This window comes from Phaseolus vulgaris, chromosome 4, assembly GCF_000499845.2.
Source record: "Phaseolus vulgaris cultivar G19833 chromosome 4, P. vulgaris v2.0, whole genome shotgun sequence".
Classification (NCBI taxonomy): domain Eukaryota; kingdom Viridiplantae; phylum Streptophyta; class Magnoliopsida; order Fabales; family Fabaceae; genus Phaseolus; species Phaseolus vulgaris.
The window spans coordinates 2170775-2308758 of NC_023756.2; the positions used below are offsets into that span (position 1 = coordinate 2170775).

Below are 137984 nucleotides of genomic sequence, written 5' to 3' on the forward strand. Positions count from 1 at the left end.
AATTAATTTAGATATTTATAAATTTTTAGTTTCTAAAATAATATTTAATTTATTTAATATGGTCTCTAATTTCTATTTAATAATTTTTTAATAATAAAATTTGTGTACAATCAATACAAATTTTAGAAAATGTGAGAATAATTTATTATCTAAGTATTTCAGACTATTTTGGCTACAAAACTGGGAAATGGAGCCTAAAATTCTGCATGTGCACACTAAATTCATTCAAAATGATGATGATACACCAAAAGACTTCACTTTCATGATTGGTAATAGTTACATGAAGCGTAACTTGGACGATACTTGACTAAGAAAAGAAGGGGAGTTTCTATTTTGACCATAAAGACAACAAAATGAAAGTCAGATTCCAAGAACTTGCAAAAGAAAATTCCTAAACTCACAGCACAAATAATCAAAAGCATCAACATGTTCTTAGTATTGAGTAGGAAATCTAAACCAAAGAAGCACATAGCAAGGTGAGATGTATTCATTGCAAGAAAAAGAGAATATACATGTTGGAGATCTCACATCAACCAGAAATTAACACATTTCATAGTATATAAGTAGGTGCAAATCTCACCTTATAAGTCGAGACATTTCATAGTATATAAGTGGATGCAAACCTCAACGTATAAGCCGAGATATTTCATAATATATAAGTGGACGTAAACCTCATCTTATAAGTCAGTTTTATGAGGTTGAGTTAGACTTAAAGTCCACTTCTTAATAAATGTAAAAGAAAACAAAACCAAAAGAAAAGGGAAGTTATCTCTTGCTTTGGTATCTGTGATTAGTTTGATGGAACTCTTTGTCACACAATATTCAGTAGTATTGGATCCATAACTTCGCCTTTATTTTGTGTTAACTTACACTTATCGTTTAGGAATAATATTATAGCTTAGCAGCAACGCAAGTAGTTTTGCATGAAATGAAATAAATTAAGGAGTTTGTAATGGTTTGTACATTGATTTAAGACAAATAATAATGCTTCATAAGTGATGTGCTGGTTTGAAATCACATTCAGGGAACATTCACAAACATTGAAGTTTGAACATGATATATCAAATCTCGTGAAAGCTTATCCTAAGTAATCTTGAATCTTGAGCTATTGTTTCAGTGAGTAATATGGTAAATATAGTAAAATCAGCAACAAAAAAATGTCTCATACAATCATCTTATTCATATGACAGTTTCATATTTTATAAATCTCTATGACACGTGGATGATTCACATGTGATTATTTAACCTTAATAATGGTTTTAGTTTGAATCTTGAATATGCATATATGTGAACCAAATCCTAGCATTGAATGTAAAAAAAATGGTATGTGGTGAGTTATTTGAAGTTTCCCTTGGGAGAGGAGCCAAAGTGAAATGGGAAACTTATACTATAAATGCAAGCTTTGTGGAACCACCTTGTCGAGTATTGTTACAAAGACACGACAATCTAAAACACAGATCCATATGATTCCATCTCACTATCAGTTCTAAAGTCTGTCTCCTCTGTCTCTCTGCCATGTCTCTGTCACCACTACAAGTCTTGTTTGTTTCTCTATGTTCCTAATCCTTACTTTTTTCTTTCTGAAAAGGGTGGGGACTCGTTTCATTTCATGTGAAGAAACTGTGGTTTGTTTCTCTTATCAAAATGCATAGCCTTGTATATTAGACATTCATTGTGTGTCATGTGTGAGCATTTCTCATTAACTGAAGCAAGGGAACAATGAGTAGGAGTTGTTCTGTGCTGCTTTTTGCCTTTGTACTTGTGCTTTGTCTCTTCTCTCCAACTTCAGCCACACCACCTCCTGCTAGTGAGTGCAACAAGCTCTTGAGTCTAAACCAATTCCTTCAGTTGAATTTTCTTCCCATTAGAGTTTTCTTGCTCATGAGTTCAATTTCATGTGACATGCAGAAGTTGTTACTGGGGTTGTTTCCAATGTGGTTTCTGCTCTTGTTAAATGGCTATGGTCACTAAGTGTAAAATCCACAACCAAACCTGGTAGAGGTAAAGATCTTTCATTAAGTTCACTCTTAAAATATGCATGTTTGGACTTTTAACTTATGCATAAGTTAAGACAAGTTAATTTCATTTCTTTAAAGAACTTATGGAGAAATTTTTCCAAACAAATGCTATGCACTATCAGTATAAAAAGTTTGAGTACGTGTTTGGCTATTAGAAATCATCATCTTTAGTATTATTTTGAGAAAAATTGTCATAAAAGTCCATGAGTTTATCATACATATATAATTGATACATACACTATTTACTTGTATTTTCAAAGTACTAACATATTGGTCTTTCTTGATGGGAATCATTTCTCAGTACAACATAGTCGTTCCATGGTTAAATTTGAAAGTGACTACAATGTGGAAACAATATTTGATGGAAGTAAGCTTGGAATTGAGCCACACTCAGTGAAAATATCTCCAAATGGTGAATTTCTTGTACTGGATTCTGAGAACAGTAACATCTACAAGATCTCTGGTTCAATGTCCAGACGTAAGCTTTCTTTGCTGAAATTGTCTAAGCTTGATTATACCCTTTTTTCAAATACATTCCTCTTTGGTTTTTCTTGGTTGGCTTATAGAAGATAAAAGTACTTTGGCATTGTTGCTTTACTTTGCTTCATTATTCCAAAATATTAGATTCGAAATTCAGGCAATGTTTTTTAAGAATGTGTGTTGTTTGAGTTTTTTCTTGTTCATGGACTTTGCTTCATTCCCGGGACATCTTTTGATTCTACTAGGCTGTTGTACAGATTCTTGATGAACTTTTGTTAAGCAGAAGCTTCCGTTTTTTAAGGTACCACGTAGCTTTAGCCACCCAAAACAAAGTATAATATGCCTGCACATTCTTTTACTTTCAAATGAATAAAAAAGATCTACAGAATAAAAAAGTACAAATCTTAAAACACAGAACTTCCTTTTGGCTTCCTTACCCCACTCTAGTCCTTTACCTTTTTGTTGGTTCTTCTTTCTTCATAATATTTAAATGTCACATCCACAATAATTCAATTTTGTTATTTTGAGTTTCTTGAAAAAGGCTACACCATCTGTTACATCAAAATAAACAAAAATATATGATTTGGCTTCTGAATTAGACTTGTTTCAGCTTGTTGACATATGATTAGGTACACTTTTGCAGTTGAGTACTTATCTTTGGAGTCTGTGACATAAGACCATATAAAACATTGTAAACTATGAACTCATTGATATTTAACAAATAACTTGAGCTTCTATCAAAATAAGCCAATCTAGTTGATTGAAAATCAGAAAGAAATTCTACTCTTTATTGGTGATATATTGTAGCTAATTTGTTTGCATTTCATTATGTTTGATTTTGCCGTGATGAATGAATGAACCACAGATAGCAGACCCAAATTGCTTGCTGGATCTTCTGAAGGGTATATTGGACACATAGATGGGAGGCCTAGAGAAGCTAGAATGAACCACCCTAAAGGGCTTACAGTGGATGACAGAGGGAATATTTACATAGCAGACACATTGAATATGGCCATCAGAAAAATCAGTGATGAAGGTATATGCACAAAATTCCTTGAACTCTCAAATTGCTTAAGAATGAAACGAGTGAACCAATATGGTGAAATTCTCAAAATGGAAGACCTTCTATGTTACATAATTATACTCTTCTTAACCTCCTTATGGATTCCATCTTTCTATGTTGTTTTGGACGCCAGAAATTATTGCATTCTTTATATGAGTGTTGTTACAAATCTGAGACCGAATATCCCCTGTCAATTCGTTCTTTCGTCCACTCTTCCTTTTTTAGCAGTCAACAATGTGTGAGGGTTGAGATACTTCAAAGACACTTCAACGCTCAAGTCAACTAGGAACTGAGATGTTTATAAGTCCAGAACTAGAAAAGTCATTATCCTTTTTCATGAGAATCATGTTCTATTTATAACTTTCTATTAGACTTTTTTTTTTAATGACGCTGGCCCAGGTCCAATAACTCCTTAGTTTAGATTAGTTGCTTATTACTCCCAAGCTAATCTAATTGACCAACCAAGTCGTTCTAATAGCCAAAAGGCCGTGTGAGCGTTTACCTTGTCGACTATTCAGTAGCCAGATAGGACAATGACTTTTTCTGAAATTGAAAAATATAGTTGTGTCACGAGAAGATTGTCCAATACCACACTTTCAAAGCATCTAATAATTTCTCAAGCAAGAAATTATTATATGGTCCAGGACTACATGATTCTGAGCCACTTAATGATTTCTCAAGCGTCAAGTTATTGAAAGGTCCAAGACTGTGATTCTGACCATTTTTTGAATGACATGTGACTTGATTTTCTTAATATGCTCAACTCTATGACATGCCTTTTGTGCAGGGGTTACCACCATTGCAGGTGGAAAATGGGGCCATGCAGGAGGGCATGTTGATGGTCCAAGTGAGGATGCTAAATTTTCAAATGACTTTGATGTAGTTTATGTTGGTAGCAGCTGCTCTCTTTTGGTGGTGGATAGAGGAAACCATGCAATTCGAGAGATCCAACTCCATCAAGAAGACTGTACTACTTATGAGGAACAGGACTATAGTTTCAACTTAGGTATATATGATTCCTTGTAAAATGATCTCATGTATTTATCTTTATCCCTTTAAAATCTTAGAGCATGTTGATCTTCAAAAGCTATGCATTAACATTATAGGCATAGCTGTGCTTGCTGCTGTTGGATTCTTTGGCTATATGTTAGCATTGCTGCAATGGAGGGTGAGAGCTATGTTTTCTTCTCCGGATGTAAGTAACTCATGCTAATTATTTGCTTCTGTGGCATGTTTCCTGAACCATTGTACCAAGTTTAAGAGCCTATAAATTTCTAAACAACATTTGGTTTTGAGGTATAAATCTCTTCCTTGGTCGTAGTACACTCCTTGTTATGTTCTAAATAACCACTTGTACACTAAAGTGGAATATGTTTTCTGTATTCTTGATCACAGAACAGAACATTGTTTATTAAACATCTTATAGTATAAGAGTAATAGGCTAGATATAGTCATGTTCATCATCTTACTTTCTCATTTCAGTTCTATTGAGTAGTAAACTTTAAGCTTACTGTGTGATAAATGCCATAGAATGAATATTTTCTGTGTGAGCCAAATTGACATCACTAATACAAAAAGTAGATAGAAAGACCAATTTGATCCAATAAAAACACTAAAAAAAAGTGGTCAAGTGAAACTTTTTAATAGGGGAAGAAACTAAAAGAAAAAAAAAATGAGAGTAAAAGTGTTCTTTAGTCAAATAAATAGTACATGTATCTATGTACAAGAGTTTTACATGGTTATTATTCACTCACCATCATGTATGCAAACTTGTTGACTTCTATAGTTTAAGAATCATACTAAGAAATTTGATTGGCTGATAATGAAATTTAAACTTATATTATAAACTGTGAAAATCATAACCTTGTTTCATTTTCAGGATCCAAGAGCCCCTCCAAGGAGCAAAGGAGCACCATTTGTTGCACAGCCAATGCAAAGGCCTCCTCCTCCTGCTGCAACTAAGTCATTCAGGCCTCCTTTGATTCCAAATGAGGATGAATTTGAGAAACAAGATGAGGGCTTCTTTGTTTCTCTTGGAAGGCTATTCCTGAACTCTGGTTCATGCATGAGTGAAATTTTGGGTGGCTTGTTCACAGGATCCAAAAGGAAACCACTGCAATACAATCAGTATCAGCAGCAGTATCAGTATGGTAACAGACATCCCAATACATGGCCCATGCAAGAGAGTTTTGTCATTCCTGATGAAGATGAACCTCCTTCCATAGAAACCAGAACACCAACACCTAGGGAAACCTACCCTCTCATGACCAAAGAGCTGGAAAAGCCACAGCAGTTCAAGCCAAGCAGGGGCTACTTGAACAACAGGTGGGAGGGTGGTGACTATGAAGAACACCATCATCAACAACTTCAACAGCATCATCAGCAACAACTTCAACAGCATCATCAACAGCAGCATCCCAAGTTGCAACACCAGCAGCAGCAACAGGTCAAACTTCAACACCAGCACCAAGTTCACACACGTTATTCTTCCACCCCTCAAGGTTATTATGAGCAAAACTGTGAGACAAATGAGATTGTGTTTGGTGCAGTTCAAGAGCATGATGGAAGGCGAGAAGCCATGGTGATAAAGGCTGTGGATTATGGGGATCCAAAGTTCAGTCACCACAACATTCGTCCCAGATTAAACTATGTTGGTTATTCCCATGGTTATTGAATATTAGTGATGATTTCGTAGCATCAAAGTGATAGAACTCATTGACTTTGCTAAGAATATGAAGAGAGAGTAGTGCTCTAGATAAGTCACATTAGTCTTGAAATCACAAATCAAAATTACAAGAAAGAGAAAGAGAGAGAGAGGACATACTAATCCTCAAAAGTTTCTTTATAGAATGAATGTTGCAAGCGAGTTTCATTCAATGTTTTAATGTAAAATTGAAAAGACTCATGATAGTTCCAAACTCCCTTTTTTCTATAACATTACAAATTCATAAATTATTATTTCATTATAACATTCTATTTACAAGAAAAATATTAATTTAAAATTTATTTCAGAAACGGTACCAGTGAGGACTATACGACTGAAGTTACATCTCGATCCCCATCACTAGATTGACCGAGGTAAATGTCCACATTCATAGGGTCAACTGATAGCACAAGTTCAATTACGTTCAATCAAGGTCTGCGAAACTAATCCGCGATTAAGAGTTAGGTAATGCAGCCAAGGTTTTTGCTACCAAATTTAGAATCTAAATAATTAGTAGTTAAAATCTTGATATCTAAAATTGGTTTTTATCTAATGATTTTCTTGTAGTGTATATCGTTTCATATCTTGATTGTATAAATATGGTTTCAAAACTACCAAACCATTTTTTATCTCAATATTCCCATAATAATAATTTGTTCTTTCTTATTGTATTTGGTTATGACTTCTCAATTATGATAGATGTGTTCATCCTCAAATCTATATTGCTAAAGGAATTTAATTAAAATTCTTAATCATAAATTACATCGTGTTAAATAAGCTAAAATTACATATTAATAAAAGAGCTTAATCCAACAGAGTTTATGGTTACTAAGGTTCATTATAAAAGAGTATAGATAGACATAGATGACAGGTCAAAGTTAAGTTTAATGACATTTATGACTCATTAAGACTTCATTTATTTCAGCGTGAAGTGACAAAAGTATATCCCACCGAAAAGATAAAGTCGAGAAGGAGAATTTGAGAGGACAAAACCGATAAGAAGATACGAGAAGATAAAATTGAAAAACAAAACTCTTAAAAATGAGCGTCAAATAACCATATTTAGACAAAAAAAAAACAAAACAAACATGTAGTTAAAGAATATTCAAAATTTAGTTTTCATTTATAATAACATATACTACTAATGATTTATAGGATAATTAAATATGAAACTAAAAAAATTGTAATAACATATAATACTATTGATTTATAGGATGATTAAATATGAAACTAGAGTATATAATTGCATCCAATGTCAATAATGATTACTTTTGAATAGTACGTAAAAAAAAATATGTAAATGAAAGTAATAATAGCTAAACACATGAAAATGATAATAAAATACTCCAGTAGTCCTATAATGAAATCCTAATTATCATATCATTTATACATAATTGAACACTAGCTACATAATCATTACTTTTGGATTTGGATTTGGATTTGGCATGCGAGTTCGTATTATTGGCTGCTTTTCTTGTAATCACAGCTGTGCATCCCATGCTAAAATATATACCTAATCATTGCTCAATAATTTTAATTTATGTTCATGAGTAATCGTGATATATATTTTTATTTGGTTTGATGATTAATCTGTGATAAATATAATTAAATTATTAGAACATGCTGCACAATCAAACTCCTAATTAACCTACACAAGAATCTTACTAAATGATCAATACACTATGAATCTTTGAAAACCATATTAATATTTAAAAACATGGTATGTAGGTGAACATATTAATAGATGGGTTTTGTTAACAAGTGTTTGTTGTAAGTTACAAATTGAGTTCGATAAAAACAACTCATAACAGGGAGTTGTGACATTTTTGAACGAACGAATCCAATAAAAAACAACTTAAAATAGGAAGTTATGACATTCTCGGACAATCGAGTTTGACAAAAAACAATTCAAAATAAGAAATTGTGGCATTCTTAGACGATCAAGTCCAACCAAAAACAACTTAGAACAAGGAGTTGTGACATTCTCGAACGATCAAGTTCGATAAAATCAACTCAGAACAGAGAGTTGTAACATATCCTAATGACCAAATCCAACAAAAAAATATTACACAATACGAAATTGTGTTTTTGTTCAGACCGCCAGGTCCAACCAAAAGTAACTCTGAACAGAGAGTTGCAACGACACTAAATTTAATTTAGCATTTTTTCTCGAAACATATTTCGTGGTATCCAACGATCAAACCACTTGAACAATATTTCGTGGTATTATAATATTATAAATTATTATAATTATATAATTACAATATTGCACATCAAATATTTAATGTTAAAATAATGAGTAATAACAATAATTTCTTAATATATACCCATACAAATACTAGTACAATTTTATTTGGAAAACATTGTTTAAATCGGAGTTAAAGACTGAGATTGAATTGAAACATAAGTTAACAAATATTTAAATATCTATCCTTATGATTATAATAATGAATTAAATGTTTTTTCATAAAATATATCATGAATCTATAGAAAAAAGGTTCGTTGATTCCAACCAACATCAATTGTATCTATATTTTTTTTTTATCTATATATGTGTATGAGAAAATTAAGCAATGTTTGTGTGAAAAGTAAGCAATTATAAACATACATATAGTATATGAACTAAAAACAAAAAAAAGAATATCTTAACATTGAAGTTTATTATGTACATTATAATAATTAGTAACATTTTTGCATTTTTGCATTTTTCCACCAACCTTCTTCTTTAGTCGCATTATATGTAATAGTTTTTAAGGTACTTGAAAATTGAAACATTTGTTTTATAAGGTAATTAATTAAGATTATACTTGTTCTTTATTTTGTTCATGAGTGGAAGAGTATTCTTTTGTTTGATACGTAGAAGTATAGATATACGGTCCTACGAAGACAACAATGGTAATTTTCTTTCTATAAAATAAGATCAGAAAAAAAAATCCACGTATATTGGGTCAATTTAATTAGCTGTATAATTACAATTTTTTTAATCATATAATTAATATAAAAAAAGTATGAAATGAAATAAATGTGTGTGAGTATGATCAAGATTAATAATAGTATTATTTTAATTTTTGTATTATTTCCGTATTTATTCTTTATTTTATTGTTTAAGGAAAGTCTCTTCTCTTTGGGAAGAGAAATTTAATTCCTCATTAAGAAATCAATTGTATAAAGATCAAAACATCTCCAAATAATTTGAATCAATGTACATATATAAATTTATCTTATATAAAAATGTGTAAGAGTAGAAAGAAAATAAATATAATATCATATTATTATTTTTAACTTAGTTTTCTTGACTAGATAAAAAAATACACCTACCTTAATGACATTATAAGTTTTACAAAAAGATAAAAGAATTTTATCAATAGAGTAAATAATCGATTACAGAATAATCTTATTATATCCTTGTTATGGAACTAACTCTAAAAAAAATTGCATTATATAATAAGGGATGAGATATAATTTATACTATTTATTATCATATTCATTATAAATTCATCTTATATGTTTTTAAAATATTTATAAATGATTAGTAGAGTTAATATTCATTTTAAAAATAAGCACTCTTATTCTTATTTATAAACTTCAATTTAAAAATACAGCGGGGGTCTTTTATGGAATTTTAATTGCATTAATTAATTTTAGATGAGAATATTATTAATTAACATGAATGGGAGAATGCATTAATAAATATTTATAAGAGATAAAAAAGTATTAATGACAAATAATTTCAAAAGTATTATTACTATCTATTAAATTAAATTCTTTTTTTAATCATGATAAATTAAATAATCGAGACTTATAATAAATGTACCTATATAGGAAAATGATGACCTAAATAGTACCCGAAGTTGATTATACAACTGCTAACGTTCGGTCATCTCTTTGCTTCTCACTTTAAGTCTTATTTTTTAATTACTTGAGCTCGTCGGATTGACTTGAAAAAGATATTTCAACAATCAAGTACTTTGTGTAAAGAGTGTATAGTGAAAACTGATTAAAGCGTGTCTTACCTTATACCCCTATAGAAGATTTATTTATAATGTTTAGTCATGTACTTTTGTTGTAATGGACCGAATCTATATAATATTATAGCGTGATCGTGATTTATGGAGATATATATTGGTATATTCGAAAATATCTTTAATAAATTAATATTTTTTACTGAATTAGTGTTAGTTGATTTTTGGAAATGTCATCCAGATTCAGCGAGACATATCATGATTCGTACGAAGTTTTTATAATTAATGTTGTTCAGTTATTGAGTGTCTTTATTCTATACAAGAAGAGTTGGTCATCAAAACCGAATAATTGACTCCTCCGATATTGACCATACTATAAAAAAAATATATGATTATTCTTAATACACCTTTTTAATGTAAAAAAATCTTACTAATTATTAATATAATGTATATTTTAAGTGCATTTTTAACGTGAATTAATATTGGTTAGAAAGTCGCAAAGTTACATGAATTTTATTTTAATAAGCTTTGACCAGTAAACACAATATATTACTGACATTTTTTTAAAAGTAATTATACCAAAATATAATAATCTGATTATATATAATAATAGTTTATAATTGAAATTACTGAAGGATGATAGAACAAAAGTCTTTAGACACATGTATAATATAAAAACCAGAGGAATTATTATTTATTTATTAAAAAAAACTGTTTCAGTGAGTATAAGATGAGAACCGGCATTTCCCGGTGTGAGTTACTAAGCACCCGTTACTAATAAAAGCGCAAATTCCGCGATTCTGTTACACTCTTAAAACCTTCACACTATTTATTCATTCATTCACTCATTTCACTGAGAAACCCACAAAATCCAAACCCAAACCCTTTTTCTCCGGCTACGATGACAGTATTATCGCCGGCGACCGCCACCGAATCCGGCGAAGGAGCGGTGCGGATCGCGGTCGCCAAGCGACGCTGCATGTTCCTCTGCCTGCCGTGCTTCCCCTCCGAAAAGTCATCGTCGACGTGGTGGCAGGATCTGCTGACTCCGGCGAACAAGGAGCGGTGGTGGTACCGGCGGTGGAAGACGGTGAGGGAATGGAAAATCTTCGTTCGCCGCTTCAACAACTACAGCAGCAACCACTCCAAGAGGCACGGCTCCTTCCGCTACGATCCGCTTAGCTACGCGCTCAACTTCGACGACGGAACCGCTGCCGAAGACGACGGTCACTGCTACAAAGGCTTCTCCGAGCGCTTCGCCTCCGTTCCGCCGCCGGAGAAATCTTTCGCGTACTCGAGCGAGGAGCACGCGCCACCGGTTTCGAAATTCGAGAAATGAGGCCGCTCTGACGTACTGAGGCTGGAAAGCGCCGTGTTGTTCATAGTTAGGTTTTTCTCTTTTCATTTTTTGTTTTATTTTGTTGTATATTAAGAAAACTAGGAACGAAACAAAACGATCATAATAATACCTTTTTCTGTTTTAAAATTAATTTTAACTATATTTAATTTTATATTGTTTTTCTATTATAATACTTGTTTTGTATTTGTCTTGTTAATTTTCTTAGGAATATGAAAACCTTTTTACTACGAAATATCACTGAAAATTTTCCGGCTATTGAGATTGAAAGCATGGAGTATTTTTTTATATATAAACCTTTTATTTTGATTTTGATTATCTTAAATTATTCTCAATTATACAAATATATAAATTTTGGAAATGTTGACCATTGAGTTTGATACGATGCCGAAAACAGCAAATTGTGGGAATGTGAACGCCCCAAATTTGCTTTGACTTTATTCCTTTAGATTATGTCTTGGGAACATTCATGCATACAGCAGCATGGAGCACTGTGCACTTGAATGTGTGTGTGTGAAAACAAGTGAATATTCTGTTCATTCAAAACCAGTCAATGTTAGTGTGAGTGTGGTATGAGAGAAATCACGAGAGCTAATTATTCATTCCTCTTTCTTTATACCCAAAACTTGTTGAGCACAGTTTCACTTTCTTTCTATATCCTATTTTCTATCTCCATCGTTCCTTTTTATCTTTCCGCTCGATATTCCATCACTTTTCTCTTTTTCAAACCCTATCATTACTTTTTCTCTTTCTCTTTCATTAGGGTCAACTCAACTGAATCTCCCACTAGGAAGCCAATAGTATAATGTTTTTTTTCTGACATTTCACAACTAAATAAATAGAACGATCGTTCAAGATGAATCGAATTGGATTTGTTTTTACTGAGCCTTTTTCATTGAATAGTCTTTAACTAAAAATCAAAACTAAGTCACACTCCAAATATCTTTGTTAGATGGTGCGTTATTGTATGTCAGAAAATTTCAACCAAAGTATAATTTAACCTTCCTTTTCCTTTTTGGTTTCGGTATTGGAAAGTGGAAATACATTGTTCAATATAAAACAAGCACACTAATTGATAGTACTTAAACATTTATTAGTTATCAAAATTTCAAGAATCAAAATAACATTTTTTTTGTTATTTAGCAATTGCATTTTCTTTAATATATTCAAAGAAAGTGAATATGTTATTGTTTAATCCAAATCAGATGTCTGAGTATTGTTTCTCAACATTCATTTTGTGTGTGTGCCCTGTTTTGTTCTATCGTTTCTAACAAGTTAGTATCCAGGGCTTTTATAGGAGAGGGACCAATGAAAGTGAGAGCACCATAGTAAGTTAAAACATTATTGCGAGTGTGCTTCCATGGTTGGTGTAGGTAACATACCTCGAAACATTTCCATATTTGATGGGAAAGGTTATGATGATTGATATGTGAAGATGAATATCATTCTTGGGTTTTAAGAAGTTGACGAGGTTGTGAAAATTGGGTTTCAAGAATTTCTCAAAAGAACAGAATCATGCATATAAAGAGAGTAAGATGTTGGATAGCATGGCTCGATTTTTGATGCATCAATGTGTTTTCACAATTGTTTTCTAGAAAATTTCAAGAGCCACAACTTCAAATCAAGTGTGAGATACTCTAAAACAAGTATATGGAAATAATGGAAAAACAAAGGTGAAGTTACCATCTCTTCGAAGGCACTATGAACTTTTTCCATCCAAATTTTAATTTTCAACAAAATCCAAATTTTGGCTAATTCCATGTGAACCTGTGATGATGGTGGCTAACAGCAAGATTGTCGAAAAGGTAATCAGAACTTTAATTTCTGGATTTGATTATGTTGTTGTTGCTATAGAAAAGTAAAAAAAATCTTGAGACTATGACTTTTGAAGAACTGCAAAACTCTTAAAAAGGCACATGAGCAGAGTAATCGAGAGAAAAATCAATGAAAGGTTGGAGAATAAGCCTTGCAAGTTAGAAAAATAGATATTGTGGTGGTTGAAATAAAAGAGGTAGAGGAAGATCAAAAGGAAGTAGAAGTGGAGACAAGAATGGAGATTCAAATGGCTCCACCTCTCAAGATCATTCTTACGGTGGCAGTGACAATGTGCAAAGAGAAAATTCAAATTCTAGAAGAGGCAATTAGTATAGAGGAAGAGGTGGTAGAAAGAATCTTGATAAAACATGGGTGCAACGTTAGAACTGAAAATTTTGGGGACTACTCCTATGAATGTTGGCATGGTAGTAATTCTAATAGAAAAGGCAAGGAAGATTATGAGGGTCACTATGTTACAGACACATTCCATATGAGAGAAGATAGAAGTTGGATGATAAGAGTGAAGCTCTTATGCTAGTTAGATGACTCAACTGTGCTTATAAGTTGTACAATCCAGTAAAGCAACAAATTGCTATCTATAGAGATGTTATTATGGAAAATTGTATCATGGAATGGAAAGTGAATATGAAACTCATATTCCATGTATCCTTGAAGAAATTATAAAGACCAGGCAAAACAAAACCTCAAATTCAGTTATGCCTACTACAATAAGATCTCAAAGGATGAGATTTCCTTTAACCAGTCTTGCAAATCATGAATTGTAAAATGACAATGCAGTTTCTGATGATACATTTTGCATTTATGGTGGGCATTGAACCATTATTAAATTGGAAGCAAGCTCTTGACATTATAGAATAGAAGGATGTCATGATTGAGGAATTAGAAGCTATTAAGAAAAGCAAAACCTATGAGTTGACGTATCTACCACAAAACAAACATCTTATTAATGTTAAGTGGGTGTTTAAAGTCAAATTCACATCATACAAAACTATTGCCAAGCACAAGGCTAGATTAGTAGCAAAAAACTTTCTTCAAAAATAGGGAATTAATTATACAATGTGTATGCTCCATTTAAGGATGAAAATAATTCAATTAGTGATTGCTATGGTCAGTTCTAGAAGTTGGACTATATGTTAGTTGGATGTTAAGTTAACCTTTTTTAATGACCCTTTAAAGAAAAATGTGTATATTCTACAACCATCGAGATTTGAAGTCAAAGGTAAAGAACATCAAGTGTATACCAGTGAAAACAAATTTGAAATTAACTGAAGAATTGGATGAAAAAAAATAAAAATTGTAGGATCACTCAAGTTTCTAAGTAATATTAGTTATGGAGTTGGATTGGTCAGTAGATTTATGAATAATCTTAGAATACCATATATGGTTGTAGTTAAACATATATTGAGATATCTAAAAGGTACACATGACCATGACTTGTTATTCTTGAAAGAAGATTATCATAATGAAACAATCATATAAGCATTTTTTAACTCAAATTTATGTGGAGACAAAGTGAAAAGAAAGAGCACATTTGACTATTTGTTCAAGTATTTGAATGTGTCAATTTCTTGGTGCTAAAAAAGACAACATGTTGTAGCACTTTTTTTCATGTGAAGCTAAGTATATAACATCTACGTAAATTGCATGCCAGAGCTTGTGACAAACAAAGTTTCATTTTTTCAGGTATCAAGTAGTAGATTGTTGCATTAAGATCAAATGACAAATATTTTCACTAAACCACTAGTGAGATTTAAAAAATTGAGAGATTTATTGGGAATAAAGTCAACTAAAAATTTAGATTAAAGGGAAGTGGTATACTATAATTAAAAATTAGTGTTAGAGATTTTGTTAAGATGTAAACATAATAATACATTAGATTATTATTCATAAATACATTTACTTGTGTATTCTTTAAAGTGTGAATGAAGAAACCTCTTCTTTCTCAACATTCATTTTGTATGTGAATGAGAAAACCTCTTATTTCTCAACATTCATTTTGTATGTGAATGAGAAAACCTCTTATTTCTCAACATTCACTCGGTGTGTTTGTCTTATTTTGTTCTACTATTACTAACAAAAACAAATTCATAGTTTTAAAATTTGAAAATGAATTCATCAATAATTTTTATCATGTTTAAAAAAAAGTATAAAGACTAAACATTTTTTTCATAAATAAAATTAAAGGTAATTTTTTTCTTAAATACATAGTAGAAGTTTGATTCTTTAACTAAACGTATAAGAAAAATACAAGGTGTTGAAAACCATACTTAGGATTTATTTAAAATAACTAAGGAAATACATTAATACACTTTTAATAAATAAATAAAATACTAATTTCTTATCTCGTATCCTTGGCTAAAGCACTAATTAGTATAGTCTTTATAAATATCACTTCACTTCATTTCATAAATTTTAATTTTTTTTAAATCATCTCTATTACTAATGAAATTTTCTTAAATTTAATTACAACATATTTGTTTTTATTATTTTGTTTATATAAATTGTAATACCTCAATCATTTGTCAGTTTTCACAATAATACTTTTATATTTAGATTTAATTTAAATTTCTAAATATTCTACTATTTAATTTTATCATTTCCTCATTAATGGAATGATGTAATTACTTCTAATTTTCTATTTTCAATTGGTTGATTAAAGAGAAAATAAGTATAGGTTTAATATATATATATATATATATTTTATATTTATTTATTTATTTATTTTTATTTTTTACTTTTTTTCTTTTGTTAACAGTATAAAATACGCGTTAGCAGAGCGCGTGAAGTTAGAATTGTGATATTCGGTGGTTGACAACATGGAACGGCAGCATGCACAGTTGTCCTCTGACCGCAGAATCTTGGAGCCAACCAACTAATGCTATCCCATCACCACACCTATATTCATTTCTTCAATCACAATTTTTTATCTTCAACAATTTTTTTTAATTTTCTCATTCTTTACAAAATTACAAAAATACAACACAATAAAGGGAAAAAAAAAAGCAATCTAGTAAATATGTTGATAAAGAAAAATAAAATTTAAAATACAAATTAGCCTTAGGTTAGGGTGAGTTGGAAATTCATGTGTTATTTATGGTATTTTTAGCTTCATATGAATCTCAATCTCATATGGTATTATATTGTATAGTTTTTCTTTTACTTAGGTTTAAAAAGTTCTTTCCTTCTTGTGTGAGTGCATCATGATTTGGAAATGAGAATGATGGAGTTTCTATTGTTTGATGTTGATAGATTGATGAGGGGTGAAATTGCAATGGCTAAGGACCATCTTTTGCCACAATAGTTCAAAGAGGATGGAAGGGGAAAACATGGAGAAAAAGAAGCTAGGTTATGTATATATATATGTGGAGGAACATGATTCTCACAAATGGCCTTCAATGACCATATATAACAAAGTTCCAAACTTCTAGGATAGAAGTGAAAAGGGTATTGAAGATAATGTGAAGGATTGAAAATTGTGGTGCATGATGAGTAGCTAGAATGACTCTCACCATGAATTTCAACTATAAATCATTGTAGAAAGTATAAAGTAGCATACATGATTTGTGAAGATGCATTGTATAATAGAATATACTATTCTTGGTGAGTGTGTGGAGACCTAATATTTGTTTTCTTTGTTTGGAGGGTTAATTAATGCTTTGAGATTGAAGACATTTCATTTCACATTAGAGAACACTCTTTTGGAAGTTGACATTGTGTCAATTATTTTGAACCTCATCATAAAATTATTTTTTTAAGGAAACAAGTTGAGGGTTTAAGCTATAATAACAAGAAATTATTAAAATGGCATTAATTAATAAAAGGGTACTAATTAATTGTGAATGAAATTCGTGAGTTTCTTCTGAATTGGGCCTATTTGGCTATGTGCCACTTCGATGTGCATTCTATGTTCATTTCACCTTTTTCTTTTTAACCTAATTTTTTCTCTTTATGCTAGCACCTTTTTCTTTTCAAAGTTTGATAGTGTAGTGTTCTTCAACATTTTTCCATTTTATTATTGTTTCCCACTACATAAAGTGGCACATTTTATTATTGTTTGTATATAACACTAGTGTTTTCTACGTCATCATTCTATATTTATCCATAGCTCTTTGGATTCAGTTTTGATGTGTAGTTACTTTATATGTATTTGTTAGTTTCTTCTAATTTAAGAGATTCATCTTTCATAAATTAAAATGTAGTTTTAAAAGTAATGATATAAAACCATTATTTTGTTGTTTCAAGAGCTCTTTTTGTTTTTGTTATTTCTTGGTATTTGCCTGAACAAAAAAAACACTTACAAGAGAAAGTGTACAATAGTTGATGGGATTTTTATCATTATGGTGTAATTTCATTTAATTATTATTAAAATGAATTTTTTTTTATTAAAATAGATATATAACACGACTTTAATTTATTTTAACTGAGATCATGTCAAGAACACAACTTCAATGTAATGAGATATCAATTGAAGTGTTAACACCTTAACAAAAACTTATCCATTTTGATAATTATTTAAAATTTTACCCATCTTAATAATTATATTGAGAAATTTAATCAAGGACATTAAAAATAATAACATAAAGTAAGAGAGCAATGTCAACATTATTTTATAAAATTCATATAATCATCTAATTAAGAAGAAAGAAAAATAAATATCTTTCTTTTAGCTTTAAATTCAACCAAAGTTATTGTGTTATATTTATTTTATTTCAAAAAATTAAACTTTTATTCATTTTCTTACTACTTCCTTTCTACTTAAAAAAACTTCTCTAGTTTCATTTCTTTATTTCTATGTTCTTCCAAAGCAAACAATTTAAACAATTAGTATGGTGTCATTAGTTCAAACAAAACCTTAAATTCCAACCAAATCTTTAAATAAAAAAAACTTGATTAAAAAGAAAGATCCCAATAAAAATTAGTCATCTCATCACAAAAACTAGTAAATACTTGAACACCAATAAAAAAATGTAGACAAGTGGAACTCATTGATAGCATCAATGTGCACACACTAGCAAATCCACCCATTATCATTTTCTTAGTGAACTAATTTGGGACTAATTGATTGTGATTATGATTGATACAATACAAAACCTAACTTTAATTACAAGATGGACACATGGGGAGGGGCAAAATGGTCCCACATGGTTCAACCACACCAATTTTTTTTGAATCAAAACTCATCACAAGGAAAAAAGATTCTATTGTATGGATCCCACTACCAGTACTCAACTGCCAAAAAGATCTTTAGCAGAACAAAAAATAGAAAAGAAAAAGAAGAAAAAGTTTGCATTCACATTCTCATTCACATTTCACCCTCTCACAGAAAGTAACTGCAAGGCCAATAATAAAGAAAAATAGCTTAGACAAAGCCAAAAGCCTTGGAAAGCAAAGAAAGCAAGTGCACTTGCCACAAGTCATGATCAAGTAGACACATTGATGGCAAGTGAACAATGACACAGAAAGAGACAAGTCTGGTTTTGAAACAGGCCATAATCCACAAACAAATTCAATAATCAACCACTGTAGATCTGTCCCTTGTTAATTATTATCACAAAATCATACAAAATTCTTGGTATCTCTACTTTTTTGCACTTGGCATAACCAAATAATCTGATCAGCTCAACGTTTACCATAACAAATTATGATCACAGGGCTACATAAATCTTGTGGCTGCTGTGACTATAATTAGTAGTTGTGAACTGTGTTAAAAACCTTAGATGATTCTAATTCATCAATCCAAAGAGTCATGAGATCTGTTTGATAGAAGAAAGAGATGTAGTATTTCTTATATATACCATCAAATCGTAATACATCAATAGTATGGCAGAATCAGTCATCATCACAGTCAAAATTAGCACACCAAAAAATATTTTGGAGTTGTGAGGCAAGGCCAGGGGAGCTAGCTTTAATCAATGGATTGAAACGAATTGAAGAGAACTAAGAAGAAAAAAAGAAAAACATGTGGATACCTTTCATGGCCCTTCTGTTTCCCTCCTCCTTTGAAAATCTGTGTTCATAAATGATGGCATTGGCATGCCCATTTGAGCATCCAAAGAAGTAGGTAATCTCCCCTTCTTTGGCCACAACCAGATTTTGGACACAGAAAAGCTGTCTCCTTTACTCACACTACTGATCTTCTTTGCTTCCACATCTCCCTCCACTGAAACCTTCCCATCTTCATGTTCCATTCCTTTGGTGAGCCTTGTGACTTGACCTTTGTCAATTTCATGGTTTAAGGCCACTCTGAGGTCAGAATTGCCAACCACATATTGGTAAGACCCCATTGAGTAGCACCTTCTTGCATCCAAATTGCTGCTACTTGTCTCTCCCACTTCTCTCTCCCCACCTTCCACATTCAGCTTCTTGAACTTCCCAAGCCTCACAGGAAAAACCCCTTTCTCCACACTTTCTTCAACCACTACTGTTTTCTGCCCAGTACTGAATCCACTCTCCCCATTACAAGGACACCCTTCATCCTCCCTCAGACCATCAAAATCAAACATAGGGTTCTCAATAGAAAATCCCTGAGTGAGAAGCGTTCCTCTACAAAGAGGGCATGTGGAGTTTGACAAAAGCCATGTGTCTATGCAACTGATGTGAAAAGCATGGCTGCACACAGGCAACAGCCTGAGCTTGTCCTTCTCAGAAAACTCACACAAACACACAGCACAGTCAAAAGGCTCTTTCAACCCAACAATCTCCTTGTACTGAAAGACAGGAAGAGCATCAATGAAAGCTTGATCCAAGCCAGAGTCGTGGAGATGGAAGAGCTGCTGCAGCTGCCTCTGGAGAGCATCAGATGTGGAGATTTCTGGGTGTCTGTTGGATTGAGCAGATGCAGAAGAAGATGGGTGCTTTATGAGAAATCTAACAAGCAGGTGGAGGAGGCCAGAGATGAAAAACAGAACAGCAAGAACCACTATGATGAAGAGAACAGCAGGACTAATTCTAGTGCCAGATGTTGTTGTTGTTGTTGAAGGTGACTCTTTGTGGAAAGCAGCACCAGGAGGGTAAGGAGGTGAAGAAGATGAAGACAAAAGGGGTGGTGAGTAGCTCAAGTAACCATCTTTCTGCTGGATTTGATGCTTAACCCATGCCATCTTCAAATGGGTATGGTCCAAAACCAACAACCTAGGATACATGCTTTCTGACATCTCATCTCATCTCAGATCACAAAGATCTTCCTCACCCAACACAACCATAGTCACATCTTTACACCTTAAACACTTCAAATGTTTTAGTTCACACTCAACCTTGGACACAAACATACAAAGAAGTGAAGAACATGCATCTAGAAGTGCACTCTCACATACAAAACAGTGATGAACCAACAATCTTCTTCCCTCTATTGTGTTTTTCACACGATGTGTTGAACTCAACTCGCATAAGGGGTGGTGGTTCACTTCACTTTTTCACCTTTGGTTGGTTCTTGTGATGTTTTGAAGGTAGAAGAAGAGAGAAAAAAGTGAAAAATGAAGGTGTTTGTTAATGGCTGTTTCTGTGTTGTGTTGTGATCCAAATTGGACAAATTGGTGTGTGGTGAGAGAAAGTAAGAATCCAAAGAGTGAAAGTGGCAGCAGTTCCCGAAGTGCGAGGTAAAGGATCATAGATTGAAACACGCAAATTCTAATCCCACTGCCCAAATTAGCGCGTGCAATTCACTCACCACCGTACCAATTAAAAATCAGTATCATAATTATTAAATCCGTATTTGGGTTCGCATTTCAACTATTGAATAATTTAAGCAAACTAAAAAAAATATTGTATTTCAAAATTAGATAAAAAATAGATAATTTTTTTAAAAAAAATTATTAAAACTTAATTTCAAAAATTTTGGAGGGACAAAATACTTGCTTTGCTAAGATTGGATTTACGAGTTTAAGGATTGTGCACTAAAATCTTTTATAATATCAATCAACAAGAAAAATTATTACTTTAATTTTAAGATAGCTATTATAATTTTTTCCCAATTTAACTTACCAAATATGATATTAGATGATAAAATAACAATGTAAAATTATTTTACACTCTCTGTATCTAAAATAAAATAAATTAAATTTTCAGTGAAAGTTATAGTAAATACAATTTTTTAAATTACTTTTGTAAAAATTAATAATCCTACCTTTATATACATAGTTATGATTAGATCATAATACCACAAACATTTGTCTTATTCGTGCATCAACGAAATCAATAAACAAGAAATGAGTTTACCATAAAGGAAACAGGGTTGAGTTTTTTTTGTTACTTTTAGAATGTAGATTTGGGATTAATCTAATTTGATTGTTTAATTTATTTACTGTTTAATTTATTTACTAGTTTATTTAAATTTTATGTTTTACGCAAACAATAATTATGTTAAATTAAAATAAAAACTATAATTACTTAGGTTAATTAACAAAAAAATGAGATATAATGAAAATCTTAAAGAGGTATAATGGATATATACTTATGATTCCTAATATAAATTATTTTGATCGAAAATGGAGCTGAAATGTTTCGATGGAGAATACATTATTTTTTCATAAACTTAGTTTTACTTACTCATTTTATCATAAAGAAAAAAAGTAAGGTCTATCTAATTATTTTTTTTTGTTTTTTTTAATAATCTTTTCAAAGGTTCAAAGATCTTGTATATTCACTAGTTTCACATTGTTTAGAAGTTGAGGTAAGGACAATCTAAATATATCTTTCTCTCTTAATCATTCGATACTTCTTTTAAGGACAAAACCATGACGAAACTCTGAACTCTAAAGCAGACAACACCTTGGATGTGGTGATTATCTCAACGGACTTGAAGTCAGAACATAGACGTCATCTGTAGGAATCGAAAAGAGATTTCAAAGACAAATCCTTATTACGTAGGAAAAAAAGTGATTCCAAAAAAGAACATGTGTTCCCTTAATCCTCGAATTAGAGGAATACGTTCTCCTTTAACCTTAAAATGAGAGCTTATTCTGATGTGTTCAATCAATTGAGACACTCCTTAAATACAACAATTAACCATAATGATATTATCTAAACATACTTGAGGTTGAAATTTACATGATTTAATTAATTTATCAAATTTTCATTTAAAATATAAAACAAATTCATTTCAACAATGGTGAATTCCTCTTATGCAATATATACAACACAAAATTTAAGAAATCAAATCTACCAAATGACTAAATGTAAGGACGGAGCATATATATAGAACCTCAATCTAATTTTTTTAGAAAAAAGTTTAAACATCTTTATACAACTCTATAACTTGTGTAATTTTATAAATTTTTGTTTTGTAATTCTTTTGATATTATTCATTACTTTTCTTATATTTTCTTTTTTATCAAAGGAGACTTGATGAGTCCACCGTAAATGTAAAAGTGATCAAAACATTGTAATTTTTTTAAAAAAATCTGAATATTTACTATTAATTTTCTTGCCAAAAAAAAAACATTGATTTAGATTTCAATCTCTTCTAAATCTAATCCAATCCAACTCTTACCTATCTCTATCTAAATAAAAAGGTTCAGAAGATATATAAATAACAAAATAAAACCACATAAATGTGTGAGAACAAAAATCCATACAAAAACATTTATTTATATATATATAAACAAGGATGAATGTAGGGAAACTTTGTCATTACTATAATTTTATAATCTTTTAGGAGAGGCTTGTTAATTACTATAAGGGTTTCTTAGTGGAGAAGGAATAAAATAACTTTTCTTGATTATATATATAACCTTTAATACTTTCATGTTCTTCTTTTGGTTTAATAGTTACTTCCTTTAGTTTCTGACGTTGAAGTTATAGGTAAAAAATCTCACTCTAAGTTGAATTATATTTCTAATTATTGACTTTAACAAAATCTCAAAAGTGACAAGGTGGTTAACTTCATACAAACAAAATCTGTGTTCTGAATTTGATTCATATTAATGGTCCTTTTCATTATTAGGTTACATGTTATTATCATGCAAATTGAAATTGAGATGCTGCACTTATTTGCCTAGGCAAGAGAGCAAAAGATAATGAATTTCAATTACATATTTTGATTAAGTCCACAACTTCATACTAGAATATTTTTCATTTTCATGTACATGGAAATTATTTGACTTAGTTTTCAGTATAATAATCGTAATAAGAAAAAATAGTACACATTATAGAGAAATTCTCTTCTTAATCTTAGTTTCAAGAAAAATATTAGACTAATGTAAGGAGTTTATTCATAACTTAATCTTATAAAATTCACTTTGTAAGATAAGATTTACATTCCACTTATATATTATGATTTGACTATATACTATGAATAATATTTTGCTCTAAAATAAAAATTCAATCTAAGTATAGGTAAATCTTCTATGAAATATTTGGATGCTTTGTAATATGTGGAATTCTCGTCTTAACTAATTTGAGAAATCAGATTTAGGGTTTTTCACATTTTTCGTGAAGGGAATGCATGTGTTGATAAGCTTGCTAACTTAGACTTTATTCATAGAGAGTATTTTCATTGGTATAATATGCTTACATCTAATCTTTTCTTAGAGTTTTTTTAATAGGTATAGATTACCTATGTACCGTTTTTGTTAATATATGAGTTTTGGTTCAGTCCCCCATGTTTTCTTGTATTTCTTTTTTTTTTAATAATATTTTTTTCATGTGATGACATATGATTGCTGTTTTTTGAGGTATCAACGTATCTGAGATGTCAAATTTCATACTGATACCTAACATGAGAGCTTTTATAAAAATATATCTTCTATGAAATATAAAATATAATGAATTATAATAAAAATCTTCTATGAAATATAATAGGGATAAAGAATCTTTTGTTAAATATAGAAGTAACTAAGAACATGTTTGATTATTGTTTTTTTCCTCTCTAACTTCTACTTAAAATCAACATTTTTTTGGAAAGTTTCTACTCATGATGTTGGTTACAAGAAACGGGTTATTTGGACATGCATATAGATTGAAAAAAAAAAGTGCTTCTTAGAAATCTTAAAAAGTTGGGTTAAGACTTTTGAGGCAATCACAGATGTTGATATTGAACCACTATCATTAAATAGGAGGAGAATTCTTAGTGTGTGGAATAAGGATTTTAAGCAACATGGTCCACCAATGCCTTAAGTTTCCCTCCACTAAGTCCTCCCATCTTACCTAAATTCCACAAGCAAGTAAATAATCATGGTTGGGGTCACTATCTATGTTTCTTGCACAATCAAACTAAGAATAAAGCAATGCTAAAAAAGTGGTTTCTTCTATTTATTAATTATAAGATGATTTTTTTAATATATATATATATATATATTAAGTTATATAAATTTAAATTCATGTAAATTATATAAATTTAAATAAATTTAAATTATATCTATTTTTTAATAAAACTATCCCTAATATATTATCTAAACAGCAAATTTTTTTTATTAATTAAACCCTGATTTGCAAGAATATCCACACATTTTCTTTGAAAATAAATTAATGATTTGGAATATGTCCTCAATGAAAATGTATGTGCATAGTTTAGAAACATACACTTGATGGGTCACTTATGCCTGGATCGGGCCACAAGCTAATAGAAAGCCCATTTTCTTCCCTGCACAGGGGCAATTGCTTTCTGCACCCAATATTTTTGAACTACACTCAATGGTGCAATTTTGAAAGTCTTACGTAGTTTTCAAATAAGAAAAAGGTGTGGATCAAAACATTTTGAATTTAGTATTTTGGAATACTTCTGGATTTGTATTTCTATTAACACTTTTCTCAATTCTTCAAATAGATTTGTGTTCTTATACTTTGGAAAGCATTAAAATAAACACTCCAAAATGTGACAGACAAATTTTGAACGTGAAATTTATTAAAACGTATGTCCATTATTCACGTTATCATAAAATTTCATTAAAAATATTTTTAATTTTAATTTTTTTTACATAAATAATTTTTTTTATAAAAAATATATTATAGATTACATAGTTTGTCAATTTAGCTCATTTATATAGTAAGTCAGTTTAAATTATTTTATATTTATTTCATTTAGTTACGACGTTAAATAAAACCTTTTTTTTATTAAAAATTGTTTAATATGATAAATGTATGATAAAATAATAACTGATTATGTTAATATATATATATATATATATATATGTAAACTATGTAGTTATAATATTTTTAGAAAAAAATAATGTATTAGTGAGAATAATAGTAACAAATTCAAATTTCAACATTAAACTTTTTTATTATCTAATCTTTCTTTCATAAAAGAAAAAAAAATCTTATATTTAGAAATATAAACGATATATATATATAGTGATTCTATATATTTTAAAAAAATAATATAAATTATAGTTGTTGCATAAAACAATTAGTATATATATATATATATATAGTTACAAAATACAGTTAAAAAATTAGAATTAGAATATTAAACGTGTATTATTTATACATTATTTATTTTTAATTAAGAATAAAATAAGAATAATTTCTATCTTCTATATATCTTTCATCTTCCATCTTGTATCTTCCCAATCATAATCTATTTTGATAGGAATCAAGAACATTCCAGAATCCAAAAGCTTTATATATACATTCCAGAATCCAAATCATAATCTATTTTCATCGCAATCAAGAACAGTGAGAAAACAAACACAGAAACTTCTGAAAACATAGCAGAAAAATAATCAATGGCTAACTCCACCACTCTTGTGATTCTCTCGATCTTCTTGTCTCTGTTCATCAGCCACTACGGCTGCTGCATGCCACGCTACAGATTCACGCCATGGAGCACCTTCCGTCACGCCATCTTCCCCTCACGCGACACGCCCGCGCACGTCGTCCACGTGCCCTTCGATGCGCCTTCCGTGGGCAACACGTTCGCCGCCATGGTGCGCGCGGACTGGAGGGAGACGGGTGCGGCGCTCGTCATGGTGCTCGACATTCCCGGCGTGAAGCGCTCCGATGTGAGGGTGGAGATGGAGGAGAACCGCGTGATGAGGATCAGCGGGGAGAGGAGGGAGGAGGAGGAAGAGGAGGGCGAGAAGTGGCACATGGCGGAGAGGACCAACGGGATCTTCTCCAGACGGTTCAGGATGCCGGCGAATGCTGACCTGGAGAAGGTCACGGCGACGGTGGAAGACGGAGTTCTCAGGGTCACGGTGGCGAAGAAGGTGGCGGAGAAGAGGACATAGCCTACGGTTATTGATATTTAGGAATGAGATTCTTCTAGAAAGAAAGTTAATATTAATTAATTTTTTGTAATTTGTAATTGTTTCGTTTATTTATATTTAATTTTTAATTTGTTTTTCTTATTCTAGTTTTTATTAACTTTTATTTTATATTATATTACTTAGAATGAAAATGAGTGTATATAGTCAGACTTCTTACTTTAATCTAAATAAGGAAAATAAAATGAAAAAAATATTCTTTCTCATTTTATCTTTCTTTTTCTCTTTGATTCATCTGATAATATTATTATTGAATTGTGATTTGAATACGTCTTCTGAATCTTAGAAGTACATGAAAACCTTAACCAGATTATTAGTTTAGATTGAAACTTTTTTTTTTTACTATTATTGTAAGGTTTATTTTGCGAATTATGCATTAATACATCATGCATATTTTTCACTAACATTCTATTTGAGACTCAGAAATTAAAATAATAAAAAGATTGAAATCTGTATTTTGATTTTAATAAAAATTGAAATAGAACAACAATGTGAATCTAGACAATTATTTTTTGGAGATTATTGATTCCTATAAAAACCATCTAAACTTAGAAGTATTTTTTTCAGTCAAATCTAAGGATCAAAATTATGATAAAATAAACATTAAAAATAAAATGATAATATCAATCATCAATCAAGAAAAAATATTATATTTAAATATCACCTAAAATACATAAGAGTTTGAACAAATTACCCATAATTCCAAAAGGTAGAATTAGTCATTCATGTTGGTCATTACAATCATGGAAAGTAAGAAAATAGGTGCAGTCAGAAGGAACGGTTGAATTGTGTTTTGAAAACTTTTGGAAGTTTTTCGCAAGTATTGTCTGCATAAGTGAAATCAGACGAAGATTTCCCCAAATTGAGTTCTAGAACTTCGTGTTCTTAAGTTAGAACATTAATTATAACATGCAATGCAACAAGATAAAGAAAGGAAGAAATTACTAAAGATGTTTTTATAATTGTTCATCTGATAGCACAAATTACGTTCAGTTCTCAAACAACTATTTGAGTTCCACCAATATACTAACATTGTAAGATACAAGAGTGTTCTTCCAGCTTGTATTCACTCCTGGCTCCGTATGAGTGCTTTTTTATAATAATTAAGTCACTCATGACTAATACAAGTATTGTTGTTAATAAGTCACTCCTAGCTAACACGAGTATTGTTTTACAACAAACCACACTAACTAACACGAGTATTGTATGACAACAAACCACACTAACTAACATGACTATTGTTTAACAACAAGTACCTTTTGGCTAAGATAATGAAATTATTTGAGTTGTCATCGAAAGATCACAAGGGTTGCTCACTAGAGAGGTTGTGTCTTTCAATGTTTACAAGGTTAAACACTCTCTTCTAGTTTTCTAAAGAAAATACAACAATGTTCTTACAAAATTATTTTAGGATATAAAAAGTTTTTGGCTTATCACTTTTGCAAATCGAACTCTTCTACTCTCCTTTTTAAAGTAAGGGGAGTAGAAAAAGTACAAGATAGATTATATTGAGAAGGAGAGGAAAGAAATGGTCAAAATTGTCATTTCAAAAGAGAATATGTTGAAGTTGTGGTTTGTACTTGGTTATGCAAACAAAATTTTGTGGAGAGCATATTCCTTCTTTTTAGCAAATACAAAAACCAATAAATTAAAGGAATGCTAAGAAAGAAAATGTGAGGTTTATATACTTTGCATTAGATATAAATAATATAATGTAATAACTATTATATTCATGCCAATAAGTTAAAAGAAGTACAAACCCCAGTTGGAACTAAGGAACTATAAAAGTTCTGTTATTCATCATAATTAAATAACTTAAAAATCAGTGTTTGAGAGAATTGTTGGTAAAAAAAAATATTTATATTTTTAGGTTTATTTGGATTGTGAACAGAGTGTTTTGTAATCACATATTTATATTAACTTATAATCAATAGTATGAGTAAATAATTGAAATATCTCTCATCCACCTATTTTACAGATAATAATATAGATCACTTTTGTCAATTTAACCCATTTAATAATAAGTCAGTTTAAATTAGTTTATATTTATTTAATTTAGTTAATGACAGGAGATGAAAGTTTACTCCAAATGTATGTTAACTTTTTTATTTGCCCTATTAATAAAAGATAAAATTGTGCGAGTTTGAATAGGTTAATTTTCCACTTTCATGAATAAAAAAAAATATCAACAAAAGATAATTAAAACCTCATTGTTATTAAGTTTAATGTTGGAGATTCCACGTCGACTAGATATTAGAGCCTTTCATGGTATATAAGTGGGTGCAAACCTCAATCTCATGAGACGGTTTTATGGGGTTGAGTTAGGTTTAAAGTCCACTTCTAATATGGTATCAGAGCCATTTTTATCATGCCGTGATATTTAATATGATAAATGTATAATAAAATAATAACCGACTTATTCTTCTAGTTATGTTAAAGATGAATATTTTTTTTGAAACAACAGACTTAGATATATATAGGTAAACCATGATTTTAGAATATTATATTTAAAATAATTAATAGTAACAAATTCAAATTTCAACATTAAACTTTTTTGACTATTCATTAATAAAAGAAACAAATCTTGTACTTCGAAATAGAAACGATATTATATTTTAAAGAATAATAATTGTTGCATGAAACAAAATTAGTGTGTGAATCCACCGTAATCACTTTTACTATTTTTTTTCATATTCTAAAATACAATTAGAATATTAAATGTGTATATAAAAGATAATAATTTCTATCTTCTATCTTTTATCTACTTCTTCCATGTTTCATATGAATGAAGAACATTCCACAATCCAAAGGCACCTTTATAGATATAGCTACACAGTCACAGTCACAATGACGAAAGAAACATAGCAGAAACTTCAGCAATGGTGAACTCAACCGTTGTTCTTGTTCTCTCAATCTTCTTGTCTCTCTTTATCTCCCATTACGCCTTCATGCCATGGTACACCATCCGCAATACCATCCCCGTGCGCAAGACGTTCACCGCCATGGCACGTGCGGCGTGGAGGGAGACCGGTGCGAAGCTGCTGATGGCGCTCGACATACTCAGGGTGGTGGAGATGGAAGAGGAGAAGGAGGAATTTAGTTTTCCAAATTTATTCTTGTTAAACTAAATACTTGTTTCAATTTTACATTACAATATTAGATTTTTTTATTTATTTTATCAATAGATTTCTATATAGTTTTTTTTTCTTTATTAATATATATAAATAAAATATATATTATTTTTTATTAAAATATGAGTTTTGGTTTAATCTTCTCCAATTTCTTCTATTTAGTTTTTTTTAATAATACGGTAGATAATTATTATTAATTGAGGTGTCAGTCTAACTCAATTGAGGTGTCAGTCTAACTCAAGATTCATAATACTTAAGAAGATAAGATAATTTTTATATAATTTTATTATATTTTAGAGGAATAAAGTGATGAATATTTGGTATGACATATTTTCTAAATTTCTTTATAAGTTATTTTTTAAATTTAAATTATAAAAAGTTGTATTCTTAACTATACAATTTATCCAAATATATCTGAGTGTTTATTGAATGGATGTTTTTAGTGATTCATTTGAAGGAATTACTTTGAATTACTGAATATTTTATCTTTCTTGTCTCCTTTTAATTCATGGATACCCTGCTAATATTTTTGTCTTCTACCTACCTAGTCTCTATATAATAGATAGTTCAAATTTTAATTTATTAAAAAATTAATATTTTTCATATAAAAATAAAAACGATAAATAGAATGAAAAAAGTTAAGTCTTTGTTACAAGAAAAATAGAATAAAAATAAAGGTGTTTGGTTAAAGAAAATAGAGAAAAAAATACAAGATAAATAGAATAATAGAAATATGTAAAAATAAAAATAAAAATAATTAATAAGTTTCATGACTTTAAATTGTTCACTTCTGTTGTTTTTTTCAACTAACCTATTACTCTTTTCACTTAACATTTTTTTTTAATTTTTACTATTTTTATTAGTACAAGAAAACTACTAAATAATAATTAAATTTAAAGATAAAAAATAATTAATCACTATATGGATTAAATTATAAACTAATTTTAGAGACTAAAAAATTATTGATATTTAAATTATTTTTTATTATTAATAAAATATTATAAAATAGTTTCTGAATTGATATCTAAATTAGCTATAGTTAAATACCAATTTAAAAATTACTTTATAAATTTTTATTAATAATAGAAATTATTTTAAATACTAATAATTGTTTAGTTTATAAAATAATTTCTGATGTAGTCAATATAATGACTAATTATTTTAGTCTCAAACTATTTTTTATTTAAAGATTTTCTTGTAGTGTATTTACTAAATAAATATATTTTTTTAGTTTCACTGTAAAGACTAAAATTGTTAAAAATTATATATATATATATATATATAAATTAAAAGTAATTTTTTAAAGTAAATATAAGATATAAATTGCGAATTCTTCACAAACTATAAAGATTGTGTAAATAGTAAAGTAAATTAAAATAAGGGATTTTATGATTAAAATAAGGAAGGAAAGAAGTGAATGATAAAATTTGTTTTAAATTAAGAGAATATTAAGAAATTTATAAAAATAATAAATAATTAAAACATTAATTTTAAGATTAAGATTTTTTTTTTGAAATTTTTTTGTTCTTGATGTTCGGTCGGAGTTGACCTGAAAAAAGTATTTAATTGTCGATGTTCGGTTGAAATTGACCTGAAAAATGTACTTTGCCAATCAAGTAAGTATCTGTGTTAAGAGCGTGTAGTGAAAGCTGATTCAAACGACCTTATGTAGAGAGTTTACTTATAGTAGTTAGTCATGAACTTTTGTTGTGATGAACCAAGTCTATCAAATATTAATGTTAACTAATTTCTAGCATAATCCCTGATTTATAGGGAGGTTTATTGATATATTTGTATATTGGTATGTTTAAAAAATATCTTTAATTAATCAATATCTTTCACTAAATCAATATCTTTCACTAAATCAGTATTAGCTTATTTTTTGGAAATATCATCTGAATTCGATGAGACACGATTATGATTCCTAAAAAATTTTCATAATTGTCATTATTATCATTTATTGAATGTTTTTAATGTATATTAGTCGATCGATAATCGAAATAATATAGTTTATCCGTTACATACCCGTAGAGTTCCTAAACGACATAAAAGAAAGAGAGGAGTACTTTCCGAAGCAACTATGTCCAAATTGTCGATTTTTCTTTTTCTTGTTGCATTATTCAGCCATGCCTCATAAAGAATCTTTCATGACTTTCCTATAACATCGTGCTTCAGCTGAAGCTGATTTTTCTATTTCTGTGGTAGTACAAATATTTTCTGAAATAAGAATTATGATGTTGTATAACATAAAAAAAATTAATTAATTTTTTTAATATATTTTAGTGTGTCACAACATTAAGAGATTAATTTTTATATTTTTCGGTTGAGAGAGAAGAAAAGTTTGTATAATTAAAAATAATATAATGCACTGATGATAACCTTATCTTTAAATAGTATAAATTTTACAAATGCTAATCCATGTCACAAGCACACTCATTAAAGAATTCAAAATTTTTTAATTGAAATAAAACAATGTTTTTATGATTTTTTAATACTCAATGACTATAACTTGAAGACACAATTCAGAACAACTCCATCAAACCAACTGCAACAAGGTTAGAGTTTTGTGAATACTAAGATGGCAAGAGAATGGTCCTTTTACAGGAATTTTCTGCCAATTTTGGTGCTTCTAGGCATTGAATGCAATGACATGGCTTTACTCACACTCTTCAAAGTAGCCTCACTGCAAGGAATGAACAGCCATGTCTTTGTGGCATATGCTTATGCTGTTGCTACCACTGTGCTTCTTCCTGTCACTTTTTTCCACAGAAGGTATGCAGTTGTTTATAGCAAATCATCATCAATGATACAAGTATTTTTATCTTGAACTTGTTGTGTTTGAAGGATTTTATCAGTTACCATGTTTTGTTTCTAATGTCTCTTTGCAGATCAAGAGGGGTTCCTCCAATCAGTTTCTCCATACTATCCAAAATAGTTCTTCTTGGGGTGATAGGGTAAAGAGACTTACCTCACTTGAATTTCAACACCACCCTTTACTTTTCAAGGCCTTTTAATATGAGTTTTGTCACTGTTGTTGTTGTTAGTTTGTTGTGGTCCAAGGACTCTCTCATCAAATCATATAATGATTTTGCTGTTCTTGTTTTGTAATTCGATGGCCATGTGTTGCAGAAGTTCATCTCAGATACTGGGTTATGCAGGAATCAGCTATAGTTCTCCTGCTCTTGCTTCATCAATTGGCATTCTGGTGCCTGCTTTCACTTTCATCCTTGCTGTACTCTGCAGGTTCACTCTCCTCCTTGCTTAATTGTATTTGGATTTTTTTTTAATTTTGTTTGTACTTGAGGGTGTTTTATTATATCTTATGGAACGTAAACATCAAGAAATAATTTCAAAGTCTGTCATTTTTGCATTAAAGAAAGGAGTCTCTGTCATATGCTTTCTTTTCTAGCACGCTATGCAATATCTTAAATAAAGGCAAGCATACTTTTTAGTGTGAGAAAAGTGTTATGGTCAACTTAGAACCCCACCAATTTTCCAGGGACCAAGGCTTGAATTTCCTTGGAGGTACAAAGACTGATTAAAGAAACTTAACTGACTATGGACCAAGATTCCAATTACTACTCATCACAGTTGTTAGAGCTCATGCATATTATATATGAATCTTTTGGAAAATTTTGTCTTCTAAGGGAACAACCGCATATTTTATGTACCAAAGCTCATCATAGGTAATCTAATTTCATCAAATCTATTAAGAAGTGAATTTTAAGTCTAACTCAACATCGTAAAACCAGCTTATAAGGTGAGATTTGCACTCATTTATATACTACAAAATGTCCTAATATGTTGGATCTCCAACAAAATCGATGGTAGGAATTAAGCTCAATGTCATCTTTAAAGAAAATGGTTCTTAACTATTAGTAAGTTCATGATGTTAACCACTAGGAATGAATATCTCAGTCTTTTGTACACTTATTTTGTTCCTCTTGTCTGCAATTAAGGATGGAAAAGTTAGCTGCTAAAAGTAGGAGTAGTCAAGCTAAGGTAATGGGAAGCATAATATCAATATCAGGTGCATTTGTACTGACTTTCTACAAAGGGCCATCAATCCTCAATGCTCACAAACATCTTTCATTGTCACTTCAACAACCAATGAACTTTCTTAAATCAGAGGATGCTAGCTGGGCCACTGGTGGCATTCTGCTGATAGGTGACTACATTCTGACTTCAGTATGGTACATTTTAGAGGTAGGCTCAAGGTTTTCTAAACTAAGAGATATAATTTAGAATTAAAGTGGATAAATTATGATGATTTATAAGATCATAAACTGTTGAATTTAGTTCATTTGCACTTTACTCTCAAGATATGCTCCTTACTTTAGAGGATCCACATTATTTTTGTGAACAAATTTCTTGGTACTTTATATGGAAAGCCTTAGAATCTTAGTTAGTTCTAACATATTTTAATTCCTTTGCAGGAGGATATCTTGAGAGTGTTCCCGGATGAACTTACTCTAGTCTTCTTTTACAGTGTTACTGCCACCATATTCACTACAACTGTGGGCTTATTTGGAGTGCCAGATGCTAGTGCTTGGAAAATAGGTCTAAATGTTTCACTGATCTCCATTGTTTGCTCAGTAAGATATCTTGCAAACTGTTGTTTCTCTTTGAACAGAAAGATACACCTTCCTTTGCTTGTGTAGTTCATTGATGATTCATTTTTTGTGTTTTTAGGGAATATTTGGAAAGTTAATGAGCAATGTAGTTTATGCCTGGGCACTGAATTTAAAGGGGTCTGTCTTTGTAACATCCTTCAGGCCATTTCAAATTGTCATTGCAGTGGGAATGGGTGTTATGTTCCTTGATGATACTCTGTATATCGGAAGGTATGGTACTACTTCAATTTTGTATTTGATTCTTGCTTAAAACAAGGGGAAACACTTATGCAAGTTATTATGATGAGTATAGAAAATTCAGTCTAACAAAAATTGTCCATATGGGCATGTGCTTTATGAAAATGTGAAGAAATGAAACTCAACACTGAGGTAAATATTCTAGGATGAAATATGATAATAAGAATGAGTTAGCTAATAGGAAGAACCATGTTGTTGTCAAAGAACACAATTGAGATTTAAGAATGAATCTGGAATAAAATGATTATCTGGGAGTAGATTGGTTACACATGGCATGGAATTGTTGATGAATCTTCCCTCAAATATCTTACTTTGTTACTTGTCTTATCACTCATTCAAACTAGCCTCTTTTTTTTGTCATTTTTCTTGATGATTTATGATTTTGTACTTACAAAAGGCCATTTCAATGAGTTACTACCAATAAAATCCATTTTAAGCTCAAACATACAACATTGACATTTGCATAGTATAATTTAATGACAGTTTGCTGATATGTACATTTTTTCTCTCTGCATTTTGCAGCGTAGTTGGAGCTATAATAGTATCAATTGGCCTTTATGTTGTATTGTGGGGCAAGGCAACAGAAGAGATAGAGGAAGTTGTTGGTAGCTTGGAATCACCAACTACAGAGAATGTTCCTCTCTTGCAAAGCCAGAGGACTGAAACATCAGAAAAGATTGTTTAAAAGACAAATACAATCTCTTCCTACTTTGAACATCATAGAAAAACCATAACAAAGCCATTTTCTTGTCATAGAACAGCAAGAGTACATGCAGCTGAGGGTCAAAGCTTTACTTCCATTGTCTCCCAAGATGATTCTGTGCTGCTTATACCTATTGTTTCCCTCTAAAGTAAAGTGAACGAAAGATTTTCAGTGTATTCACAACTTGCTATTACTTATGATATACATAGTTTGTCATAGAATGGAACCTACACTGTTATTTCCACAGAGGAGGTGTAACTTTTCTTCAAGTGGTTTAATGGAAAAATTGACATCTCTCCATCCAGTAGCATGTCAGAGAACTACATGTATGTATACATGTAACATATTTAAACTTGTTGATATAAGAAAGTAAACCTCAACCTTTATAATTTGACAGGTAACTACACCCCCTAAACACATGGTCAAGTATTAGATCAAGTTTGTGTATATGGAAAAAACCTATTAGTAAATATCAATACTCAAATGGATCTTAGACTTCAAAAAATTAGTCTGAGTCTCAAAGAAAAAGAAAAGGAAAATAAGGGCCATGTTGCATTTTAAAGCACCTGCTTTTATGTTTGGAATATCTATCTTTCTTTGAAGTACATATTTTGTTGTAGATTCCAGATAATGACTTTTCATAGTATATAACTGGATACAAACCTCATCTTATAAGTTAACTTTATAAGGTTGAATTGTACTTAGAATCTACTTCTTAATATATTTCTCTTCATAAAATGAGAATGACTCTCCAAATGATCATATCTGGAACCGGAGCAACTCTGGAACCTTTCCAATATCACAGATTTTTTGTGTGGTGTATGAGAGTGCTGGTGGGAGAACCTAAGAAAAGATTGATGAATATTGACAGCGATAACCTGCTCAAGTAGTGGTAAAATTGGCTAATGATTTGAGACTCTTTACATGGTGTCCAAATATGCTTTGAGCATAATTGTCCCGTGCCGTGTTTGCCTGATGCAGAATCAAAGAACAGATAAAGAGCAAGACAACAACTGAGCACAAGAACAACTTAGCACAAGAAGTAGTTGAGTATTCAAATGGTTTACTCAATATAGTTGTGCCACGGTGGTCCATACTTGAAAGTGTTCCTTTCTAATATTATTCCTTATTTACCTATAAAATAGAGTCACATACCAATTCCTTTATCGGTTCTAAAGATTTGAAAAGATGGATTGAGACTTCCTATTATAAGTCAATTCAATTGTTTTAGAAATAAGTAGAAAACGAACGCTTCTAAATCCTTGAAACATGCCACTAAAGCACTGCTTTTGTGAAACACAAGACTATCATTAAGCCTAAAGAAATAATAAGCTACGATTAATATAATTACTGGTGGGAAAAAAATCTAACTCTTCAGGTCGAATTCATAATTAGCCAAATTCTTACTTTAAGTTTAATTTAATGTCTTTATCTTAAATCTAAATTCATATATTTGGATTTTAAGTTTAGTCTATTTAATTGGATTTGGATGGGATAACTTTTTGAATTTTGAAAATTCAAAATCAATAGTGAGTTTGCGTTAGTTTAAGGGATGAAAGGGTCAAACCCAAGTAAGGCAAGACCGAGTCGAGTTTAGCCCAACTCATGCAAGACCGGGTCGGGTTGAATCCAAAACAAGTTGAACTAGGTCATACCATAGTCAAGCTAATCTAGGTCAAACCTAAGTTAGGCTAGTCCAGCCAAGTCCAATCTCCAATCTCGATTCAGGTTGAATCTAAGTCAAGTTGGGCTAGGTGAAACCTAGATCAATCATTTCTAGATTAGGGCCAAGTCAAATTGGTTGGTTCAATCCAAGGTCAAGTTGAGTCAGGTCAGACCCACATCAGGTTGAGTTGAATCAAGACTGAGTTGGGTCGAGTTAAATAAGGCCCAGGTCTGGTCAATTAAGAGGGGTGAAATTTGAGTCAAGACAGGTCTATCCTAAATTGAGCTGATTTGAGTCAGGTCAAGGTCACACTGAGTTATCCTAGGTCCATATGGGGTCAAGTTGGCTTGAGCTTATAAGGTCAAGTCACTTTGAGTCAAATCATTCGGTCAAGTTTTTTTGTCAATTCAAGACGGAACCAAGTTTAGTTAGGTTGAAGTTGAGTCGAGCTAGCTCGAGTCCATGTTGAGTCAAGTTGGCCCAAACCATGGTTGAGCCAAATCATCTTGGGTTCACTTTAGCCTAAATCATCCTAGGCCCAATTCTGCCTCATTCAGCCCGAGTCTATGTCGAGTCAAGTTGGCCTAGGTTTAAATCAAGTCAGGTCGGCTCGAGTCCACATTCGGCTGAGTCCATTTGAGCCCACTTTGGAACGAGTCATCCTGGATGTACGTCAAGTCGAGTCGATCTAAGTCCATGTTATACGGAGACAACCTAGGCTCAAGGGACCTAGATTGACCTCAGTCCACATCAAGTTGAGTCAGGATGGGTCCACAACAAGTCATGTCGAGTTTAGCCCATGTTAGTTTGGGTCAGACTAGGCCGAGTCTATGTTATGCTGAGTCGGGCCAGGCCTACTCCATGTTATGTTGAGTTAGCTAAGCTAAGTCTATGTTATGATGGGTCGGGTCAGGACAAGTTTATTTGATGTTGGGTTGAGCTATGCTTATTTATTATTATATCAGATGAGGCCTTGTGTTAGGTTAGGATGGGTCAAATTAGACATGTTTAGGTTGAGTCAAACTCATATCAAGTCGAGTTTGAGAAGGACAAGTGTTCTTTAAGCTAAGTTTGATTGGATCAAACTCAAGTCAAACCAATTTAAATCTAATTTTGAAAATTAGATATAATCTAATTTATATTAAATTGAAAAAATATAATTCAAATTAATTTAATTTAGTTTAAATGTATTTGATTTTAGACCAATCTATTCAATAATAAAGGATTACATGCATATTAGATTTTGATTTTGAAAAAATGCAATGATGACCTTAAACATAGTAACACAGTGGTCAAGTAGTTAATTTTTTTTTTATATATCATTACGCATATCACAATCCTTTGTGAAAATTTAAAATATTTTGAGTGGCTTCATAAAACTTCAAAAGCTACACATTTTGATACATGAATTGAGGATACTAAACAAAAGTACTTTTGATTTTTTCCAATTTCAATCTAAACATACTTAAAGCCAAAATCGTAGGCCAAACCTATAAGGATGAGCATGACATGAGGGATAAACATCAACCACAATTTAATAATTGCATTACTTTTTTTAAAAAAGAAAAATATCTTTTTCTATCACTTTCCCCTTTTCTTTATTAGAAAGAAAACAATTTCAAAAAAAAAAATGGGGAAGGAAGGAATTTTGGTGGATATATAGGTCCTCTATGTCTTGTTCTTTCCTACTAACATATGTGTGATGCAGAAAATGGCAAACAATCATACAATAAAATTGCAAAATAATATCTGTTTCTACTTTTATCTTTTGTCTTTATCATCATATCAATATTCTATCTCTTTCTTGACTAAATAATTTTGAGACTGTGAAATGGGATAACACCTTTACTTTTTAATGGTGTGAAATAATGACAAGAAGAGAGAGAGAAAAAAAATAATATAATAGAAAAGAAGAAAATAAATGATTTTTTTTTGTAAAAATAGATTGAAGATAAATAAGATAAATAAATGAAAAGTAAAGATTATTAGTTTGAGGAGGAAAAATATGAAAAAAGAAGGTAAAGAAGTGAGATAACTAAATTGGAGAGATAAATTGTTTTTTGAAAAACTATAATAGAATTTAGAAAAAGAAATAAATAAATATTTAATTCTTACATGGATAGAGTTACTTTGTTCATATAATAATGAAAATTAATGTAGTATAGCATATAACTTTCTATAACATGAGAAAAAAAACTTAGTACCATGCTGCTCCTAATTCTTATAATTATAATTTTAATTTTATAATGGAGATATTTTCTATATTAGATTATATGAGATGAAAAAGTTTTCCACGTCAGAAATTCCTAAATTATTGATATATTTTATTTTATTTTATTTTTTTAATATTTTTTTAAAAATCCATTTTGTATCAAGAAAGGAAAACATTACACTAAGACTTTTTCTTCTGCAAATGGATATTTATAAGCTTAAATTTATTGAAACTGAGAAAGTTATTAAAATAAAGTGGCATCTTAAATTTCAAAGGTGAATAGATATTGAGACATTCATTCATCTATATATTTCAATTTTTAATAGTAATTTAAAAAAATTATTATCCTTTATTTCAAATTTTTCCAATCATATTTTCTACTATTCAAATATAATTTTCAAAAAGAAAAATCTCATCTAGCACTAATTTAAAATGGATATGTGGACAAAATGTCCAAACATATTGCTTTATCATTTGTTAAAATTGAGTTGATATTTCCCACTCATATTCCAAAAATAAGTGTCCCCATAAACCTACTTTAGCATCTCACACTCACTCTGCATCCAATTTAGCAACACTTCAAATTGAAGCAAAACTTCATCTTCTCTTTGTCCATTTGTGCCACATAACCACCCTCTACAAAGGGTCACTTTCTGCTTTCTAATAGCTTTATTTACAAAGTAAAAAAATTATGAATTAATGTACTAAACTAAAAAAAGAAATTAACCTAATGATACCTCAATTAACTACTCATACTGAATTGCGATGAAGTATTTAAGATCCTAGAACAATGAAGGAAACAAATAAATAATTGTCATATAATATATAAATCTATATTTTTATATCAAAATATGTTATTTTTACTTGAGAAAGTTTGATTAATATATTGTATTTGTAAGGGGTTAAAACAATATTTGTTAGTGATGGGACAATTAATTCTTCTTCTTCGATCATGTTTTTCTGTTTTTTTTTTCGCTTTCGAACTTCGACTCTCAGTCAAAATAATTGTCATATAATATATAGGTCTATATTCTTATATCAAAATATGTTATTTTTACTCGAGAGTTGGATTGATATATTGTATTTGTAAGAGGTTAAAACAATATATCTTAATTATTGGACAATTGACTCTTCTTATTTGATCACATTTTTTTTCTACGAACTTCGATTCTCAGTCAAAAATACACTTACAAAATATTTTTCTATTCAATATTTAAATGTTATTAATATTGTAATAATAATCCACCTTTACTTTGTCTAAAGTAATTAATTATTTATACCATGATAATAAGCACTATTATTAATATTCCATAAAAAGAAAATTACTTTATTTATGGCTTATTTCTTTATACCTTGATGTATTCATAGTTTACTGTATTTATTTGTAATTTTAGAAAAATAAGAGGATCTAAATGTCCACTCTCAACTTTCTATGAAATTTGTCAGTGGTTGTGAAAGTAAATCTAAATCTAATTTTCATATAATACATGTTTCAAAATGGATAAACAACTTTACTTAATATCAAACTAAATATTAGTCTAGTGGGCAATTAAAATATCAAAATACATAGGAATACCATAGGGTTTTATGGAGGATTCAAGGATCCTAATTTCAATAACTACAAGCTGGGAAGATATATTATGATTTCATTTTTTAAGTGTTTTAGGACTAGTTTAAAAAAAAATATAAAATATATTTAATATCTAAACTAAATAAATCAAAATTTTTAAAATTTTCATGAATTAGTTAATCAAGTGCTACAAAAAGTTCTGAAGAAACTGTAATATATAAAGTGCAAATTGTCCATATTAATAGCTAGAGTGTGTGTGTGTCTGAGTCTGAAATGATGGATAGAAGATACTTTTACAAGGATTTGCTTCCTCTGGTGGTGCTTGTTGCCAATGAATGCAATAACACAGCTTTGTTCACTCTCTTCAAAGCAGCCACTCTGCAAGGGATGAGTAGCTATGTCTTTGTCTCTTATGCCTATTCTTTGGCATTTCTTGTACTTCTTCCTGTTACTCTTCTCTACAGAAGGTTTCATGCTAATCTTATACACACATGTTTCTCAGCCCCTAACTATGAACTCACACACTTCAATGATTCCTTCTCATGTCTCTTTGCAGATCAAGAGTGGTTCCCCCTCTCAGTTTTTCCATCCTTTCCAAAATTGCTGTTCTTGGAGTCATAGGGTATGTAAAGGGCACCACAATTGTTAAGGCTTTTTAGATTTCTATCTTTCACTTTGTTGTACTAACTTTTGGATTCTGATGCAGGTGTTCATCTCAGATTCTGGGGTATGTTGGCATCAGTTATAGTTCTCCCACACTTTCCTCTGCAATCAGCAACCTCGCTCCTGCTTTCACCTTCATACTTGCTGTCATTTGCAGGTTCAATTTCATATCTTGAATACCATTTCACAGTGTTTTTTTTTTACTTTCATTCAATTGGATTATCTGGGTTGATAAATTTGTTGACTTTTTGAAGTAATTAGTTTAAAAATTATACCTTTTGAATAGTCCAGAGTTGTGTAAACGAAAGATGAAAATAAAACATTTCATGTTATATGGCAGAAGTACAACTCCTGGCAGATCTGTTCCATTATTGTGAATGAGAATCCCACGGCTTTCCAACATTGACTTTACCCTTTTGGTAATTCCTATGATAATTTATGTAGTTTCATTAGAGGGTGGAGCCAGTTTTGTTTTGGTGAAATGAAACCAACCCTAAATTAAAAAAATTCCATTTTCACAACCATTCGGGTTACCATTTTTCTACCCATGTGCAAGTTTTATAAGCTTATAATCAAGAAAGGAAATTTTTTGGTTGCAACCAATTTTGATTTTACTTACAGACACATTCTTTTGTCTTTTCTTGTCAATTTACCACCACAATTTAAGGATGGAAAAGATAGCCATAAGAAGTAGAACTACCCAGGCTAAGATTTGGGGCAGCATTATATCGATATCAGGTGCATTTATTGTGACTTTCTGCAAAGGTCAATCGATCATCATTGCTGATAATTCCCCTTCAATTCAACTTTCACAATCAAATGGCATTCTTACTTCAGTAGATAGAAATTGGGCCTTTGGTGGCCTTCTGCTGACAGGCTGCAATATACTACTTACTATATGGTTCGTTTTGCAGGTATGCATTTTTGTTGTTGCATATTATGGAAATGAGTAAATCACCCATTTGATCCTTGAAGTGTTACTTTCTCACCTAAATGGTTCTTAAAGTAAAACACAGGACAAAACTTAGATGCAGTGTTGTAGGTGTTACTGATGTTGTTTTCCACTCAGAAGTGTTAGAAATCATTCTAAGTAGTTTCATAAATACTAAAAACATTCAAACTGTCCCTGAATTGTTCTAGAACACATTAACATAGGAGCTAAACTAATGGCTATTCAATACTTCAGAGTTCAGACATTGTTAAATAGTTTTATTACTTCAAGAAAGAACTATTTACAAGAGAGGATAATAGTTCAAGGACGAAATTGGTGGTTTATTTGCATAGAAATAGTCATTATGGTAGTGCTCATAATTTTAAATTCTGATATTCCATTTTACAGGTTGAAATCTTGAAGGAGTTCCCGGATGAACTAACTATGGTGTTCTTTTACAACTTGTGTGCAGCCATTGTAGCTTCAATTGTAGGTTTAATTGGGGAGAAAAATTCTAGTGCGTGGAAAATAAGACCAGATATAACCCTGATCTCTATTGTTTGCACTGTAAGACACCCCTGAAAAATTATTCTGCACTTTCACCTTAAATTACACTGTAGTTAGCATAATTTGTTGATGATGATGCATTTTGTGATTAGGGAATATTTAACAAGTTCTTGAGTAGTGCAATATATGCCTGGGGAATACACTTGAAGGGGCCTGTATATGTTGCAATGTTCAAGCCTCTCTCAATTGTTATTGCAGTTGCCATGGGTGTTATGTTCCTTGGTGATACTCTATATGTTGGAAGGTTTGTATTGCAACTTTCACATTGGATTCTTCTTTAGGAAAATGCATGTGAATTAGGAAAGTGCATAAGAATAAAGCAATTGCTGTTCTCCATAACTATCAGTTAAACCAAACAAAAATGGATTGGAAAAACACTAGAGCTAATGGTAGAGCTAATGGTGTTGGTGGTGGTAAATTGGTTAATCTTATAAGCAAATTTTAGTTTATGGAAAAACTTATTTTACTTATAAGTAAAGTTGCATTCCATCACTCTATAGTTTTTGAAGTTCTACTGCTTCTGATGCATTTTTGACAGAAAAGAAACTAAGCAGTTTTATATTGGCCTCATCATTTGCATATCATTGTTCTTGCATTTTGCAGTTTAATTGGAGCCACAACAATATCCATTGGGTTTTATAGTGTGATGTGGGGCAAAGCAACTGAACAGAAGGAAGATGAGGAAAGGGAGGAAGATGTTAGTAGCCAGGAATCAGCAATCACTGAGAATGTTCCTCTCTTGCAAAGCCATGAAACTGTGAATTCTACAAAGAAAATAGATGGAAGGGTATAGAAGAAAGAATCACCAACTACTGAGAAATGAAATGAGAGTATTCCTCTTCTGCAAAGCTATAAAACTGTACATTCTAAGTAGAAGATCGGTGGAAATTATAGAATACAGATATAAAGTGTTTGCACCTCTCTCAACCAAACACTATTCTTTCTACAGGGGATTCTAATGATTATCAACTCATAAAATCAAGGCAGTTTCTTCCTGCACCACTACATTTTTCTTCCTGCACCCCACAATGTTATGCAAAGACCAAATTATCCCTATTATTTTTTTAAAACCCTAAAATGCACTTAAACTGTATTTATTTTTTTGCATTATGGATTATGGAATCCGGAAAAATTTCGGATTGACACTTCCGGTAAAATTTTGGATCCACCAATCTATAATTTAAAATATGCATTTCACATTCAAAAATCCATCATTCAAAAAAAACATTCCGGATCCACCAATCCGTAACAGAAATATGCATTCTGGATTTAGAAATCCGTAATTCAAAAAAAAGCATTCCAGATCCATGAATCCGTAACAGAATTAGGCTTCCGGATTCAGCAATTCAAAATTCAATAATTTATGCAAAAATTGCTTCCAGAACACCCCCTCATCCAGAAAAAAAAATACTCAGTTCCGGATTGATGAATCCGTAACACACGGTGTCCTTTTTCAAATTAAAGATTAAGGCTATTTTCAGAATTTAGAAAATTGTGGGGTGCAAGAAGAAAAATGTAGGGGTGCAGGAAGAAGAAGCCTAAAATCAAATACAATTTATAATATATGTTATTAAAAACACACAAAATAAATTTTCTTTTTATCCTTTTATACCACTTAAATAAGGAGTAGGGAAAGGTAAACAGACATGCAAAATGCAAAATATAACTGAAGGAAAATGAAGTTAGGTTAGATTATATTGATTAATTTTTAAAATAACATGTTAATCTGATTTATTTTTTATATATAAATAATTTATTTAATTAATTTATAACTGATGAAAAAGAAGAAGTAAAGATATACATTATAATAGAGATTTACTACTTTTAACAATGATCGAAATTACGTTGATTAAGATATATAATAATAAGATGAAAGGTATTTATCGTTTCGTTATATTACATGTAAAAATCTTAAAGAGTAAATATATTGATTTTTCAAAAATATTTGTACATATATTTTTACGAATATGTTAACTATATAAATTCATATATTCTTGGTATTTTTGTGAATGTATTTTTAATGAATAAAGTAAAGAATTGTGTATAATTATGTGTTTCCAATTCATATTTCTTTAGAAGCCGTATAGACATAGATTTTTTAGATTATTTTATATCCTTTAAAAAAATAATTTTAGTAGAAACAATTTTCTTGGAAAGATCGATGGTTAAGTTATTTACAGAAATTCTCATGAGAATATTTTCTAAATTAAAATGGAATTTTCACCAAGAAAAGTATCTTGTTATTTTTATTAAATCATTTATGATAATGAACCTAAAAATCAGTAAAAATATAAAATATTATTTTTATTTAAATATTTATAACAATATTTTCACTCAATTACATCACCACAATTTTTTTAAAAAAATCTCCTTATATAAAACATCATTTTTATCCAGTTTAGTTCGATTCAGCAAACATAAATTTAAAATTATACCTTAACAAAATCTAAAAACAAATAAAAACGAAAGGACTTTTACGTTTTTATAGAAAAAGTAAATTTGAAAATAAATTATGGATATGAATCAAGAAAAAAATGTTGGAGATTACTATTTTTAATTTATTTTTTAAAAGTACCGAAGTTGTTATTTAAATCAGGATTTTAATTAAATTTTTAACTGAAATCGTTATATTTGATTTGAATAGTTAATTCAATATTTAAATATTTTAAGAAGTAAAAATTAGAAGTCATAATCTATTGATTCTTAAAAAAGAAACTAAAGTGGTGTTTATTACTTTTAGAATATGTACATATATTTTTATTACATTAAAATATTATAATTTAAAAGAAAATGTAATCTTATAGCTTTAATATTTATGTAATTATATAAATTTATTGCTTTTAGTGATTAATTGAAAAATATGAAAATAATATTATTTTTAGTGATTAATTTTGGGGCTGGTCATAGTCATGGCATGCACATCAATTCATATAAAAGTTTTGCTAAACATAAATTTCTATAAGAAGGTGAAGCATCCAATCACAGTTTGCATTCTCAACCATGGCTGATATCATCAGCAATCTTCCAGATTCAATCCTTTGGTACATTCTCTCTTTTTTCTCCCAACCAAAGATGTTGTTGCAACCAGTGTTCTTTCCAAGCACTGGAATCTTCTAAGTCGTTCAGTTACGTCTATGGATTTCGATTACCACGGCGGAGACCACGGCGCAGACCGCTGGGAAGACCGCTGGGGAGACGAAAAGGCATGCTCTCGCTTTGTTTCCTCGGCGTACTTTTTTCTCCTCCGACGTCGTCATAAGGACCCATCCTTCCATAGATTTCGCCTTAGATTCAAGTCTTGCTATAATCATGGTGAAATCAATACATTGATTAAACATGCAATGCAAATAAGTCGTAGGAGACTTCAACACCTCGACCTCAATCTTCATTTGTTCATTGAGGTGCCGTTTTTTGTGTTTAGATGCAAAACTCTCGTAGTTCTTAAGTTGTCCCACTTAGTGTTGAAAAATATTTTTTTTGTTAATTTGCCCTTGCTTAAAACCTTGCATTTGAATTCTGTTATCTCAATAAAATGTCAAGATCTTCTTCAACAGTTTCTTTCTCGAAGTCCTAATCTTGAGGATTTGGTAGTCCAGAATTTTATAGTCAAGAATTCGGTTGCTAATACTAATACTGCAGAAAAGTTGTACAGATTGTTCAAATTGGTCACGGCTAACGTGGATTTACATCTAGTTCCATTGGAAATTGTAAAGAATGTTAAAGTTTTGATGACAGACACGGTAAAGCTGTTAAAATTTGTTCTTATTTACTTTCCATTTTTAATTGGATTTCTGATGTTTTGATGATATTATTTTGTATCTCTTGCAGGTGTGTCAGCAAGACCTGGTTTTTGATCTTCAGAATTTAGTTCAATTTGTGTGGACTCAATTGTTGCCTATCCATCAATGGCTTTTGGTCTTGGAAGTGCTCAGGCATTGTCCAAAGCTTCAAACTCTAGTCATTAGAATGGGTGAGAATTAATGATTTAAGTTTTTTAAGTATAAATCTTTTTGTTTTCTTTTCTTCAAACATTAGTATTAAAATAGTTTTATGATTGTTTTTAACAGGCCAACTTTATTCAGTTTCTGAAGCCGATGAAGAAAAATCAATTTTGTCATGCTTACTTCCTGTTCCCTACCTGTCTTTCATCACACCTCAAATCCTGTTGTCTTCACAATTACAGGGGTTCGGTATTTGAGTTTAAATTTGCGGAATATATTATGCAGAATGCAAAGTATTTACGAACCATGAAATTCTGCTTTGACATATCTACTCATCCTTATGATAATTCTTTAAGAAGAGAGTAAATCATAAGAGATTTATCTTCATGCATGAAGAGTTCAGATACATGTACACTTTTATTTGAAGAGTTCATCCCGAAGAGTTCAGATAATTGTACACTTTTTTTTTGAAGACTTATATTTGAATAGTTCATAGATACTTCTACACTTTTATTTGAAGACTTTAGATAAAAGTGATGGTTTTCTTAGGATATTTGGTTTGTTATGTGTTTCTTATGAGTGAGAATATTTTTGAATAGTACCATGATGGCTTTTTTGGTTTGTATTTGCAGTAGTAACTGCAAGACTATGAATTTGATATACTTTTCTTCATCTAATGAAAGTTTGCAAGTATATTCAATTAATTTGTACTTTTTCAGTGTAATTCCTTGTGATTATGCATAAGATTGCTATCTGTTTTTTACTTCTGCTGCATAAGGTGGCTCTTATATGCTATGTGCTAGCTAGCCCTGTACCCGCGTTACTGGACATGACACGACTATTTTATAAAGAAAAAAAATTTATAATAAATCCTGTGTAAATGCATATGAATGAATAGTATGTAAATGATGATTTTTTTTTACCGGATACATTTTTTCAAAAAAAATATATATCAAATATTATTATAAAAAAAAGTAAGCATCGAATAAATAAATAAACTATATTTATTCTAAAAATTGAATAATCCGAATTTTATTATTTGGAAGATTAACCTATGCTCTAAAAATAATTTTATAATCTTCTTTGAAGTTATTTAACATAAAATTATTTCATCCTACTTTAAGTCCATTTTCTTTCTCTTTTCTTTATAAAATATAATTTATATAATTATATATATATATATAAATAAGAAAAAAAATTATAATGCAAATATTAATATATAAGAAATAAAATGAGCTTAATAATTTTAGAAATTTTATTTTTTTAAAATTATTATTTAAGTAGGAAATAAAATAATTTAGGATTTTATAAACGTAGAAATTTATTAATTTTAGATTTTTATGTAAGAATGAAATTAAATAATCTAGGATATGAATTTATTTAAAATTTTGATTAGTTTAAATTTTTCTATTGATTTTATATTTTTATCTAAGAAGGATATTACAAATCTTTGGATTTTTATTTATTTACCATTTTAAAAAACTTAAATTTTTTATTTATTTTATATTTTTATGTAAATAGGAAATAAAATAATTTATGATTTTGTATTTATTTTGTATTAATATTTTAAATAATTTATTAATTTTATTTATTTTAGATATTTTATTTAAGTAGAACATTAAATAATTTAGAATTTGTATTTGTTTAAAAATTTAAATAATTTAATAAATTTATTTATTGTAAATTTTTATTTAAGTATGACATCAATAATTTAGGATTTTATTTAAGTACTACATTTATTAATTTAAGATTTGTATTTATTTATAATTTTAAATAATTTAGGATTTTTTTATTGCAATTTTTTTATTTAAGTATGACATTAAATAATTTAGGATTTTAAAAATTTTAGAAATATTATTTATTTTATATTATTATTTAAGTAGGAAATAAAATCATTTAGGATTTAGAACTTTGAAAAACATAGAAATTTAATTAATTTAGATTTTTATTTAAGAATGACATTAAATATTTTTGGATTTTAGATTTTTATTTAAGTGGGAAATCAAATAATTTAAGATTTTGTGATTATTTAGGATTTTGAAAAACTTAGAAAAAATTTATTCATTTGAGATTTTTATTTAAGAATAACATTAAATTATCCTACGGATTTTGAAAAACTTAGAAAAAATTTATTTATTTGAGATTTTTATTTAAGAATAACATTAAATTATTTAGGATATGTATTTATTTAGAATTTTGAATAATTTAGTAATTTTATTGATTTTTTATTTTTTATTTAATAATGATATTAAAATTGAGTGGATTTATATTTATTTAGTATTTTGAAAAAATTAAAAATTTTATTTATTTTTTATTTTTATTTAAGAAGGAAATAAATTAATTTAAGATTTTGAAAATGATAGAAATTTTTGAGGAAATGATTCATTATAAAAGTTTAATAACGTAATTTTGTAGGTTAACTTCTCTTTAAAAAAAAAAATTATGTCTTTTTTTAAATCATTTAACATTCATAAATTCATTCATCCCGTTTGTTTGTCACATTTTCTTTTATATATATATATACTTTTTTTTTATAAAAGTATAATTTGTATAATATTATATATATATATATATATATATTACTATAAATTAGTAAATGTAAATGTAAGTAAAAAATAAATAAATAAATTACAAAACAAATATTAATATATAAGAAATAAATATCAGAACGCAAAACTAAACATACTAAAATTAATATAAACAATACATAAACATAAATAATTAAATTGTTTAAATATCAACAATTTGACACAAATCCTGAGAAAAGTAAGTAATAATAAAATATTATGTAAAAAAATTATTCATTCCGAATCATTCAGATTGAATCTCATTATTTAGTATGTTAACTTGCTTCAAAATTAATCTTGTCACCTTCTTTGAAATCATTTAACATACATAAATTCTTCAATTCTGTTTTATGTTTTGTTGATTTATTTGACACATTTTCTTTCACTATTTTGTATATAAATAATTTTATTTTCTTTTACTATAAATAATTTTATAATTATATATATATATAAATGTACATGTAAATAAGAAAATAAATAAAAAATATTACAAATAACTTGAACACGTTAAAATCTAGCATAATTTCTATCATCAAACTGAAGAGTATTATGAATATATGCTAACACTGAAATAAAACAAACTATAAGGAAACTTGAAAAAATTATTTAGGACATAAACAACACATGCAAATTTATTAAAATAAAATATAAGCATCAGCGCTCATCAATTATTAATGTATCACTTAATTTCATTGTAAAAATCATAAATTTAAAATCTATATCTTAAAAAACTTGAAATATATTAAAATAATATAAAATTTAAGACTCTAGATATTAAATAGAATCCTGAATCATAAGAAATATTTTTCAATTATCAACCACCAAATACGAAATTAATTATAGTATGAATATTTTAAAAATAAATTAAGACATTGTAAAATCACTAATACTATTTAACTCACACCCAAAGAATAATAAGAATAATTTTTTTTATTAAAATCAAATCAGAAAAAAATTATCAAGTTACATAAACAACCAGGAGTTTACTTTGAATTAAAATATTATTTAATTAATCTTTTATTTCTGGATAAATCGTTTCAATTAAATATTTTTTATTTTTAATTATTGCATATTTTTTATTAATCTAATGTTATTACAATATTTCTGTTCAAGTTGAACATAAAATAAAATAAAATGACACATTTTTAAAAATAATATATATATATATTAAAAAATAAAAATAGAGTTAAAATATACATGTAAATGAAACAAATATAATATCTATCAGTATTTTTCTAAAATAGTAAAATTAATAAATATTGTAAAAAATATAATGGTTAAATAAATTATATAATATAAAAGTATAAAAAATAACAATACTTCGATATAATAAATTATGTAGTAAACCTATTCTCAGATATCTTATTTATTAAAAGAAGAAAAACTTTACTTCAATAAAATAATTAAAATAGTAAAATTATATTACTTAAAAAAATTATTAAATAGAAACTAGTTTTAAAGAAAAAATAACTAGTTACTATATTAACTAAATTAGATATTTTAATGATTAAAAATATTTTTGATTTCTAAATTAATTTTTATTATTATTAAATAGTTTCTAAAATGTTCTTTATTTTATCAATCTAACAATTAATTATTTTTTATTGCTAATCTTGTGGGACGAGTCTGAGGCTCAAATCTCAGCCAAAACTCAATAGACACAATGACGAATGTCTGGTAAAAGTTTCAGACCAAAATACCAAAGGAGTAAGGCGCAGTAAGTCTTAGACCGAGAGTGAACAAAATCGGTTTTCCGAAAACAAAACTTCCTGGCTTTTCTTTCCCGTATCTTCTTTATGTGATTTGTTTATGGACGTGCCTCCTTACCTAGGTGCAAACGACATATGAAAGTACTTGTGTGAATTTTTTCAGCGCAATACGGACCCGGAAAAAAATTGCAGAAAGTAGAGTGAAATTTCACAAGTTTTGCTAGAGGATAGTCTTGGTTTGCACAAAATTTTTGAAAAATTCTCCCGAAATGGTTTTTTCCTGAAATTCCGCGTAAGAATCTCCATTGAATTGGGACAAAACGCGAAAGATTTCAGGTCAAACGGATGAGTATTCCCCCAAGAAAAAAATCAAACAGTTTCACACACGAGCGAACCTTCCTTTCATCCCGGGCAGTGATGAATAAAAAATTTATTGCGAATCTTGTAGGACGAACCTGGGGCTCAAATCTCAGCCAAAACTCAATAGACACAATGACGAATGTTTGGTAAAAGTTTCAGACCAAAATACCCAAGGAGTAAGGCGTAGTAAGTCCCACACCGAGAGTGAACAAAACTGGTTTTCCGAAAAAAAACGTCCTGGCTTTTCTTCCCCGTATCTTTTTTCTGTGATTTGTTTATAGACGTGCCTCCTTACCTGGGTGCAAACAACATACGAAAGTACTTGTGTGAATTTTTTCAGCGCAATACAGAACCAAAAAAATTGTAGAAAGTAGGATGAAATTTCACATGTTTTGTTAGAAGATAGCCTTGGTTTGCACAAAATTTCTGAAAAATTCTCTCGAAATGGTTTTTTTCTTGAAATTTCGCGTAAGAATCTCCATTGAATTTGGGACAAAACGCGACAGATTTCAGGTCAAACGGATGAGTATTCACCCAGGAAAAAAAATCAAATAGTTTCACACATGAACGGACCTTCCTTTCAGCCAGGGCAGTGATGAATAAAAAATTTATTGCGAATCTTGTAGGACGAACCTGGGGCTCAAATCTCAGCCAAAACTCAATAGACACAATGACGAATGTCTGGTAAAAGTTTCAGACCAAAATACCCAAGGAGTAAGACAAAGTAAGTCCCAGACCGAGAGTGAACAAAACCGGTTTTCCGAAAACAAAACGTCCTGGCTTTTCTTCCCCGTGTCTTCTTTCCGTGATTTGTTTATGGACGTGCCTCCTTACCTGGGTGCAAACAACATACGAAAATACTTGTGTGAATTTTTTCAGCGCAATACGGACTCGGAAAAAAATTGCAGAAAGTAGGGCAAAATTTCACAAGTTTTGCTAGAGGATAGCCTTGGTTTGCACAAAATTTCTGAAAAATTCTCCCGAAATGGTTTTTTTCCTGAAATTCTGCGTAAGAATCTCCACTGAATTTGGGACAATACGCAACTGATTTCAGGTCAGACGGATGAGTATTCACCCAGGAAAAAAATCAAATAGTTTCACACACGAACGAACCTTCCTTTCATACCTGACAATGATGAATAAAATATTTATTGCGAATCTTGTGGGACTAGTCTGAGGTTCAAATCTCAGTACAAACTCAACAGACACAATGACAAATGTCTGGTAAAAGTTTCAGACCAAAATACCCAAGGAGTAAGGCGCAGTAAGTCCCACACCGAGAGTGAACAAAAGCAGTTTTCTGAAAACAAAACGTCCTGGCTTTTCTTCGCCTTATCTTATTTTTGTGATTTGTTTATGGACGTGCCTACTTACCTGGGTGCAAACAACATACGAAAGTACTAACGTTAATTTTTTCAACCCAATACGGACCCGAAAAAAAATTGCAGAAAGTAGGGCGAAATTTCACAAATTTTGCTAGAGGATAGCGTTGGTGAACACAAAATTTCTGAAAAATTCTCCCGAAATGGTTTTTTCCAGAAATTCTGCGTAAGAATCTCCACTGAATTTGGGACAAAACGCGACAGGCTTCAGGTCAAACGGATGAGTATTCACCCAGGAGAAAAATCAAACAGTTTCACACACGAACGAACCTTCCTTTCAGCCCGGGCAGTGATGAATAAAAAATTTATTGCGAATCTTGTGGGACGAGTCTGAAGCTCAAATCTCATCCAAAACTCAATAGACACAATGACGAATGTCTGGTAAATCTTTCAGACCGAAATACCCAAGGAGTAAGGCGCAGTAAGTCCCACACCGAGAGTGAACAAAACCAGTTTTCCGAAAACAAAACGTCCTGGCTTTTCTTCCCCGTATCTTCGTTTTGTGATTTGTTTATGGACGTGCCTACTTACTTGGGTGCAAACAACATACGAAAGTACTTGTTTGAATTTGTTCAACGCAATACGGACTCACAAAAAAATTGAAGAAAGTATGGCGAAATTTCACAAGTTTTGCTAGAGGATAGCCTTGGTTTGCACAAAATTTCTGAAAAATTATCCCGAAATGGTTTTTTCCTGAAATTCCGCGTAAGAATCTCCACTGAATTTGGGACAAAACGCGACAGGCTTCAGGTCAAACGGATGAGTATTCACCCAGGAGAAAAATCAAACAGTTTCACACACGAACGAACCCTTCCTTTCAGCCCGGGCAGTGATGAATAAAAAATTTATTGCGAATCTTGTGGGACGAGTCTGAAGCTCAAATCTCATCCAAAACTCAATAGACACAATGACGAATGTCTGGTAAATCTTTCAGACCGAAATACCCAAGGAGTAAGGCGCAGTAAGTCCCACACCGAGAGTGAACAAAACCAGTTTTCCGAAAACAAAACGTCCTGGCTTTTCTTCCCCGTATCTTCGTTTTGTGATTTGTTTATGGACGTGCCTACTTACTTGGGTGCAAACAACATACGAAAGTACTTGTTTGAATTTGTTCAACGCAATACGGACTCACAAAAAAATTGAAGAAAGTATGGCGAAATTTCACAAGTTTTGCTAGAGGATAGCCTTGGTTTGCACAAAATTTCTGAAAAATTATCCCGAAATGGTTTTTTCCTGAAATTCCGCGTAAGAATCTCCACTGAATTTGGGACAAAACGCGACAGGCTTCAGGTCAAACGGATGAGTATTCACCCAGGAGAAAAATCAAACAGTTTCACACATAACGAACCCTCCTTTCAGCCCGGGCAGTGATGAATAAAAAATTTATTGCGAATCTTGTAGGACGAACCTGGGGCTCAAATCTCAGCCAAAACTCAATAGACACAATAACGAATGTCTGGTAAAAGTTTCAGACCAAAATACCCAAGGAGTAAGACAAAGTAAGTCCCAGACCAAGAGTGAACAAAACCGGTTTTCCGGAAACAAAACGTCCTGGCTTTTCTTCCCCGTATCTTCTTTTTGTGATTTTTTTATCGACGTGCCTACTTACCTGAGTGCAAACAACATACGAAAGTACTTGTGTGAATTTTTTCAGCGCAATACGGACCCAGAAAAAAATTGCAGAAAATATGGGGAAATTTCACAAGTTTTGCTAGAGGATAGCTTTGATTTGCACAAAATTTCTGAAAAATTCTCCCGAAATGGTTTTTTCCTGAAAATCCGCGTAGAAATCTCCACTGAATTTGGGAAAAAAAGCGACAGATTTCAGGTCAAACGGATGAGTATTCATCCACGAAAAAGATCAAACAGTTTCACACACGAACGAAACTTCCTTTCAGCCCGAGCAGTGATGAATACAAAATTTAATGCGAATCTTGTGGGACGAGTCTGGAGCTCAAATCTTAGCCAAAACTCAATAGACACAATGAAGAATGTCCGATAAGTGTTTCAGACGAAAATACCCAAGGAGTAAGGCGCAGTAAGTCCCACACCGAGAGTGAACAAAACCAGTTTTCCGAAAACTAAACATCCTGGCTTTTCTTCTCCGTATGTTCTTTTTGTGATTTGTTTATGGACATGCCTACTTACCTGGGTGCAAACAACATACGACAGTAATTGTGTGAATTTTTTCAGCGCAATACGGACCCCGAAAAAAATTGCAGAAAGCATGGGGAAATTTCACAAGTTTTGCTAGAGGATAGCCTTGATTTGCACAAAATTTCTGAAAAATTCTCCCGAAATGGTTTTTTCCTGAAATTCCGCCGTAAGAATCTCAACTGAATTTGGGACAAAACGCGATAGATTTCAGGTCAAACGGATGAGTATTCACCAAGGAGAAAAATCAAACAGTTTCACACACGAACGAACCTTCCTTTCAGCCCGGGCAGTGATGAATAAAAAATTTATTCCGAATCTTGTGGGAGGAGTCTGGAGCTCAAATCTCAGCCAAAACTCAATAGGCACAATGACGAATGTCTGGTAAATGTTTCAGACCGAAATACCCAGGGAGTAAGGTGCAGTAAGTCCAACACCGAGAGTGAACAAAACCAGTTTTCCGAAAACAAAACGTCCTGGCTTTTCTTCCCCGTATTTTCGTTTTGTGATTTGTTTATGGACGTGCCTACTTACCTGGGTGCAAACAACATACGAAAGTAATTGTGTGAATTTTTTCAACGCAATACGGACCCAAAACAAATTGAAGAAAGTATGGCTAAATTTCACAAGTTTTGCTAGAGGATAGCCTTGGTTTGCACAAAATTTCTGAAAAATTCTCCCGAAATGGTTTATTCCTGAAATTCCGCGTAAGAATCTCTACCGAATTTGGGACAAAACGCGACACATTTCAGGTCAAACGGATGAGTATTCACCCTGGAAAAAAATCAAACAGTTTCACACACGAACGAACCTTCCTTTAAGCCCGGGCAGTGATGAATAAAAAATTTATTGCGAATCTTGTGGGACGAGTCTGGAGCTCAAATCTCAGCCAAAACTCAATAGGCACAATGACGAATGTCTGGTAAATGTTTCAGACCGAAATACCCAAGGAGTAAGGTGCAGTAAGTCCCACACCGAGAGTGAACAAAACCAGTTTTCCGAAAACAAAACGTCCTGGCTTTTCTTCCCCGTATCTTCGTTTTGTGATTTGTTTATGGACGTGCCTACTTACCTGGGTGCAAAACACATACCAAAGTACTTGTGTGAATTTTTTAACGCAATACGGACCCAAAAAAAATTGAAGAAAGTATGGCTAAATTTCCCAAGTTTTGCTAAAGGATAGCCTTGGTTTGCACAAAATTTCTGAAAAATTCTCCCGACATGGTTTTTTCCTGAAATTCGGCGTAAGAATCTCCACTGAATTTGGGACAAAACGCGACAGATTTCAAGTCAAACGGATGAGTATTCACTCAGGAGAAAAATGAAACAGTTTCACACACGAACGAACCTTCCTTTCAGCCCGGGCAGTGATGAATAAAAAATTTATTGCGAATCTTGTGGGACGAGTCTGGAGCTCAAATCTAAGCTAAAACTCAATAGACACAATGACGAATGTCCGGTAAATGTTTCAGACCGAAATACCCAACGAGTAAGGTGAAGTAAGTCCCACACCGAGAGTGAACAAAACCAATTTTCCGAAAACAAAACGTCCTGGCTTTTCTTCCCCGTATCTTCTTTTTGTGATTTGTTTATGGACGTGCCTACTTGCCTGGGTGCAAACAACATACGAAAGTACTTGTATGAATTTTTTAAACGCAATACGGACCCAGAAAAAAATTAAAGAAAGTATGGCGAAATTTCCCAAGTATTGCTAGAGGATAGCCTTGGTTTGCTCAAAATTTCTGAAAAAATCTCCCTAAATGGATTTTTCCTGAAATTCCGCGTAAGAATCTCCACTGAATTTAGTACAAAACGCGACAGATTTCAGGTCAAACGGAGGAGTATTCACCCAGGAAAAAAATCAAACAGTTTCACACGCGAAGGAACCTTCCTTTCAGCCCGGGCAGTGATGAATAAAAAATTTATTGCGAATCCTGTGGGACGAGTGTGGAGCTCAAATCTCAGCCAAAACTCAATAGACACAACGACGAATGTCTGGTAAATGTTTCACACTGAAATACCAAAGGAGTAAGGCGCAGTAAGTCGCACACCGAGAGTGAACAAAACAAGTTTTCCGAAAACAAAACGTCCTGACTTTTCTTCCCCGTATCTTCTTTTTGTAATTTGTTTATGGACGTGCCTACTTACCTGGTTGCAAACAACATACAAAAGTACTTTTGTGAATTTTTTCAGCGCAATTCGGACCCGGAAAAAAATTGTTGAAAGTAAGGCGAAATTTTACAAGTTTTGCTAGAGGATAGCCTTGGTTTGCACAAAATTTCTGAAAAATTATACCGAAATGGTTTTTTCCTGAAATTCCGCGTAAGAATCTCCACTGAATTTGGGACAAAACGCGACAGATTTCAGGTCAAACGGATGAGTATTCACATAGGAGAAAAATCAAACAGTTTCACACACGAACGAACCTTCCTTTCAGCCCTGGCAGTGATGAATAAAAAATTTATTGCGAATCTTGTGGGACGAGTTTGGAGCTCAAATCTCAGCCAAAAATCAATATACACAATGACGAATGTCTGGTAAATGTTTCAGACCAAAATACCCAAGGAGTAAGGCGCAGTAAGTCGCACACCGAGAGTGAACAAAACCAGTTTTCCGAAAACAAAACGTCCTGGATTTTATTCCCCGTATCTTCTTTTTGTGATTTGTTTATGGACGTGCCTACTTACCTGGGTGCAAACAACATACGGAAGTACTTGTGTGAATTTTTTCAGCGCAATACGGACCCAGAAAAAAATTGCAGAAAGTAGGGCGAAATTTCACAAGTTTTTCTAGAGGATATCCTTGGTTTGCACAAAATTTCTGAAAAATTCTCCAGAAATGGTTTTTTACTGAAATTCCGCGTAAGAATCTCCACTGAATTTGGGACAAAACGCGACAAATTTCAGGTCAAACGGATGAGTATTCACTCAGGAGAAAACTCAAACAGTTTCACACACGAACGAACCTTCATTTCAGCCCGGGCAGTGATGAATAAAAAATTTATTGCGAATCTTGTGGGACGAGTTTGGAGCTCAAATCTCAGCCAAAACTCTATAGACACAATGACGAATGTCTGGTAAATGTTTCAGACCGAAATACCCAAGGAGTAAGGCGCAGTAAGTCCCACACCGAGAGTGAACAAAAGTAGTTTTCCGATAACAAAACGTCCTAGCTTTTCTTCCCTGTATCTTCTTTTTGTGATTTGTTTATGGACGTGCCTACTGACCTGAGTGCAAACAACATACGAAAGTACTTCTGTGAATTTTTTCAGCGCAATACGAACACGGAAAAAAATTGCAGGAAGTAGGGCGAACTTTCACAAGTTTTGCTAGAGGATATCCTTGATCTGCACAAAATTTCTGAAAAATTCTCCCGAAATGGGTTTTTCCTGAAATTCCGCGTAAGAATCTCCACTGAATTTGGGACATAACGCGACAGATTTCAGGTCAAACGGATGAGTATTCACTTAGGAAAAAACTCAAACAGTTTTACACACGAACGAACCTTCCTTTCAGCCCGGCAGTGATGAATAAAAAATTTATTGCGAATCTTGTGGGACGATTCTGGAGCTCAAATCTCAGCCAAAAATCAATAGACACAATGACGAATGTCTGGTAAATGTTTCAGACCAAAATACCGAAGGAGTAAGGCGCAGTAAGTCCCACACCGAGAGTAAACAAAAGCAGTTTTCCGAAAACAAAACGTCCTGGATTTTATTCCCCGTATCTTCTTTTTGTGATTTGTTTATGGACGTGCCTACTTACCTCGGTGCAAACAACATACGAAAGTACTTGTGTGAATTTTTTCAGCGCAATACGGACCCGGAAAAAAATTGCAGGAAGTAGGGCGAACTTTCACAAGTTTTGCTAGAGGATAACCTTGGTCTGCACAAAATTTCTGAAAAATTCTCTTGAAATGGTTTTTTCTTGAAATTCCGCGTAAGAATCTCCACTGAATTTGGGACAAAACGCGACAGATTTCAGGTCAAACGGATGAGTATTCACCCAGGAAAAAAATCAAACAGTTTCACACACGAACGGACCTTCCTCTCAGCCCGGGCAGTGATGAATAAAAAATTTATTGCGAATCTTGTGGGACGAGACTGGAGCTCAAATCTCAGCCAAAACTCAATAGACACAATGACGAATGTTTGGTAAATGTTGCAGACCGAAATACCCAAGGAGTAAGGCGCAGTAAGTCCCACACCGAGAGTGAACAAAACCAGTTTTCCGAAAACAAAACGTCCTGACTTTTTTTCCCCATATCTTCTTTTTGTGATTTGTTGATGGACATGCCTATTTACCTGGGTGCAAACAACATACAAAAGTACTTGTGTGAATTTTTTCAGCGCAATTCGGACCCGGAAAAAAATTGTAGAAAGTAGAGCGAAATTTCACAAGTTTTGCTAGAGGATAGCCTTGGTTTGCACAAAATTTCTGAAAAATTCTCCAAAAATGGTTTTTTCCTGAAATTCCGCATAACAATATCTGTTGAATTTGGGACAAAACGCGACAGGTTTCAGGTCAAACGGATGAGTATTCACCCAGGAAAAGAATCAAACAGTTTCACCCACGTTCGAACCATCCTTTCAGCCCGGGCAGTGATGAATAAAAAATTTATTGTGAAACTTGTGGGACGAGTCTGGAGCTCAAATCTCAGCCAAAACTCAATAGACACAATGAGGAATATCTGGTAAATGTTTCAGACCGAAATACCCAAGGAGTAAGGCGCAGTAAGTCCCACACCAAGAGTGAACAAAACCAGTTTTCCGAAAACAAAACGTCCTTGCTTTTCTTAACCGTATCTTCTTTTTGTGATTTGTTTATGGAAGTGCCTACTTACCTGGGTGCAAAAAACATAAGAAAGTACTTGTGTGAATTTTTTCAACGCAATTCCGACCCGGAAAAAAATTGTAGAAAGTAGGGCGAAATTTCACAAGTTTTGCTAGAGGATAGCCTGGGTTTGCACAAAATTTCTGAAAAATTCTCCCGAAATGGTTCTTTCCTTAAATTCTGCGTAAGAATCTCCACTGAATTTGGGACAAAACGCGACAAATTTAAGGTCAAACGGATTAGTATTCACCCAGGAAAAAAATCGAAAAGTTTCACACACGAACGAACCTTCCTTTCAGCCCGGGCAGTGATGAATAAAAAAGTTATTGCGAATCTTGTGGGACGATTCTGGAGCTCAAATCTCAGCCAAAACTCAATAGACACAATGACGAATGTCTGGTAAATGTTTCAGACCAAAATACCCAAGGAGTAAGGCGCAATAAGTCCCACACCGAGAGTGAACAAAACCAGTTTTCCGAAAACAAAACGTCCTGGCTTTTTTTCCCCGTATCTTCTTTTTGTGATTTGTTTATGGACGTGCCTACTTACCTGGGTGCAAACAACATACGAAAGTACTTGTGTTAATTTTTTCAGCGCAATACGGACCCGGAAAAAAAATGCAGAAAGTAGGTCGAAATTTCACAAGTTTTGCTAGAGATAGCCTTGGTCTGCACAAAATTTCTGAAAAATTCTCCCGAAATGGTTTTTTCCTGAAATTCCGCGTAAGAATCTCCACTGAATTTGGGACAAAACGCGACAGATTTCAGGTCAAATGGATGAGTATTCACCCAGGAAAAAAATCAAACAGTTTCACACACGAACGAACCTTCCTTTCAGCCCGGGCAGTGATGAATAAAAAATTTATTGCGAATCTTGTAGGACGAGTCTGGAGCTCAAATATCAGCCAAAACTCAATAGACACAATGACGAATGTCTGGTAAATGGTTCAGACCGAAATACCCAAGGAGTAAGGCGCAGTAAGTCCCACACCGAGAGTGAACAAAAGCAGTTTTCTGAAAACAAAACGTCCTGGCTTTTCTTCGCCTTATCTTATTTTTGTGATTTGTTTATGGACGTGCCTACTTACCTGGGTGCAAACAACATACGAAAGTACTTACGTTAATTTTTTCAACCCAATACGGACCCGGAAAAAAATTGCAGAAAGTAGGGCGAAATTTCACATGTTTTGCTAGAGGTTGCCTTGGTTTGCACAAAATTTCTGCAAAATTCTCCCGAAATGGTTTTTTCCTGAAATTTCGCATAAGAATCTCCACTGAATTTGGGACAAAACGCAACAGATTTCAGGTCAAACAGATGAGTATTCACCCAGGAAAAAAATCAAACAGTTTCACACACGAACGAACCTTCCTTTCAGCTCGGGCAGTGATGAATAAAAATATTATTGCGAATCTTGTGGGATGAGTCTGGAGCTCAAATCTTAGCCAAAACTCAATAGACACAATGAAGAATGTATGGTAAATGTTTCAGACCAAAATACCCAAGGAGTAAGGCACAGTAAGTCCCACACCGAGAGTGAACAAAACCGGTTTTCCAAAAACAAAATGTCCTGGCTTTTCTTCCCCGTATCTTCTTTCTGTGATTTGTTTATGGACGTGCCTACTGACCTGAGTGCAAACAACATACGAAAGTACTTCTGTGAATTTTTTCAGCGCAATACGAACACGGAAAAAAATTGCAGGAAGTAGGGCGAACTTTCACAAGTTTTGCTAGAGGATATCCTTGATCTGCACAAAATTTCTGAAAAATTCTCCCGAAATGGGTTTTTCCTGAAATTCCGCGTAAGAATCTCCACTGAATTTGGGACATAACGCGACAGATTTCAGGTCAAACGGATGAGTATTCACTTAGGAAAAAACTCAAACAGTTTTACACACGAACGAACCTTCCTTTCAGCCCGGCAGTGATGAATAAAAAATTTATTGCGAATCTTGTGGGAGGAGTCTGGAGCTCAAATCTCAGCCAAAAATCAATAGACACAATGACGAATGTCTGGTAAATGTTTCAGACCAAAATACCGAAGGAGTAAGGCGCAGTAAGTCCCACACCGAGAGTAAACAAAAGCAGTTTTCCGAAAACAAAACGTCCTGGATTTTATTCCCCGTATCTTCTTTTTGTGATTTGTTTATGGACGTGCCTACTTACCTCGGTGCAAACAACATACGAAAGTACTTGTGTGAATTTTTTCAGCGCAATACGGACCCGGAAAAAAATTGCAGGAAGTAGGGCGAACTTTCACAAGTTTTGCTAGAGGATAACCTTGGTCTGCACAAAATTTCTGAAAAATTCTCTTGAAATGGTTTTTTCTTGAAATTCCGCGTAAGAATCTCCACTGAATTTGGGACAAAACGCGACAGATTTCAGGTCAAACGGATGAGTATTCACCCAGGAAAAAAATCAAACAGTTTCACACACGAACGGACCTTCCTCTCAGCCCGGGCAGTGATGAATAAAAAATTTATTGCGAATCTTGTGGGACGAGACTGGAGCTCAAATCTCAGCCAAAACTCAATAGACACAATGACGAATGTTTGGTAAATGTTGCAGACCGAAATACCCAAGGAGTAAGGCGCAGTAAGTCCCACACCGAGAGTGAACAAAACCAGTTTTCCGAAAACAAAACGTCCTGACTTTTTTTCCCCATATCTTCTTTTTGTGATTTGTTGATGGACATGCCTATTTACCTGGGTGCAAACAACATACGAAAGTACTTGTGTGAATTTTTTCAGCGCAATTCGGACCCGGAAAAAAATTGTAGAAAGTAGAGCGAAATTTCACAAGTTTTGCTAGAGGATAGCCTTGGTTTGCACAAAATTTCTGAAAAATTCTCCAAAAATGGTTTTTTCCTGAAATTCCGCATAACAATATCTGTTGAATTTGGGACAAAACGCGACAGGTTTCAGGTCAAACGGATGAGTATTCACCCAGGAAAAGAATCAAACAGTTTCACCCACGTTCGAACCATCCTTTCAGCCCGGGCAGTGATGAATAAAAAATTTATTGTGAAACTTGTGGGACTAGTCTGGAGCTCAAATCTCAGCCAAAACTCAATAGACACAATGAGGAATATCTGGTAAATGTTTCAGACCGAAATACCCAAGGAGTAAGGCGCAGTAAGTCCCACACCAAGAGTGAACAAAACCAGTTTTCCGAAAACAAAACGTCCTTGCTTTTCTTAACCGTATCTTCTTTTTGTGATTTGTTTATGGAAGTGCCTACTTACCTGGGTGCAAAAAACATAAGAAAGTACTTGTGTGAATTTTTTCAACGCAATTCCGACCCGGAAAAAAATTGTAGAAAGTAGGGCGAAATTTCACAAGTTTTGCTAGAGGATAGCCTGGGTTTGCACAAAATTTCTGAAAAATTCTCCCGAAATGGTTCTTTCCTTAAATTCTGCGTAAGAATCTCCACTGAATTTGGGACAAAACGCGACAAATTTAAGGTCAAACGGATTAGTATTCACCCAGGAAAAAAATCGAAAAGTTTCACACACGAACGAACCTTCCTTTCAGCCCGGGCAGTGATGAATAAAAAAGTTATTGCGAATCTTGTGGGACGATTCTGGAGCTCAAATCTCAGCCAAAACTCAATAGACACAATGACGAATGTCTGGTAAATGTTTCAGACCAAAATACCCAAGGAGTAAGGCGCAATAAGTCCCACACCGAGAGTGAACAAAACCAGTTTTCCGAAAACAAAACGTCCTGGCTTTTTTTCCCCGTATCTTCTTTTTGTGATTTGTTTATGGACGTGCCTACTTACCTGGGTGCAAACAACATACGAAAGTACTTGTGTTAATTTTTTCAGCGCAATACGGACCCGGAAAAAAAATGCAGAAAGTAGGTCGAAATTTCACAAGTTTTGCTAGAGATAGCCTTGGTCTGCACAAAATTTCTGAAAAATTCTCCCGAAATGGTTTTTTCCTGAAATTCCGCGTAAGAATCTCCACTGAATTTGGGACAAAACGCGACAGATTTCAGGTCAAATGGATGAGTATTCACCCAGGAAAAAAATCAAACAGTTTCACACACGAACGAACCTTCCTTTCAGCCCGGGCAGTGATGAATAAAAAATTTATTGCGAATCTTGTAGGACGAGTCTGGAGCTCAAATATCAGCCAAAACTCAATAGACACAATGACGAATGTCTGGTAAATGTTTCAGACCGAAATACCCAAGGAGTAAGGCGCAGTAAGTCCCACACCGAGAGTGAACAAAAGCAGTTTTCTGAAAACAAAACGTCCTGGCTTTTCTTCGCCTTATCTTATTTTTGTGATTTGTTTATGGACGTGCCTACTTACCTGGGTGCAAACAACATACGAAAGTACTTACGTTAATTTTTTCAACCCAATACGGACCCGGAAAAAAATTGCAGAAAGTAGGGCGAAATTTCACATGTTTTGCTAGAGGTTGCCTTGGTTTGCACAAAATTTCTGCAAAATTCTCCCGAAATGGTTTTTTCCTGAAATTTCGCATAAGAATCTCCACTGAATTTGGGACAAAACGCAACAGATTTCAGGTCAAACAGATGAGTATTCACCCAGGAAAAAAATCAAACAGTTTCACACACGAACGAACCTTCCTTTCAGCTCGGGCAGTGATGAATAAAAATATTATTGCGAATCTTGTGGGATGAGTCTGGAGCTCAAATCTTAGCCAAAACTCAATAGACACAATGAAGAATGTATGGTAAATGTTTCAGACCAAAATACCCAAGGAGTAAGGCACAGTAAGTCCCACACCGAGAGTGAACAAAACCGGTTTTCCAAAAACAAAATGTCCTGGCTTTTCTTCCCCGTATCTTCTTTCTGTGATTTGTTTATGGACGTGCCTCCTTACCTGGATGCAAACAACATACGAAAGTACTTACGTTAATTTTTTCAACGCAATACGGACCCGGAAAAAAATTGTTGAAAGTAGGGCGAAATTTCACAAGTTTTGCTAGAGGATAGCCTTGGTTTGCACAAAATTTCTGAAAAATTCTCCCAAAATGGTTTTTTCTTGAAAGTCCACGTAAGAATCTCCACTGAATTTGGGACAAAACGCGACAGATTTCAGGTCAAACGGATGAGTATTCACCCAGGAAAAAAATCAAACAGTTTCACAACACGAACTACAAATAAAAAATTTAAAAACATTACAACTATTAAAATAACAAATAATTATTGTACATGATCTTTTAGTCATAGATTTTTTTCAAAAGCTTGGGTACCTCTATTATTTTCTTTTAATATATTATTTGTTTATAAAAAAAATAACAAATAATAAATATTGTTTTAAGAATACTTTTATTTCAAAAATAGTAATATTAACATCTTAATTTTTTAAGATTTCTCTCAATTAAATATCTTAACATAAAAAAATAAATAAAACTTAAGATTATAGAATCTTCTCATTAAAATATGTTCACATATAATATAAAGGTTAAATAAATAAAAAAATCTTGAATTGTAAAAATATAAATACCATTATATGAAAAGTATACATTTTTTTACCTATCAAATAAACTATTAATAAAGATGTGAATTTACCTATTTGAGTAAAAATTGTATAAAAAGATATTAAAAAGAAATTTAACGGAACATAATCTAGAAAAAACTAATACACTTTAGAATGAGATTTATTGAATTTCTCTAAGCTTGTCATTTCACTTCCCAAGTGAAGCATCCATGCAGAGTTTGGATTTTCAACCATGGCTGATAGGATCAGTAATTTTCTAGATTCACTCCTTTGCTACATTTTATTAATTCTGGATTTACTAATCTGAATATATTCCAGTAAAAATATTCTTGAATGATTTTTTTCTTCCAGATTTCCTATTCCAGAAATACTCTTTATTTACGGAATCTCTATTTTAGAAATACTTTTTTCTTACGGAACCCATATCAGAATCATATAAAACTGTAAAAGGATAATTTCGATATTTTAAAGAATATAGGGTTGCAGGAAGGAAAATGTAGGGGTACAGAGAGAAACTCTCTAAATTCTTTCTACATCCAATCTTTTTGAATTTGGAGTTTTAAATTTCCAAAAATACTCTTTATTTCAAAAATGAAAATTCAGAATTGAAAATAATTCATTCTAGAGAAGTAGATCTCAAAGAGATGACACTTTTCTTCCTGCGCCTCCATACATTCTTCTCCCACCTCCGTAAATTTTCATATTTCCAAAAATACCCCTCTATAGTATTCTGAATTACGTAATCCGGAAGTTTTTTTTCAAATTTGTAATTAGCTTCCGGATTACATAATCCAGAAGCCTTTTTTCATATGCATGATTAATTTCCAAATTATATAATCTGGAAGTCTTTTTTAGCTTATGGATTATGTAATATAGAAGTCTTTTTTCAAATGCGTGTCCAGAATACATAATCCGGAAGCTAATCTATGAGAGTGGCACAATAAGGATAAAAATGTATTTTCATGTTGTGTATGGGATGACAGAAGAATCTTGGAGGTACAAGAAGAAACAACCAAAGAGAGTAGTGTGTTGTGGGTATAAAGATCCAAAACAAAAATCAAAATCCCATTTTAAATAAAACAAAAAACAAAAATTCGTTTTAGAAAAAAAATTCTAGAAACATATTCTGAAAAAGGTCCAAAATGAATTTTTATATAACCCTATTTTATTTTATTTAAGAACATTTTCGTCTTTTCATACTAAAATTGGACTAATCCATTTAACTCACTCTGAACCCTAAACCCTAACTAACCAGCAGATAGGATTTGAGGATATTTATATTTAAATTGAAATTTAAAAAACAAAATAGTACAAAATAACATTTAACGTTAGAAGATAATCCATGATAGTAAATATGACTCTTGAGAGAATATTTTGTTCTATTATTAGTTTTTGAAAAAAGTTAGATGAAATAATAAACTTAAAATCTATTTGATGGATTGGTGGAAAGATGGTTTATTAGTAAAAGTCTAAAACTTCTTTTTTATAATTTTTAAAACTATATTTCTAAACAACACCTTCATTCTATCTTCAATACCTTAAACAAGATTAATTGACCTATTTTAGCATCTTAGTGTAAATAAGATCATATTAATTTTAACATATCCTCTACGTATGTTTACTATATAATTATATAACTATTTTATTATATTATATATACGCGATTAACACGAGGCAGATATTGTCAATCATGTTATTTTTTTATTTTAAATTTTATTTTATATATTGGACTAATTGTTCATGTCAATTAGAAAAACAACCCTTTCATGCATTTATGTAGTATGGTATATTTTATCTATTTATAATTTTTTTAATTTATTTGTAACATATATGCATGTCAAAATCAGCTTGTCATATTCTTAGTATTTAATAGTAGCCTAACTTTTTATGATTTGATTCTTTGATATGATCATATTAAACGTTTTCAAAATTATATTTTCTGTTATCATATATTATTTACAAATATTATAATTGAATCAGTACACATATTTGTCTTTTGTAATAATCACCATTTGCACCAAAAATATTTTTTTATAAGGGTTGGTGGACTTGCTATATATTTATTTAATTAATTATTTGTCAATAAAAAAAACTAAAAATATCATATGTTATCTAATTTAGTCTGACACTTCAACAATCAACTATCATATGTTATTTTTATAAAAAATATATTATTAAAAAATATATATATAAACCAATAGACCAAAATGCATATATATAAAAAATCTAAGAAAATCAATAGTTAGGTTATTTATTAATAGTTTTAGTTTTCCCCCTAAATTTAAAGATATAGTACAATTTTGTTTGTACAGAATGATATAGTTATATAACCCTTTTATGTCTTTAGTCAAATTTGATGGGTTTTAAATTTCTCCATTCGCGTTTTATATAAATTTTTTTTCTCGTTTTGTATTTAATTTAACACACGTTCATTGTATGTATTTAAATTTGATTTGTTGCATATTTTAAAAAATGTACTACTTTTATTTAATAACAAACCTACAATTGTTAAATTTTCTTCCTCAATATTAGGGGTTAATGTTCAATTAACCCTGTTGTAAACTTTAGTTAGAGTATCATGATTGAATTAATCTTTGTTAATTAAAGTATAGTAAGTGAAATGAATCTATAATTAAAGTATATAGTAAGAAAATTAATCTATACCTTTTCTTACTCTTTGAATAGATTTATTTAAAATATAAAAAATTTATTACAATTAATACTTTCTTATATACGGTTTAGACTGACAATTTTAACTGAATAAAATTAGTTAATTTCATTTATAATTAATTATTTAAATAGAGAGGGAATATTCTGGTAGAAAAGAAACACTGTTTTATTTTGAAATGGTGCCTCAGCCGCCACTGACAGATTCATTTCCCCATTTGCAGCCCCACTTGTTCTATTGCCTTTTCTTCACATAAAAAGTTAGAAACTAGAATAAATATTCAGACCAATATAAACACAAATAAATATATATATATATATAATTATAAATTATATAAATTGATAATAAAGATTTCCTTGCATAAATATATTTTATTTTTAGTAGAAAAATGTTTCTTATGAATAATTCAAAATAATTTGTTACTTATTTTTATAATTATATAAAAATTTATATAATAAGTATTTTTTTTAATAAAAAGTTCTTTGTTAGTATAATAAATTTAAGATTTTAGAAAATTAATGTATTTTTTTTTAAATTATATTAGAATCGTGATAGAGTTATAAAAAATTCAATAATTATTTTTTAAATTGGATACTTCATCGATACGTGTCTTACAAGTATCGAGGTTCGATACGTGTATCCGATACGGACATATAATTTAAAAAAAAGTTAGCGAAATTCATACGTTATAAATATAATCCATATACCATTCAAAATTGTGTGTTACAGAAAGTCACAAATTTTTAAAAATATATTAAAGATATTTAATTTTTAGAATTGGGAAGAAATATTGAAAAATAAAAAAATGTTAATAGTGCACTTCTCACACATTTTTGTAATGAAGTCTTTTTATCGACCAACAAAATTTATTATAGGTTATGGTAATACAAAAATCATATTAAAAATAATATATATATATATTAATAAATGTCACAATTTATTTATTCTTTTCTTTTATTTGAAGAAAAAAACTCTCGTACGAAAAGTGGCGAGAGAAAAGTCCGAGGAGATAAAAAATGTTAATACCAAAATTTCCTAATTAGAATATTATTAAATGACATCTTTTTTATGAGCAAGAAACATGAAAAAAAATATACATTTGAATATTTCATACGAGCATAGTGGTCAAAATTAAAAATTAGTTAATCATACATTTTGATATATACAACGAATCGTGAATTCCTAAATAAAAATAATGCACATAACTTTTTTAAGTGGTTAATATATATATATATATATATAATTTGTCTTTAAAAGTTGTTTGATAAGTTAAAGAAATAAAGTATTTTTAAATCATCTTTAAATCCATATTCTTAAGTAACATCATATTTTTAGTAAACCAAAATAAATATAAATTTCATTTTTATTGATATAAAGACGAGTTAGGTATAAATTGCTTATTGTTAAAAGTAATAAATACTTCTATTGAAACCTTGTGAAGTCGAATATTTCTTTCAAACACAATTTATTTTATATATCCAATGGTATTAATCACTTATTAAAAAATAAAATAAGAATTTAACTATGAGATGTGTATCTGTTAGAATTAATCTACACTTAAATCCACGTTTATAAAAAATAAATAAATTAATAATATATAAATGAAGTAAATATAATTTTACAAGTTGATTATGTGAAAATATGTTAGATTTAATCTTATAGATTTGATTTTGAGGAAAAAAAATATTATATTTGTTCTAATTGAATGAATAATTTAAATATTATTTATTTGAATTCATCATAGTTATCCGTGTTTGTTCCATAGATGTTGTGAGGTGGCTGTTCGTGCACGTGTTCCCAATAGCCTTCTTGTTTGACTATAGAATTCTTTGTTTGCATTATAAAATTGTTTCTTTTTTATCACTAAACCACAATTACATGTCTCTCATTATTATTTTTTTAATATTAAGAGCATTTCTTGTAGTTCTATAATGAATTTTTCCATTCGAAGAAACCACACATCAAAGAAATTTATCATTAAAAAAATCTTACACAATTGTTTATACATTAAACACTTTTTCAGAGGTTGCTGTTTTTCTGTTCAAAGTTGATTTTCTAGTTGGATAATGATATACTAATTTGAAAGTCGTTTTTAGCATTTTATACATTAATTTTTTTTATATGTGGGTATGTTTAATTCTAGCCATTGAGATCATCGTAATCCTTGAATTGTAAAGAAAAAGGGGTTGATGTAAAATATACTTTAATGATGATTGTAAAGAAAAAGGGATTGATGTAAAATAGAGTTAATGATGATTGTAAAGAAAAAGGAATTGATGTAAAATAGACTTAATAATGATTAAAATATCAGATTTTGATTTTGATTTATATATATATATATATATATAAATTTTGATCGTATTCTATTTTTATTAGGATTATTTTGTTTCTTTGTAATATGATTAAGATATTCTTAAAAAATATATTTTTTTTTAATGTAAAAAAAGTTATTAAAAGTAAAAATATATATAACTTTTCAAAGTAAAAATATATAAATTCTTAAATTATGGAGCACAAAAGATATCAACGGTTAAACAAGGATTAATAATAGTCTGTTTGGGTTAATGTTTATACGAAATTCAATGCACCACAACCTCAAATGAAAGTAATTGATAAAAATTCCATTAAACAATCATTATTGCTAATACAATTCTGATTGTTGTTCTAAGCAATGAATAAACAATTCCCCACTAATCATATTATCTTGTTGTTTTTTGTTTGTTTGTTTAAGATTAAATTATAAACTTAACATTATTAATTACCCCTAGAAAATGGCGTACAATTAATTATACTAGTTTCCCATAAATTAATGGATAAATTATTGCCAACTACTCTTATTATACGTGTGGTTTCAAAAGACCAAATTATAAATTTAGTTCATATCTTTTTCATTTGTTTTACTTTTTATAAAGAAAATGCATTTTATTCATTATTTAATTTCTACTTGAGATTTTTTTATCAATTAATTCCTATCGTTTATTCAAATTATTCCCGTAAGTTTTCTTTATCATGTAGGTATATATATATATATATATACACATATATATATACATATACACATATATATATATACATATACATATATATACATATATATATACATATACACATATATATATACATATACATATATATATATATACGTATATATATATACATATATACATATATATATATACATATATATATATATATATATATATATATATATAAAGACCAAAAAGTTAGAATTTTACTATGCACTCATTAAAATGAAAAGTCACCTAAAAGGTGGCAACAAATATATATGACCAAATATAATATCTTGTGACTTTGTCAAAGACTTATTTTTTTTTTCGTAAAAAAGATAGAGTATTATTTTTCGTAAAAAGAATAAATGAAAATGGCAATAATGCAAGGATTAGTTTTTTCATTTGACAATTTTTTAAAAATTATGTTCATTTCACCATAAAAGAGAGAAAAAAGAATATTAAAAACGTGATGAATAATGAAAACGAGAAGGAAACGTAAGAGATGGTATAACATTTTGTAACGTTTTCCACAAAAGACAATCAAATAGTTGGTTTTCGATGACTAATTAGCGTTTGAATATATATGGTGAGTTATGATGGAAAATTGGAATCAAAATTTCTGAGGCAAGAGCCTATATAAATACAAATGAAACCTTAGAAAACCAAACACATTCATATTTACAAATCATACATCAAACTTATTTTATCCTTGTTTTGTATCACCTAGAAACCATGTGGTCTTTGATAACGGATCCCATCAGAACACTTTTTGGAAATGTTCTTCACCATCTCATCCACAAAGACTTCCATGAAGCAGTGGCCAAAATGACCATAATAGATGCTTTTCTCTTCATTGTATGCAACTAATTCCCTCTACATCTTATCATCATAACATATAGTTGTTACTTCAGTGATTCTTAAAACATTTATCCGAGTTTTTCTTAGAATCCTGATATGTATATACTCAATTAATAGTTGTTTATAAGGTAGTGGGGTTGGTTTTCAAATTTTAAGTCATTTTTTAGCTAATTGTGAAAGATAGATAAACAGTTGAAGTTTTCTTGATGTGTATGTTTTTTTTTTCTTTGTAAGAGAGTTATATCACCTCTAAAGCGGGTCATATTTATTATAACTTTTATTCATTACAAGAAAATCTAAAATTACATATCATATTACATACGGATAGAAATTCGTATGTAAGTAAATATTACATATGGATATTTCTTCTATGCTTGGTAATAAAATTTTATCAAAAGTTTTAAGTTGTGATGATGATGAAATGAGTTTGTTTTCTCTTTTTAAATGGTTTATGCAGATTGTTCATTCCATTGACAAGGTGGGGATATGGCCACGTCTACCTGTATTCTTAGGGCTATTGTATCTGGCTATTAGACGCCACCTTCACCAAGAGTACAATCTCTTCAACGTTGGAACAACACCAGTAGGAATTAGGTTCAACCCTTCTGATTTTCCATACAGAACAGCTGATGGAAAATATAATGATCCTTTCAATGAAGTTGCTGGCAGCCAAGGCACTTTCTTTGGCAGAAATATGCTCCCTGTTGATCAGAAGAAAAAGGTCCACAATCAATCATATATATATATATAAAGCTACTTTGTTGATTTGTTCTTATTATATAGTTTCATGGTGGTGAGTTTTGAAGGCATAGTTTTGTGTGTGCAGGTGTTGAAGCCTGATCCAATGGTGGTAGCCACTAAACTACTAGCCAGGAGAACATACAAGGACACAGGGAAGCAATTCAATGTGATAGCAGCTTCTTGGATTCAGTTTATGATTCACGATTGGATCGATCATCTTGAGGATACCAAACAGGTCCTAATTATATGACAGTAATCAATTTCTAAAACTCATTTCAAAATTAGTACTAAAACAAAGTATGCCTAACTCAACTTCATAGAACTGATTTATTATCGGATCTCAGAACACCTATAAATATATATTGTCTCACGCATGAACTATCACCTCGGCTTGAAGGGGTGTGTAGATAATTTCATAGTACATAACTGGATGCAAACTTCACCTCATAAGTTGATTTTATAAGGATGAGTTAGACGTAAAGTCGAACTTCTTAATATTATATATTCCGTATATTTTCTCTTTTTCTTTCAACTTTGTACATATCAAACCTAGTGAAACATATGTATTTACATGTTAACTGTGCATAATGATGCCTTTTTACTGAGATAATGAAGATGTCTAATTTGTCGATGGAATTGTGATACATATATATATAGATTGAACTCACTGCACCAAGAGAAGTTGCAAGCCAATGCCCTCTCAAATCTTTCAAGTTCTTCAAGACTAAGGAATTTCCCACTGGATTCTACGAGATCAAATCCGGATCATCAAACATTCGAACACCTTGGTGGTAAGATTTCTACCACACTTTATCTCAGCCAAAAGTTAAAAGTCAATGTTGACATGATTTTCATTCCTGCTAAGAAATGATATTGATAGAAACTCATAATTTCAAAGAAGAAAAAAAGATAACTTAGATGAAAAAAAGTAGAATTTAAACTAAAAGAATGCAACTTGTGTAACGTTTGTCTTTTGGTGCATGCACGCATGCATGTATAATGTTCCCGTGTATAAAATAATGCGTGGGGCACCTTAATAGGTATTTGTAGCAAAATAAGTAATAAATATTAATAACACTTTGAAGGCTTCAAAGGGTCTGCAAAAGGGTCGTGGAAAGTGATGTGATTTGGTTAGAGATAGTTGGTGCTACGCTACAAAGCTATATTAATGTTTAGTTGTTAAACTTGTCTTAATCAGATCAAATCTGTCTAATGAAAACAAAACTATCAGTATAAATATACAATACGTTCTTGTTAATGATGTAACGAGAGTTATTTTTGACCTAATCAAATATTATATAAAATAAGCCTAACCAAATCCAACAACTAACTACTAATAAATACAGATGTTAGTTTGCAATATAATTAACTTACTAAACTAATGTTGACTTCTTTTTTATTTCATATCTTTTTATCATAATAAATAAATAAATTAATTAAATTGAGATATTTTAGGAATATCTCGATCCTTATATAAAGTCATCTAGAATCAATTTTAAAAAATTCATACACAAATCAGAATACAAAAATTAGATCAATATGGTCTATCCTTCCGCTTTTAAAAATCTTCTTATTTTATGTTTTCACAGCTCAACTACCAGCTATTTCCCGCATATAACCCCATTTAAAAATCTTCTTATTTTATGTTTTCACAGCTCAACTACCAGCTATTTCCCCGCATATAACCCCATATATTTAATTAACGTTTTTATTCATTCTGCTGATCATAAAACTCAATTTTTGGCTCACAATAACTTTGAATTTAAAATAGTGTAAAAGTTAAAACTTGCAGATATAAAACTTATTGTAGTCTCTGACAAGGTCTTTAACTTGCATGGATTTGGTTGGTGAATAGGGATGCAAGTGCTGTATATGGAAGCAATGGAGAAGTTTTACAGAAAGTGAGAACTTTCAAAGATGGAAAGGTAAAGATATCAAAAGATGGAAACCTTCTGCATAATGAAAACGGAACAGCAATTGCAGGTGACATCCGCAACAGTTGGGCTGGTGTTTCAACTTTACAGTCCCTTTTCATTCAAGAACACAATGCAGTTTGCGATTCTCTCAAGGTATAATTAGTGATGAACTCTTCATCATGGAAAAACTAACCAATGAAAAGAAAATACTAACATTTCCATTTTATTTTTCTCTCTCAGAAAAATTACCCTCATTTGAATGATGAAGAACTTTATCGCCATGCAAGATTGGTGACTTCAGCTGTGATTGCAAAGGTTCACACCATTGATTGGACTGTGGAGCTTCTTAAAACTGACACTCTTCTTGCAGGCATGCGTGCCAACTGGTAAGACACAATTCTCACACAGTTACATTAACCATTACAAATAATTTTAACATTTAAAAAAAAAGTATCTGTTGAAATAATACTTTATTGGAATAGTATAAATGGTAATAATAAGCTTTAGCATATATTATTTATTAAATTAAAATAATAATCTTATGAATTGCACCTTCTTCATAATACTTTTTATAATTTAATAATAATATTTTTATCCACAAAAATAATAAATAAATATATATTAGAGTATTTGAAGGATGCTTCGTATACAAAATATTAGAAAATTCATATGATTCTTTTTGAAAAAATCATATAAGAAAATTGACATTCTTGTATAAATCCTACAAAATATGCATCTGGTAATTTTTTTTATCGATAAAAAATAAATTAAATAAACATAGAGTACTTGAGGGTACTCCAACCTTTATACAAAAGAGGTAAGGTTGTTAATATACTCTTTAACACATACCTACCGAATCACTATACCAGATGTCTTGACCATCCTAAAGTGGTCCATGTTTATTTATTTTTTACTTGATAAAAAAAACCATAACAGATGTATATTATCCAACAAAAACATGTGTAATTCCAATTGATTTATATATGATTATTTTGGGTAACAAATTGTGAAAAATTATTTTTCATGTGTGTTTTAAGTGCACTGGAATTTTGTTGTTTCTTATATATAAAGGTTGAGATATTCCTAGTGAAGAAAAAAAAAAAAACAAGACAGAACAAATTCCTACTCCTTTCAAACTTTCCAAGGTTTTACACAACCTATGCATATGATAATAATGTATTGTGTATTTTGCAGGTATGGGTTGCTGGGGAAGAAATTTAAGGATACATTTGGACATGTTGGTGGATCCATTTTGGGAGGATTCGTGGGTATGAAGAAGACAGAAAATCATGGTGTGACATACTCTTTAACAGAGGAATTTGTGAGTGTTTATAGAATGCACTCACTCCTACCTGATAACCTACAACTCAGAGACATATCTGCCACTCCTGGCCCAAACAAATCTCCACCAGTAATCAAAGAGTAAGATAATATCAAATCTTCTCCAAACCCTTTTTTTTCCTCCATATATTATAAGAATTCTTAAACTAATTTGCACCCCTTAAATTGATATTGAATTTTCACAATTCTTCTTAATTCTTTTTAAATTAATATATTTCTCTTTGTTTGGAATAGCTATTAGATTATTTCAATCATATATATATATATAAATTATAATCAGTTTTTAGATAATTAATTTCATTCGGATATGAAATAAAGACTTTTACATGAAAAAAAGTATATGTACAAGGAAAAATTTGTTTAAAAATAGCATAATTTGTTTTTCAGATTCATAAAAGTAGCTTATTTTTGTTTTAGGAAACGATTCTTTTACAAAATTTCAGTTATTGTCCATAATTTTTAAACAAAAAAAAAATAACTTAAATGTTTAGGAAAAACCTTTCCCCAAATGCTCTTTATTTATTTTAATCTAATTAATAAATGTTTGAAGAAAGAGTAAACATTATGGTTATCTATCTCCTTCAATCACAGTAAGAAAGAAAAAAAAAATTATCTCATTAAGCATTTTATTATTTCTTACAACAAATTTGTTTGCTGATTGAGAAGGGCTATAATAATCAAAGACTAATACAAAAATTTCTTCATTTATTGTAGAATTCCTATGAAAAACTTGATTGGACTACCTGGAGAGAAAACATTAACAGACATAGGAGTTGCAAGACAACTTGTGTCAATGGGTCACCAAGCTTGTGGGGCATTGGAGCTTTGGAATTATCCAGAGTGGCTTAGAGACCTTGTACCTCAAAACATGGATGGCACAGAAAGGTCTGAACATGTGGACTTGGCTGCACTTGAAAGTAAGATATACAAGTTTTAATCTTAAGATCTGCTTATTAAGAAGGGCCAAGAACTAACCCTACAATTATGATGCAGTTTACAGGGATAGGGAAAGGAATGTGGCTAGATACAACCAATTTAGGAAGGCATTGCTGTTGATACCTATCTCAAAGTGGGAAGATCTAACAGATGACAAGGAAGCAATTGAAGTATTGGAAGAGGTATATGGAGATGATGTTGAAGAACTTGATCTGCTGGTAGGTCTCATGGCAGAGAAGAAAATCAAGGGTTTTGCAATCAGTGAGACAGCTTTTGTAATATTCCTCCTAATGGCAAGCAGGTAAAAGGAATGAAAATTAAAAGCAACCCTTTTAATCTATTTTCATGTATACTTGCTTCAACTTAATGCTTCCAACAATTGTACAAATTCTATATTTGTAAGATTTGTTAGGAATTGTGGTTAATAGTTAGATTGTGAGTAAAAGGAGTATGAAAATGTGATAAGTTTTAGTTTATACTATTTAGGGATATTAACATGGTGCTTAATATTTGCGATCATATCTGCACTAATGCATCGGATTCTATTAGAATTTTGTAGTTAAGTGTATTTAGGGGAAAGTAATATTAGGATGGGTGACTTTCTAGGAAGTCCAAGTTTTACACCTCTTTTTAAAGCTAATAAAAAAAACAAAAAATAGGGTGTTAACAAAATGTATGAGGTTGATTTTGGTTAATGTTGGTATGGTTATCCCTTTGCTAATTTGGTAGGCATTCTAATAGAAGATTGGTGTCAGGTATTTTATAAGGGTTTGACCACCCCTGAATTGGTTATTTTTATTTATTTATTTTTATTGTTGATAAAAAAAAGTTGCTAAAGAAAATACTAATATATGCTATAAAATGTTTCTTCAAGAAAAACATGTATATTAGCTCTTAAGATTTTAATAATGAATGTGATATTTTGCAGGAGGCTTGAAGCTGATAGGTTCTTCACAAGTAACTATAATGAAGAAACATACACTAAGAAGGGACTTGAATGGGTGAACACAACTGAGAGTTTGAAAGATGTGATTGATCGTCACTATCCTAAAATGACACATAAGTGGTTAAACTCTTCTAGTGCTTTCTCAGTTTGGGATTCACTTCCAAACTCACACAATCCTGTTCCTCTCTACCTTCGTGTTCCTCATTAATCAATTTGAATATTTTTATGTGTTTTTATTTAGATTTATCTTTTTGTTAAATTTGAATTAATGTGTATATTTGTATTTTGTATAACACTAAATTTCGTCCTATATATATTCAGTATTATTTCAATGCATTTGAGTTTAGGAGAAAATATTATAGTTTGTTTACATCTTGAAGTATTCAAGGAAAAAGAATTGTACCTAATTATTTATTTTACTTGTTATTACTTTCAATAATATTGTTAATGAAAAACATCATTTTAAATTGCACTTTACCTATCATTAAATATGATATGCAATATCAAGCTATAAAATTTGAAATACAATTCCAAATTCTAGAATTTGAAATGAATTTTTAAAACCAAAAAAATATATTCCAAGCTCTAAAATTCATAATACAACTTTGTATTTTGAATTCTAGAGTTTTAAGTTATACGGATTATACCATTTGAAAAAAAAAACAAATTTCACACTTTTTATTTACTCAAGAGTAATTTTGTAATTGAAAAATATATGAAGGTGCAGGAAAAAAACTATGGAGGTGACGAAGAAATTGCCTAACCATAGTTGATGGACAGCCCAGTACTCCTGAAAACACCTGAGCCCAGTTAGATCAATACCCGACTTCAATTTAATTCATTTAGAAACAATTAATTTTATTGTGAGCACATTCTCGACTATCCCCCATTTTTAAAAATAATAAAATAGTTAATTAAATTATATATATATATATAACATAAGTATATAACTTATCGTAATTTATATATATATATATACTTATGTATTTTATTTTTTTGAAATTAATACTTTATTACTATCATTATTATTATTTTCATAAATCTTTACTTAAAAAATTAATACTTATTATTATTATTATTATCATTAATTTTCCTTTAAATATTAATACTTATTATTATTATTACCTATTCTTCCTTTAAAAAAATAATACTTATTATTCTTATTATCATTATTATTATTTTCTTTCAAAATAATATTACTAAAAAGTCACTAAAAAAATTATTAAATAAAAATTAATTTTAAAAACAAAAAATAATTGGTGACTATATTAACTAAACTAGATATTATTTTAGAGATTAAAAAATTATTGATATTTAAAGTAATTTTATAAATAATTTTTAAATTTATATTTAATTAATAATTAAAGTTTTAATTACTAATTAAATATTAATTTAAAAATTATTTATTCATAATAAAAATTAATTTATATATTAATAACTTATTTAATTTATAACTTAGTATCTAATTTAATTAATATTATGATTAATTATATTTTAAAAAAATAATTTTTATTTAATGAGTTTTTAGTGAATATAATGATTTTGTAATGTACATGACCGAATCCACTAATATCTTCATACCACCAACTTAATCGAAATTATTTTTTATCAACACCATCTCGATAAATCACACTAAAAATAACAAATCCAAATAATCTAAAAAAATCGTACTAAACGAATATCGAGAAACTAAAACAAGAAATAAATAAAAAACAATTAATCTACTAAAATACGCTTATTAATCCATACTATTATATTAAATTATGATTAATTAAAAAATCGTGTTAATCAAAATTCATCCAAACATATCTAACCAAATAGATTAAATGACAATAGTAAAATTTACGTTTTAATAATTTTAAATACTTAAACTACGGTATTCTAACGTAGGGAATCGGAAAATTGTTTCTTACATATATTTTTTACTCCGATGGAGACATGAGAAAAAGAGAAGTAGGATGTAACATGTTTCACATATATATAAGATAATAATGTTCTATTATTGATTTATTTTAACAATTAAACTACTATTATTGGGCAGGGTCCACACCCCAAAATTATCTTCACTTTGGTACTTGTGTTTTTGGGTAAACAAACTTTTTCACTAAAAAAATGGGATTCACTCTGATTAGGGCGGCAAAGCGGGCTAGCCTGTCCCGCATTGGTCCGCCCTACGCTTAACTTGTAAAAATGCGGGTTGGGTTGACCCGTCCCGCAAAGTTATTGTGAATTAGAATTTTCAACCCGTCCCGCATAAGAGCTGGTCTGCGAGTTTGTGGGCCAGTCCGTGTTCTTTTTTTTTTAAATTAAATATATTCTTTTTTACATTTTGTTCTTAAAAACTTTTCAAATTAAATCTATATATTTGTTACTATCAAACCTAAATTCATTTTCTTTCTTTTCAAACATAATTAAATATCAAAACATTAAACATTAAGATAAATATTAAATATCACTATTCTTCCACTTCCAAAACATTAAAAATACATAATTCCAAAACATTAAACATAAACATTAATTAAAAAACATTAAACATAAACATTATTGACGCGATTGTGTTGTGTTTCTTTCTTTGAAATTTTGTGAAAACCTAATTGTCTTGCCTTGCAGGTTAGCGGACCAGCCCGCCCCGCCCCGTTGCTGGCCCGCACGAGTTGCGAACTAATACAGGGCGGACTAATGCAGATTAGCGGGTTGAAAAGGTCAGTCCGCCCCACGTTTTTTAGCAGCGGACCGCGGACTGGCTCGCACAGTCCGCCCCGCTTTGTCATCCCTAAGTCTGATTCTTCATATTTCATACTTTAGGAAAATCAATTTTTTTATTTTTTATATAAAAATTATCTGATGGTTTGCTGCAAACCGTTTGGTCTCAGGTTCGAGACAAGGCACTTCCTTCATTCTCATCACTCCAACAAACACTCAACCATGTTCTTCCTAAAATGAGACTGATTTTTTTTCCACATAAAGATGATTTTTTTTATTTATTAAAAGTTATGATAATTTTTTTTAAATTGATTAAGTTTATTGTGATAACTTTTTATTACGAACAATCTTATAAAACCGGCTCATTGGGTGAGATTTGCACCCACTTATATACAATGAAATATTCTCATCTCTAGTCGATGTGTGATCTCCAACACATCCCCTCACGTCGAGATTGACAGTTCGTGCGTAAGACAACATATTATTGGTGGTCCGATAACGACATGATAGCGGGTGACACGATAAATCCAACAAACACTCTCTAGGATAAGCTTTAAATGACTCTGATACCATATTACAAAGTGAACTTTAAGCCTAACTTATGGTTGGTGTATGAGGAATTATGCTAGATTTTAGGATACGATTTGATATTTCTAGGCTATTTTGTTAATTAAAGATTTAATTTGTTTAATGAGAAGTTCGTCTAAAGCTTCATTTCATCTAATTTGTTCTTATAATTTTTTATGAATAGATATATTTACCTATGTATCTTTTTTGTTAACATATAGTTTTAGTCTAGTCCTTCCATATCTTTTTTATATATTTTTTTTTAATAATACTTTTTTCATGTGATGAAAGATGATATGTTGTTACTTGAAATGTCAAGTTAGATAATGACGTCTAACAAGAAAGCTTTTATAAAAATAATAATAATAATAATATTTTTCAATTATTATTATTACTCAATTTTTAAATATTTCATATAAATCATTCTTTGATTTGCAATTGAAAAAGACGTATCAAAAGTACTCATTAGATAAATTACATTCATGAGAGTAAAAGACAAATATCAAGACTATGTTACTCACAGTCACATATACAAATTTATCCAAATTCTTGTTTTATATAAGATGTGAAAACATACAGGTACAACTTTCTGGCAGCTATAAATAGAGAAGGAACCTTAAGCAATGATACACTCTTACATTTCATCAAATCTCTATCATTGTTGTGTCATATCAAGAGCATTCATGATGTGGTCTATGGTAACGGATCCCATTAGAGCTCTTTCTGCAACACTTCTGCACAAACTCATCCACCAAGACTTCCATGAAGCAGTGGCTAGGATGACCATACTAAACTCTTTTCTCTTCATAGTACAATCCCCTCTCCATCAAATGTTACTATATAATATGTTATATCATCATCATCATTATGCAGTTCTTATCTTTTATTCTTCCTTCTTTTTCTTGCATGGTTTATGCAGATTGTTCATTCCATTGACAAGCTAGGGATATGGCACCGTCTACCTGTATTCTTAGGGCTATTGTATCTGGCTATTAGACGCCACCTTCACCAAGAGTACAACCTCTTCAACGTTGGAACAACAACACCAGAACGGGTTGGGAACCCTTCTGATCTTCCATTCAGAACAGATGATGGAAAATATAATGACCCTTCCAATGAAGTTGCTGGTAGTCAAGGCACTTTTATTGGCAGAAATATGCTCCCTCTGGATCACAAAAATAAGGTTCATATCTCAGCCTATAATACATGATTAAGCCAATGAGTATGTATAATGAACAAGATAAATCACAAGAAAGAAAAAAATGGTTGTAGTTAGTTAATTTCATAGGTCTCAGTTTATGAGAATTATAGTATTATAGTTTGTTGATTTGTTGTTATATAATTTTGTTGTTCTCATGGTGGTGAGTTTTGAAGGCATAGTTTTGTGTGTGCAGGTATTGAAGCCTGATCCAATGGTGGTAGCCACTAAACTACTAGCCAGAAGGACATACAAGGACACAGGAAAGCAATTCAATGTGATAGCAGCTTCTTGGATTCAGTTTATGATTCATGATTGGATCGATCATCTTGAGGATACCAAACAGGTCCTAATTATATGACCAGTAATCAATTTCCAAAACTCATTTCAAAATTACTATTCAAAAAAATATTTGCAAATATATAGGTATATATATAAATCTTTAAATAAAAATCAATTTAGAGACAAAAAATAATTAGTTGTTACACTATAAGAAAATCATCAAATAGAAATCAATATTTAGAGACCAAAATAATTAGTCATAATAGTAACTAAATTAGAGACTATTTTAGAAACTAACAAAAATTGGTTTCTAAATTAGTTTATATTATTGTGAAATAGTTTCTAAATTGGTATTTAATTAGCTACCAAGGTTTTAACTACCAAAGATTCTAAATTTGGTAGCAAAAACTTTAGTGGTTAGATAAATACCAATTTAGAAACCACTTAACAATAATAGAAACTAATTCAGAAACCAAAAATTTATTTAGTCTCTAAAATGGTCTCTAATTTAGTCACTATAACAACTAATTATTTTTTGTCTCTAAAATTGATTTTTATTTCATGATTTTCTTGTAGTGTTATATTAACTAAATTATATACTATTTTAAAGACTAACAAAATTATTATTGTTTAAATTAGTTTTTATTATTGATAAATAGTTTTAAAATTGGTATCTAATTAGCTATCAAGATTTTTGCTACCAAATTTAAAATCTAAATAATTGGTTGTTAGAACTTTGAAAGCTAATTAGATACCAATTTAAAAATTATTTATCAATAACAGAAAATAATATAGAAATTAATAATACTTTTAAATTCTAAAATAATATCTAATTTAGTTAATATAATAATTAATTATTTTTAATGAGATGAAACCATAGTTTTCAAGGAATAGTAATGAAACCTACTCAAACAGATGTATTAAAAATATGTACTTACATGTTAATTGCACATAATGATGCCTTTTTATTGAGATAATGAAGAAGATATCTAATTTGTTGATGGAATTGTGATACATATATATATAGATTGAACTCACTGCACCAAGAGAAGTTGCAAGCCAATGCCCTCTCAAATCTTTCAAGTTCTTCAAGACTAAGGAATTTCCCACTGAATTCTCTGAGATCAAATCTGGAACAAAAAATATTCGAACACCTTGGTGGTAAGATTTTTATCACACTTCCAAAAGTTATTATTAGTGGTAACATTTTTCTATTTGTTTAATATACCTACCGAACAAAGTAACATGGAGAGTAATAAAGAGACTATAAACCATAATAACTTCTTATATAGTTGTAATATAACATTTAAGGTTTAGGTTTAAATTAAAAAAATTAACTATATAATACTTAGTTTAGGAAAAAAAGAGTAACCAATTATAGTGAAATTTTGTCTAATTATATCTTTTTTCTATTCTATATTAACTCACTACAAGAAAATCATGAAATAAAAACTAATTTTATAGACAAAAAAAATTAATTGTTACGGTGACTAAATTAGAAATTATTTTAGAGACTAAAAAAAATTAATTTTTAAATTAGTTTCTATGATTGTTAAATGGTTTTTAAATTAGTAACCAAAGTTTTTCTACCAAATTTAGAATCTAAATAATTGGTAGTTAAAACCTAGCTAATTAGATATCAATTTAGAAATTATTTAATAATAATAGAAACTAATTTAAAAATCAATTTTTTTTTTAGTTTTTAAGATGGTTTCTAATTTAATCATTATAACAACTAATTATTTTTTATCTCTCAAATTAGTTTCTATTTCATGATTTTCTTTGTAGTGTATAAATTCAACTCATACATATTATGTATAAATATAAGATTTTGTAATTGTGCATAGGATTAAAATATTAGTAAAATACACATAGCAAAATTCGAAAATTTGAAACAAAATCAATAATTGAACTCTTATTATCTCATAAGAAAAATCAAATAGTTGGAAAGTTGGTAAGATATATGATGGTTCATAACCATTCAATAACTTTTTGTTGGTACACAAAAGTACTTAAATTAGATGTCACGTTTATAATGGTTAGTACAATTTTTAATTTTGTGGGGGTATAGGTTAATAATGGTTTGTACAAATTTTTTTTTTGGACACATCCGATTTATAATGGGTACATTTTTTTGTGGGGCACATATCACATTAATTATGGGTAGTTGAAAGTGCTTTTTCTTGAAAATGTCTCATTGAGACACTACTTTTTAATTATCTTTTTAAGATGTTAATATTAAAACTAAAAAAATCTACTAATACTTTTAATTTTACTAAAATCTTGTGTCTATTACTTGGTAAAAAAATAGAGTATATAATAGATAAAATAATAATTAATATGATATCATAAACTTAAAAAAATGATGATTAATAATCTAGTATTTTAAAAAATAAAGAAAATATTTTTATGCTGATAGAGAAGAAACATTTTATAAATATAATGAAAAAAAATGACTATAGTTATTAGGGGTGACAAAGTGGGGCGGGTCGTGCGGGCTGACCCGTGGTCTGTTGAATAAAATGCGGAACAAGTTGATTATTTCAATCCGTTGGCCCGTTTAGGCTCGTCTTGCATAACTCGCAGTCCGCACAGGTCTAGTGCGGGATGGGCTGGTTGGTCCGCATAACTTTAAAATGTATAATTTTTTTTCTACATCCCCATATTTTCTTCATATAGTCTCGTATTTTACATTCCAAAATTTTTAATAACAACTTACTACGCATATTTCATAAAAATAATATTATAAAACCATTTATCTAATGTATCTAAATAAAAAAAAATTCAAATTTTTTATTTAGAAAATAATTTTTTAATAAATATTTCTTATGCGAACTGATCCGTGAACCAACCCTTATGCCGACGGGTTAGAAAAATCAACCCACAAATTCTATGCGGGACGGGCTAACCTGACCCACTTTTTGCGGACCAAGTACAAATTAGACCTATTGGGGACGGGTGAATCCGAATTGCCACCTAGTAGTTATGCTTTTAGATCTAAATAGGAGCATTATATCTATATAACCTGCATGGATTTGGTTACAAAAGGGATGGAAGCGTCTTGTATGGAAGCAACAGAGAAGTTTCAATGAAAGTGAGAACTTTCAAAGATGGAAAGATAAAGATATCAAAGGATGGTCATCTTCTTCACAATGAAAATGGAACTGCAATCTCAGGTGATGTTCGCAATAGTTGGGCTGGTGTTTCAACCTTGCAGGCACTTTTTGTTCAAGAACATAATGCAGTCTGTGATACTCTCAAGGTATAATAGTAACAATTTCAAAAACTGGAACATAAGAAAAATCATCCAAAATTGAAATATTGACAAATTTTAAATAATTCAACTCAATTTAACACCATTATTCCAAAATAATAACAATATATTCCTACAGATTCATTATCCAGAATTAGAAGATGAAGAACTCTATAATCATGCAAGATTGGTGACCTCAGCAGTGATTGCAAAGATTCACACCATTGATTGGACTGTGGAGCTTCTTAAAACTGACACTTTACTTGCAGGAATGCGTGTCAACTGGTAAGACTTATCCTTTTTTGTTTTGAAATGCTTGATTGTGCAAATCTAGTTATGCACACATGTAGTTTGGTTATTTGATTTTTTCTTTTCAGGTATGGATTCTTGGGGAAGAAATTTAAGGATGCATTTGGACATGTTGGTGGATCCATCTTGGGAGGATTAGTGGGTCTTAAAAAACCACAAAATCATGGTGTTCCATACTCTCTAACAGAGGAATTTGTGTGTGTTTATAGAATGCATTCACTTTTACCTGATAACCTGCAACTCAGAGATATATCTGCAACTCCTGGACCTGACAAATCTCTACCAGTAATCAAAGAGTATGATGATAAGTTTAATTCATACATGCAATACTAGTGAAAAAATATCATTTTTCTCCTGAATGCTGAAAAGAAAAATCTCTGATTTGTCACCACAGGATTCCTATGAAAAATTTGGTTGGGCTACAAGGAGAAAAAATGTTAGCAGAAGTAGGAGTTGCGAGACAACTTGTGTCAATGGGTCATCAAGCATGTGGGGCACTAGTGCTTTGGAACTATCCAGTGTGGCTTAGAGACCTTATATCACAGAACTTAGATGGCACAGAAAGGCCTGATCTTGTGGACCTAGCTGCACTTGAAAGTATGATAAGTTTTTACTTTATCCAAACTCTATTCAGTTTTATGCAAGAGACTAAGAACTAAGCCTATAATGTGATGTAAATAATGTAGTTTACAGAGATAGAGAGAGGGGTATACCTAGATACAACCAGTTCAGGAGAGGGTTGCTACTGATACCTATCTCCAAGTGGGAAGATCTAACAGATGACAAAGAAGCAATTCAAGTACTGGAAGAGGTATATGGTGATGATGTTGAAGAACTTGATCTATTGGTAGGCCTCATGGCAGAGAAAAAAATAAAGGGTTTTGCAATCAGTGAGACAGCTTTTGTAATATTCCTACTCATGGCAACAAGGTAAAAGCAATTGAAAGCTTCTTTTCTATTTGATTCATGTTTATGTTGTGTCTCTATGTGTCTATATATATATATATATAAATACTTGTCTAAGCTTAGTACTTCTATCAATTATATCAGTTTTGTGACTGTTTCTTAGCTTTGTCACAGCTAAAAGTATAGATAATCTTTGAACTTTCATGAAAAAATTTGGAAAACAAGATTATGATGATTAATGCATGTAAAACTTTCATGAATTTGCAGAAGATTAGAAGCTGACAAGTTTTTCACAAGCAAATTTAACAAGGAAGTATACACCATTAAAGGGTTCGAATGGATTAAAAGAACTGAGAGTTTAAAAGATGTGATTGATCGTCATTATCCTGAAATGACACACAAGTGGTTAAATTCTTCAAGTGCTTTTTCAGTTTGGTCATCACTTCCAGATGCAGAGAATCTTATTCCCCTCTACCTTCGTATTTAGTTCATTTATACTTTCTTTTCAACATATTATTTGTGTGTTTGTGTGTCGTGTGTTGTCTCTTATTAGTTGTTGTGTGTTTTCTATCTTATTTGTTTCCTGTAATTTGACCTATTTAAGTGTGTATTGATACTAAAATCTACTACTACTTTTACTTCTCTTTATCTGTTACAATAAGACGTTGATGGACGATTAAATAAATTGAGAAATCTTATTAATGGTATTGTGTTCTTTTATGCGTTAAAAATGTATCGTTGCAATGGTTGTAAATATTTTTCGATGTCGATTCCTGGTATGTCTCCGTCTTCAATCAGAAATGGGAGATTTTTACACAAGGTCATCGATAAAGTTAGTACTTGATATTTGATGATTACTCATAATAAATATTATTAAATATTATTTATTTTAACTTGACATTATTTATAGATGTGTGATAGATCTATATTAACGCGGATATGATAGTTAATTATGGTATTAGTATAACATTAAGTATAAGTATAAGTTCTATGCAAATACCATGTTTAAGTATTCCTAATTTACATGGTCAAAATGCATATCTTGCACTATAAGAAAATCATTAAATAGAAACTAAAAGAATTAGTTGTTATATTGACTATTTTAGACACTAAAAGAATTATTGGTTTCTAAATTAGTTTCTATTATTTATAAATAGTTTTTAAATTGATATCTAATTAGCAGACAATATTTTTTTTTATTTAATCCACTATTTATAGAAAAAAATATTAATATTATGCATATATATTGTGTAAAATTTGAAAATAATATATTTTTTTATTAATCAAATATATTATAAAATAAAACATAGATGAAAAAAATGAAAAGACAAAAGATATGAGAAAGAATATTTTTTCTATTTTATTTTTCTTGGTTAGATCAAATTAAAGAATATAGAATATGAATACATAGAAACACTACATTCATTTTAAATTTAGTTAAAAAGACATAATAAAAATAAAAAAATAAAATAAAAGACTATACATATTCACACAAGAAAAACTAAGAATTAAAATAAGATAAAATTAATATTAATTTTTTTTCTAGAAACCTTGTATTTATATTTTTTTGTTAAGGTATAAGTTCACATCTTAATCATAAAAATAGATAAAATTTTATAAATGAGTAAGTTGTATGAAGAGAAAATAACTTCAATTAATGATTATAGTTTAGATATCCGATGCCACCTTAACACTTAACACGATTTCATTAGTAACACAACTTATCTATTTTATTGATTTTGTAAAATTGTAGTAATCATAATGAAATTATTCTCGATAATTAAGAAATCCAAATAAATAAGAGTATATATAAATGATTGAATAAGAAAAAATCTGAGTAGCTGTGATAGGGTGTGAAGAGTCAGAGAGAAAAACCCACTCCTCTTTCTTCTTTCTTCTTATCTTCTTCTTCTTCTTCTTCTTGGATTTGCAATCAGTGGGAGAGAGATCGGAATCAGGTGAACGGAAATCGAAGTGCGTTTCAATGTCGGAAGGGTTCGCGATCGAACTGTACTTGGATCCGGCGTTGGAGAATCAGGTGCTGAAGGCCTGGAACGTTCTCGCGCGCCGACAAATCACCACTCACCTCATCGAGATGGAGTCGCGCCCTCACATAACGCTCTTCTCCGCCCCCTTTCTAGAACCTTCCAAGCTCGAATCGCTTCTCAGAACCTTCGCATCCAAGCACGATCCTCTCTCGCTCTCCTTCTCCTCCGTCGGGACCTTCCCCAGCAACTCCGACAACCTCCTCTTCCTCGCGCCCACGCCCTCCCTCTCCCTCCTCCAATTCCAGTCGCACCTCTGCGACGCCATCAGAAAAGAAGGCCTTGAGATCTCCGACGACTTCGCCTTCAATTCCTGGATACCGTACTGCTCGGTCGCGCACCACGTCCCCAAAAACAGAATGCCCGAGGCTTTCTCCCTCTTGCGGGAACTCAAACTGCCGGTCGCCGGTTACGCTACGGACATCGCGCTCGTGCAGTTCTCTCCGGTTCGCGAACTCTTCTCCTTTGTGCTCGGCAACAATGTAGACTCCTGACCTAAGGTTATGCCTAAGAACACCGCAGTTGCTAGTTTTTTTTTTTTATATTTTGTTAATGTTAAGTTAGTAATATTGTATTAGATGGTTAACTGCGTTTGATTGTTTTTGAATCGAGGATGATCTGGGAGGGTTTTGGTTCCTCCCGAAATTCTCTTGCTGTAATGATTTATGGTGTTAGGGAACACCAAATTTGACAGATGGAACATTGTTAATTTGTCTTTGTTGTTTGCGCCCTTGTTTATTTGGTTTGGTGGGTTTTTTTTTTTGTCTGAATAAATGTGTTATTGAAATGAATGTGAATGGCGAGTTTGGAATGGATTGGTAATGTGTCTGAGGTGGAGTGCTAAATGTTTAGAAATGTGCTGGGAGACTTGGAGAAGTTGGTGGAGAATATGGAAGGGCTGAGACGGTGTGAAATAAAGAAGAGGTACCTGTGAAAGGTAGTGTGACACTTTATTGTGGAGAATTTTGAATATGCTATGAATAGAGGGTTTAAATTGTGATCATGGTTGCAGTTTTGTTGTAATGTTTGACATTTGGGGAAATGGCGGACAGGAAGCAGCCACAGTTATGGTGTTGTCTTGTGCTGGGTCTGATATATGGAACATGGTGTTGTTTTTACCTTGGTATCATTCACAAATGTACCAAGAAACAACGTAAGATTTGTTTGACAAGATTTTTCATTCTTCTGTGACTGCATAATGCCTTATGCGACCGGTCTGTTTGGAAGGAATGTGGATGGAGATGGACCACCCAAAATGGACTGATGATGTATTCCAGGTGGAGTGCTGACTGTGTGTCTGAAAGTGGGTTGGTGACTTGAATGTGGTGGAAGATTAAGGTCTGAAACTTTCTGAATTCAGTCAAGAATCTAGCTTGGTGAGATGCTGTGAAAATTGGTTGGTTATATAGTTGCAGTTTTGTCACAATCTTTGGGATGATGAAAAATTGCAGACATGTGTGATCGAAATGGCCATAATTGTGGTATTAATGTAATCACAATTATAGTTCCAAGATCCAAGATTAGGATGGGGAAAAGATCCAAGATTCGGCCGGGCAAGTTAAAATCTTAATATGGTATTTAATTTGTAGGTGTTGGTGAGAGAAATATGAATTATTAAATAGTTCTGTACTTAAAATTTTAAAAATATTAAGTATTTGCAGGTACATGAGGATAGTTGTGGTATTTTTTTCATGGGTATTTGTTTCAATAAGTAACTGAGCAAATTTGATTTTTTTTTAATGGGACAACCCGTTCTGATTTTATTTATTTTAGACGGGATAACCAAATCAATATAGAAACAGAGCTTTGAAAACGTTAATGTTGTGATCTGAATTGCTGTTTGTTTTAGTTGGATATCTGAATTGCTGTTTGTTTTAGTTGGATATTCCAAAACCAATCCAGTGCAGCTCCTTTCATCGTTCAAGTTGCTTGGTGACATCACAGAGATGCAAAGATAGTTGAGTGACTAATAACACCAAAATTGGTGGAGATCACAAGGCAACAAGGAATATAGCCGAAATATAATAACAGTTATGCAGAAATCGTTACTCATTGCAGTCGTATTAACATGTATGCAGTGATGTAAGGTAGCGTTTTGGTTGAAATTTTATTTTACAAATCCCTCCACCGAAAGTTCGAAACTCTTTAGCGACCGAGTGTTAATGAAGATATAGACAACCCAGTAACAAGGTTACAGGGATCATAAGGAACAACATGACTGAATGATTTTCTCACAGCTGATACAGAGAAGAATCTAATGAACTCAACTAATTGAATATAAAGAAACCATACCATGTTAACAAAAAAAGAGCCAATGAAAATAGCTATGATAAATAAAAAAACAGATAGATAAGCAAAGAGATGGTAGGACAATTTTGTAGATTGGAATTAGATGACCAGAACTGTCAGCTGAGCAAGAATCCAGTGCGCAAATATTGCACTTGGGTGCAAGCTTTGAAGTTGCAGAAGGTTATGATGTCTAAAATCATTAAAGAAACAACAAAATTTACTGTTGATTTTTTTCCAGGAATTTCAATACCGATTAGATAGTCTGTGAAGATTAAAGAAATCAAATCAGAAATAATATATATGGGCCACCCTAAAAGACTTCCGTGTCATATAATCCCATAAATTCTACTTATATTCTTCTCATTCCAATAAGCCAATAGTGAGTGCCTATCATCCCAGTGGCTAACAATCACCAAACAGAACAGACACAAATAACCATTAAACAGATTAATCTCAATTTACAGACAAAAGCTCTGCATTATACCATTTTGCCTAAGCCCTGAAGAGTACTCATATCATCATTAATCGGTTACTGTCTAGTAGACCAACAGTAGGTTTAGGTCCAAGGGCATGCTTAGAAGAGTTTCTCATAAGAACTTTTAGAAGAAGAAAAACTGAAATTAATTTGTCTGTAAGTTAAAATTAGCTTAAGCACAATTCACAAGTTAAAAATAATAATTTAGAGAAATTATGAGAGAACTTCTACACATTAGCTTCATATTTTTCTCTCCTAAAAGTCCTTATATGACTCCGATACATGTGTGTGTTCTCTGGAGGATAATTAGAGGTGGCTCTAATATCATTTTAAAATGAGAGTTTAAGTTTCACTCAACCCACAAAACAGGCAAATAAGTTTCACTTATTTACTCTCATCAAAATTTAGAGTTTATCCCAATACATTCATTTTAAATGTGGGTTTAAATCTAAGATGTAGTACTTCATTATCATCAAGCTAGTTTAACAATAATTGCAACAACAATATTTTAAATAGAACCAATTACTCTACTCCAACAAAAATCTTTTACGGTAAATCAAGAAATACATAGCTCTTTACTCTTTTTAAAAGTAAACACAATCATGCATAAAGAAACAAAACTCAAATTTTCATGTCTTATCATAAGCACCTATAAAAAAAGAAAAACAAAATTTAGTTGAAATTCTCCATTGAATCAAAATAAATTTATGAGCTTAAATTTTATAAAATGATTTTAGCTCATACAGAAAAACACAATCCATTACTCACTTATTTCCTTATTATCCTATCCCATAACTGTTTGGGAGGAGTTTATCTAATCAGAACCTCAGAGTAAACATTGAGTTAACTTGTTTTCCAAAACCAATACTTAAAAGAGAAATAAAACAAAATAAATAAGGTCAAACAAATCAAAGTTCTCATAAATTTAAAAAAGAAAAATTAAAAGGGTAAACAGCTCAATTGGACCTCGAAAGTTTGAAGTGCTCAATAGAGTGAAGCTTTGTCATTTTAGTTCCTGAACGAAAAGAAAAATAAGAATAGGTCTCTATAACTTAATTGCTTATTATCACTTTAATCACCTACAAGTATGTTAATTATCACTCAAGTCTCATGGATTTTGTAATTTTGGGCTAAATTAAGCCACAAAGTGCACCTTCAACTACATTTACTGATTTTGGATCAATTACTCATTTAATTTCTATAATTGAACAAATTTTATCTCTTAGTTTCTATATTAAAAATAGTCTTTATTATGTTACTTTTAATCTCTTTTAATTCTTATGAATTTAAACAGTAGAAGCTAAAACACATTAAAAACAATAGAGAGACTAAACATGAACTAAAAAATATATTTGAGTATAAAAGAAAAACTATATAATTATAAAACTAAATGAATAATTAAACTTTAAATTGTATTTCTTCTAAGAATTACAATAACAGTGTCTTAACTATTTCCAGCCCAACTCGATTCACCCTAATAAAAACAACAACCACCTATCCAACTCAACAATTTAAGAAACTCTCTCTTTTCTAACATCTTCACAAGCAAACTTCAAAGTATTATCGTGCGTGTTAGGAATCAAACAAATTATAAGCTAATTTAAACCTATGAAAGTCAGCTAAGAATATGTTTAGACAAATTTTAGCATATGAGCTTCTATTAGAGAAAAAAAAAATTATATGAAAAAATATCTACAGATAACTAGAGCACAAGTTCATTCTAGTTTAATGGAGAAACTTGTTTCAGCCAGAAACTACAAATTAGTGCTAAAATAGGAGTTCAAGAGTCTACATTGTTGCCGAGCACAAAGGAGAAGAGTTCGCGAACCGGAGAGAACTGCACGAGCGCGATGTCCGTAGCGTAACCGGAAACCGGCAGTTTGAGTTCCCGCAAGAGGGAGAAAGCCTCGGGCATTCTGTTTTTGGGGACGTGGTGCGCGACCGAGCAGTACGGTATCCAGGAATTGAAGGCGAAATCGTCGGAGATCTCAAAGCCTTCTTTGCCAATGGCGTCGCAGAGGTGCGACTGGAATTCGAGGAGGGAGAGGGAGGGCGTGGGCGCGAGGAAGAGGAGGTTGTCGGCGTGGCTGGGGAAGGTGCCGACGGAGGAGAAGGAGAGAGAGAGAGGATCGTGCTTGGATGCGAAGGTTCTGAGAAGCGATTTGAGCTTGGAAGGTTCTAGAAAGGGGGCGGAGAAGAGCGTTATGTGAGGGCGCGACTCCATCTCGATGAGGTGAGTGGTGATTTGTCGGCGCGCGAGAACGTTCCAGGCCTTCAGCACCTGATTCTCCAACGCCGGATCCAAGTACAGTTCGATCGCGAACCCTTCCGACATCGAAACGCACTTCGATTCCCCTTAACCTAATTCCGATCTCTCTCCCAAACTCCCGCAAACGCCAGATTTCACCACCGATCGCAAATCCAACAACAACAAGAGATTGAAGAAGAACAAGAGAAAGCACTTTTCTGTAACGTGCGTTTCACGGAGGAATGAGAGAGTAAGGGTTTCGGAGAAGAACGTTGCGGTTACGATGGCGTTAGGTTTCAATGCGTGAAACTGTGCCACCGTTATGGCTGAATCGGGAAAAAGAAAAGGTGGTTATTACGTTGAAGATGAATGGTGTGTAGCATACGCAAGAAGAAGAGAATATAAATAGAAGGAAGAAAATGAGTAATTTTGTCTTGTTTTCGTTTATTTTTTTCCAATAATTGCTTCATTTCTTAAACTTTAAAATCGTTAAAAAAAATATAGCACTCATAAAAGAATATGAAATATTTATTTCAAGAATTCATTCCCATTTAGACGAAATAAAAAAAATTAATCTTTTTATTTTTGCTTTTGTACGAACCCGTTACAATTTTTAATATTTTTTTTCAAGTGCTATAATTTGTATTAAATTATTCTTCTATCATTTTGAAAATTTAGGATAACACTAAATATCTTTTGTGATTAATTTACATAGAATCATAATAAGAGATAATTAAACAAGTTCTTACACCATAATGATAGATTCAAATGTTGATTGTAAAAAACTGTTAAAATTAAAACCATTGGATTTAAATGATACATTGAGTTCTATAGAAAGACAAACAAAAGACACTATGCAAACTAATAATTTGGCAAGTCAAAGATTGTTGGCCACTGAATCCTCTGGTATGGTCACAATCCTTCACTACAGCTAGCATCCACAATCAAAATTGCTTCAACTTCAGCCACAATTCAGAACCAGTGATCACAACTATAATGACACTACACTACTACCATTACTGTGTTCTAAAGAAAAGAATGCATGCATTTGTTTCTAACTATAAAAAGAATATGCATCTGTGATGTAAATGTTTGTAGCTACATATGAATGTTTAAGCCTGACTGAGATCAAATGCAGAGACCCTTTTGAGCACAGAAAACAACAACTCACTCCACATATCAACAGGCCCTGGCAAGCACCAATGAGTGCAATCATTGTAACCCCTCATCCACTTGTTCCCCCAGTGCTTACCAGGGTGCCCATCTGGTCTCATCAGCATGGCTCTTGCAACATCCACCACCTCAAACCTATCACCCTTTTCTTCACCTTCACTCCTTGCTCTCTCAAACTCCTCCATCTGAGCATTCCTCAGTTGCCATTCAAACTTCTCAAAATCCACCTCACTCTCACTCATTGGACCTGTCCTGTTGCAGTACCCTCCAGTGTTCCAAAACCCCTTCTCAAAGTGTGCTGATGCAAAGGTCCTCAACACTGTCACCATCCTCTTACTTCTGCACTCCTTGCACTCACTGATGTGTCTGAAGGCTGTTCTGAATGCTTTTCTCAAGGGGAAGTCCACGTTGTAGCTTGTGACATTTGGCTCGTTGCAGTACACACACCCTACTTCTTCTCCTCCTTCATGCAGATGCATCCCTCTGAAAAACCAGTGTCCATCTGAGATCACTGCATAGTCTAAGTTGGGGAGTTCGTTGGCCCAATCACTGTCTACCTTGTCCAGCTGCATGTCGAAGATGCTGGTGCCTGTGCCGTTCACCATTCTCTCCTCGCCTACTATCAGAAACCTGCTCCACAACATCATCAGAGTGAAGTCGTGGATGGGAAAATACCACTTGCGAAACCTGTCTTCTGAGTCCTTGTAAATGTCCTTCGGAAGTTCATTCTGCAAGGTTTTTCAACAAAATTCTCAGTGAACTTAGTTTTCTTAGTGTAATGTTCTTGGAATAGTGTAATGTTCTTGGAAAAATCTCTCTATTTATTTATTGTAGATACGCACTTGCATATTTGGTTTGGATCAATTGATAGTATCACATTAATCAATGAGATGAGAAACATGGCTTGTTAGAGAAAAAATAATATAACTGTTGACAGATAAAGGGTATGAATTATGTGTTTACACTGTAGGAATGTATAAAAAATCAAGGTAGATGAAGCAAAAAGTCAGCTTCATTCTCCATTAACTATGGTTTCTTTCTTAATTATCAGTTTCATAAGAAACACAACAAAGGAGGAGAGAGAAGAATCTATGCTATTTCAAATTCTCTACTGTTGATGACATGCTACTGATATTGACATAACATTATTCAGATTAAACATAACTGCAACAGTTGAAAAAAATATATTTTTTCATAGAGGTGTACTATTTTTTATGATATTATCATAACCCTTCATAAGATATGAAACTATTGGAAAAAGAGAGAGAAAATGCAATTCATTAGTTATATCAGAAAAACTAGTGTGAAAATCATTAATTCTAAGTATCCAAATCTACTGCAAGTGTGAAAAATTCTCTTCTGAAAGTTGATTGGGTCAAAAGTTATTTACTGACGTGAGTCTCTTTCATCACACTTACACTTTTCTGCTGACAAATTCCATTGTTTTTCCCTATGCACGAGGGGAGAATATTTCGGAGTTTGAACTTGTTTTTGTCATAACTTTATTCACCAACTTGACTGAATTGTTAATACTAATAAATAAGCAATATGATGTGTTTATAATGTTATTTGAATTATACAAAAGTTAAATATTTATTATACTAAAAAACTCTAATGAAGATAATGCTGTATTATTATTATTAAATAATACTAGTATATTTCGAAAAATGGCTAAATAAAAATAAAAAAGCTTTTATTTTAAGAATAAAAAAAATTGACTGCTTTATTTTAAATTATTTAGATATTTTAGTGTTGGGTATTAAACTGATTATAAGATTTGGAATTAGTCAAATAAACACTGATGCCAATTTCACAACTAATAATCAATTAATTAGGAAATGATATTCAAATTATTCCTACCAACAACAAACTACAAAAGAAGTAAGCAAATTGACATCAATTAAATTTTCAACAATTTACTATTTTTTTCGCACATTGCATGTTGATTATCACGCAACTTCCCATTAGAGAAGAGTTCTTAATGTTGGGGTATTCAAAAGTAGCAAATAAATTGATTTTGGAAAATGAAAGTTGAAAACGTAAGATGGTTGAATTAAAATGTATGATCAAACTAACTATTGAACTGGAAAAAGTGAGTAAAATGATTTACAACAGCATAAATGGAGTGTAATGATAAAAGATAACAAGAATAGAAATGAAAATAATGAGAAATGAGTTTAAAAAACAAAATTACTAGGTGGTGAGTATAATTTCATGTAAGCCTAATAAAATAACCTTTAAAGTATAATAATAGAATATTACTCACCTTCCTAAACACTTTGTCTTCTATACCATCAATCATGTAGATAAATTAGGATGAAATTGGTGTATTTTAATAATTAGTCTCAACGAAATTAAGAAGAGAGTTTAAGAGTTTCTCTTTCTTTTTCTTATAGTCTTATAATACAATAATAGAATAACATTTTATTCAATAAAATATAACAAAAAGAGAAGAAAATGAAGATTAGTTATTAGTTATAGAAAACAAGAGGTCGTTAAATAGAATAGAGAAGGGATCTCAAGAACTATCAGTGGAAGTCGTGATGGAGGTGATAAAATTGTCATAGTCTTCTGGTAGACCTTAAAATATCACTTTATTGTGATCTGCAATGGTAAGAGGTGCTCCAACGACGAGCGTATCAACGATCTTCTTGATATTAAGAAAATACGTTGTGACAGTATGATCTCATTTTCATGTTTTTAAATGTGAAGTGGTGCAAATACCAACCATTTGGTGAGAATGAAAGTAGACATGAACACTAGGATGAGGTGATCTTGTTGTTTGTAAGTTTTGAACACTAAACTAATCGTGCTAGAGGTAGCATCGGAGGCACAAGGAAACTGATGAGGAATACAAGAATCTTCCAAAAGAAGTGAGAAATATTGAAACCTTGAATGGTTGGATCAACTTGTTGTTGCCAAATAAAGAAGTTGTCTTCATATAGCTTTAGACTGATGGGTGTATTGAATGTTTTGCAAATGAGCAAAAGAATGATCTCAGTTAGGTTCACACTCCAAAATTTATTAATCATCTCTCTCAGATAATAAAATGACATTTTGTAGAGAATGATATTTTGTCTTTGTAAGTTAAATTTTGAAATAGAGATTTGTATGTGTATTACACTCAAGCATATTTTCCCTTTCTACTCCTTTCAATCTTCCCTTCTATTTGTTGACAAGAATCACATTCTCTTTGTATGCAAGCAAAGAATTTGAGCTCCACCGAAAGCCCAAAACTATGCTACTCAAGTGTGCAACGTGTAAAGGAACTAATATAGCTTGAAATTCAATCACAATTTGGTTTAGGATTCTTGTTTCACCATAACTTTCTTAAACTAAGTTACCCAAATATCATTTTTAATTGATTCATAATCATTAAACTCAAATATTATATAGTATAGGACAATCACATGTTTAGATATCAATTTAATTATATTGCAATCGAGTCATTTATCAGCTTAGATCATATAATAACATTGAAATTTTGTTAAAAAATATTAAGTTACTTGATATTAAAATGAATTTTAATTAATGATTTGAGTATATTTATAATTAAATCTATTTATTAATTTAATTATATGAAATATGAAATGATATATTCATATTTTTATAAACTAAATTTATTGTAATATCTTGTTTGTAATAAGTGCAATAGATATTTTAATTCTGGTTTAATCACCTTGTAAAGTTTATTTTATTGCAACATAATAATAAAAGAGTATTTAAAACAAAACTAGAATGAGAAATAAATAATATATTAATTAAAATTACTAAATATACTGTAATGATTTTAATAAATTGATCAGATTGATTATGTAATATATGAAATGATATATTAAATTTGGTTATGATGTGGTTGTTAACAAAATGGCATGTTACATTTTTCACCATTTTAATTTTTAAAAGAAAAATTAAAAACTAAGTGAGAATTAAATCGAATTCTAATCATTAACAGAAGCAGAAGTAAATATCAAGAATACTATATATGTTATCTAGAATTTTTATTTTTTTTTAACTTTTCCTAATAGTGGGCCAAAATTATTAATAACAATACCAAAAAGTGTTAAATTTGAGTAAATAGCACAGAATTTGGTGTAATTACTGTTAGATACTAACCTGTGACAAGAGACAGAGAAGAGAATCCATGTGGTTTCTGGCCACAGAGTCACCAATGAAAGCCATTGTTTTGCCACTAACCATTTGGAGGAAGTTCCTTGGATCAAACCTTGGAAGATCACATTCATCAGGCTTCCATCTCCAATTCAGAAAATCTCTGTCCTTTCTCCCATGCCTGAAACAGTTTTTGCTATCAGGGATTGAAGGGCAGCTTGAATTGGTGTAATAGGTTGATGACCCTTCCAATGCTTGGACCCAATGACCCTTAGAAAGGTCACATGGTTTCTGTTCTGCCCCAAAATAAAGAAAAGTACACAAATTTATGTAATGGGACAAATGCAGACCCACAAAATCAAGTTAACATAAACATAAACATAAAGGGTGGTGATCATAATCCATGATCATGATCAAGGAATTGAATCACAATTGAGATCCCAATTGAATCCCAATGTTTGTTTTCCTGAAAGATTAAAAATTTATGATGTCACGGTTGTAACACCTTTGTGGGTCATTAGAACTCTGAAAAAAACTTGATTTTGGGACGAAATCATGGTTGTGGACCCCTTTTTAAAAACCTGAACATGATCATGATGAAGAGTGTGTGATAATTTTGGAACATACCCTTTTGTGGTTGGGATGATGATGATGACTTTGTTGTGATGATGGCATGTTCTTGGTTTTGTGAGGGATTTTCAAAGAGGTCATGGCCTTGGTGGGGTGTGAGGATTGAAGGGTTGGGATTGTAGAGGAAGAACAAACAGAAAACAGAAGCCATTAAGAGAGTGGACAAGACAAAAGGCACTCCCTTCCCTAAGGTCAGACCAAGAAATCTCTCCCTTTTGCTATGATTATGATGCTTGTCCTGAAACATCGTACTGGATGTTTTCATGGTCTTCTCCAACATCCTTCTGACACTTAAGAGAGACAAAGGAGAGAAAATGGTGGGGTCAGTTCAATGTGAGAGAACAGAACTATCACACTCCAAAACTCTAATCATAATAATAATGAGATAAAACTTTGGTGTTCACAGAGTTTCTGTAGTTGTAACTGTTATGATGAGAGGAAAAACAAAAGTTGTGACTGCAATGGTGAAACTTAGGTTACACGAATGTTTTTTCTATGCCACACCAGTTGTACACACTGTACTGATCTGGAAAAACCAAGATAGAAATCATTGCAAAATTGTTTTTTTTTTTTACTTTTTCCTCACTTTATGATATATTTTGTTGCTTTCAATTCAATGCTGCTAAAAATAATTTAATTAAAACATTAATGAGGCAAAGAATTATATTAACTGTCATTTACTTCTGATATATCACTTGCAATAAAACGGTTTTTGAATAATTAATTGCTTTGAAAATCATTTTTAAGATGATTTCTGACAGACCAAAAGTATAAAAATCTGTAATTTATTCAAATTCACTAATTAATCAATAAATTCCATTAATGTTTCCTTCTGGTGTTTCATTTGGGATATTGTAATACATCAGATCTAACATATAGGGTAATAGAATATTTTTACAGTATTTGGAAATAAATTCAGTGATTTTATTTTTCAAAGTATTGACCAGTGTTAATTAGTTGTGATTTTTACATTTTTGACATCATAAGCCAAATTTAAGGTTGTGGAACAAGTTTCCACACATGTTGTTAGAGATGATTGAGTGATGACAGTTGATGGTGGCCCCTGATAAAGATGGGCCAGAAAAGTAAGGTTTAGAAAACTCACATTATTTTGTTTGTTAGAATTTGAAAAACTGTTTGTGGAAGAGCACAAAACTTGTGAAAGAGAAAGCATGGCATGCAATGAAAAGGGTACTTTTTTTTGTCAGAAGATAGCATTAAGGGTGGAATGTGACAGATGTCAAGGTACAAGTTAAGCAGAGCATGTGATGTTGTTGGGGTGTGGACCATTGTCATTCACAATTCTTACACTTTTTTTGCAGCTGAGGTTGTGTTGGTGGAGAGTGAATATGGTCATGGATTAGTGTAATGTAAGGCCTAAGACTACTTCAGAAGTGCTGGATCAAAACACCAACTACTATTCTGCAGTTTGACCCTTCTTTTGTGGAACATGGTTCATGAAAATTCAATCACAAATTAGTATTCAATTCAATCACATAATAATGACAAATATAGGTTAAAATGGGTGATTTAATAAACTTACATGATAAATTGACAACTTATATACAGTTACAGTCTTTAATATTATTATTTTAATATTTTTATATTATTTAATTATAAATTTATTATTTATTAATTTTTTTTCTAAATTCATCATATAAAAAATTGTATATAACTTTCATATGGTTGTCAAAATATAATTTCTTACATGGTAATGATGGAAAATTGGGTAGTGAGCTGTTTAAACTTTGTTATTGTTTAGAAGAATAAAAAAAATGAATAATATAATGAAAAGATGTCAAAAGAAATAAACTCCCTCATTTTTTAGTGTGGTTTAAGGTCTTTTGAAAATATCAATAAATATAATACAAAAATACTTTAAGAAAGTATTTATATGATTTTCTATTTTATCATTTTTATTTTTACATGGCCATAATAAATTCAAATATAAATTAAGAATTAAGTAAAGAATAAAAGTATAAATGACAAGAGGGATTTTATTTTGAGAATCACGGTTAAATAAAAATAAAATAAAAATTACAAATTTTTATAAGTATGACTTTTACAAAAAAAATTTATAGAAGTTAACAAATTTAATTATCATAATTACTATATGTGATGGAATAATAATGTGAAATTTTTATACTTTTGTGAGCATATCCATACTAGAAAGGAGTTGTAGAAAAAATACTATACAATAATACAACTTATTGAATGCATTCATGTGGTAAAAAAATACTACATGAATAATAGAACTTGTTGAATTGAAGTTGAAGATTAGAGTTATTGTTGGTCCATTTTCTTCACTAAAACATATCATGTATAAAGACATAGCTTATTACATGTAAATTTTTTAAATGTTTCCTTTTATCAGTTTCTAATTATAAATAAAAGATTCATCCATAAATGTCAGCGTTCAAGACCATAGATAAAATGATAACTTTTGTTTAGAAGGATAAAAAGTATTTTTTTTTTTTAATGTTGAATGTTGAATGGGATCACTAAACAAAGGTGATAACAAGGTTTAATTTGTTTTATAGTAAAAAAATGATGTTGATGATATGTAACTTAAATTATTTACATAAACATGTTGATGATATTCCATAGTGTAAAATAAAATGAATCTAAATGTAATTAAGTTAAAATTAAAAGAAACACGTGTGGTAGGAAATTGAAATTATTTGAAGATATGTTGAGCTTAGTTTTGAGTCAACCTTCTTAGTGGATGGTGACATCGCATAAGTTGTCAGAAGTCAACAGCCTCCTTGCTATGAGTATGGTACGAGGCAGCATTTCATGTGGACCTTATCTCACGTTAATATTTATAATACTAATATAATTAATACCCATTCAAAAACAAGGAACTCATAGTGATCGATGGAAAATGGAATAATATCATGCCCTCCAATATGGTTTTATGTTTTAATATTTGTAGAGAAAATTAAATGGAAAATGTACATTATTGAGAAAATGTGTGAAGGGTTTCATGTTTTTATCTAATAATGAAGATAAAGTTTTAAGAAAAACCATAGTTTATAAGATTTTATTGTAAAAATTAAAAAATACAATAGATTTATGGTGTAAATTATATAAATGTAAAAATTGTAAAGGATGGAGGTGAAATGAGTTTGGGAAGAAATGGCAATTCCCAGGATATGTAAGTCTTGTTTTAGGATTTGGTTGGCATGTTATTAGGCAAGGAACCAATGATGACCAACTTGTAGCTAATTCAAAACAAACAAATTAATATCAAGTATCTCAATTTTACTGAATTTCTCTATTTCCAAGTTCTGACAACCAAGTGCCTCATGCTCATATCAAAGCATATTGAAACTCATTGTAAAGGATGGAGGTGAAATGAGTTTGGGAAGAAATGGCAATTCCCAGGATATGTAAGTCTTGTTTTAGGATTTGGTTGGCATGTTATTAGGCAAGGAACCAATGATGACCAACTTGTAGCTAATTCAAAACAAACAAATTAATATCAAGTATCTCAATTTTACTGAATTTCTCTATTTCCAAGTTCTGACAACCAAGTGCCTCATGCTCATATCAAAGCATATTGAAACTCATTTTATGTCAAATTTATCAACCTAATGAACTGAAACATACAAAATCACTTGTACTCATAACATCATGTAAAAAATATTTACTTTAAATAACTTGGCGACTAAGATTAATTCTTGCTTGGAAGGAGGGTGCATATGATATGCCTGGCTGTGCGGCTGACTTGGTAGTACAATTCATTTTTTTCAAGGATAAGTATTGTAACAAGAATGAGTTAACGAATCACGAATTTATGTTGTAGCTAAAAACATCAAGGCATTGCCCATACAATAAAGGAAGAATTCAAAGAAACTCTATAAACAAATTCTAGTTATGATACCAAAAGAAAAAGGCGCAAGGTGCACGGCGATAACAATTAGAGTGAAGTGACACATAGGCCATGGTGGCTAACCTGTGCATATATCAATAACCAGAATGTGATAAGTGACAAAATTCGAAAGTCAAGACTACAGCAATAACTATATATGTAACAAAAGTTGAAAAAAAAATGATTTAAAGAAGACAAACTGGCCTCAAGCCTTAGCCAGTTCATACATCCAATCCTCTCCTTCCAAATGATCGAGAATGGATTGGGGTCGGTGCTGTTGCAGAACAGTCACAGTCAAACACTTGATGCCAATTTCTCTGATTCTAGGCGGCGGCATTATCACACCTGCTGTTTCAGTTAGATATCTACACAGGAAAAACTTATCTGCAAGCGACAATCTGGGAGCAGATTCATACAAAACAACTGCATCAGAGGATCTGGATCGCTTTATCAAGTCAGATATGAAGCAGCAAGAGTACCAACTCTGCTCATTGTCCATGGCTCAACACTCAAGTATCTCCAATTTATCAGACATTTTCCATAAAAGCTGCACCAGAACAGATACAAATTCAATACAGCAGATTCTTACAAAATAAGGAAATTGCATAGAAAAACATCAGTATAACGAACAAATACAGCCAGAAATTTGGCGCATGTATAGAGAACTATTCTTTTAACAAAATATGTTAAGATTCCAAGCAGACAAAATGGACGGTTATAGCCCATTTAAAAACGCCAAATACAAGGCAAACTCATGGAGAGAGAAAGAGAACTGATAATGAAATGACACCAAATCTCAGCCAAGAAATTACAGCAAAAAGATTAGGAGGGCCAGAGAGCATAAAAGTGGCTAACCTCTTTGTGTTGAGGAAACATGACACTATTGCCGTGAGTGTTGCTTATAACCGAATCTCTCAGCATCCCAACCACCATCAGGCTCTTTTCTTTTCAATGCAGCTCCTGCCATCTGAAGCATCTTCAAGTGGTCCTCAATCGAGGCTTGTGTGTTTGGGACAGACATTTGCCTCAATCCTGAAGACAATCTATCATCCCTCCGTTCTGTATCTGCCACACCAGGGCCTGAATTAAGATCCAGACTTTGACTTCCCCATTTTCTGCTGTCAGGTATCACATTACTAGTACCACCTGGAAGACTCATAACATATGGACGGGGATACGTGGATGAAACAACACCACCAGGCCCAACTGGCTGTGAAGTCATGGTAGGAAAACATAGCCCGCCCACATTTGAGGAATCCATAAATGCAGTTGACCCAGAAAAGGAGTTTGAGGATAATGGAAAATTGGTTTCAAATGGAAATCCAGGATATGGAAAAGCTGTAGTGGATGGATAAGCAACAGCCGGAGAGGATGAAAGCACTGATCCCCTGTAGATTTCAGGACCGAAAGGACTGCTACCTGTAGGACCCATTATTCTTTGTGCCCCGGCACCACTGACATAACTCTGCTCCCCTCTACCAGGCAGAAGTGGCGGGACAGTAATTGCAGGATAGGAATTTCCTGGAGGAAACCATGCAGAATAATTCCCATATTCAGCATTGTTTGTTCTCGTGCTATGAACAGCACTTGGAAACGGTACACTGTTTTTCATCAGCTGACTACGTGCTGGGACTTCACTACCAACTTCTTCAAGACCAAGCCCATTATTTAAGTCAAAGTCTCTTGAGACACTTCCACCATTAGACAACCCACTAGACAATGACGGCTTGCTTGGTAAAGAAGGAATATCCAGTTTGCTTATAGAGAAAGAACCAATTTCAGGAGTGTCATCGACTCTATTTAAATCAAGATCGAGTCCCACACTACGATCATGTGGTCCAGATTCTAAAGAACCATGTGAACCAACATCCTCAAAACATCTTTCATCTGCCACATTTAAGTCAAAATCTAAGGGAGCACGGCTTTGTTTGATAGAAGTGACTTCAACAGAAGTAATATCATTAGTAGAGGACTGCATCTCAGCATTTTTCCTAGGTTCAGCTGGTCGAAATGCACTGGTAGCAGCAGATCCTTTCCATCCAAGCTCCCCCTTCATCCTCAATGGGTTTTCTGGTGGAATAACCGGCCCTTTAGCAGCAGATGCCACTGTAATTGAAGGGTGGAAGCCACCAGAGATGGACGAAATGGGAAAAGGCAACGGGCAAGGAACATGGACTGCAGATGATGTGATAGGATCTTCCTGTCTGGCAATCTCCCCTTGGCTTGCGTCATCAAAAGGAAAGCCTTCATTTAAATCAAAGTCAAGTTTTACAGTTGCATCAGCACCAGATGCAGAGTATGCATGCCTCTCTCCTGAAACTTCAGACGGATTTGCATCTAGCTTTTGCTCACATGATTTGGACACTTCATTTTCTTTCCTAGACATTGTTTGTAAATCTGGCTGAACTGATGATGAACCAGAACACTGACCAATGGCCTCTTTTCTGCCCATATTATCTTCAGCACAATCATTAGAATCATCTGGAGAAGAAGAATCCTGCTCCCTTCGTCTTTCGTCAGGCTCAATCACTACTGACTTCATGTCATCAGCATTTTCATCCATGGGTACCATTAAAGCATTACCAGAGGCAGGTAACTCCTTTTTTAAATATATAGACTCAGAGTTTTCAGCAGTTGGAGAGGTCTTTTGCACTAGTATTCCTGTACCTGTTGCTTTCTCCACACTAATATGGTTCTCATTATCCACACTTGAAGTTAAATCAGGCTTCTTTTCACCTGATTCGTTTTCTGACTCAACATTGGTAAAAGGTTTTGAAACCAACATTTTCTCATTCTCAATGATCTCCTCTTTCATGTGATCAACCTTCTGATCATCATCAAAAGAGGAAGCCCTTGGCTTTAGTTTAGAGTCTGAAACTCCAGCGTCTGCATTACTCTCCTTTTTAGGAGTCAGTATAGTTACAGAAGCATCTTCTATGGTTTCGGGCCGTAAGCATGGACCTTCAACATTTTGTAACAAATCTGTAGAGGAGACATTTATACGAGTATCGTGGGAAGATGAAATGGTTTCACCATCCCCTGGAAAATCACGTGACACTGTCATGGCAGGATGCCTCAATTCATTTTTTATCTGCGATGAATCAACTGTATTCAAAGGATGCTCTCCTGTAGCCCTACCATTCAACTCTGAAAGAGTGCGAACAGCTGCTTCACCAGAATGCTTTAACTTTAAATCATTGCCAGAGCATTGTTCATCTCCTGCAGGAGACGACTTTCTCTCGGGGGATGCCACAGGTGATGCATTTTCCGATCTGGATATTTCCCCCGCAGCCACAGTAGCAAGTAGGTTCATCCCATCATCTCCATGGGAAACGGATGAACTTGCTTCAGAAAATTTTACACAGCTTTCAACCAATGCATTCATGGGGCTTAAAGAAGCATCATAAGTCTGCCCTGATCTGGAAACAAATCCAGATGGCAAACTAGTTGGTTTTGATGTTTCTAATACCTTGTCACTATCTTCAATTGCCCTGCATCGCTCATCAACTATTGGAGTGCCCTTATTTTCATCACCAATCAAAGCTTCATTAGCATCACAAGATTCATTTATCATATTTGACACATGGGTCAGCAAACACTCGGTCTTAGTTTTCAATCTTCTGTCCTGATTATCATTCAGGTCAGCAGGAGACAAAGCTTTACTGCTCGTTGTTGCTGGTTCTTCAAAAGAGCCTCCGCTAGCTCCCCTTGAAGGACTGCGACCAGTGTTTGGCAACCTGAGAATCAATCGCTGGTTATTCCCTTGATCGGCAAGGGGCTGGTCAACTGATTTTTCATGGGATGCTCGAGTTGGTGATACTTTCTCAGTCGGTGAATTTCTGGTTGAAATTTTTGCAGAGTTGTGCTCCTTCTGACCTACTGCACCAGGCCCGTGGATACCATTGCTTGACTTGCGAGTTCGAGATGCACAACCATGAATTTTACTAGCACTCATTGACACTGCAGTGGAGCTCTTCGCATCTTCCCTGCAAGAACCAATAGTTTTAGCATGTTCACTAGAACAAGTTATACTGTTATTTTGAGATTGACTGGAACTGCTGCTCCTCTCCTCTTTGATAGGTGTCAGAGGCAGATCTGCCGTTGCAGCTCCAACAAAGACTTTACTGTTTTGATCTTTTGAGTTCATGCCCACTGAGGTAGTCAATGATTTAGTAGAGCCAGGAGATGAAGACTTGGACAAAGCTTCTCCAGAACTTAACTTAGATTGGGAACTTTTAGATAATGAGGGTTGAATAGCAGGGCTCTTCACAACGTTATCAGAGGATCCCCCTGTTTTCCTATTTCCAACATGAGGAGACTCAGAGTTTGCTGGCTTTGCTGGCCAAGAAACAGCACGGTTCGAACCAGACTTTGAATCATTCATGTTCATTTCAGCTTCCACACGCCTCTTCCATGTGTCTACTAAACTCCTAGCTTTCCTCTGAATTTCAGCATTTTTGTGGGTGCGTAAATGATTGACAGACTTTCCAACATTACAGGTCTGCAGTGCATGAAGGTTCACAGGAAGCTTATCCAATGCACGCAGTAAAGCTAACAAAAATTCATCAACAGACTTATCACTTTCTTTGGGCATATTCCCATCACCAATTTTGCCCTTATGGACCTCCTGCAGCCATTCATCCAACACAGGTAAACCCCTGAGCTGTACAAACCAACCCAGACAGTCGTACCGGTCTGTAAGTGCAATTACATCGACAAGCATTATCCGCCCAGGTAAATCTATTTTTTTATCAGCGCTGTCAGGCTGCATAAGCTGTACCAGTTTTTCAACTCCTTCAAAGTCCACAAGCCCACCTTTATCAGTTATTTTAGCAATCTCAGACTTTAACATGCTCTCCGGTCTAAACTGACCAGAGTCTCCATCTTCAATCTTAAATAACCGCTCCTTTTTAGATGAATCAGAACCCTGATCCCGCTCTCTCTTTTTACCCTTACCCTGTGCACCAAAGGAAGAACTATTTTGTATGTTGTCAGAACCAGATTTCAATGACTGTGTTGATGCTGGACCATTCAAGGGTTTTGGAGAACGGCCTCCTGACTGCACAGCCCCATGCATTTCTAGTTTTGTCTTATCTAATAGCTGGTTAACTTCTTCCTGTTGTTCCTAAATTCATCAACAGACCAAAAAAATGTATAAATAAAATCATTATATACAATATAACAGGACGGAAAGAGAATATAAGAAAACTAACATTAAGGTAGTCCTTATCAGTTAGCCACCATAAACAGTTGTTCTCAATGTCATAAACTCGTCGACAGACAAATGCGGATATCCCTGAAGGAAGTTCAACACCTTTACGAAGAAACGCGACTTTACACGGATGGAGTAATGATGCAGCAGGTGTTTCATCCTTGTGAAAGGAGTAAAAAACTTCGTTCGGTGCAGCTTCCAGCACAATTCCTTTAGCAAGTTTCAAATCAGCAGGTCGGTAAAGCCAATGCACTTCTAAACTTGGACTTTCTTGTTTATCATACGATAACTTGCGAATTATTCCAATAAAAGGAGGGGAGTCCCTAGGTGGCTTGAAGAGTGCACAATCACCAGCGCGAATCTTGCGTCCATCCTACAATGATCATAAACAGTGATTAAATAAAATAAATCTACTACTAATCAAGCAAAAGGCAATGGCTGTGAATAGAAATATATTATGAACGTTGTTGAAGCAAATAAAATTAAGAGAAGAATCCCAGTGTAGAAACAATAACAGATAACAAAGTAATTAGTTATCAAATGCAGACAGCAACCATTACAAACAACAAAAGGTCGAAGATAGGAATTGGCTATATATGGAGAAATTCAGAATCAGATACCAAGCATACAATTTACACACTGGATTTAAAATCGTATTACAAGTTTTAGCAAAAACGAGAATTCTTAAACAAAGTTTGCCACTCAAATGTTATCATTAATACATTAAATAACACAGTAGACCAGTAAATGTCATAAAGGCGGAACCATCCACTAGATTTCACCCAAAAATACCAGTTGGAAAATAAAGTCTAGTAAAAAATAATGTAGCAAACCATGAATCAAACCATCAAAATACAGGTAGAACACAAGCTTTAAAAAAATCAGAGAGAAAAAGATAACATTTTCCCCAAATCAACAAAGACGAATCCCGTACCAAAACCCCAACAACAACTTCCGTTCAAACGTAGAGGAAATTTCCATCATTCACACACAAGTAATCTCCAAAATCCAAAAAAAAAAACAAATAAATAAAAACCCACGACTCGTCTGGATTAAGATCGAGGAAAACGAAGACCCACAAGCGATAAAAACCTTTACCATCACAGTAAACAAAACCAGAAAATTAGGTCAAACCGAAAAAACACGAACACAAAAATTTGAAACAATCAAGTTCCCCGAGTTTCTTCAATTAAGATCAGAACTACACTTTTTAATGAAAAAAATTGAGAAAATCGAGAGACAGTCGAAGAACCAAAAAAGGGTGTGTAGAGAAAATTGAGCGAAAAGGCAGCGAAAGATTACAAACGGTTTAGATTTATATTTATATATATTTATATATACTTTGCATATAAATTGAGACGGTGAAGAATCGATGGCTACAGTGGTCGCGTTAGCAGGTACAGGCCACATGTGCCGATTGTGTTTCCACTGGTCACCAGCACACCCATGCATAATCCTCCATCTTCCGTGTCGATCCCAGCTTCGTCCCTGAAAAGAAACATCAATTCGAAACCGAATTCGCACGCCTCGTCCTGGAAACCCTAGATTTGGAAGGAGCGCAGAAGGGGGAAACCCTAGATCAAGCGCGGCATCGCAGATCTCCTCCTCCAATCCGCCTTGGGCGAGGAAGTAAAAGGGGATTTTAGGGCTCGGTTAAGGGCGTTCCCAATGATCGGCTACGGAAAGGGAAAGGGTTCTTCTTCTCGTTACAGATCGAGCGATCGCTCTGGAAACTACGGAAATCCAGAGATTTTGTGCGAAGGAATAGCGAGATGAGAGAGAAATCGCGAGAAGAGAGAGAAAGGGTTGGGTGAAGAAGCTGTTGTCCTTCACTCACGCGAAACGGTGAGATTTTGTTGAAGGGAAATTTGGGAGAAAATTTTTAGAGAAGAAGAGAATACACAAAACAGTAGAAAAATAAATATAAATAATAATAATAAAATAGAAATATTATATATTTTATTGAAATCTATGATCCCACACAACTAAAACGACGACGTAGATACGCTAAACGACACCGTCTACTGCTGCTTCCGTTACGGATACACGTGTCTTCTGCGTCTATCTTACTCTCTTCGACAACCTTTTACTTCTTAATATTATACAATATAATAAATTAATTTTTTTAGAAGTAAATAAAAAATAGATAATATTTTATAAAAAATAAATATCATTACATCTGTAACAAAGTTATAAAAAAAAAATTGTTTAAGGAAAAAATAAATTTGTACGGTTATACAAATTAACAGTATATTTAAATTTTATCATTATTATTAAGCTTAAATTTTATTTTAGTGTTAGATATCAATGATTTATTTATTTTATTATTTGATATTACTTTTTCAGATACCAAAACTTTAAGGTTGATTTGATGGTACCCAGTTCAAAAAAATAGATATTAGGGACTTGAGTTTATACTCTTTTTTTTATATTATTAATAATTATAGAGTTTTAATTATATGATCATAACTATGGTAGTATAATATAGTAATATTTTAATTTATAAACTCAAATGGAAGCATGGTATAATATGTTCCTTTTATGGAGATGGATGATGACTTTTGTGTATAATTAACATTGCAGCTACTAATTTTGCATGACATGCCAAGTCTTTGTTTGATGTATATGGAGTAGCAAATGATGGGCCTCTTCAATTATCCTGGGGTTATACTATTTTCTGCTACTATAATTAATTAATTTCCTAATATTATGAGGGTTTTTTTATTGAAATATTTTATAAATATAGATGTTGAGACATTAATTCTGATGTTTGTTAGAAGAATTTTAGTAGATTCTCATTGAAATAAATTATGTATATGCAGTTTTTGTTTTCATGTTATTGTCCTAAGAAAATATGGGAAGTTATTAATTGAATATTTCATTATACTTTTGTTTTTTTAGTTTAATTATCTTGAACTTTAAAAAGTATTTACAAAAAATATAAACAAATTAACAAAACATATTTAAAAACCTAGTAGAATAGTTAGATTTAGTTTATCGAATGAGACTAGGTTTAGGAGTAGAATAATTAGCTTTAATTTATTGAATGGGATTATGTTTAGGGGATGCTAGAATTTCAAAATTGTACAATGATTTTTGTATGACTAAAATGAGTTGAAATTGTTTGAACATGAAATTTGTGCAGTGAGTGGACGTGTTTGTGCAATTTAAACTTGTTGAAAATGTGCATAATGATAACTTTCACTTTTGAGTTGATTTTAAAAGATAATGCAAAATTATAATTTCAACATAATCTGTGAATTATATCCAATGTGTTAATATTACTCTTATACTTAAATTTGCTTCACAAATTGTAATGTGTTTAGCAAAATCTTTCTAAATTTGCTTAGCAAATTGAAGTTCGCCCAACAAATTTAGACTCAAACTCAAAAATTATTAAATGACGCATAGGATTTTAATTCGCCAAGTGATACAATTCTTCTCAATAAATTTTTCATGTTTCTTAATGTTATATTTGATTGAACATATTAAGGAATGTTTATGAATTAGCTGACAAGTGAATATAAAAAACTTATAATATGCTAAAATCGAATTGTTTAAGTCATATGCCTAGGATGATGTGTTGTGGAAAATAGACAAAATATATAAGAAAAATGAGTTGAATTGTGTATTTAAGATTTTTAAAAAAATTTCACAAAGTAGTGTTTGATAAGAGTGATCATAAAATTTTTAATATTGGATAAACGAACTGTCAGATAGTTTCTCGCAAGAGATGCGTTTGACGAACCTCACCTGACGCAACTTGAAGAGGAAAGATGCATATCAAAAAGACTTTTTAATACTTGAAAATACATAATATGTACTTTAAAAAGACAAGAGTTAAGAGATATTTATGTAATGAACTTTTATATTGGTTCATATCATACTATGTCCAATTATTGATCAACACGATCAAGTTCCACTAATGCAGGTTAACATTTCAAGGTACATGATAGATGTTATTTAGACTTAACCACTTATAACTACACAATAAGTACTTTTTTTGGATACAACCACTCCTAGCTAAACACATAAAGTATTCTCTGTACACAACCACTTTTAGAAATCAACAAGTCTTGTCATATGAGGATGTATTTTCTAAAGAGGGGACTATGTCATGATGAGAACATGGTAATGTGATGGGAGCAGATCTCCGAGTGCTATTTTTTATACACTGGTTTTACGGAAATAGAATAAAGTGTCTATGTGTGAATGTTAGTGGATTTCTGGCATGAGTTATGTTTAACATGTGGAAAATTATAGACAAATTGATTTTATAATACATGAAAGGTTATAATTGTATTCAATAATTAGCATGAAGTGTGATGTTACATATGTGGTGAAACAAATTAAAATATATTATAATATTATTGAATGATTATCAATTATAGAAATGTATTGAAATTTAAAAAATACTAGTTTACTGTTAACTATCGTTTTGCTGCCAAATTAAAATGATTTCAACATAAACTTGTCTAAAGTTAGAGATATGATATAGTATAATTGTGGTCAGATGTCCAAGGTCGTTTTTCAACAAGTTCAATAATAAAATTAGATCAATTTTAATGTAAAAATACATTGTTCAATAATATATACGTTGAAGAAAACAAACATTTAATTAATATAATGGAGAATGAAACTATTAATCGTGATATAGTATTAGTTTATTATATAAAAAGTTAAGATCAAATAAATATACTAATAATAAATTATTCAAATCAAACCACAAAAACTAGTTTAATTTGATTTAGATTTTTTTTTTCAATTTTAAACTGAATCACATAATTTTTATGTTTGTTTCGAATGTATTTTATCCAAAATTTGAACCAAATCACATAGTAAATGTCTCTTATATTCATCCACACGTGTTTTATAAATTTAATTTTGTTTTATAATTTATCGTATTAATTTGTTAATAATTTATTTTGTTAAGACCAATTAAAATATTAAAAATATAACATCAGTTAAAAATAAAGATATTTTATAGTATACTTAAAAAAAATATACAAGTTTTAAATATTAACAAAATAAATTAAAGTTGTATAAACAATAAAAAATTATTTATTTATTAAATCCATGTAATTTTCTAGAATGCATTTAACCAAAGAAAAATTTCAAAACTAATAAATCCTTAGTTTTGATTGCACATGCACAATATTTCACATTAGAAGTCAAACAGGAAACTAAAATTGAAGCAATTTAACTTTTAATTTTTAGACAAATGAATCAATTAAGTTTTTAGGCAATTTGTCATTGAAATTTTTAATTTGATGTAATGAACCATTTAACTTTGCAATTTGAAACTGAATATCTCTGTATTAAAATAATTTGAAGAATTTGATTTAATTGCTTTGATTGGAAATTAATTACATAATTAAATTGTATACAAATTAATTGAATAGGGTATAAATGTAGAAGGAGGTGCATAAATAGATTATGTCCATGATGTATAATTAACTATACCTAAAGTCATAATTATTCACCTCTTAGCACCTCTTCAACAATTATGGAATAGTTCTTATGTTAAAACTTTATGTTTTATAAATATATTTTTTAAGGTAAAAACTTTGTGTTTTAATATATATTTTAAAAAATAAATTATTTAAATTTAAAATGCCAAACAATGTTTTTTATATATTATTTATAGTTAATTTGTCAAACAAATTATTTATTTCTTTTATTTCGTGTTTGTTACGAACATGAGACATTTTACATGTTTAAATTAAATTTAGTTCCTGCTACATTGTTTTCATTTACACATTACTCTTTTTTAAACAATATTTAAATTTGAATTCTAATTCAAATTTCTCATATTACAATTTTGTTTTTGCTTTTTTTTTATATTCGTATGTAAATAAAATTAAAGATGATCATATCATTATTGAATCTCTAATCATTATTAGAAGTACTATTATTTAATGAGTATGCAAAATGCATAATGACTTTTTTTTTTCTCCTCCCTTTTTTGTTTATTTCTAAATATTTTGGTTTAATAAATCTCTCATATAACCCTATTATGAACTCTTTCTTCATTTTTTTTCTTTAATTCCATTTTCTTCCATCTGATTTAATTGCAACATTATTTTAATTAGTTGATTTTGATACATACATTTTAAAAAGAGCTATTTCACTGTCTTTAATTTTGATTGCTCGATTATATTTCAAGTATACACGAAAACTAGATAATTTTTATCTAATTGTTAGCTTACCATTTAATTTTTTAATATTTTGATGTGTCAAATTTATTAATTGTTTAGTTTAAGGTTGGATAATGTTTTCTCATAAATTACTTTGTTTATTTAAATCCAACATTAGTAATAATTAATCAGATATCAATTAGTTTTTTTTTTATCAACAATAAGAATTGAATAACAGGAATCACTTAAGGGGTGATTCAACCTTAAACATACCTATACAATATAATCCAACTTCTTAAGCCACCCAAACCACCACAATGAAAGAGCCCATATTAATCTACCACTAAAAACCACGTATTAGCACATTACAAACCTAGTACAAACTCACTACGAACATATCAAGAAGCAAAAGAGCAACAAGCCTTAGCCACCAACCCAACTACCAACCCAACAACCCACAAAAACCAACATCCAACAAAATACATAAACTATCACCCTAAAAAGTAACAGGCCAATTATATCGAATTCAAACAAGACAAGGGGGCAAGACACCAATCAGAGAAGGAAAAGCAAGCAGAAGGTATTTTAGAAGTTACCAGGACCAAGCCTTCAATTGAGCCAAAGTAAAGATTTCTGAAAGATCCACCACACCTTCTTTAAAAATAACCTTGTTCCTATGACATCAAATCTCACTAACCATCGAAATCCACAAGCTTCCCAAGATATAGTTGAAAGGCTTTTTAGCATTACAAAATTACGTGAAATGAGCAATAGGATTGATGATGGGAGCGACCGACGACACTCCTAACCACACGGAACATTGAACCCAAACAAGCCAAGCAATTCTACAGTGAAGAGTAAATGACTAGTAGATTCCTCCTTCAACCTACAAAAGCAACAAACTAAAACATCAGTCTTCACCCCGCGTCGCGCCAAGTTAACTTTAGTAGCAATTTTGTTTTCCAACACCCTCCACGCCAGAACCTGGGCCGCAGGTAAAGCCTTAATACTCCAGAAAAATTTGTACAAATTTGACAATTCCCCTTCGCTATGTCCCCTTAAAACACCATAGACAAATTTAACCGAGAATTCAGGAGACTCACCATAGACAGATTTAATCGAGATATCAATTAGTTATTAAGGTTTTAGTTACCAACTAATGTAGATTATAAAATTGGTAGCCAAACCATTGGTAGTTAATTAGATATTACTAACTAATCAAATATCAATTTAGAGACTAATTTATAAAAAATTTTAATAATAAAAATTATTTTAGAACATACTAATACTTTTATTAATTTATAAAATATTACGTAATTTAGTCAACACATAACTAATTATTTTTTATTTAATAATTTTCTTGTAATATTATTTATAGATAACCCTAACCCTAAAGAATTATAAATAAAATGAGATAAGTGATGGAGGGTTGTAAGATTGTTCTAAAGAGCAAGATCTAGAAAATAAGTAAAAGGTGGATCTGGGTTGTGGGCAAAGAAAAAAGTAGAAAGGAAGTGTGATTTGATTTTTGTATTGTATTATTGTAAGAACAGGAAGAACATGAAGAACAGGAAGAAGAGAAGAGAGAGCAGTTTATGGTTAGAAAAAGATGGGTTTTAACACAGAAACCAAAACAACGATATTTGTAGCAGAATCAAAATCCAATGAATTTGAGAAGGTGTAGGTCCACACACTGCATCATCATGCAAGGTACTCATGATAGTGATAACTCACACAAACACACACCATGCAGAGGCACCTACATTAATTCACCCTCTCATTTCACTTTTCAAATTTAACCATTCATCAAACTCTTTTCATGCTTCCCTAGATAATCAAACAAACAAAAAAGTTAGTTTAAAATTATAAATTATATTTTGTAGCTATCATGATTTTAATGTTAATATTTTAAATTATAAATTAGTTTCTAAAACACTAATAGAAACTAATTTAGAATATAAGGTAATAAATAGCTAAAATTTTAACAATTAATAATTAGATATTAATTTAAAAGTTGTTTTATATTTTTTTATTAATAATAGAAATCACTTTGATACCAATAATTTTTTAGTTTCTAAAATAGTATTTAATTTAGTCTATATAGTGATTAATTATTTTTTATCTTTAAATTTAATTTTTATTTAATGATTTTCTTGTGGTGTAAAAAAATTATTTAAAAAAGTCTTCTTGTCTCCCTCGTCTAATACATTAATATTTTTTTATTATATTTAGTGAGACAAATTCTCCTAATCATTTATTTCCCACACTCAAAAGTTTTTTTTTAAACATTTTATTGTATAATGTTATGTCTAAGCTATTTCTACTTGAGATATTGATAGAATAATAAATAAAATATATATTATAATAATTGTTGGTTATTAATTCAGATTTTATTAGTCTTAAATGTTGGTTATTAATTCAAATTTTATTATTCTTAAATTGTTTACCATTATTATTGTATTAATGGTTAATTTACATTGTTGTTAGTATTCTATTTTATAGATTTCAATAATTGTAATTTTATTATATATATCATTGAAGTAAATCAAAATGAATGAATCACTTCAACAATTTTGCAATATCGTATAATTACGATCAATTAGTTTTTACAATCTTTTACCTTCCGTTATTTCCTTCCATTAGTTTCTACAATAATATGATGAATACAATAAGTATTTATTGGTCTTGTCAAAGATTAATAAGATTTTGATACATCACTCTTAAGTGAAGCTTATCTTTGTAACCATTTTTTTCAAAAGGGTTTTCATGATCTTATTTGTTTTTTTGGTGTCTAGGGTGTTGAGAGAATCATAGAGTGAGAGATACAAAAGTTATTGAAGAAACTAATGTTTCTCATAGATTTATACTCTTTTTGGATTTCTATTAGCTCACACAACAATATGTTTTCTCAAATGTTTTTAAAAAATAAATAATGTCAAGTAAACACTATTAAAAAATCATTAAATAAAAATCAATTTTAAAGAAAAAAAAAATTAATTAAATTATATATTATTTTAGAGATAAAAAAGGTTATTGATATTTAAATTATTTTTTATTATTGATAAATAATTTATAAATTTATATCTATTTAGATACCAAAGTTTTAGCTATCACTTATTAAGAATCTAAAATTGGTAACTTAAACTTGAGTAACTAATTAGGTAACAAATTATAAACTATTTATCAATAATAGAAACGAGTTCAAATACAAATAATTTATTTAATTTTCAAAATAGTATCTAATTTATTTAAATAATAAATAATTATTTTTTATTTTTAAAATTATTTTTTATTTAATGATTTTTTTGTAATGAATTTGAAAGTAAAGATGAAGATCGATATTTCTTGTAATATTTTTTTTGTAAATAGAGAATGAGAAAATGGAAGTGATGGAAAGATGATGAAAGAAGGAAGATGATAGTGTATGATGATGGATGATGTGTGAGAATGGAAGTAATTTAGAAATGGTATTGAGAGAAGAGAGTGAAGGTGGTCACATGCTTTGTCTTTTCCTTGTTTGGTGTTTATGAAATGGTTGACAAGGTTGTTTGTGCTTTGAGGCTTTTGAGAAACCCCATAAGGAAGAGAAACCGTCCAAACCCCACGGGTCTTTGATGTTGATGCTAGAAAGTCATTCATTATGTTCTTCTTTTCTTTAAATATGTTTTTCCAAAACTCACTCACTCTGAAAGCAACCTTTGAATCCAAATCAAAACCCCTCTTCAGATCATGTTTCTCTTAATTCATCGAAATGTTTTTTAAAAACAAAACTGTGACGAAATACTGATCTTTAAAATGGACAATACGTCATATTTGACCGTAATAATACTATCTCTTTAACTTGAAGTTGGGACATCTGACCCTAAATCACATATAATAACAATTTTGTTTCATTATTTAAAACATAATGTATGGAGGAGGATGAAAAATTGTTGGATGGTAGTTAGAAAGAGGAGTGGACAAGCATTAAGAGTTCTTAGGGATGGATGATGGCCACATCTTCATGTGGGTTATCTGTTATGATTGTGACTCAAGTTAATGATATAGTCCATTCATTTAACATAGAAGAAAAAAATTTCATGTCATTCTAATATATTACATATATGCTAGGTAACATATGATTTTTTTTAATTTATCATTATTATCAATACTATAAATTTATCAAATAAAAAATAATTAATTATTATATTGATTAAATTATATATTATTTTATAGATTAAAAAAATTATTACTATATATAAATTAGTTTTTATTATTGATAAATAGTTTATAATTGATAACTAATTAAAGTTGGTATCTAAATTTTTTTAACTAATTAAATATTAATTTAAAAACTATTTATCAATAATAAAAATTAATTTATATATCAATAATTTTTTTAATTTATAAAATAATATCTAATATAATAATTAATTATTTTTTTTTTCTAAAATTGGTTTATATGTATTTGAGATTATTAATCAGTTTCATTTTTCAAAAGGGAAATTAATATTGTTTTTGGGGCTAATTATTTTCTGACCAGAATGTCAGATTAAAAAAACAATATAGCTATATATAACACAATCTAGTGATTATATTTTTGAAATAAAAAATCATACTTTTATGTGTGTTTATAATTCACTAAAATACCTTATTTTTAACTTTATTTTATTTTATTTTATTTTTAAAAACTAAAGCAAACTTATAAAAAAATTTAAAAATTGTTTTGGCCTGTAAAATGGTAAGTATATATGAGTAAGTAATGTTGTATGAATGGCTAGTATTTTAAAGAATAAATTATATGATAGTTTATTAAATATTATAAAACCATTTTATTATTAACTGACCAATTTAAAATTATGCTTTATTTTTTTATGATATTTTTTTTTATTGGGTTGTAAAATTTAAAAAAACAATTTTTTAAAAATTATACAATAAATATACTAATTCACTTTAATACTATTATCTCAATTGAATCATCTCATCAAACACTATCACTATATGCTTCATAGAGAACCTATATCAGAAGGATAAACTAAATTGACATTTGGAGGACCTAATTTTCTTCATAAGATTAAACTAATCTTTTTTTTTTAAATATTGGAAACCTCCTTTATGTATTTAAAAGGTTGTCCCAAAAAATAATTTTTAAATCTAATTCAATCAACTGATAAATTCACTATATAAAATATTTTTATTTTTACTCATTAATTTAACCTTATAATTTTGACTGATAAGATTATTAGTATGGACCGATCGGTCATTATCACAACTCGATCTTCTTGATCTGATCGAAACCTACACGGTTGTGCAGGCCGACCGACACACATAATCCATTAACGCTCAAACTAAGGTCAGTAAAGTTAAATTATCATTAAGAATTAGGTAATACGTCCTTAAGTGTGGTCCACTCCACTAATCCGGTCCAACAAGGTAAGCACATTAAAACAATACAAATAACACACACTCTAAGAATAAAGGTACGTCATTATCACTGTACACTCCTGAGTGTCGAATATCCTTTTTACTGATTTGAGTGTCAGAATATCTTCTGCAGGTACCTCTCCCATTCGGCATCCATCTAAGACTGAGAGACCGAGACCGAGATCTGAAGGAGTAGTATCGAGGTGAAAAAGATCACAATGAAACATTAACAATCTGCCCGAAGAGAAGGAAAAAAACGAATTTATTCAATAATTTTTCAAATCTCATATATGTCATCGAATATATAAAATGTTGTTATTTATTAGATGATTTTTCAAAATGAATCGGGTAACTAAAAAAATTGAATTCTACAAATTTCAAAATTGAGATGAATTGTGTGGAAAAATGTGACATAAAGTTTGAAGTACAAGAGGTTTAATTATGTGATTGGTCATTATCAGTGGTCTTTTTCCCTGCAATAAACTTCTGGTATAATGCAACCTTTGGGTCACAATCTGCTATAGTTTCATGTGATGCACCATGCCACCATTTTCACAACTTCAAGATCTCATCAGATTAATGAATTAACAATCCAATAAGACAAAAGGGAGAGAGAGAGAAAATCCTGCATGCATCATCTCAAATAACACGTCTCTTTCTCTTTGTTCTCACTATTTTTTATTTTCTTCTCACAAAAAATGTTCATTCCCAATACCCATAGCCTCACAATTTTCCTTCAATCTATCTTATATTCTAAACAAAAACGTGAACATCACAAATTTTATATCCTTCATTTGGTGACTCAGCCAAAATCTCCATAACTCACCTTAATTAGTCAAATAATTCACATCAAAATTTATAACATGTAGCTGACTAAGTCAAGTAATGTGCAAAATTCTTTGTTCATAATTAATAAAACGCTTCCTTAGGGATTAAGAGTCAAAACATCAAACACATGGGCTACAAGATCATCCAGTGACATCTCAAATTCTTTTCTTTTAAAAAATCTCGCATTATTATGAAACTTGACATGTATCTCAGATAGACGGATACCTCAAATAACAATAGTAATCTGTTGTCATATAAAAAAAATATTATTAAAAAAAAGAAAAGAAATAAAAAAAATATGGAGACTATATCAAAATTCATATATTAAAAATACGGTAGATAAGTCATTTATATCTATTAATAAATAACTCTAAAAAGACTAGATAGAAACCTATTATGCTAATGAAAATACTCTTTATAAATAAAACATAAGTTAGTAAGCTTATCGACACATGTATTGTTGAGTGTGAAGTCAGGACCAATTGAGCTGGGTTGATTAGACACTATGTTTTAGTGATTGATCTTAATTATTGTGTCTTCTCTGTAATATTTATTTAAAAGATCTTTGTGCTTGTAATAAAATTGTAACAAACAGAATGAAAACCTAATTAATTGTTCATGAACGTAAATTGCAGATTGGTGACCGAATCACCTTAAATTCTGTGTTGTTTATTTTTTACAATTGATTTGTGATTGTGTTGTTTTCGCGTAAATTTTTTCCATTATGCATTCCTTCACGAAAAATTATGAACATAAGTGTGATCTGAATAAAAATATGGAATGTGGGGACATTTTTTTTAAAATTAAAGTGAATTAAGGAATTGTTGTATGACTTCTATCAATTGGCAATGTGAACATCAATCATATTTTATTGAATTAATTCCTAAATTTTGTATGAGTGTGTGTGAGATGACATCAGAGAACAGAATTTGAAGTTGGATGGGTGCGTGTTTGAGTTTACAAAGAAAAGAAGAAAGATGGTGAGAGATTGAAAACGAAAGATTTTGGCCTGCAAAAAATCACACAAAAAAATGTTAATAAAGAAATATCAATGGTCATACATCTTTTTATTCTTAAATACTTTTTATAAGAAAATTTAAATTTATTAAATTTTAACTTTTGTTTGAATAAAATATTCCCATCCCTATTTAAATCTCAAATAGTTATCAATAAATATGAATATTGATAATTGTTTTTAGTTGATATTGATTGATGTTAATTTTTACTTAAAATTGAATAATTCTTTAATTGATATTGATGTTTTTTTTCCCAAATGGAGATTGTTTTCAGTTTAAATAAACTAAAATGATTTAGGATTGATAAAAAAAAATTATGACATTGGTTTGATTTTTTTTTTTTTTTTACTTTTTTTATCAACATGGTATGAAAAGTTATTTTACTTAACATTCTAAAATAATTATAATTAGTATTGATTGAAAGTTTTCTCGTCACCATTATAAACAAAATCCTAAGAAACTATTAACGAAGATTAACATTAATATCAATAATAAAAAAATCATTACAAACATATACATGAGAAAATTTTAGTCTACATCAGTTTAAGAATAGTTTCTTTGATTGAAAAATTAACCTTAGCTAATAGTAAGGAAGAAATAATATTTTTTTATTAGAACAAAAAAAAAAGACTAGTTATATTAATCTAAAAATAATCACCCAAAAATATTTTCATTTTAATAAGTTATTGACATTCCAATCAAAATCGCGATAATGATAAAATATAAAAACTTAAAAATATTAAAGAATTTAAATTCTTATTTTTTAGATAAAATTTTTAATCACAATTGAAAAATCATTAAATAAAAATCATCTTTAAAAATAAAAAATAATTAATTGTTATACTAACTAATTTAAATACTACAAAAATTAATAAATGATTATATCTAAATTAATTTTTATTATTAATAAATAGTTTTTTAAATTAATATTAATTAGCTACCAAAATTTTAATTATGTATCTAATTAAAAATCATAAATCCTAATTAATTAATCTAAGACTTGTAGCTAATTAGATAATAATTTAAAAATTATTTATTAATTATATGAACTAATTAGATACAAGTAATTTTTTAAGTCTGAAATAAGATTCAATTTAGTAAATATAAAAACTATTTATTTTTTTTCTTTAAAAGTTGAAATTGGTTTAATGATGTTCTAGATTAAAATTAAGATGAAATTCTAAAGCAAGATCTTGAATTTGGTTGGTATTGATAAAAAAATGTAGTTGGAAAGAAGAGATTATATTGAAAGTGATGAGCCAAATTCTTCCATAATCATGGACAAAAGTGATGAATAGTTGGTATGAGATAGAAAAATATTGAAGACAGGGATCTGCTTTTGATGCCATCTTCCTTTACCATTTACATACACTGATGCATGTCTCTTTCAACAACTTGTTTTTTGTTTTATGGATGTTCCTAAAGTCAGTTGTTGCCCCCTTCAGCAGCGGTGGCTGATGCCTTTGGACCCTGTTGGTGGGCCAGCCCAGGAGTTCATTTGCCACTTGTCTCTCTGTGTGATGGCCCACTGGCCCAGATGGTCTTCTTCCACTTCTCTCTTTTTTCCTTTTTCTTTTGCCTTTTTCTCACCATTCCTGAGACTTATGAGCACCTATGTTGCATGATATTGCACAATCATGATAATGTGGTTTTGTCACTTTTTGGAATGTGTCCCATACGCTATAGTGTTTCCATTCAGCATCTTCTGTATTGGAGGCTCCTGTGGGGTCTCAAAAGTGACTCAAAACCAACCAAAATCAAAACCATAACATAATAATAGTAGTAATAATGGTAATCATAATGCCCACTTTGGTAGGGATCTTGATGGAATTGATAAGATAAGATACACGAATGTGTGCCACTGCCACTACGGCTCAATCATTATAATCAACAAAGGAGGAAGCAGTGAAAAACTTTCCTTTGGGTGAACACCTTTCAAGGAACTCTCAACAAAGGTCAGTGTCATCATCTGTTTTTTTATTGTCAAAAGTTGTTCATTCCAAATCTTGCTTTAGGCTTGTTAATTTCCTCATCAAATGGTAGGTTTAGGTGTTTTAACCATCATGGTTGTGATGGTAAAGCAACAATAAAGAGTTTTCTCACTTTGATGCACACTTCTATCAATCATATGGATAAAGGAGTGGTTTTCCACTTGTATTCTGGGATCATGTAAGGTAAGATGTTGTGGTTTTTCATTTGGCAGGTTTTTGGCTTTGTTTGTCAATGGCTGTTTCAGCACAATCCATCAAGACAGTGAATTGGAGAATGATATTCATGCACTGGTTTTGGTGCTGGCTTATCTCTGGTCCAAAGTTAAAGACCAGTTTCTTGATCTAATCAAGAGATTGGCTTCTTTTGACATATGTTATTTCACAAACATAGATCTGAGGGTTTAATTCTTCACCAAATGCTTAAATCAAACGGTTTTGATTATATTGGTTGACTGGTAATTAGGTGTATAGATTTTGTGGTTTGAAAACTTGAATCTGCTGAATAGACAGTGTCAGAAGTTTTCCAACACTCCAAAGTCTGCTAGATTCTGTTGTGTTGTGTCTCTTCAGTCTTGGTATTGTTGTTGAGGTTAGGTTTTTGTTTTGTTGAATATTGAATACCTACTCAAGGTTGTAATAGGTACGTCAACATGACTTCATATTTGTTTCTTTTTCATTTTATTTGGCAAATTAGCCCTCCAAGACTTAAATTTCTACATGCATCCTTTCAAATTCACATGTCCACTTTATCGAATTTGAGGAACAAAGTAATCATTAACAGCTTACCCTAAAGTCCAATTTCAATTTGTAAATAAAGTCAGCATTCAGCAAAGTTTTATTCTCCATGTTCACATTACTTTATTCTATGAACATTTCAAAATCTCTCCAACCAAACACGATCAACCTGGTACATGGTTTGTTTGACTGTCCATGATACTTTCTGGTGCATCTGAAAGAACACTGCAATGAACATTGACCAGAGTCAAGTCAGAAACCATCAGCTTCCTATGAAGCACTATTGGTCTGACTACATAGCCTTTTTTTTTACTTTTGAATTTGGTGACAACTATTTGTTGCTTTGGCTTTAAACTTTAAATTGGAATCGGTTCTGGAAAGTTTGAATACAATCCAAACACATGGAGGAAGACAAGCATGAATATTTTCATGTGGTGTTAATTCTCAAATTTCATTGTAGAATTGAAAAACAAAGGACAGTGTGGTGTCTGTAAAAGGTTGAATTGCAGGTATCATATAGAAGGACAGTAACCGACATGTTTTTTTTTGCAGGCACCCTCAGAATCACGCAAAAGAGCTGCAAGGATCTTTTTCATTGTTGAGGTGAAAGAAATTTACCTCACAACACAATGTACTGATACTCATATGAAAAGGGTGAAGCACTGATTCCAAGTGAAAATAAAGGGAAGTACCAGTTAATGGTTGGTGCATAATTGGAGTGAAAATGTGACTAAAAATATGAGATTGAAAAAAGACAGACACAGTGAGCAGTATATAATTAACTAAGACTCATACTTCAAATGTGTTTGGTTATGCAGCTAAATGCTCTTACACATACAAATAGGCACACATTTTAATGCTTTAACCACTAAATTGTGAAATTGTTTCTAATCTTGTTTTCTGGTTTTCAATTTTTTTTATAGGAAACAGATAAAAACTTAATGTCTTATGGTTTTAAGAAATGATATTTTGACACTTTTCATTTTATGCACACCTACTTCACAATGTTATTATAACAGTAGCTAAATATCAGTAGCAAAATTTCTTGTAGTAGTGTATGGATGTGTAAGAAAAAAGCTTTTAAACTTCATTATATAAGAGGGTTGTTAATTGATTCAATATGGAAAAGATTTTCACAACATCATTTTCATATGGTTTGTGTCAAGGTTTGAGTGCATTATTTGTACTCAAGTGAGATGAGAAGACCAGCGAGTCAGTGACAATGGAACTCATGCTTGTTTTTCAACACTTTCTTTTTCCTTGTTCTCAATCACATCATCAATCTTATCTTTTTCTTCTCTTTTGTCTCTTTCTATTACATATCTGTAGAAGAAATTTGGATCATTTGGTTGTTACTGATGGTGATAATTTTGCAACTTCTACATGTTGATGTGGTAAAAATTTTAGTTAATCCAAAAGTCTATGCAAGAACAGGTTTTGTCATCGGATGATGCAACTGCAGTTGTACACTTGTACTGTATTTTCAGAGCTGGCAAGTTCAGAACTTTTGGATGTATCTTTGAACACATGTACCCTAACAGTATGGAACTGTGGTACCTAACAGCTTATGGGAAATATCTTCCTAAAATGTGTTTCTGTATCTGATTTAACACCTTCATTGCTTCTCCATGTGCCATTGATAAATGAAGTAAACCTGTGGAACATGAATAGAACCTTTTAGTGGAAAAAAAAATAGATGCTCTGCAGAAACATTGCCAAATAGCTAAAAATTCTCAAAATTTGATTATATTTATACTGAGAATATGATTCATCTGAATGTCTTATAGTTAGGAAGGTAACAAAGGGTATTTTTATTAGGTAGTGATAACATGTAGTGCTATAAGATATTCTAAGAACAAGTGTTTCACTGAAATACTTATAAATGAGGACATTACTGAGAAAAGTTCATTAATGTTTTCTTAATCATTGAATAGTGTTAATTTAGGTGGCTCATTTGAGTTAAGTAATTGTTTTTGCATTTCCATGATCCTAGTTTAGTGAGACTTGGACACGTCTCTTAAATGGTTTGTTTGTATCAGACACCGACACTCGTATGACACCTTATCGACACCGATACTCGTATCACATGATAAATAATACATGATAAAAAATGTAATGCTACTTTGGAATTCAGAAACAGTGAAGGGAACAGAACCTAGCTAGTACCTAGTGGTGGTGGTAGGTAAGATTATTACCATGGTTTTGAAGGCTGAGTATATGAAATCATGTTACCGACCAGCAAGACCAGGAAACAGTGGTGTTGGCAGCAAAGGTCACTTTCAATTAGTGTTAAATCCCAAGGTTGATATGCAGAAAAAGACTTCTCAAGGATGGATAACTAGCCAAATCTGGCTCAAACAGCGTCTCATCAGGTTTCAATGTCATCCTCCTATTTTCATATACTCAAAAAAAGTAATTTTAGAAAGAAAAAATAAAGTGTATAAATTGAGTTGGAGAAACAATTTTGTATATTTTTTATGAATGATTTTCAATTCATATATAAATTAGGTTTATTTTATGAAAACTTTATTTTATTACCTTTTATGAGGTATTTTTTTTAAAATAATTCAAATACTAAAGATGTTGACTAAATTTAATTTTGTGTGCATCCATAAAAAAAATGAGTTAAGGAGTAAAATATGTTTTAGCAAATTTTTCCTCCACCTCTACACCTTCTCTTCCACTTTCATATTTTTTTTTAATTTCAATAATACATTTTATTTTAATTTCAATAATATATTTTATTTAGGATTATTTAAAAAAAATTAAAAAAATTGACCTTTAATAGTTGATATAGAGGTGCAAAACCTCCACACCTTCTCTTGCACTTTCATATTTTCTTTTTTTAATTCAAACAAAATCTTTCATTTAAGATTATTTAAACTTTTTGAAAAGGTTTTTCATAATTAATATAATATAAAGATTATAGAGGAAGAATTTGCTATATGTTTTTCATCCTTACAAAAATTACAAATGTTTGCTTTTCGTGCTCTAAATTTTTAATTTAGGTCTTCAAAATTATAAATGTATTGTAGTTATTAATAGAGATAAAGTCTATTAATAATTTTTAGTATTTAACCTATTATCTACATAAAATAATTTATTATATTAAATAAAAAAATTATGTTAGAAGATAATCGATTTGTATTAAATGGATAATTAACTACGTTAAGTTTATAAATATATAATCCATCATGTTAAGTAACTAATTAATTATGTTAAAGTGAATAAATGATTAAAGGTCATTAATAGATTTTGGTTCTATCAATAAGATGACACATTTAAGAATATGAAAAAAATAATCTAAAATACATTTTTTTTAAAGGACTAAGAACAAATATTTTTAAATTTAAAACAATGGATTTCAACTCTATCAATATCAACAACACATATCTATAATTTCAGAGGACCTAAAAGTTTTAGAAAAGAAAACCAAACACTTGTAAATTTGAGAAGTGTGAGCTGCCATAACCTTTTACTCCTCTGGTTCCTATTGTTAACTGAAATATCCAATTCCATATCCAGTTTCCATCCATGGAATTAACAAGATTCTGTACTATGCAACCATTTCTTTCACTGAGATGCAAAGCAATGGCTTTAATAAAAGGTTCCTGACTAATATAATCCTTTTCAGTTCAAAATAGGATTTAAGATTTACATGTCAACAAGCATCAGATCAAATGGTTATGTATTATGGTAACACTGGCAACACCACAAGGTTATGGTTTTTTCCTAAGAGCTAATGCCAAAAGATAGCAGAGAGCCGAATCAACAGATGATAATGCAACAATAAGCAACGCAACCAGGATAAGAGTCAGAACCGCAGTCCTCAGCTGCAAAGGATTAACAGAAGCATGTAATCATTTAACACATTTCACAAAATTATAAAATGAAATAGAAACATATGGATCTGGGTTGGAAGAACTATGGCGAAACTACAAATAAAGAACTATAGTGATTCCTAACATGAAGTTTTTAAAAAAAAGAACTAGTTGGCGTACCGTACTGCTAAAACTTGGCCACTCAACGTATTTCAGCTGGCTAGGTTGCTCGACCAAAAATACAAATAAATATTTTAGCCCCCTGGAAACAAAGAGATTTGTATTTTTTCAGTAACATTTAAAGGTGAATTCTACTGGTCTTTAATTAAAGTAAAAATAGTTTCAGTTCATACAGGTAGTGCAGATAGTATTTCATTAGGCTAATGCAATTTAATGACAGGTTAAAGTTAAACAAATACCATATGACTTCTTTGATCAATGATAGCAACAAGGGCTCTTCAGGCAAGCCATCATAGCTTAGATGATGATCATTCCTTGCAGCACGGGTCAAAAATTTGTTGCAACTATGGTTTGCATGTTTTTCTCTCATTTTTATGCTAAAAGTCTGCAAACACAAAGCATTCAATCTAAAACGATAGTTTCCACTACAAACACATGCACAAACCCATAAATTGAAGGAGATTTAAACTAGATGAGAGAGATAAATAATAATAACCGTTTGGGGTGTCACAGAAACATCTCCGTGACTAGCAACTATCGCTGGAAACTTTGATGGCAAAAAAGGAGCACCTCGGTGAAGGAAAGCTGAAATATATCAACAAAATATAAAGCTAAACATGGAGTAATATAAGTATGACTTAGAAGATACCGATGTAGTCAGAAAAAACCTGAATAGTTTAGGGGCAACGTGGAAAGAATCACCATTTTGAGACTCTATTTCCTAAACAATCGTGACCAATCCGAAGAGCAGAAACCTGAGGAAACCAACTTGGTTACTAAAGGTTTATACATCGCAATTCATCTCAGAGTCAATATATTTTTGTCTTCATAGCAAGAACCTTAACAGTTAACAGAAAAGTAGCCACTCCATACAAAAAATAAAATGAATGAACAGTAGACATGTATCAAGCAGATCAGAAAAGAAAAGAAAACACAGAAAGAAGGCTCTGATCTGTTGAATATATTGATATCTAGTGAAATTGATTCATCAACCAAACTGTCTTACACCTTAAATTTCTCAAGACTCCATTATACAGAACGCTAGAATTATAACTGTTAATTCTTGCTTAGGATGCAAAAAAAGATTACCATAGAAGGCTTCAGAAAAGCTGTCAAGCATGAAGAAAGATCACATATGTCAAATGTATCACTGTATCGTTTTTTCTACTGATATTTTTGTAGAAAACATATTTCCATGAAAACACAGCCAAAAATCATCACGAGTCAATGTACAGACTGCGCAAATAATACCAAACCAAGTTATCATTCATCCTTTGATTGTTATTTCTACACGAAAATTATTCCGTGTAAAATAACAAATTTGAAAGGATTGGATAGATGGGGACAACTGAAGTACACTGAAACAGACAAACCATTAAATTCTAAATGAATAATAGACTATAGGAAAAAATAACCATATTGAAAGAGTTCTCGAAACCATCATACTGCTTTCTCCACTAAAAGATTTAGGAAACATCTTTAACTAATTATCTGCATTTAGCTGCACCTGTCTAGGAGTGTTTCTATTCACCGAAGATTTGAAATTCAAATAAGTTTGTGGTTGTAAGCATTACATGAATGATGTCAGGAGACTCTAAAAGTCTACACAAAACTCTTAATGCAATAAGAAACCAAGATCTGTTAATGTACAATAATAATTTCAAACATCATCATTCAAGCCCAGTCAATTACACTGAATGATCCAATAAGTCAATCAACCACAGCATTCTATATCATTTAACAGTTTCAAATAGTAATGGATAAAATCATCCAGAATTTCCTTCTATCACTATTTCACTTATCCACTAAAATGGAATCTTTCAGTACACTATCAAAAAGAGCCAGTTGCAATCTATTTTCTATATTTTGTGTTATCAAGTGAAGTTTCAAGTCAGCCTCGGTAAATTACTGGGACTCACTTTTTTATTAGTAAAACAGAATAAGATTTCACCATATAATAAATAAAATATTAAAGAGAGTGTCAAAGAATGCATTATTTACATTTCTCTTGCTCAAAATTTTGTAGATTGAACTACACTCACTTTCTTTTGTAAAGGAATGAAATGATGAAGCTCACATACTTATTTCCATAGATAACAATGAGCATCAGAACGAGACAATGTGACTAATTTCACTTAAGGTTCAGCTAAACACAACTATATTTAATATAAAATAATTAATATCTTGCTTGAATATTGAAAAGGTCCTACAAGTTAGTTTCTATTTTTTCTTGCACTGCATCATGTGGCCTTAGATCAGAGAAGAAGAATTGCTCCAACCATGAAGACATTTCAATAAATACAGCCGAATGATGAAAAATAAAGTGGAGAAGCTTTCACATCCAAGGTAGAGTTCTTGATTTGCATCATTAATCAATTGGTAGAACTTTCTAGCTTCATCGTTAGGACCCTCTATGCCTCCTTTTGCTTCTACCACATTTCTATATGTGATACAATAAGCCATAAATATCATCCTGTGAATCTTCATTTCTATCATGTTATGATCACTTTTGGCAGGTGAAGGTATTTCTTCTCAATGGTGAACCCAAACATGATAGCCTTTAAATGATCAAAGACCACATTTCTTCTTGCCCAAGTACAGTTTCTACAATTGGTGCATGGACATAAAATCTGTGAGGTCTTCCTCTAGTGTAAGCAAAATCTAAAAATGACTCAACACCATCTATATACTCTCTACTAAACCTTGGGAATTTTGTCCACTCTTTTTCCATCTCCTTTAATGTAAAATATAAGAAATAGTCTCAATAAAAAATTAATAATTGAAAATAGTATTACATGAAAGATTAAAAAATATTAATTAAAAACGTTAGTTGCGAGACCAAATGCATTATGAGCAGTTATGCACCTTATAACTACAAATCCAAACAACAGGAAGTAACTAGTGATAAATTTAAATATTGCAATACTTATGCAATATCTCCCAAAAAGCAACTTATGCATAAAAGTAACCTAACAAGCAAAGCTGCTCCCAAATTTAATTACTCATTGTATAAGGTACTCTATATATTGATTTGATCCAGATTCCTAGAAAAATACAGATCAATGAATGCCTTTTTTGAGAAAAAAAAACGGTAAGACTATAACAAATTATATTCTTGTATCCTCAAATCCTGAATGTAAAACCACTGTAGTTCCTTTTCCTTTTAGTGGTGGGTGGGGAATGGGAGAATGATGGTCTAATATAAAACACAGCAAAAAAATTGAGGCATCGTAATTGTTTGCAATACCAATATTGTTGCCTAGAAATCTGTCTCTAATTTTAAGGCTACTGGATTATTGAAGCATGATTTTCACTACACTAAAGTTTCAGCTTTCATTTTTGGGAAATTGAAATCCTCCAATCATTCACAGGGACATCAAATCTACTAACATCTTACTGGATGAACGCTTGAATGGTAAACCAGTATGATGCAAAACCTTTAGGTCTCTCTAAACCTTTAAGTCATGGTGCAAAAGGTTATATCACCACACAAAATCAAAGGAACAATGGTTCATACATTCTCATCTATCATTTAACATGTCACACCAGTATTCAATGTAATTCATGAGACAGAAAAATTATCCTATATATGTCTGCAGTGACCTCTTATGTTCAAGAGTTTAAGAGTTGACAATGAAATTTTGTTTTGATGTAGGGCTACATGGACCCAGAGTATTATATGACTCAACAGTTCACTAAGAGAAGTGATGTTTAAAGCTTTGGAGTGCTAATGTTGGAGCTGATAACTGCAAGAAGGCCAATACAGTGAGGGAAGTATATTGTGAAACTGGTCAAGGGTGCAATACACAAGACAAAAGGTTTCTATGGTCTTGAGGAAGTTCTAGATACTTCTATAGACAGAATGAGATTAAAAAAAAATTCTCTGGACAAGTTAATTTTTCCTTATGTGATTAAAAAAACAAAAGATGTTATCACTTTTAGATTCTTATTTAACAAGTATGACATTATCTTTCACTGTTATTAGACATCTATTCCTACTTTGATAAATGTTTTGGCACTGTTAATGTACTTGGGAAAAGTCCAAATGAGCTCAAGAAGCAATACTTGACCAAAAAAATTAGCATTGCTACTAACCACATCCACCAAACAGAACCAAATTGAGAATAACGTGAAAGCCTTCCAGCATCTCTATTTATTCATTACAAAACTTCTAGAATTAACAAATAACAACTTCTGAATAAGCAGTGTAGAAACAAATAAGGAGCACTTTCATGACTCAATTTCCATATGACACAGTGATAAGGAGAAAAAGTAGTTACGATACGATTCCGCACGATACAAGTGCGAATCGTTCAAAATATCGCAGAATCGCGAATCTATTCTGTATCGGGCTTATATAGTGTTGCATTTTGTTTTGGGGTTTTACCTCCAGTTAAAATCTTGGAATCCTAACTTCTCCTCCAACAACGATTCCCCTCTTCTCCTCCGATGGCCCAAAAGCAGTGAGAACCGAACGGCGCTGCGACGCACGGAAAACCGAACGACGAGAGGAGCAAACGGCAGCGACACGAACGGCGACGACGTGAGCGCCGAGGAAACGAGCGGCGAGAGCGAACGACGAAGAAGCGAACTGCAGGAGGAGCGGGAGGCGCGGAGCCGTCGGAGGCTTGGGAGCCACCGGAGGGCGAGGGAGGTGTGGATGAGTGAGAACAGTGGGAGTAATATTTTGATGCAGTTTGAGCTTCGATTATAATAACTAATTAATTTTTATTTTTAAAATTAATTTTTATTTTATGATTTTCTTATATAATAATTAATTTTTTTTATTTTTAAAATTAATTTTTATTTCATGATATACCTAGCCCCGTTTAGATAAAGTGTGTCTAGATATTTATGGGATTGAGTTAGAATTGTTAAAGATCTACAGAGAGTATAGTCGTGTATATAAGTGGATGCAAACCTCAACTTCATGAACCGGTTTTATGAGATTAAGTTAGACTTAAAGTTTATTTCTTATTATAATATCAAAGTCATATCGACTAGAAATTATAACATGTCATTGTATATAAGTAGGTGCAAACTTCACTCCATGAACTAGTTTATAAGATTGAGTTAGACTTCGATTTTGTAATAAACATGTAAAAAGAAAATTAATAAATCTACGTTCACATATTCTATTAGGTATCCTTGGATGCCATCTGGTGGCAGTGCATAGGAAAATTATCATAGCCTAATTTCTTAACATTGACATCAATTATATATGATAATTTGCTACACATCTTAAGATCTTAATTTTATTACTTTGAGATCGATATGTGCTATGATAATAATAAAATAAAATAAAAAAGCAAAAACGAAAGATGAGCCATGTTTATCTCTGGGGTTACAATATATTATCATTGGCTTCACTCATAGGATAAATCACAATCATAATATAATATTACAAATCATAGGAAAAGAATCTAACTATTAATTAGTAGACATGATGACAGGTATAACATAATAATTTTTCTGTGATTTTCATCTCTTCTACATCTAACACACACGTGTATATATATATACTATAATTACTGATTATATATGAAGTTGTACAAAAAAATTACTGATTATGATGACTGGGAAACAGTTCTAGCTTTGTCATTAAAAGACTTTCATTGAATTGCAATATTTCAAAGCTTGATGAAGAAAAAGACTTCTCAAGAATGGATTAGTAGCAGAATCTCAACCAAGATTTAATCACATTTTGTCATCTACTGTTGGACAGTGATACCTAATATAAAAAAAAATATTTAAAAAAAAACTTACACATTAAAAAAAATATAATTTATAATTTATAACTTGAACAAAATATTATTTTTGTTTTGAATTGTACATAAATGTGAATATACAACTGTGATAGAAGTGGTTGTCTTGGTTCAAGTAAAAACTTGGTCTTGGATTACGTCCAAGTCTCTCTCTAGTTTGTTCTCTTTTTCCGAGTGGTGTCTCGAACCTTTGGTCTGTATGACGATGGTTTCTCGAATTATTTTTTAGCTCAGATTGTATGGGTTGAGTTAGGATTGTTTAGTAATTATAGACGTCTAACGGTGTGAGTGTTGAGATGGAGTGTCTTAGGTATTTTATGTTTGTATAAGGGTTGAATCACCCCTAAAGTGGTTCACATTTATTTATTTTTTATTACCGATAAAAAAAACAAGATTGATAACATAGTTATTAAAAGACACCAGCAGAATGCATATAATTGATAAGAGGCATTGAAGGAATTTAGAATGGTAAAGGTTGAATTGAAGAATTAAAATTATGAGCATGAGAGAATGTGGGTGGTGGAGTGTTGAGTGAGGAAGGTGAAGCATCACCTCTTAGAGAACATGGGAGAAGGTACTGTCTGCTGATGAGGCTGCATTCATCTTCAAACTCTTTAATACTATTTTCAACCTTTCCTACATTTGGCAGGTACCATGTTACCTTTGTCCAACATATCTTATGCCACCATGGATACACCTTAATCACACATGTGCTTCCTTTTCTTCCCTCATTCAACATCTTCTTTCTTAACATGGATAATAATTAATAAGGAATTCAATATCAATCACTTTCCTAATTTGAGTTTTGAAAGACTCTCTTTCTTTTATTTTAATGATTTCAATTTTGTAAAAAATATTATATATAGTTCTATTTTACATGGTCAAACTAGGTCAGATTCTTTTTATCAAAATATTTACCTTCAGTCTCTTCAATCTCTCGAGAATGATACTTATGAATACATTCTAAAGCTTAAGTCAACAATTAAATGTATAAATTACAAGTATTTTAACGATTTTTGGGGAACAATATGGGTTGAAGTTGTGAGTGAAATATGAAAACACATGAACAATATCATTTTTAATAAGGAAAAAGCTGACGTGTCAAAAGTGTTTCCATTTGTGCAAATTAAGGTTTAGTCTTGGATTTACTATAAGTCTCGTTATAGGTCTGTCTCTTATCCTAATTGGTGTTTGAACCCTTTGACTTGCATGAGGTTGGTTTGTTGATGTTCTTTCGAAAGATTTGTTTTTCTTAAGAACTGTGGTTTTGTCTGTTCGGTAGGTGTTTCTTGGGAAGGTGGAGAAGGTTAAAGTGTAATTGTATAAGTGTTGGATCACCCTGTGATTCTTATTTATTAATTCTTTTTTATGATAAAAAAAATACTTTTTACCTAAAAAAAACTTTTTACTTTTGGAGTTCTGAGATGATTAACTTTTACTTCACTTGATAAATTTGTAAAAGATAACATTCAAAAAATAATTATTAAACCTAAAAATGGAATATTAATTGTAAAAGAACCATTATTATATTAAAATAAATTAGATTTATTTTGTTTTATGGACACAAGTGTAGTATAGTGAAAAAATTATATAATGTTTTTACACATTGCGAAAATAATTTATATAATAAAAAACTGTGTGCTTCATTCTTACCATTTATAAAGTATTGTTAAATCAACCATAATATCAATGTAAACAAAAGCCTATTACGGGAAAGATATATAAAATTTCTGTATCAACTTAAATTAATTAAAGTTGAATCAATCTCCTCAAATAACATTTTTTTTATTTATAAAATATTCACATACTTTTATCAATGATTAATGTGTGCATGATCACAATTTTATCTGCAAAACTCAAATATACCAAATCTTACTTTAAGAAATCTGGATTTAGTTATTTATATAATTATATGTTCACAATAAAAAATACAAAGATTTTGAAATTAAGTTGATATTTAACAATTTTTAGAAAAATATTATTATAAATCATATATATGAATTTTCATATGTGGAAAGTTAATGCAAATGACAAGAACTTCATTTTTATTTCTGGTCCTACAGTGTTGGGCAGCAAGTCTTAAACATACACAGTATCATGATCGAAACCTCAAGTCATTAAAATAGATAAAGACATGTCACCATATATATATATATATATATATATATATATATATATATATATATATATATATATATATATATATATATATACTACAAAAGAAAATATTAAATAAAAAACAATTTTAGAAAAAAAAATAATTAGTTACTATATTAAAAAAATTAGATACTTTTTAAAAATTAAAAATATTATTGGTATCTAAATTAGTTTCTATTATTGATATATATTTTCTAAATTAATATTTAAATAGATACCAAAATTTTAGATACTAACTTTAAAATTTAAATAATTGGTAGCTAAAACCTACGTAGATAATTAGATACATACTTAGAAACTATTTATCAATAATAGAAACTAATTTAGAAGTTAATATTTTTTTTAGTCTCTAAAATAATTTTTAATTTTATCAATGTAGCAACTAATTATTTGTTGTCTCTAAAATTGATTTTTATTTAATGATTTATACATATATATATATATTATTATTTTTCTTTTTTAATTATTTTTTCCTCTTTAAATGTTAACTGAAAGGGGTGTTAATAAATATTTTTCCAGTTAATTTTAGTAAGTAAACATATTTTTATCAAAATTAGAGCAATATTTTTTTCTAAATGAATTCAATAAAAAGAAATCATAACAGAAATCTACATTTAATATATACAATATGAGGAGCAATTTTGAAATAGATACTTCATATTCTATTTTTTTTTTTAATTTAATAATTTTTAAAAGTAACTTACTTGTTTAGTTGTTTGATTAATATATATATTTATATATATAAGAGAATAAAAAATAATAATGTTAATGTTATTTAAAGAGTATAATGTCTCTCTCCCTTGAAAAAACAAATTATAAAAAGGTTACCCGTCATGTCTTGATCTTATAGTTTTAATAACATCACAATAGAATAATGTTAATATTTTTAAATTAAAAAAAAA

The 137984-nt window shown here is 30.9% G+C and overlaps 13 protein-coding genes and 2 long non-coding RNA genes across 20 annotated transcripts; 10 read left to right on the forward strand and 5 right to left on the reverse strand.

Annotated features, from left to right (window-relative positions):
• Positions 1-1325: 1325 nt before the first annotated feature.
• On the forward strand, positions 1326-6524 carry LOC137836796 (uncharacterized). 2 transcript variants are annotated; one of them, XM_068645539.1, is made up of 8 exons: positions 1326-1807; positions 1909-2001; positions 2320-2496; positions 3364-3534; positions 4349-4567; positions 4668-4756; positions 5441-6007; positions 6111-6524. In XM_068645539.1, the coding sequence occupies exons 1-8, from the start codon at positions 1720-1722 to the stop codon at positions 6144-6146; spliced, it is 1440 nt and encodes a 479-aa protein (XP_068501640.1). In that variant the 5' UTR covers positions 1326-1719; the 3' UTR covers positions 6147-6524. The 2 variants fall into 2 exon arrangements, with proteins under 2 accessions (XP_068501640.1, XP_068501639.1); XM_068645538.1 differs by having other exon boundaries at positions 1418-1807; positions 5441-6524.
• A 4604-nt stretch (positions 6525-11128) lies between these two features.
• Positions 11129-11566, forward strand: LOC137836595 (uncharacterized). The gene has a single exon (XM_068645257.1). The coding sequence runs from the start codon at positions 11129-11131 to the stop codon at positions 11564-11566; it is 438 nt and encodes a 145-aa protein (XP_068501358.1).
• A 7610-nt stretch (positions 11567-19176) lies between these two features.
• LOC137836797 (RING-H2 finger protein ATL46-like) lies at positions 19177-21166 on the reverse strand. Its single transcript, XM_068645541.1, has one exon. It carries the CDS (start codon positions 20572-20574, stop codon positions 19393-19395), a length of 1182 nt encoding a protein of 393 aa, XP_068501642.1. The 5' UTR covers positions 20575-21166; the 3' UTR covers positions 19177-19392.
• Positions 21167-26082: 4916 nt separating this feature from the next.
• Positions 26083-26586, forward strand: LOC137836596 (18.1 kDa class I heat shock protein-like). The gene has a single exon (XM_068645258.1). It carries the CDS (start codon positions 26083-26085, stop codon positions 26584-26586), a length of 504 nt encoding a protein of 167 aa, XP_068501359.1.
• Positions 26587-32224: 5638 nt separating this feature from the next.
• Positions 32225-35631, forward strand: LOC137836798 (WAT1-related protein At3g28050-like). The gene is made up of 7 exons (XM_068645542.1): positions 32225-32525; positions 32642-32707; positions 32883-32996; positions 33713-33959; positions 34190-34348; positions 34446-34597; positions 35147-35631. The coding sequence occupies exons 1-7, from the start codon at positions 32332-32334 to the stop codon at positions 35307-35309; spliced, it is 1095 nt and encodes a 364-aa protein (XP_068501643.1). The 5' UTR covers positions 32225-32331; the 3' UTR covers positions 35310-35631.
• Positions 35632-40764: 5133 nt separating this feature from the next.
• On the forward strand, positions 40765-43935 carry LOC137836800 (WAT1-related protein At4g15540-like). Its single transcript, XM_068645544.1, has 7 exons — positions 40765-41242; positions 41332-41397; positions 41482-41595; positions 42106-42352; positions 42778-42936; positions 43029-43180; positions 43540-43935. The coding sequence occupies exons 1-7, from the start codon at positions 41049-41051 to the stop codon at positions 43727-43729; spliced, it is 1122 nt and encodes a 373-aa protein (XP_068501645.1). The 5' UTR covers positions 40765-41048; the 3' UTR covers positions 43730-43935.
• Positions 43936-71608: 27673 nt separating this feature from the next.
• Positions 71609-78129, forward strand: LOC137836801 (alpha-dioxygenase PIOX). Its single transcript, XM_068645545.1, has 10 exons — positions 71609-71892; positions 72353-72616; positions 72722-72871; positions 73294-73427; positions 74492-74705; positions 74793-74938; positions 75747-75974; positions 76608-76810; positions 76887-77130; positions 77758-78129. Exons 1-10 carry the CDS (start codon positions 71770-71772, stop codon positions 77981-77983), a joined length of 1932 nt encoding a protein of 643 aa, XP_068501646.1. The 5' UTR covers positions 71609-71769; the 3' UTR covers positions 77984-78129.
• Positions 78130-81681: 3552 nt separating this feature from the next.
• On the forward strand, positions 81682-87553 carry LOC137836366 (alpha-dioxygenase PIOX-like). The gene is made up of 10 exons (XM_068645095.1): positions 81682-81854; positions 81965-82228; positions 82440-82589; positions 83553-83686; positions 85574-85787; positions 85918-86063; positions 86156-86383; positions 86482-86684; positions 86774-87017; positions 87261-87553. The coding sequence occupies exons 1-10, from the start codon at positions 81729-81731 to the stop codon at positions 87478-87480; spliced, it is 1929 nt and encodes a 642-aa protein (XP_068501196.1). The 5' UTR covers positions 81682-81728; the 3' UTR covers positions 87481-87553.
• A 1269-nt stretch (positions 87554-88822) lies between these two features.
• Positions 88823-89747, forward strand: LOC137836802 (uncharacterized). The gene has a single exon (XM_068645546.1). The coding sequence runs from the start codon at positions 88978-88980 to the stop codon at positions 89530-89532; it is 555 nt and encodes a 184-aa protein (XP_068501647.1). The 5' UTR covers positions 88823-88977; the 3' UTR covers positions 89533-89747.
• Positions 89748-89837: 90 nt separating this feature from the next.
• On the forward strand, positions 89838-90707 carry LOC137836804 (uncharacterized). Its single transcript, XR_011085346.1, has 2 exons — positions 89838-89975; positions 90051-90707. It is a non-coding gene; the product is annotated as an uncharacterized lncRNA (long non-coding RNA).
• Positions 90708-93432: 2725 nt separating this feature from the next.
• Positions 93433-94431, reverse strand: LOC137836803 (uncharacterized). The gene has a single exon (XM_068645547.1). It carries the CDS (start codon positions 94135-94137, stop codon positions 93583-93585), a length of 555 nt encoding a protein of 184 aa, XP_068501648.1. The 5' UTR covers positions 94138-94431; the 3' UTR covers positions 93433-93582.
• A 375-nt stretch (positions 94432-94806) lies between these two features.
• LOC137836805 (xyloglucan O-acetyltransferase 4) lies at positions 94807-100523 on the reverse strand. Its single transcript, XM_068645548.1, has 3 exons — positions 99961-100523; positions 99340-99629; positions 94807-95951 (listed from the first exon to the last, which is right to left on the reverse strand). Exons 1-3 carry the CDS (start codon positions 100241-100243, stop codon positions 95163-95165), a joined length of 1362 nt encoding a protein of 453 aa, XP_068501649.1. The 5' UTR covers positions 100244-100523; the 3' UTR covers positions 94807-95162.
• A 3362-nt stretch (positions 100524-103885) lies between these two features.
• LOC137836806 (uncharacterized) lies at positions 103886-110974 on the reverse strand. Of its 4 annotated transcripts, none has more exons than XM_068645549.1 (4): positions 110391-110974; positions 109051-109422; positions 104693-108962; positions 103886-104384 (listed from the first exon to the last, which is right to left on the reverse strand). In XM_068645549.1, exons 1-3 carry the CDS (start codon positions 110499-110501, stop codon positions 104718-104720), a joined length of 4728 nt encoding a protein of 1575 aa, XP_068501650.1. In that variant the 5' UTR covers positions 110502-110974; the 3' UTR covers positions 103886-104384; positions 104693-104717. The 4 variants fall into 4 exon arrangements, with proteins under 4 accessions (XP_068501650.1, XP_068501652.1, XP_068501651.1 ...); XM_068645551.1 differs by having other exon boundaries at positions 110430-110950; XM_068645550.1 differs by having other exon boundaries at positions 104693-108953; positions 110391-110950.
• A 13265-nt stretch (positions 110975-124239) lies between these two features.
• On the forward strand, positions 124240-127683 carry LOC137836808 (uncharacterized). The gene is made up of 3 exons (XR_011085347.1): positions 124240-124388; positions 124477-124607; positions 125712-127683. It is a non-coding gene; the product is annotated as an uncharacterized lncRNA (long non-coding RNA).
• A 923-nt stretch (positions 127684-128606) lies between these two features.
• On the reverse strand, positions 128607-133866 carry LOC137836807 (uncharacterized). 2 transcript variants are annotated; one of them, XM_068645553.1, is made up of 6 exons: positions 133548-133866; positions 129829-129915; positions 129657-129745; positions 129400-129545; positions 129161-129242; positions 128607-128992 (listed from the first exon to the last, which is right to left on the reverse strand). In XM_068645553.1, the coding sequence occupies exons 2-6, from the start codon at positions 129863-129865 to the stop codon at positions 128879-128881; spliced, it is 468 nt and encodes a 155-aa protein (XP_068501654.1). In that variant the 5' UTR covers positions 129866-129915; positions 133548-133866; the 3' UTR covers positions 128607-128878. The 2 variants fall into 2 exon arrangements, with proteins under 2 accessions (XP_068501654.1, XP_068501655.1); XM_068645554.1 differs by having other exon boundaries at positions 129166-129242; positions 133548-133844.
• Between the last annotated feature and the right edge of the window lie 4118 nt (positions 133867-137984).

Bases quoted from the DNA above. Each gene is read 5' to 3' on its own strand.
- LOC137836796 (XM_068645538.1), top strand. From the start codon at position 1,720: ATGAGTAGGAGTTGTTCTGTGCTGCTTTTTGCCTTTGTACTTGTGCTT. The intron at 1,808-1,908 runs GTGAGTGCAACA...TGTGACATGCAG, and splicing joins AGCCACACCACCTCCTGCTA to AAGTTGTTACTGGGGTTGTT. The intron at 4,568-4,667 runs GTATATATGATT...TTAACATTATAG, and splicing joins GGACTATAGTTTCAACTTAG to GCATAGCTGTGCTTGCTGCT.
- LOC137836595 (XM_068645257.1), top strand. From the start codon at position 11,129: ATGACAGTATTATCGCCGGCGACCGCCACCGAATCCGGCGAAGGAGCG.
- LOC137836797 (XM_068645541.1), bottom strand. From the start codon at position 20,574: ATGTCAGAAAGCATGTATCCTAGGTTGTTGGTTTTGGACCATACCCAT.
- LOC137836596 (XM_068645258.1), top strand. From the start codon at position 26,083: ATGGCTAACTCCACCACTCTTGTGATTCTCTCGATCTTCTTGTCTCTG.
- LOC137836798 (XM_068645542.1), top strand. From the start codon at position 32,332: ATGGCAAGAGAATGGTCCTTTTACAGGAATTTTCTGCCAATTTTGGTG. The intron at 32,997-33,712 runs GTTCACTCTCCT...TCTGCAATTAAG, and splicing joins ATCCTTGCTGTACTCTGCAG to GATGGAAAAGTTAGCTGCTA. The intron at 34,349-34,445 runs GTAAGATATCTT...TTGTGTTTTTAG, and splicing joins TGATCTCCATTGTTTGCTCA to GGAATATTTGGAAAGTTAAT.
- LOC137836800 (XM_068645544.1), top strand. From the start codon at position 41,049: ATGATGGATAGAAGATACTTTTACAAGGATTTGCTTCCTCTGGTGGTG. The intron at 41,398-41,481 runs GTATGTAAAGGG...ATTCTGATGCAG, and splicing joins GCTGTTCTTGGAGTCATAGG to GTGTTCATCTCAGATTCTGG. The intron at 41,596-42,105 runs GTTCAATTTCAT...CCACAATTTAAG, and splicing joins ATACTTGCTGTCATTTGCAG to GATGGAAAAGATAGCCATAA.
- LOC137836801 (XM_068645545.1), top strand. From the start codon at position 71,770: ATGTGGTCTTTGATAACGGATCCCATCAGAACACTTTTTGGAAATGTT. The intron at 72,617-72,721 runs GTCCACAATCAA...TTGTGTGTGCAG, and splicing joins CTGTTGATCAGAAGAAAAAG to GTGTTGAAGCCTGATCCAAT. The intron at 73,428-74,491 runs GTAAGATTTCTA...GTTGGTGAATAG, and splicing joins AACATTCGAACACCTTGGTG to GGATGCAAGTGCTGTATATG.
- LOC137836366 (XM_068645095.1), top strand. From the start codon at position 81,729: ATGATGTGGTCTATGGTAACGGATCCCATTAGAGCTCTTTCTGCAACA. The intron at 83,687-85,573 runs GTAAGATTTTTA...TGGTTACAAAAG, and splicing joins AATATTCGAACACCTTGGTG to GGATGGAAGCGTCTTGTATG. The intron at 86,064-86,155 runs GTAAGACTTATC...TTTTCTTTTCAG, and splicing joins GCAGGAATGCGTGTCAACTG to GTATGGATTCTTGGGGAAGA.
- LOC137836802 (XM_068645546.1), top strand. From the start codon at position 88,978: ATGTCGGAAGGGTTCGCGATCGAACTGTACTTGGATCCGGCGTTGGAG.
- LOC137836803 (XM_068645547.1), bottom strand. From the start codon at position 94,137: ATGTCGGAAGGGTTCGCGATCGAACTGTACTTGGATCCGGCGTTGGAG.
- LOC137836805 (XM_068645548.1), bottom strand. From the start codon at position 100,243: ATGTTGGAGAAGACCATGAAAACATCCAGTACGATGTTTCAGGACAAG. The intron at 99,630-99,960 runs GTATGTTCCAAA...ATTTTGGGGCAG, and splicing joins ATCATCCCAACCACAAAAGG to AACAGAAACCATGTGACCTT. The intron at 95,952-99,339 runs GTTAGTATCTAA...AAAACCTTGCAG, and splicing joins TTCTCTGTCTCTTGTCACAG to AATGAACTTCCGAAGGACAT.
- LOC137836806 (XM_068645549.1), bottom strand. From the start codon at position 110,501: ATGCATGGGTGTGCTGGTGACCAGTGGAAACACAATCGGCACATGTGG. The intron at 109,423-110,390 runs GTATATATAAAT...TGATCATTGTAG, and splicing joins CGTCTCAATTTATATGCAAA to GATGGACGCAAGATTCGCGC. The intron at 108,963-109,050 runs GTTAGTTTTCTT...TGATGAATTTAG, and splicing joins CTGATAAGGACTACCTTAAT to GAACAACAGGAAGAAGTTAA.
- LOC137836807 (XM_068645553.1), bottom strand. From the start codon at position 129,865: ATGGTGATTCTTTCCACGTTGCCCCTAAACTATTCAG. The intron at 129,746-129,828 runs GTTTTTTCTGAC...GATATATTTCAG, and splicing joins GTTGCCCCTAAACTATTCAG to CTTTCCTTCACCGAGGTGCT. The intron at 129,546-129,656 runs GTTATTATTATT...TTGTGTTTGCAG, and splicing joins TTTCTGTGACACCCCAAACG to ACTTTTAGCATAAAAATGAG.